Source organism: Vipera berus, assembly GCF_964194415.1.
Source record: "Vipera berus genome assembly, chromosome: 7".
In the NCBI taxonomy this organism is placed as follows: Eukaryota; Metazoa; Chordata; class Lepidosauria; order Squamata; family Viperidae; genus Vipera; species Vipera berus.
Window position 1 is genome coordinate 19,354,146 of NC_138209.1, and position 117,775 is coordinate 19,471,920.

The following is a 117,775-nucleotide window of genomic DNA, read 5'->3' on the forward strand; positions in this document are numbered from 1 at the left end:
AGTGGGTAAAACATTTCTAATTCAAAATATTTTAAGCTAAAAGAAATTTGCTTAGGCAGGAGGTTTCATGCTTGAAACGGTCATTTCCAGTTCTGAACAATTTTGGTAAGATCGTAGAGGTTTCTCCCTTTAAACATTTCAAATTCAAAATGTTTTCCATTACCTTTTGGAATGGACATGTCCTATGAGAAAGTTATAATACATACCCGATAATTAAAATTATATTATCTCTTTGCAACAAGGGACAAAACCAAGGCAAAGTAAGGACGGAACTATTTTAAAAAAATAAAGAGTTCCTGGTTTCCTGCAGGACTCCAAGAAATAAACATGCTTTGTATGCAGACAAAATGATTGCCATTTTTCACTTTCTATATAAAAATGTTATTAAGCTTATTCACTGGGACGAAGTAGACAACCTCTTAATGCTGTACAATCAGTAAGACATTTCAACATCTTTTACCAAAAGATAGAATGATATGCCTAATCACATATTTTGTTCCATTAATAAGAAAACTTTTATCACTATAATATGATAGTTTACCCATCTATCAGATATAAAAGAGCTTGGTAATGGAAGAAAAAAATAACAGGAAAAGAGAAAGGAAAACAAGGGTTAAACATCTGAAGCACTATTACATCTAATCAGAAAATATGGTAATTTTTCAGAAATGTAGAACAGCAGCAAAAAGAAGGAATGTTTATTCAGTACATCTTATAGTATCAGCATCTTGCACGTTTGGTTTCCGGAATGTTCTACAACTAAGCTATTCAAGTCCTAGAGATTCATAAAAAGTCATTCAGTTTTCATCCACTGTATGTTTTATTCGGCATTGTTTGTTTCCTTCACTTAAGCAATTCACCGACTAAAAACTAAGAGAATCTGTTCACTGAATGAGTCTAACACAAATATAACTAGCTTGTGTAAATGAGCCTCAGTTACCCATTTTAGGAGCCTGATCAGAACTCAGTTACCTAGACAAAAGGTCGTGTGAAGTCATATCAGATGCAGTTAGAATGTTTAGCTCTGTGTACAAAACAGGAGAGCTGGACATTCATGCATTTACTTGTTTTCCTTTTCAAATTAGGGCAGCATTTCCCCCACCTGGTGCCTATCAATGCTAGCTGCAAATTCTTGGAGTTGTACCCCTAACATTTCTGGTGACACCAGTTTGGAGACGTTAACATTTTTAAGTAGCTAGTGCACACCACTAGAACTCAAATACTGTATTTATCTTTTCCATGTTCTACTTCATTTAATAACAATTTTCAGTCACTGCCAAATTTGAAAATATGGTCATCTCTCCACTGCCAACCCTGAAAAAAGAGTGGGATTAAGCCCAAATTCATTTCCTTAACAGCCAAATTCAGATTGCTTTTCACAGAGGCATCAGAATTTTCTTTTTCATTGGTACTTAAATATACATAAACACCTAAAACATAGTGTCCCAACCTTGGCAATTTCAAAACTTGTGGACTTCACCTCCCAGAATTCCCCAGCCAGCACTGGCTAGTGAATTCTGGAAGTCCACAACTCTTGAAGTTGCCAAGGCTGAACACTCCTGACAAAAAAAAAACCTTAGATGCTCCTACATGTACTGAAACTGACTCACAATGCTCTCATTGAAATACACAAACACACACACTATTGCTCTTCTATCCAAATGTTGCTCCTGCTTGAAAAAGGAGAAAGAGGTACGTATTTTATTAAGGATTCTATTTTAACTGACAGAAAAGGAAATGCAATGGCAACTAAATGGTAATGAAGCCAGCACAAAATGCAAACCAAAGAACGCAAATTGGTCAGCATTTCTTTTATGTTTGTTTGAACTGGAAGCCCACTCAAATCCAGCAAATCAAAAAGGAGAAGCAATTTTTAAAAGTTTATACCAACTCTATGAAGAGGGCATAAGAAGATATACTTAGAAAGGGTTATCATGGGACAAAAAGCGTTTGCCCTACTATAGTATGAAGTAAAGATATCGAAAACTATTCCAAACAGGTTTGTTTCTTTAGAATTCATTTTATCCATGAAACTGAATATGCTGTGCTTGTTTCTGCTTCTACGTTCATCGTTATTTCTCAATCTCATCATCAAATCTCCCAGCATGAATACCTTCATCTCTTCTTCGTTTACATATTGCTAGCGACTAATACAGATGGAGAATTATCTCTATTTTAGGTCTTTCCTGAAGTTTGCTGATTCCACAGTTCCCTGTCCAATGAAATAAAGATTGCAAGAGGTTGGAAAATAATTAAAGCTGTTGTTATTCGACAGAGGACGTAATAGAACAGATACTGAATTTCCTGTGGAAGAGTGATGATTTTTTTTTGCCAGAAAACAAAGCACATGTGAAGTAGATAAGCAGTTGCCTCTTTGTGGGATTTCTTTCCAAAGAAACGTTAGGTCTCTTGGTCACTTCTTTAATGGCAAAAGGAAATTGCCTCATTGAGGATCTGCTGCAACACAGAAAACAAAAGGATGCATCTACTGAGGTTCCATTGACACAAACCACTTGCCACACACACACAAGAAACGGAAGAAATATCCTCCAGTTTACTCAGTCAAGGATACAGTAGAGATTCATGGCTCGGTACACTTTAGACTGGCAGTTTTTAATAGCATTCATCACAACTAGGTGGCTGGAGCTGCTCATTCTGGAATAAACAAAGGTGTGATGCTGTTTTAATCAGCTGAGAACTTAAAGCTTCTCAGTCACCCACTTTCACATAGCTTTGAGTCCACGTGGGCCACATGGAGCCTTCTGAGAACTGTCGTTACCCACAAGATCTTGTGTGGCTTACGTTAAAGAGTTTTTACCAACTGGCTCGGACAGCTTCAATATCACTAACCAAGTTTTGAGCCAAGCATATGCCAAATATCTGGAAGAAAAGAAATGCACATGTTAAGCTGGAACTGACTTTCAAATGCAGAAATTTGAGTTAGCCAGACAAAAATTTAACACCCACAAAATTTAACACAATGGCTACCATTTACACATTAAAGTTGAAATGGCTTTCCCTTGTTAAACATGTTTCACTCAGGTTTTCTGGGACTCATAATACAAATTAACCATAGTGGCTGAGTGTGCAGAACATGTTGGCCTCAAATATTGTATGGCTGGCCAGTCTGCAGTTGAGTGTACTATGCAAATACAATCACATTTACTGTGAAGTATGAAGTATTCCATCATGAAGTAATTGGAGGCAGGGGAGAACAATCTTTAATATGGGAGAGGGGTGTATAGTATTCTCACAATTGTTCTGGGAACAGGAGCTCTGAAAATGCAAGCGCAGGTGATACTTTTAAGTTTTTAAAATTAAGTTTTAAAGTTAAGTTTTAAGAAAGGAGATTAGATTTCAACAGCGCAGGGTTTACAGAACAATAGAGAATACCTGGAGCAAAAGATTTTCCTACTGCTATGAATAAAAATAGGATACCAAATTGAGACTACTCACTTAAAAGGACATCTAACTGGTCTTTCAGCTTACTTTGGAAGTCTGTTAGAGAAACAGTCCCACTATGGTTGGGTAAGCAAAAAGCAAGCAGCATCAGTTCCATCATAATTTGTAGCAAAATATTTATAATTTATTCTGCATTAACCAAGTTTATTACAAGGCTGAAATCAATGAAACCCAAATGTACTTTTTTTCAAAAATAAATTAATCAATTACTCTATACATAGAGATTCAATTTTCATTTCACCCAATGGTGTCTTTCTTGAATATGGATTATTTTCTGGAGTTTTTCAAAAGAACAGTTCACCTGTAATAATGCAATTCCAATGAATATGCCGGCTACTATGGTCAAGTTGTCCTGCAGCCATTTTTCAAACTGTGGGACACAACCTTTTGTGTAAATAACAATCTGTTGATCCACTTCCTGCAACAATAACAAAAGAACATTCAACATTTTTCTAGCCCTTCTTTCCCATTTCCTCTCCAAAAAGAAGTTTTGAAAACTTACTGGTTTTTGTCGGGCATCATAACCACACTGAGTATTAATGACATCTTCCTAAAAATAAAAACAAAGAATTTGCAGTAGATGTCTCCTTTTATCAACAAAAAGTCTATCTCCAACACAAGACCTTGTCTAAATAGACCTTATCGGAACTAGAAACTCTATCGCTGAGCATCACCATTTTAAAGCATGATGTCATATAACCATGCCAACTTATGATGGCAGTTGCAACAGTCCCAGTTGCCATCGGTAAGTGAATCCCACAGTCTCACAAGTTCAAAAATATAGATTAAAAACATGATTCTTGCCAAGTAGATACATATAGAATGAAGGCTACTGCTAAGTTTGTAAGCCGCCCTGAGTCTTCGGAGAAGGGCGGGATATAAATGGAATTAAAATTAAAAAAAATAAAAACAAAATTCATGGATATGAAAACTAGGTATTCAACTTTTTTAACAGGTTTCATAATAAAAATTACATATTTTCTTCTCCATTCCAAAGGGGTGGACCAGGTTTGTCTGCCATGGCACTGGAAAAAAAAATCCTCCTTAAAAGCTAATATATTTATGGTGACACTAGCCTAGTGTAAGAACCATCCCATTGTGACTGATGGTCTCTTCAGATATAACAGTAGCCTTGCCAGGCTTCTGTTCTGACTTACAGCAGGATCTTTAGTGCAGCACGAGAAAGGTACTCCACACCGTTCTCGACTAGCATTGGAGTCTGTGCAGTTGAAATAAATGTTGAGGTTCCAGTCATCAGCCCCAAAGGCCCCACAGCACTGCCACTAGGGTAAGGAGGGGGGAAAAAAGACAGAGGTATCACAGTTCTAGCAACATGGGCCAGGCACGGTTGTTCTAATCTAAGCTACCATTCCAAATCACTCTATGTATTTATTTAGTACTGGAAATACATGCAAAAGTTTTCAAGTCTTTACTGTAGTGCATGACTAGTTCCCCTACAACTAAGAATTGCAAAAAGCCCCAAAGACACTGTCTGTATCTGCTACAATGCTCCAAACAGATAGGATTTTTTTTTCTCCTTAAACAGGGCTTTTCCTTAACCGTCTTTTAGAAAGTAGAGAAAATCTACCACCCTTTGTGGCAAAACATCACGTTACCAATGTGCAATATAGAGAGAATAATTAAAATGTGAGTCGATTATTTAATGCAATTTGCACGTGGCACTGATTTTGTGGGCCTTCAGGCTTGAAATAAGACTTCAGAGAGGATCCCCTCAAATCACCTTTGCTGTGCAAATCAGAAAAGCTTGTTCAAACTTTTCTGGGAATCTGTTCATATTCCCGCACCATTCAATGGCACATCTTGTTCAGGCTTGTTCAGGGAGAAAAAGCTTAACTCAGTCACAGCAGCAAAACAACTATATCAGCTCACTTATCCAAAACAGATTGTTCACTATTATATGTTGGCTCGTGCCTTATAACTTTAAGGCTCATGCCTTATAACTTTAGCTCAGGGGTAGGCAGCCTTGGCTCTTTTATGACTCGTGGACTTCAACTCCCAGAATTCTGGGAGTTGAAGTCCACGAGTCATAAAAGAGCCAAGGTTGCCTACCCGTGCTTTAGCTGAACACAAAAACTGTGGCCCCAAGATATTCAAAATGTTGTCATTTCCTCCAGTTATGAGAATAACCATGTGAATCCATTTGCTATGAAATTTGCAAAATATTTCTCAATAAATACTGCTAATTTTTACATTAGCGATACTACAGTTCAATGAGAAACATGCCTACAATCATCCTGAAAATGTTTTCAGAAAACCACTCAGAAATAAACAGATAAGAAATGAAATGCAAACAGTACAATGGGGAAAAGTTCTTAAGTCAAGCTGTGCTTCACTTGGAATGGCTTCATGGATAGTTTCATGTACTTTTCTTGCCAACAATGTGGTCATTGCCTTCTTCTAATCATAGACTGTATTCTAATCTACAACTCTGTATTTACTGAGCATACTTCATACAATTACTATACTGGTCTGACTTTCTTTGTCTTTCTGAAATCAGCCAAAATTAATGTTGCCACTGCCTGCAGATGAATAGCAAGAGTCAGAGGCAAAGTGGGATATTTTCCCTTATAGCAGAGTTGGCAGATCTGTGGTTCACCAGTTATATATTTAATTAATGAATGAATGATTTTTTTTATCAAACTTATATGCCACCTATCTCAGTATCCAAATGAGTAAGGGCAGCATTATAAATGGCCCACCAGATGTTGCAGAATTATAATTCCTAGTCATTCCTATCTAAATGAATAAAAGTGGCAGATGCTAGGGATTGTAGGATTCCACAACATCTGGTGGGCCGCGTAGGTTCCACAGTCATATCTTAAAGAAAGAAGAAGCTCTTACATATTCTTGGGTAAAGTCTATGAGATTTTGCAAATCAATGTCATCTCTGTATGCTCGGATATTGTTGTTGATAAAGAAATACAGCTGGTCTTTGATCCAGTCTTTGAAAACAAATGCCAGAACTCCCGCTGTGAGTTCCAGGAAGAAGATTATTCCAAGGAAGACTGAGAACTGCAAAGAAGTAAAATATTATATTGGCTTCAATAAAACCTTGAAAACTAATGCAATTCCAAAGAATCAAATGGATAAAAGCTGATAATATTACAGGTATTTTTACCCATTTTACAGCTCACTATTCTCAGTGAGGTTGGCAAAAAATAACAAACCATACACATACTTTAAGCACAACACTTTCAGTTGTCCTTAAAGTATGTATGTGTATTGTTTGTTGTTTTTGCCAGATTCATTGAGAAACAATTACAGCAAAAACCATATTAGAAGAATAATGAATTATACATGTATTATAGCAGAAAGTCTACCTTTTCAAATATCCATATCCAATTCCCTTTGAAATATCCAAGTTTCCAAACAACCAATGACCCTGTTTTAAAGCAATATATTCCTCTAAACCAGGGGTCGGCAACCTCGGCTCTTTTATGACCCGTGGACTTCAACTCCCAGAATTCCTGAGCCAGCTATGCTGGCTCAGGAATTCTGGGAGTTGAAGTCCACGAGTCATAAAAGAGCCGAGGTTGCCGACCCCTGCTCTAAACCATGAGTGGCCAGCTGCAGCCTTTGGTATTGCAGGGAACCAGACAGGCTTTTCAAATTTTGTTGTCCCCTTCCAAGATGATGATGATGATGATATTATTATTATTATTATTATTATTATTATTATTATTATTATTATTATTATTATTATTATTATTATTATTATTATTACAGCAGGAAAATGGACTCTAATGTCCTGCGGCCAATTAATGGCAGAAAACTAACCAATCCAGCTAATCGTTTGACCAACTGGTAGATATGAGCCAGTGTGAGATTTTTTTTGCTGCCCATAAGTCATTATTGCTTTTTATACTCCCTGCAATTGTCAAAGGAAATCACCAATGTCTAAAATGAACATTTACATCTCAGAATTGATGCTGAAGCATTACAAGACTCAAGATTGTAAACACAAAGCATGAACAGAGCATGCATAAATTAATTAGGCAATGGCTCTATCTTCTCAGTGCCTCAGCTTGCCATAATATTAATTTATTCATGGTTGTTTGTATGGCACTTATTAACAATAGATGACTTAACATGAACATTAAATAGTAAGATTTAAAGAATTACCAGTGGTTCCATTTAAAGAAGAACTTACCAGGAGTTCCACTCAGCATTAAGCTAGTGAAGCAAGATCATCCATTATTTCACATATGTTTAAGCATCCCATTCAAGGTGAACACCCGAGCTGAATTTTAAGGTGTTTTTTTAAAAATACAAATCTCTCCAAACAAAGCTTGAAGCAAATTTTTAAAAGAACTAAAATGGTACATATTTGTACAGGGGAAAAAGCTTATTCTCTTAAGGAGGAATGTGGTAGTTACTTACAAACTTGAGAAGAAAAGTATTCTCCCGCAGAGCACCAATGCATCCTGCAAAGCCCAATATGAACATCACTCCTCCAACCACAAGGAAGAGCCAAACTGGATCAAAGCCGCCCAGGTCAGTAATGGAAGAGATGTTGGACAGCACTCCCTTTGGCAGTGAATGTAAAAGGAAGAAGAGGTGAGAGAGAGAGAAACAAGGAATACAAATATATCACAGATGTATCCGGCTTTTACTGTCACTCCCCCTTCCCTTTCAAGGAAAGAATGAAGGAGTCACACTAGCATTTGGCATTTCTGTCCAGAAGAGATTAATAACATTCTGTACAAAAGTGATTACTTCCTGTAAATTCTTTCTGTGTTGACACACATCAGTCTACCAATGCAATCAGGCCCACAGCCATATATCCTTTGTGAAAAAGTCAGGAAATGTCATTTAGCCCACTTTTGCCAAAAATGATTTGTCAAAAGGTTAGAAAAGCAATAATGGAGGAGAGAAACTAAGAATGGTGCAGCAAGGCTAATTTTTAGATGCTTACAGTCTGCCCTTTTATCTGCTAATTACATTCAAGTATGTCCACACAAATTATTAAATTCCAATAAAGTATTAATCTTCTGAAATATTGAAAAATGAAATAACTCTAACCCAACATGAAAGAAGGAATATTTTCTACCTCTCATTATTATACTACACACACCAGAAGAGAACGAGGATATGCAATATCTGATAAACAGCCCCATTTGTAGTATTGTATTAACACTGTAATATTGGATCCCAGCAAAACAGGAGACATTATCTACACCTTTTGAGCTAACCTAAAGCATAAAAACATACAAGCATTATTTAATGTCTGCCTCTATATATTATCCTGGCATTCTAGGAAATAAAAAGTTGATATTAGAGATTGAAAGTTGGATTGGCAATTTCCCCATCACACAGTGAACAACACACAGGAATATATTCTGGAGTATTAAACTATATTCCAAACATTTGGATATCTTTTTATGAAAATCTTTGGATCTATTTCACCTAAATAATTACACAGTCACATGTTTTTGGAAACATGCTTCTGGACCAGATGATAAAAGTTGGCTGACTGATGAAATGTGTCTATTCTAAGTCTTTAGACGGGTTCCATATCAATTGGACCATCTGAATCTGTGTGTTTGATTTATTGTATAAAATCAGAGTTGTGGTAATTTTCATGTAGTTAAATAATTATTGCTGCATTTTATTTTTTCTATGTTTGTCCATATTTTTATTTATATCCATGTTTTGTTTTTCTTTTTTAACAGTACTATATAGTATTCCAACCCAATCCCTTTTCAAAAGCCCTTCAAATTGGCTGCCATTGCTACAATTGCTGGCAGCAAATGCACTATGTCAAACAGTATTTTATCAGTCCTGAATTTCTGTAATTTAATTTAATTTAAAGGAACACAAATAACTTTTTTCTGTGCCATTCATGATTTTATGTAGTTCTTTGATCATTCTGTAATCACCACACAATTCTTAAAATAGTAATTCCTTCTCAAAAGAACGAAGCTACATATAGCTATATAAGCGACAGCCCTGAGCTCAACCAAATCCATTCAAGTGGCTTATTGTACTAACTGAGTCTTCTCCAACTGGTTTCTTCCAGTTTTGTTGGAGGGCATCTCCTCTAATCCTCAAACAAGAGGATCAAAGTCCATTTTGGTTAAAGGATTACAGAGGAAGGCCACCTACAGGAGTCTTATGTATGGACTTAGTGCTAAGTATAGCCACCTAGAATTCTGGGATTTGGAATCCACACCTGTGGAAGTTGCCAGATCAAGAAACACTAATCTAGAAGGACATTAGTTGTTTAATCTATTTGGAGATTATCAATTACATCCGGGATAGACAACACAATCCCAATGTTCTCAGTTGCCACAGCATCCAACATCAGAAGGGCCACACATTGAATACCTCTAAATTAAACCAAGGCATCTTTTATACCTAGTACAAGCTTTAACATATATAAATAATTATGTAATTTAAAAAAAAATCCTGAGCTGAACTCTTCCAAATTGCAAGAGAGGGATTTCAACGATACATGTAATTTTAATAGCTCCCTGCAATTCTTAGTTTCTCACCAAGGACAGAACTAGGCTCTTCCCATTCTTTAATGTCTCTTTCCAACTTCATTTTCTCCTTTAATATCTAAGACTGTCATCACATTTACAGAAAAAAGGCAGCCAGGCTTTAATTATCTAAGTCTGAAAACTGCCAAAATTAAGTGTAAAGATAAATGCATGTCATTTTTTGATAGTGGAGAAACAAGTCATAACAACCATCATTTTGAAGACGCTCCCTGTTTTCTCAAACAGGGCAGAATCATTCGGAGACACTGGCAATTTTAACCAGTTCTTTCATCTATATTAACACTTTAAAGTATATTGCACAACATATTTCTGGAAGCAATTCAAAGTGCCAGTTTTTATTTTAAAAGCATGGTATATCAACAGGACTGACTCCTCCAGCCTGTCCAAGGCAATTCTCTTGAGGTAAGTTGCAGATGATCCCCCATTTTTCTGGCACGATGAGGGCTGAAGCAGAAAACCGTATTTTTCTTATTTTGTGGAACAGCTAATTGTGGCTTTCCAGAATTGAATCCTTGGCATCTTTCGTTTTGTGGAGTATATTTATGTTATTTATTTTTATTACTGATATGCTTAGAATACACTATTATTTTACATAATTTATGTGATAGATTTATTTATTTTTGTTAGATGTATATCCTACCTTTCCTACAGGAGTTGAAACCACTATACATAAAACTTCCCTCTTCCATTTTATTTCCCAACAATTATCTTGTGGTCTGAGAGAGTGACTGAACCAAAGTCACTTAATTCTATCATTATGTCTGTTTTTCACTGCTGTAAACCACCAGGTGTCTAAAAGGATTTACAGTAATAAAGGAATGTAATAAAAAAATAAAGAGAGGATACAATTTGAGTAAGCCTGAGAGTCTATTATTATCAAGTTATTACCCCCCGTAGATAGGGCTCGCAACTTGGGAGTCCTCCTAGATTCACAGCTTTCTTTAGAAGATCATATAGTAACTGTGACTAGGGGGGCCTTTGCCCAGGTTCGCCTGGTGCGCCAGTTGCGGCCCTATCTAGACCGGGATGCCTTGTGTACAGTCACTCATGCGCTCGTGACCTCTCGGTTAGACTACTGCAACGCTCTCTACATGGGGCTGCCCTTGAGGACCACTCGGAGGCTCCAACTGGTGCAGAATGCAGCCGCGCGAGTTGTGTTGGGGGTCTCCCAATACTCCCATGTTACACCTCTGCTCCGTGAGCTGCATTGGCTTCCAGTTGTCTTCCGGGTGAGATTCAAGGTGCTGGTAATGACCTACAAAGCCCTACATGGCATGGGTCCGGAGTACCTTAGGAAGCACCTGCGGCCGGCGTCAACTTCCCTCCGCCCAGTGCGCTCCCACAGAGAGGGCCTCCTCAGGGTGCCACCGGTCAGAGAATGCCGACTGGTGGCCCCCAGGGGGAGGGCGTTCTCTGTGGGTGCGCCTGACCTGTGGAACCGTTTACCGGTTGAGCTCCGGATGGGTCCCGACCTTCGCTCCTTCCGACGTGATCTAAAAACCTATTTGTTTGAACAAGCCGGCCTGGTCTGATGGGTTTGGGTTTTAATTATTGTTTTTAAGTAATTTATTTATTGTATTTGGGCACTATGGTTTAATCTGTTTTTAATTTTTGAATTTTGGTATTTATTGCCCTGTTCACCGCCCTGAGTCCTTCAGGAGAAGGGCGGTATACAAATTAAAATAAATAAATAAATAAATAAATAAATAAATAAATAAATAAATAAATAAATAAAAATATTAAAGATGGCATGCTTCTTCTAAAATTTTGGGTGCCTTTTCCCTACTGCAAAGATATGTCAACTGCTTGCTTAGCAACCAGTTGAAGTTACAATGGACCCTCCCTCTGCAAAGACACTTAAAACCTGAATTCAAAGTTCTGATGGCCGCCCCTCTCAATCATGTGTCCACATTTTGGGCACTAGGCAACCTGCTTGTATTTACGGCCATTTGCAACCATGGTCAGGTGACTGCAATTTGCAACATTTTTGCCAGAAACCAGAGTTTGTCTCTGGTTTCTGGCAAAAAAAAACAACAACAAACGGCCATAGTGAACAATGGGTTTACTCAACAACTGCCACCAAAAAAACCCCAAAAACATAAAATTGGGCATGGTCACATGATGACCCATTTAATGACCATTGTGACTAACAACTCTAATTACAGGCTCAATCACTGTAGTCAGTTGAGGAGTACTTGCAACAAAGTTTGTCACATATAGAATATGCTTAACAAGGTATCTTTTAAAGAAGGAAATCTTTTTTAAAATATTGGGAGACCTATTTAAATGTACTTGGCTGTATAGATTGCTGTTGTTAACTTACTTTTTCATTCCATGCCCAAAGTCCTATTCCAAGAAATGCTATGCCCAGGAACTGCAAGAGAAAATGAGAAAGAGAGAGGGGAAAAAAAAGAAGTAAGATTAGTAAGTGTTTCAAGTGATTCCCCAAGTATATCCCCTATGAGCATCTTATAGTAAATCCAAACTAAGCTGAACCAAGACTGGCATATGTAAAACTTGAACCAACTGAAACACATTCCAATCGGCTCCCTAAAACAGGGGTCTGCAACCTTGACAACTTTAAGACTTGTGGACTTCAGCTCCCAGAATTCCTCAGCCAGTTTTGCTGGCTGAGGAATTCTGGGAGCTAAAGTCCACAAGTCTTAAAGTTGTCAAGGTTGCAGACCCCTGCCCTAAAAGACTAAAACTGCTTCAAAAACAGGTGGACCTTTACTCTTTAATTTCTCAGTGCTCACAACTGGAGGGTGGGAACAATTTTTAAAAAGCAACGTTCTGTTTTGAGTGTATAGGAAACACCTTACTAGAAATTAAGTTCATGGACACCACCCAAGAAAGATACAGGGCAGCTCCCCTTCCCTAAAACTGCTCTCAGCCGAGCAGCTTCTCTCCCAGAAACCACATTTGGGGTACCTGGCACTAACATATGGATGGGTGTTTACTGCAGACTCTTATCCTCCAGCAGAAACCAAATCCCGCATTACTGAGTGTTCAAAATCACTAAGTGGCTCCAAGTTAGAGCTTCAGAGACCAATCCTTCGGGGAAGAGTTTAAGTTCCACTTGTTGCTTTAAAGTGGAATTACAGTACTGGGAGATCTCCAAACTCCCCTCTAATTTACTTTTTCTCATTTTCAGTGCCTAAAAAGACTTTTGATAGAGTATGGAGCCAGCAAATTAAGATCACAGAAAACATTCATGGAATGTCAGATGATAAAAACAACAACAAAGTTGACGCACCTTCAGAAGCTGATGCTAGAAATGTTGCATTTGACTCAAAAAGAACATTTAGAAAAAAAAATCATATGGTTATCCTCCAGAACTGAGTCCCCTTTCTGCACTTGGAGAAACTTATACTGGCTTCCAGTTTCCTAATACTGTGATTGCAATAAAAAAAACTTAAATTTATATGAGACCTGAGCAAGTTATTTGTAATTATGGAAGCCATATTTTTAAGGGAAACTGTCAGGTTTTTTTCCAAAGGATACCGTATTTTAAAATATACTTCCTGAATATGTAGTATTGATTTAGTAACAGTACCATTGAATTGAAATAAACATTCAAGCTAATTTTTCCAAAAGTATTTAAAGCAAAGTGAAGTCAAAATCAGGATACTACTAGAAACCATTTGTTCAAATAATAATAGAACAGGAGCAGAAATAATAATTGTGTGAGATCCTTGGTGCTTTCTGAGCTTTGTTGTTTTCTTGCAAATGTTTCACTGTCCAGTCAGGTAACATCATCATTTCTCGGTGGTTCCCTGGTGGTTCTTTCCTCAGACAAATCAGCCATCAACAGGCACACAGAGGTAACAACATGTAGATATCATTCAAAAGAGACAACCATAAACCAAAAAGGAAACAAAAAGACCAAAACACCTCCTCACCAGCAATCAACACTTAGATTAACACCAAGATTAATACCAGAGCAACAATCAAGCGTAAACAATACCCTAACTGAAGAACTATCAACTCGTACAAATAAGCTATTCAAGGAACCACCTTGATGGTATATAAACAGAGAGCAAACACCACTCCTATTCTAGCATTTATGTTACCTAGTTGAGTAATGAAACATCTGCAAGAAAACAAGAGAGTACCAAGGACCCCACAGTTCAACCTTGAGCAACAAATATTCTGTTCCAATAACAATTGTAGCTATAGTAGTAAAGTATTCTTGTCCATAAAGAATTTTGTTGTACAAGCTGCCCCAGGACAGATCTTGACGGGTTGCTAACAATTTCTTTTCCTGAAGTCTTAGATTCCTCCACTTCTAACTATCTTTAGTGCAATACATACAAATTTGCTAGTGAGAAGCAGAAATTTTTCAAACAACTACTCTGAGCAACAGATACCCACTTCAGTTCTCCTGTTGGCCTAAACAGATTTATAAATTTGTTGTCAATAGTGGAACAAGCAAATCCTTACATTATACATTATTCTTATCTATACTCCAATACTCTGCACACCTATTACTGCTCTCTCCCAAAAGCAAAATAGTAGTGATGAAGCATTTCTTGTCACATATGTTAAATAATCACTGCAGTTGTTAAATTAATAACATGGTTGTTAAATGAATCTGGCTTCCCCATTAATTTTGCTTATCGGAAGGTCACAAAAGGCGATCACATAATCTGGGACACTGCAACTGTCATAAATACAAACCAACTGCCAAGTGTCCAAATTTTGATCACATGACCATCAGGATGCTGCAAGTGTAATAAGTGTGAAAAATGGTCATAGGACATTTTTTTGGGGTGCTGTTATAACTTCAAATGGTCACTAAACAAATAGTAATAAGTTAAGGACTATCTGTACTATACAACATGACTTTCCAGAGAGGCTGGGAAGTATGGCTTAGCAGCATCTAAGATTGTGTTTGACCAATCTTCCAAATATGTGAACTGAAGCCATAAAATTCTAGCAATACCATGCTTCCTGAAGAATTCTGGGAAGTGAAGTCCATGTATCTGGAGGGCACCTAGTTGGGGAAGAGAAATCTAAACAGTTACAAAACTGATCCTCCATAATGGAATCAAAGTATTTTCAGGATTAGCTTACCAAGACTGAGCATCAGTCAATAAGTCAAGAATGCCTACATGGAATTAGCAACCAAAGGAAAAATATATTGATTTTATGGAATATTTAAGGTATATATATTTTCTCAGGGGCTGTATAAAATCAATCCTTTCACTAATCATTAGGTATAGTCCAGCAATTGTGAGAAAACAGGTGGCTTTCTAAATCTTTTCTTTCAGATACCTTTCCTAATACTTTAATTGGTTTACCACAAGCTCAGTGTAGTTTAAATGAGTGAATTATTTTTGTTTCATTTTATATAATGTTTATAATTTTTCCCTTGAACTGCAAGGCATTCAAACCAGTCAGTCCTAGAGGAGATCAACCCTGACTGCTCTTTAGAAGGCCAGATCCTGAAGTTGAAACTCAAATACTTTGGCCACTTAATGAGAAGGAAGGATTCACTGGAGAAGAGCCTAATGCTGGGAAAGATTGAGGGCAATAGAAGGAGGGGACAACAGAGAATGAGGTGGCTGGATGGAGTCACTGAAGTAGTAAGCGTGAGCTTAAATGGACTCCAGAAGATGGTAGAGGACAGGAAGGCCTGGAGGAACCTTGTCCATGGGGTCACGATGGGTCAGACATGACTTTGCAACTAACAACAACAAATAACACCAGCTGCCTGCAATTAGTGCAGGTTCGCATCCCACCAGGCTCAAGGTTGACTCAGCCTTCCATCCTTCCAAGGCAGGTAAAATGAGGACCCAGATTGTTGGGGGCAATTAAGCTGACTTTGTAATAATGCCGCTTGGGGGGGGTGTGAAAGCCCTAATAAGCAGGCATATACATAGAATGAAGGCTACTACTAAGCTTGTAAGCCGCCCTGAGTCTTCGGAGAAGGGCGGGATATAAATGGAATTAAAATAAAAATAAAAAATAAAAAATAGTTTTTCAAACACATTTTTATGTCATCTTTCCTTATCCTTTTTTAAAAAAAAAATCAATGCCAATTTTGTATACCTTATGCCTTGATACAACATGCTTACAAGCAATTTCTATAGGCTTTTCTCTGTCTAATGGCATTTTTAGTGTAGGAATTCCAGTAAAAATTCAGAGGAACACAAAAACAGAGGGATATAGATGTTCCTCGCCATGCATTCATTCAAAACATGAACTAATGTCACTTCATTGGCAGTTGCTATTAAAGTGCAAGCCAAATAACTATGTTCTCTTCTGAGCTAGGATAATCTCAGGCACTTCAAAGTGTAGGTCTGCTTTTACCTAAGGTTTTTTTTAAAAAAAAATCAGTATAGTATTAGAGCCTTCAATATCTAGAGCAAAAGTATAAAAAAGGTAAAGGTAAAGGTTCCCCCGCACATGCATGCTAGTCATTTCCGACTCTAAGGGCCGGTGCTCATATCCGTTTCAAAGCCGAAGAGCCAGCGCTTGTCCAAGGACGTCTCCGTGGTCGTGGCCGGCATGACTAGACGCCAAAGGCGCACGGAACACTGTTACCTTCCCACCATAGTGGTCCCCATTTTTCTACTTGCATTTTTACATGCTTTCGAACTGCTAGGTTGGCAGAAGCTGGGACGAGTAACAGGCGCTCAGAGCAAAAGCATAGATTGTAGTAATTCAGAAGCCATCATAAATTCTAGTTCATCAACCAGAAAAGTAAAGGAAAACCATCTGAGAAATGTCATGAATTCAGGAAGATGGTTCTAGAATAACTATGATATAATAAAATGATTTTTTGGAACTGTCCATAGGGTTTTCAGGTTTTCAATTACTGTGGTGTTTTGGCGATCAAACCGGTCAGTCCTAGAGGAGATCAACCCTGACTGCTCTTTAGAAGGCCAGATCCTGAAGCTAAAACTCAAATACTTTGGCCACCTAATGAGAAGGAAGGACTCACTGGAGAAGAGCCTAATGCTGGGAAAGATTGAGGGCAAGAGAAGAAGGGGACGACAGAGAATGAGGTGGCTCGATGGAGTCACTGAAGCAGTAGGCGTGAGCCTAAATGGACTCCAGAAGATGGTAGAGGACAGGAAGGCCTGGAGGAACGTTGTCCATAGGGTCGCGATGGGTCGGACACGACTTCGCAACTAACAACAACAACAACAACAATAAAATGATGGGTTACTTTGAGGGTCCTGAAGTCCAGGTTGGTTTTGCTACAAATGCATAACAATGCTAGCCTCTAAAACTGTTTCAATTCAGACATCATTCTAAATTAAGTCTGTGTTTCCAAAGCTAGTCTCCCACTTAGTCACAAACCATATTTCATCAATAGATTCTGATAACATTTTCAATCAATTTACATTACACATGAACCAAGCTGATAGGTCTTTGCTTCAGTATTTTAATTTCCTTTTGAAGTATAAAAGATGGTCTACCCTAATGTAGATTCTCTGAATTTCAGTAAAAGATCTTAAGAATTACAGAGGACTCCAGACATTCAGTATAAATCATACATTAAGTAATGAGTCAGCTATTACATTCAATGCAAGCAGAAAGCCAATACTCTGAAGATGAGATAGTCATGATATTAACTTTCAGTTTTTCTCTATAATAATATTTTGGAATTAAGATTAGTCCTTTAATGTAGAGGCTGCATCCATTTGCCCAGAATCTACTCTGTTCTAAAAATATATATCCTTCCCTTTTGCAATGTACTGTAAGCTCAGTTTACAATCAATAGCATCTTCCAAGTACTGAAATAAGAGTGATAGTAAGAACGTAAGAGTACCAGAGTAAAACTAATTCAGATAACTGTTTGAAAATCTGTGAAAGCACTCTTAACTAGGCACCAAAAAGATGAAAGATTGTATATTACACTCACTGACCTGGTTCACACATCAAGCAATGGCATAAAATGGCCTTGTTTGATTTGACTTTATGTATTGTACAAACCCAGCCAGCTGTGGTTTACTCAGTGAACACAATTATGCTTAATGACTTAATAAAATGGCTTTGCATAGTTTTTAAATTCTGCAGCATTATGACCTCACCAACTGACAAGGATATTGTGTATTGTAGCTCAACAACATCAGGGAGTCCACAAAACCTGCTGACTTTGAAATGTTATTTCAGTCTGGCTAGGGCTCAGCACAGAAGGAACATATTGCCCCTTACCAGTAATTAATTTTAAGTACCTGGGCTGGATCCTTGCAAAACCACATATCAGCCTTCTCTCTGAAGATCTGACACAAATAGCAGACCTGCTCCATATGTGTATGTCACCAGTGTCCAGTACTGGACCCCTACAATATTGTACTGTATTGTGAGACCTCATCTCTGTGCAAACAACAATCCATTCTGGGCTTCCGCAACTTGTAGGTACATCAGACATTTGCCAAACTACTTCAACCCTGCAATGGTAAACACTTGGCCAAGCAAAGAAGAAGCGAGTTCCGGCAGTCCACGCTCCCCAAAACACTTGGTTTAGTCTATTATATGAACCTGTATCTATATTTACACACACACACACACACACAAACCCAACCCATCTGATTCTTGGTAAGTACAGCTCAGGATCCTCACCACATGGAAGTACCATTTACACTATTCAGTATCCTACAAATCCTTGAACTGCAAGGAACCAATAACGAGTGTGTTAAGAAATTTGTACTCCCCAAATAAAAATATTTGGTATTATGCAGTAGAAATACCAAGATCTAGAAAATACAAATGCACTCTTACTGCCAGTCTGCTAATTATTGGACCATGGGCAATTATTTCTTAGAAAATTGGCCACAGCACTCTACCATGAAAAAACACGCTATGCATGGCATCTCTTGAATTTATAGACATTTACAAGCTAGCTTGGTATCCAGTTCTTTGTCCTTGAACAACTGCCCGTGATAAGCCTCATTCTAGTGAATTAAGACACAGTAAGTATTTAGTTAACCCTTGCCTGAATTTATATCACCAAAGAACTTGCCTCAGGGACATTAGCTTCTGGATGCTAAATCTACTCCCTGATATCATTTTACAGACATTAAAATAAATAAATTTTGATTATTAGAAAAAAATATTCAAATGATTTTAATAGCAATGATTCTCACCTTGCTGGATAGCCCTTTTCAAAACCACAACATTACTGAATAACACAATTTGTTCCAGTTCTATGTAGCAAACTTTAATGTAAGGAAACACACAGAGCATGATTTCTAAAATTCTTTCCTACCCCTTTAACGTCAGTGGTCATATGTTGTGTTCATGTTGTGCATAGGGCATAGGCTATGCTCTGGATCACATTGATCCATTTGGCTTAGTTGGTAGAGTTGGTATCATTCTAAGACACATCCCATCTTCTTCTTCCATAGAGAAAAAAAGATCCAGAGAATTTTTCCTATGTGGTAGAAAAAGCACTCCAATAAATGTCAACAACAGAAGATCCAAGCAATCATTTTATTAAGGCAAGTTAACACTGAATCACTGGTATCCTGCACCCAAATGATCCAAGATCAAACATCCCTACAGGGATTTTATATAAAATGTTGATCAAAGGCAATTGAAGCAGATATGGAGCTAATTACCTCTCCTCCCAATTCCAGAAAAAACTACTTTAAAACTGGTGTAAACTGTATGATAAGGGAAAGAAACAAAGGCATTCTACAAAGGCTGAAGAGACACAATAATCTTCTTTGAAATGCAAAATGGTAACTTTGAAATACAGGAGGTGCCAGTGCTGTAATTATTTTATCACAGTGACCCTGAATTAACTGCAAGAAGAAAGAAGATAAAGAAACAACCTCTACACGTCTTTTGAGTCTGGTATTTCTCACAAAGGATATAAATACTTTGAAGAATGCAAACAAATAATAAGACAACTACAAAGCCTTAGAAAATAAAATTTACTCAGAATAATTTGTGGAAAGCTTATGCTATTGCTAAAGCATACAACATTCATATAATTCATATAATAGTTAAGTTCTTCAAATCCTTGACCTGATCAATCCACATATATCAAATTTGTTCCTGTTCTGTTCAGGTTTTAGAAAACTGTTGTGCTGATAAGAGTCTCTCCGCCTAGCCCACACGCACACAAACACCTCTTTTCATAATTTCTTTGCACTATTTCAACATCACATGCCCGACCACATCCCAAAATCACAAATCAGCTTTGTTTTATTTTGGACTGATGCGGCCAGAGGGAAAATTGTATATGAATGCAGGGAAGGGGTGTTTCAAACCATAAAACCTCAGAAGGTGGCAGCACCTCCTCCTACCAATTATCTGTATGACTTTATTTCCAGCTTCAGTGCCAAAATCAGAGTCAGGTAATTTCATGTGTGATTTCTGGGTTCCTCTTGATTATCATTTGGTATATAGTGACTACAAGAAGAGAGGAACTGAAACACCAACTTCAAGACCCAAGACCTAAAGTCTCACATTTGTATTTAAACTCCTGAAGGCTGGTATAACAATATATACCAAGAGCCTTGGTGGAGCAGTGGGCTAATGCCTCCTTAAGTAACACCAGCTGCCTGCAATTAGTGCAGGTTCGCATCCCACCAGGCTCAAGGTTGACTCAGCCTTCCATCCTTCCGAGGTAGGTAAAATGAGGACCCAGATTGTTGGGGGCAATTAAGCTGACTTTGTAATAATGCCGCTTGGGGTGTGTGTGAAAGCCCTAATAAGCAGGCATATACATAGAATGAAGGCTACTGCTAAGCTTGTAAGCCGCCCTGAGTCTTCGGAGAAGGGCGGGATATAAATGGAATTAAAATAAATAAATAAATAAATAAATAACAGACCACTGCCATTCATACTTTAAAATATAAAGATGACATTCTAAAATTGCTTTGAAAACTCTGTGAACCACTCAACATCTTATACTTTGTTACTTAGTCAGATGCACTTACCCTGAGACAGATATATCCTCCATGGTTGGGTGGAGGAGAAAGCAAGAGAAAACGAGTAAGTTCAGCGATAAGTGAAGCAGAGAGGCTTGTGGCGTCAGACTAATTCAGTTATCCCTCTGGGAACTGATTAAAAATATGTGTAATCAATTAAGCTTTCTTCCTTCCTATTGATCTATAGATTAAAGACAAGTGAATTATTTAAAAAAGCAATAAAATTTGACCACACACACACACACACACACACACACACACACACACACACACACGAATACTTAACTGCATGTAATAAACTTGCATGTAATTTTTAGGAATGCCAGAAGAGAATGCAAAACGGATGGGCACTAGACTAGTGCACTGTGATAGCCATTAGATCTAGCAAACATAGCTTGCAATAAAGAGGATAGTTTAGTTTGTCAAGAGACCCCATGAATATTTTTAAAGTATCAAAGGAATGTCTGAAGAGCACAACCATTAGGAGGCTGGCCAGAACAAGGTCTGCTAAGCCAGGAACCCCTTCCAAAAGGATATCAGAAATTCCTTTCCTTATCTGATCTTTCAACAGGGAGGGAGGGAGGGAGGGAGGGAGGAAGGAAGGAAGGAAGGAAGGGAGGGAGGGAGGAAGGAAGGAAGGAATCTTTCATTTACTTTACATCACATACCATAAAAAGAATGCAACTGCCCAAAATGTATTTCTCCCAAGTTTCAGTAGGTTATCCTAGAGCAGGGGTCCCTAACCTGTGGGATGACCATCCCCTCACTTGTGCTAGTGCCACGGCTGCAGGGCAGAAAACCAGGACACACCACAGGGCACAAAAATGGGCTACCGCCGCGCCTTGAGGCATAAAACAGACCACCGTCACGCCACAGGACACAAAAATGGTCACTGCCACACCATGGGGCACAAAAATGGGTCGCCGCCACGCTGCAAGGTGCAAAATGGTCACTGCACCACAGGGCACAGAAACAAGGCACTGCGCCACGCAAGAACGGGGCAGGGCTAGTGAGTATCACGCAGGCACTTGCCCTGCCCTGTTTTTAGCGTGCAAGTGCTCGCGGCCCCATGTGCGCATGCATGCACACATGTAAAATGCTTCCCCTTCCCTTTTCCTCCAGTCCGCCAACTCACAAAGGTTGGTGACCTCCGTCCTAGAGGACTCTGGAAGCTAAAGAAATGGAGCTGGGATTCCACTGCCACCTTTAAAAAAAGGGTAGAACAGTTCATATCGAAATTAGTTTTTAGGGACAATTCATACATCCAAGCACTCAAATGGAGGGATTTAAAATATCGCACAAGAACCTTAAAGAACAGATGGTTCACAGTGACAACACATAAGCAAACTAATGTACACATCAAGTAGTAATTGATGTGACCAAAGAAAACAGCTGAAAAGGTGAAATGACCTATAGAAAGTATACAAGACCAGACTGGGGATAAGCAGTTGGCTGAGCAATTGGCTTCTGACATTAATATGGATAACAACAGGGAACTGACTTGATGAGGTGGGTCAACAGCACGTTTTGGCCTTTGCAACAGCTTTTTGGGATTAGGGCCAGAATAACTAGCACTTACCTCATGTTTTGTACAAGAGCATCAACAGCAAAAACTAGCTAATGAGGGGGAAAGTTACAGGAGAAAAAATGAAAGGGCATCTATTTATCATACTTGTGATTTGAAGAAACATCTTTTATTCCAGTTGGGTTAGCAACTTTGCACATGCTCAAAATGGCAAAACAAAGCGAAGGATAATACTGCATATTGTCCTTTAAGATGAGGGGTGGAAGGAAAGAGAAACAAAAATGCCATGTCTACTGTTTGGGGGGGAAGAGGGATCCTGCCTTTCATTCACAAGCTAGCCTAATAAATGCAGCATTCCTTCCTCCCATTTTCTCCAGCAATAATGCACTAATCAAGAATCTTAATCAAGAATCTTAGACTGGTCTGAGAGAGGGTCATTAGCCCCACGTCACTGAGGACCTCCATGTCTCAGGATAGTCCTGAACCTGGGTCTCGTCATTTCTTGTCCAATAATTGAACCACAATGCCACACCAATAGCTACAAACTTTGGTGTATTGAACTAGAAATCCTACATATTCATATTTTCTATCAAGTTGGCTACAAATTCCGTTAACTGCAGTCCTATCACATATAGTCAGAATTAGGTTGGAGAAAAATGCCATTGAGGGTTCAGCCCATGCCAGTGTCTCTATTCCACTTTAAACTTCCCTTTAATCAGTTTTATCCAGAAAAACATTTAAAGTTAGAAGGGTAAGATCATGGTCCTCCTGATTCTCAATTGGTCACAATGTGTTGTGATTCAGCATCAGCCTGTGGTTTCGGCAGCTGAATCGGACAATTCTGAGGAGGAGGAGGGGTTTGGAGAGCCTTTGGTTGCAGATGCATCGCAGAGCTCTCAGCCAGGCCCCTCCCATCTTGTTCCTCCTCAGACCTAGCTGTGTGAGCCTGAAAGATTAGACGAAAACGATCCACAGCTGGCTTTGTTCAAGGACGCTCGAAGCAGGAGGCAGACAAGCAGGAGTGAACAAAGGAGGGCAATGAGGCACCTCGGGAGGAGGCAAAGAGAAGCCACGCCCTGAGACTGTTGTTTAAAAGGGGAATGTGTGGGAGGTGCTGGTTGCTGAAGGCAACCGTTTGAAAAGCTTCTGATATAGTCTCAGTCTGTATTTGTTTTACTCTGTTTTGAACTGTTTTGTTTAGTTTTTGCAAATAAATTTGGTTGGCTTAATTCCAGCCTATTGAATATAACAAAGGGGTTGTCCCTGACATTTCTGCAGGGCCGGTTGTAGGCTGGAACAGAACACAATGGCTTGGGCAGCAAGTATGAAATCCAAAAGGTTTTCCTTGAAATCACTAAACAATTACAGTTAAACTGAACTAAAAGTTATTTACAAATATATCATGATTTCCAATCCAGTTCAGCCTTAGCCAGAAAAGGTATCGTACATATTTTAAGCAGCCTCAGAAATAAGTACTGGTTTCAGTAATATTCTTAATGCCATCCATACCATTTTTTTTCAGCAAAAATCCTTCTCTCGGGATACTCCTTGATAATTAGCTAGGAATCCTTCAGACAGCACTTGTTTTGTGAGAACAAGTAATGATTGCTTTGAAATAGTCAATATGCAGTATGGGCTCCCTTGTCCACAAGCCCACTAGCAAGCTGTTATCACAAGTCTGAATGCAGTACTCACACAATATACTATACAAGAGGTACAAAGATGGAACATGAAGAAAAAAAATAAGATCAATTCTTGATCCAGGCAGTTTCTTTCTGGTTACTACTTTGTACTGCAAGTTGATTTATTACTGACTTCCATAACCTGGTACCCTTCAGATATGTCACAATGCCCAGAATTTTATTATCATCATCATCATCATCATCATTATTATTATTATTATTATTATTATTATTATTATTATTATTATTATTATTATTATTATTATTAATTATTATTATTATTATTTTGGAAGGGACCTTGGAGGTCATCTAGTCCAACCCCCTGCTCAGGCAGGAAACCTTATACCATTTCAGGCAAATGGCTGTCCAGTCTCTTCTTAAAAACCTCCAGTGTTGGAGCATTCACCACCTCTGGAGGCAGGTTGTTCCACTGGTTAGTTGTTCTAATTATCAGGAAGTTTCTCCTTAGTTCTAGGTTGCTTCTCTCCTTGACTAGTTTCCATCCGTTGCTTCTTGTCCTGGTTTCAGGTGCTTTGGAGAATAGCTTGACTCCCTCTTCTTTGTGGTAGCCCCTGAGATATTGGAACACTGCTATCATGTCACCCCTCACCCTTCTCTTCATTAAACTACACATGCCCAATTCCAGCAACCGTTCCCTATATGTTTTAGCCTCCAGCCCTCTAATCATCTTTGTTGCTCTTCTCTGTACTCTTTCTAGAGTCTCGACATCTTTTTTACATCGTGGTGACCAAAACTGGATGCAGTATTCCAGGTGCCGCCTTACCAAAGGATTGTAAAATGGTATTAGTACTTCACTTGATCTTGATTCTATACCTCTGTTAATGCAGTCTAGCACTGTGTTGGCTTTTTTGGCAGCTGCAGCACACTGCTGGCTCATATTGAAGTGATTGTCTACTAAGACTCCGAGATCCCTCTCACAGTTACTACTATTGAGCAAGGTATTGAGCAATTTTGAATAGACAAGCTTCCCTTACACAATAACAGCAACAAAGAGTCTATTTGCCCAATCACAATAATTGTTTATGGAAACTATCACAGAAAGAATAAAAAGGGAGAACAATTGCACAAGTGCTCAAATAGTTGCATGCGTGACAAAGAGCTCATCCAAACGTCCCACAAACAACAGCACAAAAATCTACATTAATTCTTCTTAGAGAACATGTCTTCATGAAGTCTTCTCCAACCTGTTATAGGGGCAGCCTAAATTCATCCATACTTCTTCAATTTTAAAGAAATATTTCCATCTTCTTTTGATATATGTCTCAGTATCATTGATCTATGATGTCCTGTTTTTACTATTAGTGATGGCAGAGCCGAGAGCTGATATCTGTTGAGCACCTATTGAGGGGTTCAGACAACTTAAGTCATTTCCCCTTCCCTCTGATTACTGACCTCCAAGGCCATTTCAGCTTTAAAAAAGTGGAATCTGGTTTGCAAGGAGCCATCTGTCCATCTAATGCTTGATTTGGTCTTTGCAAACTACAGCCCAGATATAATTTGGGCCCTTTATATGCACTGGTATGCTGGTTCTCTGGAACAGCATTACACCTATTATTAAATATGCATTCAGTGGTGGGTAAAAAACAACAACCCCTGAGCTGCCACAGTGATATAAAGTGAGAAAAATATGTATTCTGGATTGTGCACAAAGACTTTCTGCTGCTTCTGCCAGCAATGGGTGCTGTTGCTGTTGCTTTCAATTGCTTTAATACTTTGGGAGAGAGGCTATGCCATTTTGCCTACTGTAATTCCCTTCTCTGCCTCCACAGGTAAGTCCAGCTGCTGCTGCTGATGGACACTGGATCATAAACATGTCAGCAGATTAAACCAATTAAATTGAGATTTATTGACTTATGTATATTTCATTGAGATTGCAATCCCACTTCATTTTCAAAGCTTTCAGCTGGCATTGTAAGTTTATGTCTGTGAATGAAAGACTAATCCTGGAAATCGTTTTTCAGCCTTGAACAGATGAGGCTGAAAAGGAGGAACCAAAAAACCCAAGAAAGAAACTGTCTTCAGACTTGCTAAAAATTCTGCATGACTGCACTGGTGAAGACTGCAGACCTTCATCCTTTTCCGCCTGAAGAACTGAGAAAAGCGCCCGACCTGCGCTCCTTCCGTCGCGATCTAAAGACGTATCTCTTCGAACAAGCTGGCCTGGCCTGATGGGATGGGGTTGGGTTTTTATTACTTTTAATGTGTTTTAACCTATTGTGGGCATTTTGTTTAATCTCTTTTAATTTTTGTATTTTGTCTTTTAACTTGTACTGCCCTGTTCACCGCCCTGAGTCCTTCGGGAGAAGGGCGGTATAAAAATAAAATAAAATAAAATAAAATAAAATAAAATAAAATAAAATAAAATAAAATAAAATAAAATAAAATAATAAAATAAAATAAAATAAAATAAAATAAAATAAAATAAAATAAAATAAAATAAAATAAAATAATAAAATAAAATAAATAAATAAATAATAAAATGATCTGATCTTATAACACAATTTGCAAGGGAGGCTACGGAAGTCAGGGGTCACCAACCCCCGGTCCGTGGACCGGCATCAGTCCACAACATGCCAGAAATCAGGTCACACAAACAAACAAAGCCCCATTCTCAGGATGCAAGTAGCATGCAAAACCATGCTCCCTCCGGTCCGTGGAAAAACCTCTCTCCATGGAACTGGTCCCTGGTGCCCCAAAGGTTGAGGGCCGCTGACGTAAGTCATATATGCTTACTTACATATGTGCATATACCAGCCACATATAGATCAGACAACTTTATTCTATCACAGCTACAAGTTTTGCCTTACAAATAAAAGATCTTCCATTGCACTGGTGCAAAACAGTGCATTAAGAGAAACAACCATACATTCATTCGAGTTTAAAGTTCCAAAGTTTTGTTATTATGTATGAAATGGGAAGGGAAAAAACTGAGAAATAGAAACTAAGCCTAAACTAAACTAAGAAGTCTCTAACAGCAAGGCAACAGAAGACTCCTAGCGCCCTGATGATCCTTTTTGCCTTTCTTAAAACCTAGACCAGCTTCCTTTTTATTATAGTCTGATGCTCAGAACTGGATCCAAAAGCAGAGGTAAGACCTAATTAGAAGAGATCATAAAGGAATGATTACTTCCTCGAGTCTTAAGGCAAGAAACTCTGTCCAGAAAGTGTTCTAGAGCAGACATATCAAACACAAGGCCCGGGGGCCGGATCCGGCCCGCAAAGTGATTTCATGCGGCCCGCAAATCCATCCTGGAAACAGTGAGGGAACGGCCCCCACTGCCTTGGCCCTGGCCCAGAGACCCTCCTCCTGCCAGAGACCCCCAGATCTGTCCCACTCCTGCCCAGGCCCCCATAGGCACCCTTGATGCGAACGATGTAGAGCTGACCACGCCCACCCAGCAGGCCATACGCACTCTAGCCACGCCCACCCAGTAGGCCACGCCCACCCAGGCCACACCCACCCGGCCCCCTGAGGGCAACCGCAATGCTGATGCGGCCCTCAATGAAATTGAGTTTGACACCCCTGTTCTAGAGCATAAGAAGGTGTTGTGGAAGTGGAATGGGGGAATTCTAAAACTGTGATGCCATCCTGGAAAAAGCTCCTTGGCAAATAATCAGGAAAGAAAGGAGAAAGGGAGAAAGAAAATAGAGAAGAGGGAAGAGAGAGAAGGAAGGTGGATACAGTGAAAGGGGAAATGGACGAACAGCACCCAAACTTACGTGTATGTATTTATGTATGGCGATATATAATACCTACAGCATTACTGATATAACAAATGTTAAATACTTGAAAAAATGTTTATATTTCATTGTTTTTTTTCTTCTTTTTTATTGAAAAGTTTTATAAAAATTACAATATTATCCCCCCCAACCCACCCTTGACCCCCCTCCCCCCCACTTCCCAGAGTTGATTACAGGGTTACAAATATATAATAATCATAATCTAGCTAACATTAACCAACTATATAAATAACCAAATACATAATAACTCCCTATAACATAAATACAAGCAAACAAAAATATCCAAATTATTAAACAATACTAATACTAAATATAACAATAACAATCTAAAATTTACTCATAAGCTAAATGAAACTTTTTAGTCCCATATTTATATTTCATTGTTTGGTGTGTGGTATATTAAAGGAGCTGTGAAAAAAAAAATAAGAGCATAAGAAGGTGTTGTGGAAGTGGAATGGGGGAATTCTAAAATTGTGATGCCATTCTGGAGAAAGCTCCTTGGCAAATAATCAGGCAGGATGCTGACAAGGGCATTCCTAGGTAAGGTGTAGGTCATTTCTACAACAGTACTCCCAAAACACTAACAGGAAAAAGCAGCTACAGGGGGCATTTGCCAAAACTGAATCAGAAAGTGCAGGAAGGGTGAAAATTTTTATTTTCCAGCTTGCCAAATTAAACCGGTTGTTTACAGAAGAACAATATCAAAGATGTAACAACCAATAGAAAAGGCAAGCATTTTTAGAATACGATTGACCAGCTTGCCAAATAGGATTCTATCCTTCCAGTCTCAATACTGAGGAAGAGCTTGTTGGAGATTCCACCCATTCATGAAGTCAAGGGGACCTGCACTAGGAAACAGGCCTTCTGACTACACATAGTACTCAATTTAGGACTGTAATTGAGTTCAGAATTATACTTCAAGTTGTGCCAGTTGTTAAACAGGTCACCATGTGACTGTGACTGATTTTATGACCTTTTCTGATCATAAGTAGTCCTGAGGACATCTGTTGCAACTTCAGTGATTAAGCGACTGGTCATAAGTTGAGCTCCCACATTGATCTCATTTAGGAAGGGCCTTAAAAACACTCTGTTTCAAAAGCTCTCTCCATCCCAGGATGAGAAGGAATTCTTATGTATTATTTATAATAATGTTTGATTGATTACTGTATTATTTTTAACAGTTGAGATATTCTGTTTCTTGCTGTGCTCTTATAAGCTGCCTAGGATTTAGTAAACTGAAATGGTTTTTAAACACTGTGAAATAGATAAAAATAAACCTGCTGTGCTTTCCTGTTATGTGAACTATCTAAATCACAGTTAACACATCTACAGCGATAGCTTTTGATGCAATATATAGACTGGGATAGAAAGATAACTTCACACATTGTGCTGAACCAAGAGGTTTTCACTGAAAAAGGCAAAATGCTCAGAAATGGACGAGTTATATGAGGGCAATTCAGAAATAAACCACCGTTTGACCTTGTGTGAGAAATAGGTGGGGATAGCTTCACCCATCCTATGGCTCTGTGCACAGTAGTTCAGTAGGCAGTTAGGAGTGGAAGAAGGTTGTGTTGTAGTTGACTCGTCTGCTAGATCAATTGAAAATGAACCTTGCCATAGAAAATCCCGCCGAATGTAAAATGCCTGCAACAGTATTCTGGGATGCCAAAGGAGTACTGCTAGTGAAGTCCATGGAGCATGGTTCAATTCAGAAGTCTACTGTGAAACGTTACAAAAACTCAGATGAGCCATCCATAACAAGCTTCGGGGCATGCTGACGTCCAGTGTGGGGTTGGTTCACAATAATGCTCATCTGCACACAGCTAGACGCACCCAAGAACTTTTGAAGCAGTTCCATTGGGATGTTTTTGTTCACTCCTCTATAGCCCAGATTTGGTGCAGAGCATCTATCACCTCTTCAGGCACATGAAACAGTGGCTTTCATGACACTGCTTCGACGACGACAACACCCTTCACAATGCTATTACAGGGTGGCTTCATTCCCAAGCGGGAGATTTTTTTCCAGAAGGAATAATAATAATAACAACAATAATAATAATAATAAAGATTATGTAGTCCAACCCCCTGCTCAGAGAGGAAACCCGATACCAGGGGCGTCAAACTGACGGCCCACGGGCCGGATGCATCATCCCAAAACCCCGCCGACCCCATTGCCATCAATGGAGAAAAAGCTCCAATACGTTGCACATCACATGATGTCGCGAGTTTGACATGTCTGCCCTATACCATTTCAGACAAATGGCTGTCCAATCTCTTCTTAAAAACTTCTAGTGTTGGAGCATTCACCACTTCTGGAGGCAGGTTGTTCCACTGATTAATTGTTCCAACTGTCAGGAAGTTTCTCCTTAGTTCTAGGTTGCTTCTCTCCTTGATTAGTTTCCATCCATTGCTTCTTGTCCTGCCTTCAGGCGCTTTCGAGAATAGCTTGACTCCCTCTTCTTTGTGGCAGCCCCTGAGATATTGGAGCACTGCTATCATGTCCCCCCTCATCCTTCTCTTCATTAGACCATACCCAATTAAAGTTCTGTATCTGCAAGTGTCTGTCATTGATAACCAAACAGGGGTTTATTTTTGAATTGCCCTCATAGCAAAATGAAATAAACTACATCATGGTTAAAGTTAAGGCTCTATATTTGGGCTGCAAGAATGTACATGCCTACCAGATTGCAGTAAAAAGATATAAAACTAAAACCCAGTCATGAAAGACAAGAATCAATAATTTCATGTGATGATCAATGGCATGCATTTGAAAGAGATAACATCAAAATACATAGAAGACAAATATATAAAATTTAGTGTGCTCCAAATGTGTTTGGCCAGCAACTGGCACAATCTCCAAGTGCCAAGGTCTTTGGATATGTTGTCTGAAAAATTCTGGGAGTTGCAATTCCAAAACATCTGGACACCACGTTAGGAAAACTTTTCATAAGGCTCATATTTATGACAGTTGCAATATCTGGGGGTCAAATGATCACCTTTTGCGACAAGCAATGTCAATGGGGAAGCCAGATTCACTTAAAAATCATGTTACTAATTTAACTATAATGATTCACTTAACAACTGTGACAAGAAAGATTGTAAAATGGGGCAAAACTCACTTAACAACTGTCTCGCTTAGCCACAGAAATTTTGCGCTCAATTGTGGTTGTAAGTCCAGGACTACCAGTATCTCTTTGTAAACCATAAATACGTATCTCCCCACTTGTAATTTCATTTATCATTTTCTTTTCTATTTCTCGTCACAGTTTATAAGGCAACTTTTTCCTTGTGTTTTTCACAAATTCAAATTTTCTTTGCTTTGCATGATTTAATTTTATTTACATTTCTTTTACTGTTAACATAGATTGTTGCTATAAAATTTTAATGTGTTGGGAGATAACTTGTAAGAACAGGGTTAAAAGTCTCATTTTACTACAGCTTTGTTTACAGGTACAGGTTCTTCTGCAAATTGAACAATATGTCCATTGTCATCCATTTTCAAATGAAAACATGGCTAGCAAAATATGTATTTTAATGAAGTATTTATAGCGCATTTAATTCCTATGTCACCTTCAATAGGTCAAATTGAATCACTTGAAGAGCTAATTAACAAGGGAGTTTGTTAGTTTCTTTTGTCAGTGAAAATTGAAAAATGGTTTTCAAAAAGCGCTATAATTTTAGAATATATCTTGGAACAGATTGTCTTAGAATGGATATCATCTCTACAAGCAATCATCTGCTTTCCAGCATATGGGAATAAAGAAAAGAATTACATTTATAGGAAGTAGAATATTTTTAATGTCATCATTTCATGGCACAGAATTTGTTCTTTTGTAAAATAAGTGTAACATATGTAATCTTCTGTATGAAAGGCATTCTTGTGCCCCAAAAGATACACCACGGGAATGACTGCACATTTCTGCCTAGAGGAAAATGCAGCAATATCATCCAGAAATGGCAAGTGTAACAAATCATTCCTGAAGAACAATGGCCTGCAGTAGATAGTCCAGGAGTTAAACATTCCATCCTCATAAATTAATTTGTCATGTCCTCCATCCTTTTCTCATGCTTATAATGCATAGTTTTGCCTTCCTTTCCCTTGGGACTCAAAGCCTTCTTTTTACCAAGTGTAAGATCTGTATAGAAAGAAAAGAAATGCCCATTCTGATGGCCTCTAAATTCACTCCACAGTGAGATCATGGGTAGGTTGGGTGGCTTGACTTAGCACAATTTAAAAAATTGGTTTCGCAATCCTTTATGTGTGCATGCATACACTGGTCAGGAGGCTAAGAATTAATGGAGCTGTAGCTGAAAACGTCAGGCGGATGGAAGGTACCAAGCTGTCTTTAATGGCACAGGTTTAAGAAGATACCATGGTTGCTCTTGATTTCACCATTTGCAATGGCAATCCTATCTCACTGCATGAGGAAGCCAGTGTGACAAGCCAACATATTCATCTTAAAACAATCCAAGCACTTTGTCTTTTATCAGAGCAACACAATGGTCCTGTTGTGCAAAGGCAGGCAACTGTATGTTCAACTGCTGCTGAATGAATTTTCATGGTGTGTAAATCACATTTCCCCACCTGCCACTTGGAGACTTTTTTCTCACGAACCTTGTCCTCTCTTCACAATGGCACAAACCAAAACATAGAACATTTTGGAAATAACCGAATATGATACAAGGCAAAAGCCTACTTCTCGTTATAATTTATAGTTACCGTTTCCAATATATTTTCCCAGTGTAAGAATGAAATACAGAATGAAATACAGAGATAATTACAAAGGGTTTGGATTTAAGATATATTTCAAGCATACAGATTTCCATCTTAATTGGATAAAAGCCACAATGATCGCTTGAGATTTTCACATGTAAGCCAACCTCCCATGAAATTGTTAAAACTGGTCTTTTTTGTACTTTTTCCCTCCTTACAATCATTTGCGCACAATGTTTCACATCGTATGGAAGAGTGTCTAAATCCTTCTCTATCTTGATTTAACAAAGGTGATTTCATAAGACAAAAATGCATGTGGAAAGTCATTTAGGTACCAGATGGGAAAGCTGAAGCATCAATCCATGCCAAACATTTGTTACTTGATATATGCCAAATCAAGGTCCAAAACATAATAATACAACAGCTTCCAAAAGTTTGTTTTATCCTAGTACAACAATCCTGGAAAAATTGGGAGGGCTAAATGACTAAGCAGCTGTCCTGCAAAAAAAGAACAAGACATGCAACTGAAACCGGCTCCAAGATACACCTAACAAAACAGAATCTGTTCTTATACCAGACCACTGTATTGGTCTCTTCTCAATCAGTTTTATTTACTTTGTGGACGCTGTTACTCTGATTCAAGCTCCAGGTACAAAAGGCTGCATTTTAGACTGTGATAGTAGGGCAAGATCTTGGGGAAGATTGTTCCAGTCTATTCCAAAGTTACTGTACTTTATTAGATAAACAATTTTCAAACTTTTTGTACCTTGTATCAGTCTTGCAGGAGCTGCAGATATAAATATAACCAGTAAAAATGAAGACAAGGCAACAGAACCAAGAAGTCCCAAAAGTCAAGTTCACACTTAACATTGAAGCTTACCTCGGGCAAGTCTGGCCACTTCCTGGATCAGGGGGCTTTCAAACCTGGCAACTTTAAGACTTGTGGATTTCAACTTCCAGAATTCCTCAGCCAGCCAGAGCTTAAAGTTGCCAGGTTTGAAGAGCTCTGATGTAAGTCATCAAGAGTCACCGCGGACTGCTGCAGAATACAAATGGAATAAGTAAAAAATAAATAATGTTACCTGCAAGACTGTTTCCATGTTTCACATATCCATGTAATGCAGACAGTTCTTGCATGACCACTACAGAGCACATGAATAATGTTAACCACAGTCTGTGAAGTAAACTGGGAAACTGAAAACTACAAGAATAAATATATTTATATAAGTGAGTAATTCTCTCTTTATAGGGTCATTTCAAAACCCCAAACACTTTTATATGCAGACTGGGGGAATGAAAATTACAGTCTTGTGCCACAAATTCCTGGTATTGTACCTTTGAATAATGGAAGGTCATCTTGTTGGGAAAGGCTGCAACTTTCTTATGGTCTTCTTCATGGTATAATAAAGCTCTATTCAGGATCTACAGTATTTATTTATCAAAGGTATATGGTTGCCCTTCTCTTTCAAAGTGACCTTGAAAGGTGTACGACAGGGGTGTCAAACTGCCCGTCTGCGGGCCAGATGCTTCATCCGGAAGCTGCGCCCACCCCATTGCCGGCAATGGCAAAACCGTCCCAATATGTTGCACATCACGTGATGTTGCGAGTTTGACACGTCTGGTGTACGATAAAACAACAATGGAAATGTTCTACAAAAACCACTTAAAACACTTAAAATACCTGCTAGGTAGATATTTTTATCCAAATCTTAATTAAAAACAAGGTAATGGGAGGGAATGCATCAGAATTATTACATGTGATATGGCTAGCACCTGGGGTCCCTGTGCCATTCCCATGTTGAAAAAAACATGTTTTGAAGCAGTGGTCCCCAACCTTACCGGCTTTGCGGACCAGCAGTGGTGACGGCGGCAGTGCGGGGGGGGGGGGGGAAGGAGAGGGAACGGTTCCGTATGAGCAGCATGCTCACGCAGCTCCATTTGCACAAGCAGTGGGCATGCATGCATTCCGCTCACACAAATGAAGCTTTGCGCACGCACACAGGCTTGTCCGACACTTGGGTGGCCCGGGCCCCCAGAAACCCGGGCCCCAGTTGGGGGATCCATTTTGAAAGATTCCAGGTTGGAGGATGATGTTTGAAAGGGCAGGTGCCACTGCAGGTAATGCTCACCTCCAGGTCCCTCATATAATGTGGTCCCAGGCCATCTATTGCCTAAGTTGGCACCAGAAAGATCATGCTCAGGTACACAGGCTATTAACAGAATATCCAATGTCCTGCTTTAGTTTTGGTGTGAATAATATAATTCCAGATAGCTGTAGGGAAAGATTCACATGATTCTCAAGTTTGTGGTAAGAATAGAGAGATGCTATTGATGCAGTAAGTCCTAATAAGGTAATAGTGCTCTAGAATAGTTTGAAACCAGTGTACTAGATTATTGTATTAGAAACACTGGTTCAAAGTAATTTCAACCAATGCAAAAAAGGAAAAAAAGCAACATGGAACACACAGTTGCTAAATGTCTTCTGTCACAACAATTTGCACGCATGTATACTGTATGTTGCTAAAATCTGCAAGAACATCTTGCAAAACTATGTTGTATATCATTTTAGTTCTTGGCACTTTCAATAGTGAAAAAGTGCATGGGAATGCACACCAAAAAACTTAAATTCTAATGGAGTAAATTAATTACAATGTCGAAATAAAGAAAAGTGCTAAAGGCAGGTTCAAGTGATCAGCTATTGTGATCATTACACTGGTGTGTAGTCAATTTTCGGCCATGCCACCACCTTTATATTTTCTGGCCTCCCTTCCAATCTGAAAGCAATGGCTCAATTTTTGCCAAACATAGATAGACCAGCTACATGTACAACAAAGGCTACTGATGAAATGTCACCAACTAGTGCATTAGGCACACAATGTTCACACTGGTTAAAGATAATCTGGAGAAAATTGTTAAATTACAATTCCGAGGACTGTTCCAATTCATTCTTAGGGGCTGGGAGTAATGAGAAGATCCTTCCTTTTCTTTCTCCTAGCCAAGTTAAGTGGTTGCTGGGAACAGAGAGGAGGAGCACCAAACTCATTTGGCAATTCATGAACGACTCATTCATTTACAATCTGAGTACTTTCTGCACAAAATGAGCAACATGATCTTAACCAATTGGCTAAAGATGAACCTGAATGTTTCTCTTTGCTGAAAAGCAACATTCATTATTGCTCTGAAAACTGTTTTCTTTCCAAGGCTTATGAGACAGAGGACGAAAACACAAGGATTTCTTTTGCCATCGTATTGCTCAGGAAAGGTCTTTTATTCATTTCCATTATGTAGCCATATATTTGACTTTTGAGGGGATTCATTTTCAGAACTTCCACCCATTATTCTAATTCCACCCCAAAAATATAAACAGGTATGACTGAAGAAAGAAAACATGAAATAATATCAAACAACCATAAATCTATTATTTCCAAGAACCACCGAGCAATCAAACCAGCAAACTGATCAACAGGAGGGATCCAAACTCACCAAATATTCTTTATATAGTGGTAAAGTCTCCCTAAACTCAAACTGAACTTCTGGTGAAGTTGCCTTGGCAACAATATAAAACCAGGTTGTCGTTGCTTTTTTCCAAATTTATTTTTTAATTTCTCAGTCCAGCTACAATTCCCATATTTCCTAAGGATCATTCACCCAAGCTCTAACCAAGACTAACCCTCTTTATTCCAAGCTCAACATTGCCACATGAGGTGAGGCTACAAATGATTTTCATGAGTTGAGCACAACTTCTGATGGTGGTATCAATTAAAAGTCTGGAATAGCATTTCAGAAATAGTTTACATCTGCCTTCTTCCAAGATATTGTTCTTCCAAGTTTAGTCCAAAGATGTGAAATTCTCCAAAGGACTTTCGAATACTAACCAGAATGAATCCTGCTTAGCTTCCAAGATCAACCAGAGTCTTTTTGGTACAGTACTGTCACCTGCAGAAACCTATTATTGGCAGCTATCAAACATCATCTAATACCTCAAAAAAAATATCATCTCACAAAGAGCCAATGCTTCTCATCTATTTTGCACAACTCTTTCAAAAAACACATATTACCATGAAACAATATGGTATCCAACCTATCATTAGGCTAAAACAAACTAGCAGCAAATGTTAAATATTCTTGCTAGGAGATCAAGGAAGAAGAAGAATATTCCACCAGATTGCATAGCCCCAGGACCACCTCTTTTGTACTCCTGGTCTAAGCTCTTTCCTATCATGAAAACGATAATTTATCTTAATACCTGACTACAGCCAATTATTTATTAGGGTAGTTTCCACTTTTACTTCAGGGTCTCTGGTCTAGGGTCCTCTATCAGCATCAAGTACTGTGCAGAGATTAAAGAAGTTCTTATCCAAAACATAAGATATACTGACACACAAACACAAAGACAGCAACTGAAAATGTGAACATTTGCTTGAGTTCATTTAATCTCTTATATACTTCCCCCCATTTTGAGATGGGAGTACTTTTCCTTCATGTTCAGTTCAGCTTTAGTCTAATACCTCAATACTAAGTTGATTGTCTTTCTAAAAAGATTTGTTTTTGCTTCAAATTTATTTTGCAAAAGTGGCTTTATTAATAGCACATGGGAAAACAGGACATCTAATGTCCTAGCAAAATAAAAGCGTCAGCCTGCTTTGTTTGAAAGAACCCTCCCCCACCCTACTTTTTGTGCCTTTTGTCCACAAATGAACAATGCGTCACACACACAGCAGTCTCCATATAATTCCTAGCTGACATGAAGACAGGGGTTTCCTAGGAAACCAACATTTAAAAAAATAATACAAACATAGAAATGTCTGGCAGAATTAGTATGTAAATGAACTCGAGCCAGTCATATATTTTTCACTGAGAATTGAAGATCCACATTATCCTTTGACAGGGGCTTCTACAATTTGATTTAAGATTTCATATGGCAATGTCATCTATATGGCTCCAGAACTTTCATGAAAAGATTTGGAAACTCTTTTGTGGAAAATATTATTGTTCTTTATTACATTAATAAACCACTTTTCTACTTCTATAAGCATTCAACTTGGCTTACAATATTAAATCAAAACAAAAATTAGAATCAAATCCATTACAATTAGCTTAACCAGAAAAAGTTATAGAATCAGATGCATTTTGGCCATGTTCCTAATACTGGATTTTTATATTTCAAAAAGGCAAAACAAGAAAGAGCATGTAAATGGATTTTGTCATGGCTAATGTAATTACCAGAAGATTTACAATAAATACCGTGGAAAAAATGAATACAGAGATCCTGAAACTTCCATCTTTCATACACATTTTCAGTGCCAAACACTAACAAGAATTGAGAAGTAGGACTCACTAGTCACATTCAGTCTCCATCACTGGTTACACGTAATGGAAAACTCTTTTTCAATTGTATATAATTGTATATAATTCGCCACCCCATACTGCCACCTGGGAAGTGCCCAAGGCATGAATAACTGAACAGAGCATTTGGATGATGCCAGAATGGAGAAGGTTGATATACAGTTACAAGAAAAAGTATGTGAACCCTTTGGGATTACGTGGAGTTTTGCATGAATTGGCCATAAAATGCGCTCTAAACGTCATGTAAGTCACAACAATAGAAAAACACAGTCTGCTTAAAATAATACTACACAAACATTAGCTGTTGTCATGTTTGAATTGAACATAAGATGGAAACATTCACAGTGCAGGGTGGAAAAAGTATGTGAACCCCTAGCCTAATGACTTCTCCAAGTGCTAACTGGAGTCAGGAGTGAGCCAACCTTGACTCCAATCAGTGTGATGATATTGGATGTGTTGCTGACAGCTGTCCAGCCCTTTAAAAACACACACCTGTTTTGGGTTTACTGGTCTCAAGAAGCACAGTCTGATGTGAACCATGCCTCGCAGAAAAGAGCTCTCAGAAGACCTACGATCAAGAATTGTTGACTTGCATGAAGCTGGAAAGGGTTACAAAAGTATCTCCAAAAGCCTTGATGTTCATGTGTCCACGGTAAGACAGACTGTCTACAAATGGAGAAAGTTTAGCACTCCCTAGGCGTGGTCGTCCTGTAAAAATGACTGCAAGAGCACAGCGCATAATGAGGTAAAGAAGAATCCTAGAGTGTCAGCTAAAGACCTACAGAAATCTCTGGCACATGCTAACATTTTTGTTGACACATCTACAATAAGGAAAACATGAAACAAGAATGGAGTACATGGGAGGACACCATGGAGGAAGCCATTGCTGTCCAAAAAAATATTGCAGCACGTTTGAAGTTTGCAAAACAGCACTACTGGCAAAATATACTGTGGACAGATGAAACCAAAATTGAGTTGTTTGGGAAAAACACACAACACTATGTGTGGAGAAAAAAAGGCACAGCACACCAACATCAAAACCTCATCCCCACTGTAAAACATGGCGGAGGGAGCATCATGGTTTGGGGCTGCTTTGCTGCCTCAGGGCCTGGACGGATTGTTGTCATTGATGGGAAAATGAATTCCAGAGTTTATCAGGACATTTTGCAGGAAAACGTACGACCATCTGTCCACCAACTGAAGCTCCGCAGAGGATGGGTGATGCAACAGGACAATGACCCAAAGCATACAAGTAATTCAACACAACAATGGCTTCAACAGAACAGAATACGCCTTCTGGAGTGGCCCAGTCAGAGTCCTGACCTCAACCCGATTGAAATGCTGTGGCATGACCTTAAGAGAGCGATTCACACCAGACATCCCAAGAATATTGCTACACTGAAACAGTTTTGTGCAGAGGAGTGGTCCAAAATTACTCCAGATCGTTGTGCAGGTCTGATCTGCAACTACAGGAAACGTTTGGTTGAGGTTATTGCTGCCAAAGGAGGGTCAACCAGTTATTAAGTCCAAAGGTTCACATACTTTTTCCACCCTGAACTGTGAATGTTTCCATCTTATGTTCAATTAAAACATGACAACAGCTAATGTTTGTGTAGTATTATTTTAAGCAGACTCTGTTTTTCTATTGTTGTGACTTACATGACGTTTAGAGCGCATTTTATGGCCAATTCATGCAAAACTCCACGTAATCCCAAAGGGTTCACATACTTTGTCTTGCAACTGTATTTGCTTCAACTCTGCAAGATCTATAGATCTATTTCAGGGGTGTCCAAACTTTTTTCAAAGAGGGCCAGATTGGATGAAGTGAACATGCTGGAGGGCCGAACATTTTTCCGAACATTCTTTGAACAATTACAATTAAATGCAAATGAATTATTTTATGCCAAGTTAATTGCAAATGGCATACTTTTCATTTTATAACATTATGATCAACTGACAGCTGAGTTTTCACAATGTATTTTATGTGCAAAACAAGAGGCTTGACAGAACAGTGGAGCCTAAGGGGAGATATACAGGCGCCCTGCCCCCTCCGCTCTCATTCACTCACCTTTGCTTGGAAAAGTTTCTCTCTCGGTCTCATTCACTCATGTTTTGTTTGCAAAAGCTTCTCTCTCGCTCTCTCATTCCCTCACTCTTGCTCCAAAAAGCCTCTTTCATGCTCTCATTCACTCACACTGCTCAATAAATGTTTCTCTCTCGCTCTCATTCACTCACCAACTCAAAAGGCCAGCTGCGGCGCCTCCATTGACTTCCATGGGGACGCTTGGCAATTAAAACCACTCCCGCTACTGCTGCTAACTTTTTCACTTGCTGCTTGGTTCCGATTTAACCTGCAGAAACCAATCCCTGAGCCAGCCCCCATGGCAGCAGCGAGCCCCAAGGAGCGGGGCGGCCCAGTATGCTCGCCGAGACGCTGGAGTGAGATTGCCCCCAACAATCTGAACACGAGATCGGCATTTCTCAGCCCGCGCTGATCTCGCGCTCCTTACAATCTCCCTCTCTTTGTTTCAGTTTGCTTTCTACATTTGGGATGAAGACTCGAGGTTCGGCATTTCTCCACGCCCGCTGATCAGCGCGTGCAGAGAAATGCCCATTCCCTCTCCTGAGCCATCCCAGTTACTTCCCTGGAGCACCTCCATATCTTGCAAGGGTGCAAAGGGAATCCGCGTTTCTCTGCGCTCGCTGATCAGCACGTGGGGAGAAACGCCCATTCCCTCTGCTGAGCCATCCCAGTTGCTTGCGTTGCAGAAGGCAAGTATTTGGGATGAAGACTCGAGATTCGGCGTTTCTCAGCCCGTGCTGATCTCGCCCTCCTTACAGTCTCCCTCTCTTTGTTTCAGCTTGCTTTCTGCATTTGGGACAAAGACTGGAGACTCGAGAGAGGGAGATTGTAAGGAGCGCGAGATCAACACTTTCTGCATTTGGGACAAAGACTCGAGATTCGGCGCTTCTCCACCCGCGCTGATCTCGCGCTCCTTACAGTCTCCCTCTCTCGAGTCTTTTTTTAAAAAATGTTTTATTTTTTAACATAATCACCTTAATATTTGGTAAACAGTGTGTTGTCTGGGTTTACATTTAAGAAACATTCACTAACAGTTGATTTCTATAATCTATAATCCACATAATAACTTTACTTGATTTCCTCTTTTTCCCATAATATTCTTTTTTACCAACCTTAATACAATTCTTATTTTAGTGAATGACAATTGAGTATAAAAGTTTTCTAATATTTTTAAAGATAATAATCATATCAATATAATATTCCTTTTCTATCTAGTCATTCTGGTTGTCTCATCATAGATCCTGTTTACAGTTCTTGTTTACATTTGTTTTTCCCACAATGTTCAAAACATTCCTGCTGGTTAAGATTTTCTCAAAGTTAATTACACTTAAATATTTAAGTCTAATTTTTCTCATGTAAGCCAACCCAATACTTTTACCTTTCTTAAGGAATAAATAAGACTAAAAAAAAGAAAAAAAGTAGAATAAGAATAAAAAAATAAGATAGTATGCTACTTAGAATCCCTATTTCCTATAAGCTAATACATATTTATTTCAAAAAAATTGTTTTTGCCATAATTAAAACTATATTTAATCTTTAAATATTCCATTTAATAAATCTAGTCCTCTAGTCTTTTAACTCTTATTCAAAACATTTTAATCCATTGTAATTTTCTTAAAGTCAATCACCTTTAAATATCTAAAACATTTCCTTTATATGAGCCATTCCAACTCTTTTATATTACTCATAACAAGAAATAAAAGAAAAAGAAAAAAGCGAAAGAAAATACCGGTACTATGTTTCTTGAGAAGCTCTTCCCTCTTAAAATCAAATTCATATCCAAAATTTTTCTATTTCTTTAACCATATTTGAACAGGTGTTTCTTTTTTAAAATATTCTCTCTGATAGGCCCCATCATCTATTTTCTTAATTTTCACTTTACCCTTTTTCTTTTGCCCAGTATCTAACTTAATCAATATGTTCTGCTGAATCAAAGAATCTTTCCATATTCTTGTAGGTGTTACTGTAGATATAAAAGGTAAGTCAAGTACAATATCTTTGTGAGAGGCATTTGCCCATTCATTTTTGTGAAAATCTTTTTCTTTCTTTTTGTCTCTGCTTCTCTTATCATTTTTTGTCTCTCCAGTTCTAGCGTTTTTCCTGGCATCTCTGCAGTCCATTTTGTCCAATCTTTTTTCTTATCCTCAAATTTGTTTTGTGGTGATAAAGTATAAGTTGTCTTTTCCAATTTCTTGTAAAAAAAATTTCCACTTGGGTTAAAGCATACTTCTTTGTTTTGTTAGGTTCCATCTTTAAGTCTCTAGCCTCAAATTTGTATTCCATTGTCTCTTTTATCTGTTCCTTCTCTGTTGTTGTTTCCTGGGATTTTTTTTTGTTGTAAAATTAAATTGGAGATAAATTGGTTTACATTTTCAAAGTCATTTTGGATTTCTTTGTGGCTTGAAATCATTGTTACTTGAATTAGTTGCAATGTATCATATGTCTCCTCTTGAAAAGTATTTATTTTTTTCTCGATAGGTTCTTTCTATAAATCTCTAATTTTCCATGATGACCAAGAATCCAAATTTCTTTTCTCTGGAAATAGCTTTGGGGTCAGAGTTAAATAGATACCTGTAATCCAGAAAGTTCAAAAAAGGGTGTGTGTTTTTTTGTTCCCTGAGGTTTGTAAGTCACACTTTGTATGCAGCCCAGATTGTTTTCTTTTTTGTCACAGCTGTTCTCTATTGTTAGAGCTTTGAAGGTCACAAGTAGAAATTAGTTTTTCCCAGATTTTGCCAAGTCCTGCATGAAAGCCATAGCTGTCGTAGTCTTCATCCACCACTAGATGTCAGCACTGGTTTATTTTTTTTCAAATTTTCAAAATGAACAAATTGCCTTTAAAATGAGAATCTTAACCATTCAGTAATTTCAAATTTATCCAAATTTAGGTTTTATTTCATTTCATTTCAATATGTTTTGGTCCTCCATAAAAGGTTTAATTTGCCGCTTCCGTTAGTAAAAGGGTGGAGCAAAAATCCCCCTCCTTCACTTTTGGAGGTTTGCTTCTTGGGATTTTTTTTTCTTCAGGAAAGTTGATAAGTAGGATAGAGAAAATAAATGTTCTTACCCACATTCAAACGCGCTCTTTACAATCAGCTTAAAATAGTGCTTTTGACTTTAGTTGCTTGCAGCTTGGGCTAGACTCTGAAGTTAGGCTAGCCTTTCTCCTGTTGGTTTCTGGAAGGCTTCTCCTGGACCGATTGGGTCGATCACCATCTCTCTGAGGTCCCTAGGACTTCCTTCCTTCTTTGCCACCTCTTTGGGGTGGCTTATGGCCCCTTTAGGGTCCCCTAACATGAAGAAACTCAGCCGAAGGGCACGGAATCCTGAACCCCTCGACTGCTGCACTGCTGCGCAGGACGAGAAGTCGGCAGCTGGACAAGAATCTACAGAAACAACAATAGGAGAGAAGTCTTCATGCATGATCGTTATTACGTTCAGTACAGACACAAATCAGATCTGTTGTCAATGTCACCCTAGACATCGCTGTCTTCTTCATTTCCTGGAGTTCCCCTGTAAGTCAAGGTACACCCTAGGATTGATGACTGGAGAAAAGCCTCACACCAGCACACTCTTACAATGCTGCTGTAATCTCCAGGCACCAAATAGAGATGCCTAGCATACTTCAAGATCAAACAGATGTCAAGAATGGATGATTGCATAGGTAATTCTCAACTTGTTGACTGTAATGGAACACATTAAAGTCATAAATTGTGACAGCTGTAAAGTAAGCCACTGACCTGGTTTTATGATCTTTCTTGCAGCAGTCATTAAGTGAACGCTATGGCTGTTATGCAAATCTATTGTTTGCTATAGGGTGTTTTTGCCCAAAACCAGATGTCTGGTTTTCAGCAAAATCATCATAAATCAAGGTCATGTGATAACAGGACTCTGCAAATGGCTGTAAATGGAAGTCAGATACCAAGCATCTGAAATGCAGTCATGTCACTGTTGAGGGGACAGTTATTGGAAATTTGGAACTGAGTTATAAGTAGCTTTCAGAGGGTCTGTTGTAATTTCAGTCATTAAGTGACCAGTGGTAAGTTGAGGACTGTTTAAGTTGCCTCCTCCACAAAGGCCAAAGGAATCAATTATCCAGAGTTTGCCTAGAAAGTGATCTGGACACAATAAAAAACTGGTAACTCTCCCCTCCAACTGCAGTTCACACACCATCTACTTCAAAGTACAATCATATTCAAAACCAATTTACCGTGGAGAAGATAACAATACAGAGTTGTTGAAATCACAGATGGCATTTTTATAGAACTTCCACTAAAAAATATAAAATTCTGGCAGACCACAAAATAAGGCTGATTTGCTTCTAGTTACTGCCTAGAAGCAAAGGAAAGAGGTAGCAAGCTGCACAAAAACACAGTACGGTAAGTGAGCTGTATAGAGAACAATAAAACATTCACTAGTAGACAAAAAAAAAACAAGACAAAATTGTTAGGTAGATTTTTCATTGTCTTCTAGAGAACAGATGACTGTTGGAATAGTATCTATTCTAAATGTTACTCAGAGCCAATGTGTCACCTGGGAAATATTTCTTCCTGCAAATTCCAGTTTAAATATGAGGCTGAGGGGAGATGTTAAATCCCACTAGTTCTCACATTTCAGCCAACATCTGCTTTGTTTTTTAAAAAGAGCAAAAAATGTCCTAACTAGCAGAAAAGGAGAAGTTGGGGAGGGATCTACTTATTGCATATATGCTAATATTTTATGCTTCTGCCTGACATATACATGTGTATTTGCTGTTTGAAGATACCTCTCAATCTTGAGAATGCCTGGCAATATCACAAGAAGGATTTTGATTTGACAGCAACTCAAACTAACAAGTCGTCGATAAAGGAAACTTCAAAATTCTAAAAAAAAGAAATGTGACAATTATTTCCTAGGCAAGAAACATAACACGGGACAGAATAATCCATGCAATTCCTAATCTTCTGTGATGAACCAGTATTGTATTTATAACAATATATGTTTGTAAAACAGATGTGAAATTGCCTGCTGGACCTTGTCAGGTCTTGTATTGTATATAATAAGGCACAATCAAGGAAATCAGAATCACATGCAGTCCAATAAGTAATGGTATTAATTTCTTGCCTTCTTTTATCAATGAGTTTATTGGAGCAGAGTATCTTTGAGCATGTTGAATCTCTTCTTCCAGAGCTTTTTTCAACTTGGACCAAGTTACTGCTTATGAGATAAGATGCTAAGAAACTCCAATCAAGTAGTTGTTTATATCTCTCACCCTCCTCACTGTCCTTCAAAACCACCTGTGAAGCCCTCTAGTCCTGGTCCTTGTAAGTCCTGGATATCTCATCTAGATAAAGTTTGCCCTGGTAAGGGTAAAAATCCTCTCAATATAAGATGCTGGTGGGAAGGATCAGGGGGAAAAAAAACCTTCTCAGTAGCAGCCCTTTTGCTCAGGAACAACCTGGGTTCACAAAATTATGATGGCTCTGTTCATACTAAGATTTCAGAAGACAATGAGTTTTCCAGGGCAGAAAGTGCCACTTAAGTAAAAAAAGAACTGTTCAAGAAGATCATAATTAGGCAACTTTGCATATGGTGTAGTCTATTGCTTTGTTTTTACTGTTTGGAATGTATGCAACCTGAAATGGAATAGGCAACATACAGATGGAAAAATAAATATAAATAAATCCAACCCACCAAATCTATGGCTTAGCATTTGACAGGGCCTCCCTGACCCACATGCTTGTAATCAATCTAAGAATGTCCTACTACGATATGATGTTACCTTCATCTTAACCCTAGTCCACGAGTGACACAGACGTAAGCCACTCTTAGTTGTACCCGAGGTAAAATCATTTTTTCCCTATATTCTAATACTAACAAAGGGCAGTCTCAAAATGTATAAAATCTTGCTCATTACCTTGTTGATTGCAATTGCTTGAAAGAAGCAAATTAGAAATTAGAGTGGGGATAGCAAATGTCATGCCAGTATAGTTTTCCAAGGACTCAAGATGAATGATTAGATAGCACTTCAATTCAGCAGTAGGAAAAGGCCTATAAACTTGAATTGGCCACCACACAAATGCAAATATGGCATTTAGAAATTCAACATACATTGTTACATGTGAACCAAGTTGCATATATTATTCTGGATGTACAGATGTTGTGTCCATAATTTAACTTGCATTCATTTCTTCCTGGATGACACATCTATTTAAAAAACATTTCCTCCAGGTTGCTTTTCTTCCTTTTCTCATTGTTACAGGGGTGTTTATAGCCAAAGTGTTCCAAGTTCTCTGCTTTTCTTTTACTTACTACCATTGCCAACCCCAGCAAACCTTTGATCTTGGACAACAGAATCTCAATTCTGATGTGTTATGTTTAAACAATTATGAAGAGGAAAAAGAGTACTTATGCACATCTCTAGCCATATCATTTCCTTCCATTCATCCTCTGAACAAAAGGCATGTTTGCCAGAAACTAAGATAAATGCTTAAGCAAATGAGGTGATGATTGCAATTATATTTTTAAAGAGTGGGAGACTCACTCTTGGAAGATATCCATGACAGCTACATGGTATTAAATGATCCAAGATATCCCTGAATATCAGATGGGAAGAGCAATACTACAGTATTATTTGGGGGAATCGTGATGGTGCCTCCACAGACACCTGACTGCAATAAACTGCTAAACTAAATTGATGTCCTGTTGAGTCAGCATTATACTTATATTTCCTGAATGTGTTATTCAGCTAAGTTTGTTGAAATGTTTAAAAAGAAATTAGAACAAAATATGAATTCAGGATTTATAATGATAATCTTATCCAAGTACCATATATTCTTGTGGATCAGCCAAATTCCAAAACATATTCCAAAATTGGATTCGGCTTATCCATAGATGGGGGGCATTAATTTATTACATTCATTCATTTATTATATTTTTATCTTGACTTTATTATTTTATAAGTTAAGTCAAGATGGCCAATATACCTAACTCCTCCTTCTATTTTCCCCATAACAACAACCAGATGAGGGGAGTTGGGCTTAGAGAAACTGGCCCAAAGTCACCCAGTCAGCTTTCATGCCTCACAGTCTCCTGGTTTCTAGGCTGTGGTGGGATTCAGCCAGATCGCACCACTTCGGCAGAACCGGTACCTAATTTTTCCTTGCCCAGGCCCAGAATGGAATTCCAGAAGTGGCATCCACACAGAGAACTGGTTGTTTACATATCTGAATCCCACCACTGTTTCTAGGTCAGCATCTTAACCATTATACCATACTGTATATACATACAAACATACACATATCCAGCTATATATATGATAATACTTTTTAAAAGCACCATATATACCCATGGATGTCCATCCACAGATAAACTGACCCTCACATTTTTAAGTACAATGAAAAAGTACGACCCACAGATAAGCAAATTGTGAAAATTAAAACATATGACAATCTGGAGAGTCAGCTTATCAATAGGTTGCACATTTATCCATAAAAACAGTTAAGATATTAACCAGATGATTTATTAGAGTATTTGCTTTATGTGTTGTGTAAAGGATTGATTAACTATTGTACTGTAGGTAAAACAACTATGCAAAATTTGGTTACTCTATGAAAGACACCAAGAAAAGATCTGTCAGCTGACATAAAACAATAGAACCAGTCTTTACTAAAGTATTCCTAAATGATGTATACATAACAATGAGCATGAAAAAACAGGAGCAATAACCATAAACATGGCAATGCAATAAGATGCATTCTACTGGCTCACTTTCTCTCTTCTCATAAAAGCATCGGATTGTCAAATATTTGCATGATATTAAAATTTGCCACTGGAATTCCCACAAATTATATTAAAAAGCCAAACACTTGGATAAGCATTCATTTAGCAAGCAATACTGAAGATTCTCTCTACTATAAATAATGTTTTTAGAGGGCTCATCAACATATCACTCGACTCTATTCAAGTTGATTAAAAAACAAGCCCTATACTGGGTTTTATTAGCAATACTCATGCATAGGATTACCATAGTAATGCAGATGCACAGGAGTTTTAATATTTTATTGTTAGCCTGAGATAATGAATACTGAAGGAATTTTTTGTGGCATTTCACCCACACAGCAATGATCTGGACCACTGCTCTACACGGAACAATGACTATCCTGTATGATCACAATTCATTCTTGGTTTTCTGCATATCCCATCCTTCCATCTGATGTAGCTATGAAAATCTGTTTTATTTCCTACATTTCTACAATTTTAACCTACGATCTTAGATTGTGCCTTAATGCATTTTACTTATTTTGTATTCTGTTTTTATTATGTAAATTCTGTAAGCCACCTAGAATCTGACACGTTTCAAACAGATGTATTTCATAAGTAAAATAAAAAGGGATATAAACAAGAACATCATTCTAACATATCTTACTATATAAGCAAATATCAAGAACATTTTAAATTACCTACTGTTAAGGATGTTAGAGGGTACTTCTATTTAGGGGGTTGGATTGTGTGGCCTAAATCGGGGTGGGGGTGGGGTGGGGTGGTCATACCTTTGGGTTCCACAATAACCTGTTCAATTTTCTCTTAACTATCGTATGCGGGGGAGAGAGAGAGATTTCTGCAATAGATTAAGGTGGTGGGAATTCTCCACAGGAGACAGAGTGGGAAACTTCTTGGTCTGAATCAATATTTTTCAAAGCTGGCAATTTTAAGATGTGTGAACTTCAACTCCCAGAATTCCCCAGCCAGCATAAATTCAGGGAGCTTAAATGGCCCCTTTAAAGTCCACGATTGTACTGTCACAAGGAATAGCAACAGGGAAACTGACTCAATCCAGAACTACTCAATAAATAAACACAGAACTGAAACGTACAAGGAATCTATATGCCACTAAAACTCTTTATGTTTATCACCTTTATGTTTATCACCTTAATTGGCAAAAGGGAGCATCATAGGGCAAGTGTTTTTCAACCAAGGTTACCTCAAATGTGTTAACCAATTGAATGCTCCCATTGGAATGAAATTTGGGGAAGCTGTGACTGCTTCAGCACTGCTAGGCGGCTCCTGCTTCGGTGCCCCCATGGCACTGTTGTGGTCATGTGATTTGCCTTTTTAACTTCCCTGATAGCTTCTGAGCCATTAACACAATACCTGCCCCCCCCCAGCAGCCACTTACCTGGCTGCCGGGAGGAGGAAGTAAAGGGAGAACAGGCTGGACAGGGGAGGGGAAAGGGGAAAGGGGGAAGGGAAGGAGAAAGGAATATTTCTGATGCTCATTGCCAGTTTCCCACAAGAAAGTTCAATGGGGAAGTCAGTCCTGCTCTCCCTGCTTTTTGCCTATCTGTGGTCATTGTGTTTCTCTGTTTATTAACAAAGATTTATTATCATTTCAGAGATATTAAGGAAATATCTCTGAAATGATAATCCAATGGGTCACAAGTTTGTCTAGTGACGTTAAAATTTCTCTAGCTGCAAACAGGAAAAAAACACACGAGAAAAGAAGATAAGTTACTATGGAAAACTTTTACAATTTGCATGTGTAACCTGAGCAAGCATCTTAGCATTCTCTGTTTTTAATGTTGTTTTTACCCAAACTTCTTTTTATTTCTCCTAACTAAGAGGTAAAGGTAAAGGTTCCCCGCACATGCGTGCTAGTCGTTTCCAACTCTAGGGGCCGGTGCTCATCTCCGTTTCAAAGCCAAAGAGCCAGCGCTTGTCCGAGGACGTCTCCGTGGTCACGTGGCCGGCATGACTAGACGCCAAAGGCGCACAGAACGCTGTTACCTTCCCACCGGAGTGGTCCCTATTTTTCTACTTGCATTTTGACGTGCTTTCGAACTGCTAGGTTGGCAGAAGCTGGGACGAGTAACAGGCGCTCACTCTGCTACGCGGCACTCGGGATTCGACCCGCCAAACTGCCGACCTTCTGACCGACAAGCTCAGCATGTAAATAGTAAAGACATGGAATGACATGCTATAAGCATTGCTTGGATCCATGAATACACTACACTGGCTTCCTTGGGAAATGAATAGAGAGAGCATCTTCCATGTGAGTGTCTGTATTATTCACTTATTGTGATGAAAAAATAAGGTAGATCTGATGCTTCTGATTTCAATGTTCACTTTAATCCTTAAAACACTTCTTGGACATGAAAACCAGAGGTCAAAAGAAGTTCAGCTACTGTTTTTCTCTCACAATGACATTACTAAAAAAGGCCCAGACTTTCTATAGTCAATCAAAATTCAAAATGAAAATAATTCTTGTTTAATAATTCAGTGTAATATTGCATTGTGCTTTGTGAATCATAGGAACTACTACTATGGGATTATCTGCAGTAAATAATCCCATTCTTTGTCATTCTGCTTTCAGATAGCTCAGAAACATGAAACTGAATGAAAAAAAGTTTCATCAGATGTATTTTATTCATTTGTAAATCTTTTGGGAATTACGTAAGTTTGGGTAGAAATTATGACCTAAACTATCATACATATCCAAGTATAAGATTGTTGAAATAAAGAGAGCTAGAATAATGAACAAACATTATTTAAATTACAAACTCTGAAGCCATGTGTTAAATCTATACATATTTACATTTCTTCAGATTCTTCTTACTGCAAAATTAAAATATGTTCTTCAGATTCTTCTTATTGAAAAGTGTTGTTTTTTCACACTTCCCAGTCTGAAGAAGATGGGTGTACTGTATGGCATTTACCAGAACAGACTGGAAATTTAAGCACAAGAACAAATTCAGAAATGCTGCCACAGCAAACCTTTATTACTTTCATAACTTTTGCAGGAGATGAACATTCTTCAAATACAATGAAAGAAATCCACAGCAAATGATGTGTGGAAATGCTCCAACCCTTGATTCATTAACTCTGCTGTAACTCTGCTGCTGTTAAATAAATATCCTTTATTTTTTTGCTCTGCCTTTTGTTAAATTAAGAGTTTCCATCCTATTTTTTCCTTAATAGCTTTTGGTCATTTTTCAAATCTCATTAAAAAGTTAATGTAAAGAGATTTGATGTTTTGAAGAGGAAGGGTAAAACAATATAAGAGACACGTTGGTGAAACTTTCAGAAAGAGATTTATTGCCATGACCGGGTGAAGTTCTGACAGGAGTCTGCAGTAATTCTCCCCTGCCCTTTGGGAACATAGAAGAAAAGTCACCTCCTTGTCACCAAAGTCATAATTCCATGAATACGGCCCATAGATTTATAACAGCATATGTTGCCTTGTAATTCAGAAAGAATTGTACGAGGTGAGATTTGCATTAGCTTCCTATTATGTTCTAGGACAGGACCTGAAAATCTAAATCAGTAATATGATGACTGCCAACTTCTTGATGGTGTATAACAAGTCTTTCTCCTTCCAGAAATCTTAGGAATGGTAGCCTTTCAAGCTGGCTTTAAGAACATATTGTTTAAGCTTTAGGCCACCCAACTTTAATCATCCACCATGTGTTTGGAAGAGACTGAAGGCTGCTACAAAAATCAAATATTTGAAGTGTGTCAGAATCCTGTAAAAACATCTGTTTTCTTATCGGTGTCCAAATTAAAACATCACCATTGGCCAGAACTGCCAGGTAACTCCCATCTAAAATTTGAAAGGGAATTATATGCTTATCAAGAGCAAAGCCAGCTTTATCCTTTTGAGTATGCAGACAAAGAGTTTCTGGCTTACAAAAAGTTAATTTAAATATGAAACAGGAAGGTCCACAGGGTGCACAGAGTTGAAAGCAACAGTCTTTCTTTTAAACCATGTCATATCCAAGCAATACATTTGATTGTTTTTAAATGGAACAAGATGTAAGGTTTTACAGTTAGCCTCACAATTGCCCCGGCATTACTCACGAATTTAAAAGAGCCAAAAGAAGCTCCTGAGCTGAAGTTTCAGGAAGCAAACAACTTTTATTTTGATCAAAATAGAGTTGGGTGGCCACAGCTCACTTTGTGGCTGGTAGAGAGATGAAGGCAACAACCAGCAAAGATGTCTTCCACCTTTTCTACCTTTCCAGAACAAAGAGATCTGGTCTTGGTACTAGGAACCAAAAGGTACAGAAAAATAATCCCTAGATGATGACTCATACACAGCAACCCAGGCTCCACCATAACTTCTTTTCCCCCTCCCCTTACCATGCTCTTTTCATGTAAGCAATCCCCTGTACCTAAAACATGAAACATTTGCTTTTATATAACTAATTTCCCAATATAAAGCACCTACAAAACTGCTTGCACGTAAACAAAGATGATTACAAAGTATCACTACTAATATCAATATTACTAACATTAACCTTAAGCATAATAAAATCCCTTCATTCCTCCCTTTTTAATATAAAAGCCGAATAGGCTTAGGGACTCTTGAAGAGGGGAATATAGTCAGAAGGTAAAGGTTTCAAAATCATTGCTTTAGCTGGTTTATCGTTATAGATAGGAGTGGCAGCAAAAGTTGGTCTAACAATAGAGTGGGTCTAACAATTCTCTAAATAAGTGAGATAAGACATGATAAACACAACAACCCTCCTAAGGACAAAACCACAATGAACAATATTCTTTGACAGTTATCAAACATTCCCAAAAACCATCCTCCAACATCCAGTACTCCTGTCCATGTCTGGACAGGGACATGAGTCAACTTTTGCATTCTGTCAGTGATTTCTTTGACATATTCCTTATGTGTAATGTCGGACTGGGGTCTAATAATACAGTGTAGGGCCACAATGACAAAACAGAGGACCTATTTGGTCCTTTTCTTTCCAAGTCAAATGAAAATAAGAAGTGATGTCCTCTCAAGGTTCACATTTAAAAATGAAACAATTCTTTTGGGCCAGATCAATTAAAAAAACGTGTCTTTGATACTGAGGGAATCTCAGTTGTGGTTTTCAGTACAGGAAGATCAACTTGGACCCATATTTCTATCTGGTTCAATTGATCGCAAGTTCAAATGATGCTGAAAAATCCATTGGTCTGGTTATCTTGAAGCACACCGGGTTGCAGGAATCCTTTGATTATGCCAGGTTGGGTAGGATGTGCAAACATATTTGGCATTTAATGAGTAGGCCTGTCTCCACACTTAGTCCATTTAGCTTGATTATAGTCAATAGCTTTACATGTATCAAAAAAAGTTTCTGGCACTTGTCCATAAGTCTCGTGTTATTTTTCCCCAAAAGGTAATGTCTGTATGTTCCTCCATATGTCCAGATTTAAGGTTGTTGGTAAAGCTGCACTGTATTGACAGGAGCATAACAAGTGACCCTGTTGCCCCTTTGCAAGTGGAATACGTAGTCTTGTTAGAAACACAACTCCCTTTTCTTCCATAAAGTATTGGGCCCATGGTCCTTCCTTCTACCAAAGAAGGTACGAGGGAAACAACAGTAGCAGAAGAAAAATATTGCAATACAAAGTCCAGGTTCCAGGAACACGATTTCCAGGATAGTCCAATCCATTGAGGTTTTTCTCGTACGTAGATGGAAACAGTTCAAAAGGCGAGGCAGGTTTAAATTTTATTTGCAGGCCGTCCAGCTGCGGAGCTTGTCACTGGAGAGGGAATGATGGGACTTTCCATGGACTCATGCCTTGATTCCTTAAATCAGGAGGACTTGGCATGGTTGAGACCACTCAGGACTGGTATTTCTAGGTGACAGTTCTTTTCACCTGAACCCAGTCTCCAGGAACAACAATGGGCAGAGACAGGTGGTAGGGCAGCCTGGGCCTGTACTGAGACAGAAGACAAAACCTGCGCCAGATTAAATATTGAGTAACTTCATACTCTTCCTCACTGACATTCTTGAACCTTCATGTAACAAAAGTCTCCCATGCATCATTTGAAAGGGGCAAAGACAGCTTTCCAAATGAGGCCTATACTGAAATGGCCTCACCGCCAAATTTTGCAAAGCTTTTTATTTACTTGTATTTATCACAGATTTGTTTAACCAAAATATAAATACAACCATACTTTTAATTTTTTTTAATAGTTGCATCACAGTTTCTATTGTAGGAATGAGAGAAACTGTGAACGAAGAATGGAATGACAAATACCATACAGATATTTCCACTTTTTCAACACAATTTGAAATTCACATTCTCCATGGCAAAAATCCCAGAAGTTTCTGATAAAGCAAACCAGTCTTTCATTTATTACACATTGCTTAGTACCATCAGCATGTCCCTTGAGACCCCCTTTTAGTGGCTGCTTCTGTGTTCTAGCTATTGCTTTTTTCTTTCTGTTCTTTTCTTTCTGTCTTTTCAACATCCGTCTCCCATCATGCAACATCCACCTCTCGCTTTCTTCTACTTCCCATGTTTCTCTCTTTCCATATTTCTATAGTACATTCTTGTTCCTTCAACAGTCTAAGGCTTGTGTTAAGGCATACAATTCACACATTTGAGCTGACCCCGTTAGTGGCAGTCTCCCTGCTGCCAACAATTTTAATGCATGCAATTCACAAATCTGTGCAAACCAACTTAAAAACAACTTTCCTGTTTCTTCCTTCTATTATCCATTCCTTCCCTTCTCTTCTGCCACTCTGGCCTAACTTCTGTCTTTTCTACTTCCACAAGTACACATCTTCTATCAACTTTACATAAGCCAACTCTTTCCCTTTACTATTAATGAATCCTCTACGTTTCTCTTCTCCAAAGTATGCAAGACTCCATAAGCACACTTGGAGTCAGTGTATATATTCTCCTTCTCCCTTATTAACAACCTCAGAGCTTGCTGTAAGGCATAAAATCCACAGGTTAGAGCTGACCAAGGGAGGGAAATTCTCCCAGCTTCCACTCACATTTTCTTCCTCCCCATCTACTATCGCACCTTCATTATGTCCGTCTTTTTCTTTTTCTCTTTCCCAACTACTTTGCTATGAACAAGTGGTTACCTCCTTTCCACTTTCTGATTTAAAATTACCCACACTTAATAAGAAATGCTAATCACCAAGACTTCCCCAAATGTCAATTTTAGACAAAAATGCTACTGGCTGCCTAGTTTCCGAACAGTTTTGCATACAAATCGTTAGTCAAAACAACATAGCCATTCACAATCCTAAAAATCTTCTCAACTCCTTCCCTCTTCCAAACAATGACAGAATTCTCCCAGATATCACCCTCCATCAATGTGTCCTGCAACTCTACAAAAAGCTTAATGAGATATTCTGAGCCACTGAAACAGTTTTATATCAAACTCTAGTATTGCTTTTAATATAAAGTGGTCAAATTCCAATTTAATCAGATTCCATTTAGATGGAAACAAATTTCCATTAAGTAGGTTAAAACGTACAAATCTAAGCAAAACAATTCAAAGTATTTTTTTTTGGTTGATGAATATATATATATGTCTAACTAAAATTCAAAAGTTTTCCAAAAAAAAGATTGTCCAACAATTAATCTCTCCTCTTTCAAGTAAAAAATTGCAAGCTGAAACTGCAAGAGTGGGCATTAAATTTCACATCCACCCCCCCTTCCTCAGACCAGAATTCTAAGCAGAGGAAAAAAAACAGTTAAAACGACCAGCCCCCCCTCTTCCGGCTGTCTCTCTCACTCTTAAAGTAATACAGCGGTGTGGGGGAAGAAAGAGACTGGAGAGGGGGGAAAAGGGAAAAGAAATTTTACAAAAATCTCACCACTAAAAAAAAATAGTTTGCTCTCCTTCACATGCATTTTCCATAAATTCCCTTACACAGCCTTGCTATTGCTTTTCCATTTACAACAATAAAATCAGCAATTTACTGGTCCTTTCACAGCCTAGGATGGGGGTGGGTGTGGGTGGGTTTTGAGGGCTAACACACATATTTACACATCAGTAAATTAACTCATTCACATCCAACTGCTGGCATAATCAATTTCACATACAAAAATTTCATTTCATACTTTCTCCAGGCAAACCATATATTTTTAAATAAGGCCTTTTTGTTTGGTGTTATCAGAGGGGATTTTAACACTCTTCCAAGTCTTGGAAATAACACAGAACAACACAGACAGACATATACACAGATACTAGTAAAACAACATTCATTTAGACATATGGCTTGTCCTGCAAGAAGCGAGAAAAATCATGAGGTGATTTCAACCAAACATGGTTTTTATACGGCCCTTTAACCATCTCCCATTTTTCTTACCATTCCAAGTCTAAGCTTAATGTTCCAAATGTCCAAACATATATAAAATGAAACAAAACACACATCAATTTGGAATTTGAGGCCAAAACAGGCCTCCCCTTTTAATTAAAAGGAGGGGAACATTTATGGTTACTTCCAATTTATTCCACCAATTTCAAAAGACAGTGGGGAAAGACTAAAAGGAATATTGAACCTGGGGTCTTTTGCAGGTGTGAAGAGGTAGGGGAAAAGTAGCAGCCTCCTCTCCTCACTTCCCACAAAAGGGAGTTGAATAGTCCAAAGAGTCAGATTAAAAGAAAAAAGAAAGAAAAAAACTTTCTTTCATTTCCTTGAATCTTTTCTTTTCTTCCTGGCTTTAGCTGTTATCAGATAAACTAGCCAACCCAAGGTTTACAAAGTTTTACAAAGTTGCCTTCTTGAAGATGATTTTTACTGCTATACAGCAACAGCAACAACAACAACCAAAAAAAAAGCACCACCAGACTCAGAGCCACTTGAGGGTTCAAAACCTCAGAATTGTTCAAAACAAAATTGCAGCGGAGTACATTTTGATTTATTTCTTTAAATTACTCTGACGATTCCCCATATTTTTTTTCTTTTTTCTTTTTCTTTTTCAAGATAGTTTCTTGGCTTCCTCCCTTTTCACTTAGTTAATTTATAATTTAGTAATTAATTTTTTTTCTGGAGGACCAGTCGAGGAGATCAGCCCTCTATCTTATTTCAAAATTACCAAACCTCTGCAAAAAAATTACATTCCAATTCAATTACTTTCCTTAAATCACTCTCTATCCTGTATTATAAGGCAGTTTCTCGGCTTCCTCTTGTCTTACTCATGTATTCATTTAGTTTTATGCTTATCTCTAGAGGACAAGTCGGAGCGATCAACCTCCTGTCTTATTCCAGGATTTCCAAAGCTTTTTTTATCTCTTTTACTTACCAAGGTGCCTGTTGCAATTTCTCCCTTTCTCCCGTCAGTGGAGAAGCATGAAACCTTGTTGAATTCAGACATTCAGGTAACTCAGACATGGATACACCGGCAAAGATGAAGCACAGAAGTCTTCTGGGTCAAATACCCAGGAGCGCTCTAAGACTCACGCTTCAGTCGCTGTCGGTTTCCTCCCTCTGAGAAATGAAAGCTTCTTTGGGATCCTAACAAGGATCTCCAGATGTGGGGGGAGTCTTTGAAGCTTGCCCCCACGTTTGGGTGCCAGGATGTAAGGTTTTACACTTAGCCTCACAATTGCCCCAGCATTACTCAGGAATTTAAAAGAGCCAAAAGAAACTCCTGAGCCGAGGTTTCAACAAGCAAACAACTTTTATTTTGATCAAAATAGAGTTGGGTAGACACATCTCTCTTCGTGGCTGGTAGAGAGATCAAGGTAATAACCAGCAAAGATGTCTTCCACCTTTTATACCTTTCCAGAACAAAGAGATCTGGTCTTGGTAAGGTAAAGGTAAAGGTTCCCCCGCACATGCGTGCTAGTCATTTCCAACTCTAGGGGCCAGTGCTCATCTCCGTTTCAAAGCCAAAGAGCCAGTGTTTGGCCGAGGACGTCTCCGTGGTCATGTGGCCGGCATGACTAGATGCCAAAGGCGCACGGAACGCTGTTACCTTCCCACCGTAGTGGTCCCTATTTTACTACTTGCATTTTTACGTGCTTTCGAACTGCTAGGTTGGCAGAAGCTGGGACGAGTAACAGGCACTCACTCTGTTACGCGGCACTCGGGATTCGACCCGCCAAACTGCTGACTTTCTGATCAACAAGCTCAGCGTCCTAACCCACTGAGCCACCACGTCCCTTCCTGGTCTTGGTACTAGGAACCAAAAGGTACAGAAAAATAATTCCTAGATGATGACTCATACACAACAACCCAGGCACCACCACAGCTCCTTTTCCCCCTCCCCTTACCATGCTCTTTTCATGTAAGCAATCACCTGTACCTAAAGCATGAAACATTTGCTTTTATATAACTAATTTCCCAATATAAAGCACCTACAAAACTGTTGCACATAAACAAAGATGATTACAAAGTATCACTACTAATATTAATATTACTAACATCAACCTTAAGCATACTAAAATCCCTTCATTCATATATATTTGTCTGTCTGTGTGTGTGTGTGTGTGTGTGTGTGTAAGCGGATTGGTTGGCTGTGATGTTACATCATGATTGGTTGATGGGGTTATTGTTAGGGGTTAGTTGGCTGATTTGTAACATCCTGTGTGGCTGAGATGTAGGCTATAGTATTTTCTCCTTCTGAGCGATTTCCATCTTCTGTATATATCTTAAAATTTTAATAAGTTTTAGGATACTCAACTTCTTCCATATTTGACTTAATTGAAATTGTGCTTTCAAATTCCTTTTTGAGGAATTTCCACCTATCGTGCTTCTCTTCTTCCTGGTTCCTTTTGAGACAGAATCCTTACAGATTAGCATACTGCTTATTAAAATCAATTTTACTTTTGCTTACTATCAAATTCTAGGAGTACACTGCCACTCACCTGTTCTTGGGGGAATTAGCTGAAGAAATCTGACTCAAAGCTATAATCAACCCGTACCTTTAGTAAGAGTATCCTCTCCAAAACCATGTTATCATCCACTACACTAGAAACGTCTGAATCTATTAACAATTTCTTACTCCTGTTTACAGCAGTACACAAGTACAGCATCAAGAAAGCATGCAAGTTAGATTGACTAAGAACTTTCAACCCCATTAAGTTGCAGTTGGGGAAAATAAAGAGTTAAAACAAATTCTTCTTCCCTCAGTAGGCTTCTCCAAGGTCATCTGACTTCTCTTGATTTATTTGTTACTCTTATTTGTAATTCCCCAATTTTATTTCAATTTTTTGCATCAACTTCTGGAAGTCATTTTGTGAGGAGAGTTCTCTAGGGCAATGTATAAGAAAAGAACATACAGTACAGTATATGAGAAGCCCAGTAGTTTAGGGAGATATTAGTAAAGACACAAGAAACCTCTTGATAGTTTTCAGTCCAAGAAAACCTTCCTAACATTTAGTTAAAGCCAGTATCAGAGGCAGCATTATGCTTTTCCCCAGAGTTTACAATAGTGCCTGGCAGGAATAGAAGACAGAGGTATCTGAAGACTGGTAGGGGCTGATTGATTAGAAAGAAGACATTCTTTTCTTCCATGGATAGCCAAATTGAGACAAGAGACCTATTATGTAAGGCTGCTCTCCATGTATACCATGTATGGATTTCTTAAGATACCAACAATCCTAGTTGTGTTTCTTCTCCCAGCCTTTTCCGCAAAGTATTTGGGACTCTGGAGTTTCCTAATGAAGCCCAATTGGGTTGATTTCCCATGCCACACTAGGTTGGACTATGGTTGTTTGCTTTTGATTTAGCACAGTCTGTGAATTCAGACTAAAATCCTCAGCCAGGATTTCTGGCTCAGCCCTGTAACCTAAATCAAACAACATTCTAAATCGTTATGTGGCTTGATTACTTCTGGTATACCACCATATTGTGCAAAGCCAACCAACTATTATTTCTTCAGTACTCTGTGGCTAGAAAATCCAGGATTACAAGTCACTGTGTAAATGTAGGGAATTTTATACCAATTTTACAAATATCGAACAGAGGATCAAAGTTGTCTTATTAAAAGTACTAGCAAAATTCCAAATGAAAAAGTCTTCCTGATTCATAGCATTTGTACACATTTCATTTATTGGTGGAAAAACAACTCCTTTATTGTATTTTATTTTCTTTTGGATTTCCCTTCACATCAGAAACATTAGTTGTATACAGGGCATTATCTGCCAAAGCAAACAACTGCCTCCTCCTTCAGCAAGAAAATCAAACTCATTCCACTGATTCCAAAAAAACAGGAAGATGAATCCTTCTTCCAGGAACCCTTTATCTGGCAACACTTCTCTACTATGCTGCCTGCACATCTACGTTTGTTCTTCATCTATTTCAGCAAATTATAAAGAATTGGCTATGCCACTTTTGAGGCCTTTTCACATTTTTTCCACACTGGATGAAAACTAAATCAACTTGAAAGTGCAAGCTGTCACACCAAGAAACTCACACTTAACATCAGTGGGTGCTGCCTGCAAATAAAGACTGCACAGATGGGGCCCTGAATGCTACAAAAAGTGGGGAGGGTGAACTTTTTGAGAAGCAAAAGTGCTGCCAAAGCCAAGCATGAAGCACACTTATAGATTTGCACACTGCTAATATTCTTCTCTATGGTGATTCTCAGTCATCCAGGTGATGGTTATCCTAAAGTTGCTTTTTTTTTTGGAGGCAACTGGACTTTCTTGTTTTTCTTTGAAGACATTTTGATTCTCCTCCAAGAAGCTGCTTCAGCTCTGACTGGATGGTGGGGAATGGAAGGATTAGATGTTTCTTGGATGAGAAGAGAAACGTCTTCAAAGAAAAACAAGAAAGTCCACTTGCCTCTTGAAAAAACGCCTTTGGGTGCTAATATTCTTCTTTTTTTAGGATACAGAAACAGCAATCAAGAGATATGGCGCAAACTAGCCCTTGATAGAGTAGCAATGATGGTCTTGGAAACGATATTCAAATGCCACAGTATGTCTAAACCTACAAAGAACAGGACTATGCAGATTCTTTTTTTCTACTTTGAAACACTCCATAGAAGTGAAAGCTCGATTCTGAATCAGCAGCAATATATATTGACTATTGGAGCTTTTGAAATCTAGTGTTTGAGGAGACTCCCAAGAGTACTGTGGACAACCAAGAAAATAAGCAAATGGATCACAGGATGAATCAAGACTTTGTACTTGAGATACAAATGACTAGGCTCAAATATCATATTTTGGACACATTATGCAAATACCTAGTTCCGTGGTGGCAAACCTATCGCATGCATGCCACAGGTGCCACATGCAGAGCCCTCTCTGTGGGCACCCGTGGCATTGCCCGAGTCCTAGGCCTTCATCTGGGTTTTATAAAACCTTTTCGCTTAAGGCCACCGCTGCCGCATGCAAGGAAAAAAAAAGGTTCAATCAATCAACTTCAGCTTCTCGTGGGGAAAAAAAAGATCTTGCAAAGTTGGAGTTGATTGATTGAACTTTTTAGTCCCACCCAGTCTGCCGTTACCACCGCGGCCACGCCCACCCAATGAGCCACACCCACCTGGCACCCGACAATACATAAGTGGATTTTGGGTTGCAGTTTGGGCACACGGTCTCTAAAAGGTTCGCCATCACTGACCTAGTTCTATTGAGAAGCCTACAATGCTGGGAAAGCTGGAGAACAAGAGAAGAAGAAAAATAGCAACAAGTTGAATAGACTCAATTACAGCAGTGATGGGTGCATTTCAGGTGGAAGAGCTGAAGGACAAATTTGGGAACAGTATGCCTTGAAGAATTTATAAACCCAATCAGTGTAGCTTTAAAATTATGATTTAGAAGGTTGGAAAAACCCAGTCATTTTTGTGGTTTATGGAAGAGGGGGAGAGAAGCAGTATAACACTGTCAGGTTGAAGACTACCTCAAGATTGGGTGGTTTATCATGAAAATGACATGCACAGGATCATTTGGGGAGAGAGTTTAAGAATTTTAATGGACAAAATCAATGTGTTAAGGATCTAAAAGGCTTTAGAATTTGTATGTCCTTTAAAATTCTCCCAACCCCACAACATGTTTAAGAAAAGAAGTCCATATTTGGTGCTACCTAATTAGGAGAAAAATACAGTAAATACTGACAAGCCAGTAATAAACCATGACTTTAATATTTGTCCATCTGCAAAATGTAAAAATGGAATGATTTGATCTTTAGAATCATTTCTATTAATGAAGTCATCTTTGCCATAGACAGGAGCCAAACAAGGAACTTCAGATCTATACCAAGAAGGTGCCTTCATACATTTCTATACCTCTTGTGGGATCTGTGCAAGAAAAATCAAGAAAGGTAGAAGGGATTTAACTCCAGAACTTCTGCAAGATCATTTCAGAGTATTTTCCTATGCTGCCCTAAGAGTAGCAGTTGAATGTTAAAATCCTCTAGGAAGCTTTCAATGTGCAAGAACCTAAAATCACAATAAGGAATGGCAGACAAATTAGGATACGCACCTGTAAATCTTCAGATTTCAGCCATTGCATTTCCCAGCTCTTAAAATCCAGGGCACATAAATCTTACACCAGGGAAGCTGCCAAGTAAACTGCTGTTACCATAGATTCCCATTTGCCACTAATGAATTGCCTCCAGTCGCTGTCTAAGTCCAGCATGCAGTTTATAACTAGAGATAAATATATCAGCTGCCACTCGATACAACAACCAAACCAGGGGAAATTAACATGTGCAACCTCCATGATCATAACAAAGTGACAGGTTGGACCTTTCAGTATGCTTTGAATAATAAAGCATTGGACTGTATATATCTTGCACTAAAGAATAACATTAGTTGTTTTTCCCCACTCTCTGCATTCAAATGTTGTACCAAGAGACATTTAGCACCCTGCCCTGTTAAACTATGCACATTGTATAACTCACTTCACTGCATGATTTAATCTTAATAATTTTGCTACTGCACTTTAAGGCTATTAAGCAAATCTCCAAAGCTATGCACACAATGTTTTGTTGTAGATCCTTAAGGTATTGACTTGGACAAATTGATGCTTTGCAGATGTATGGTGAGGCTACATTAGAGTTTTAACCATTGTATTCTCTTTTATGGGTATATTTCAGAAGTCACTATGTGCTACAACAGGTACAAAGGTTCATGAATTTATCAAAAAGACCCACTTCTTTCTAATGAGCTGTTCAGAGCATGAGCTTGGTTCCCCATAGGAATAGGGGGAGGTAGGGCTGCTAGGCTGGCAAAAGAAGACACCGCCGTAGAAAACAAGGCACGTCTATGAGAGAATGGAGGAAATGCAGTGGCTGGCAACCTTAAAATGGATCTAGATAAGCTGTTGAAGATTAGGTGTTTTACTAATGAGCAATGCTGGCTAGTGATTCTGAGATGTGCTGAGCAGTTTTGATCCATGTCAGGAATGTCAGAAGAATTTAGAGAAGCAAGCTGAAGAGGACCAGCATGTCATACAATCTACCTGGTGGGGTATGACCCCAGTGAATTCAGAAGAGAGAGGAGACACCATGTTCTATCAGCCTGAAACAGGTGTGCCAGCCAGTACCATTAAATAATTTCTCAACTCAAAACAAATAATTTCTCAACTCAAAACAGAAAAAGTTAAGAGCTGTATACAAACATATTAAACCCAAATTACAAAGTACATACTATGCCAGACATGTCAAACACAAGGCCCGGGGGCCAGATCTGGCCCGCAAAGTGGTTTCATGTGGCCCGTGAAGCCATCCTGGAAACAGTGAGGGAACAGCCCCCACTGCCTTGGCCCTGGCCCAGAGACCCTCCTTCTGCCAGAGACCCTCAGATCTGTCCCACTCCTGCCCTACCCCCCATAGGCACCCTTGATGCGAACGATGTAGAGCTGGCCACGCCCACCCAGTAGGCCATACGCACTCTAGCCACGCCCACCCAGGCCATACTCACCAGGCCCCCTGAGGGCAACTGCAATGCTGATGCGGCCCTCAATGAAATTGAGTTTGACACCCCTGTACTATGCCATTAGAGATCACTCAAACTGCATAACATTAACTGAGAAATAAAGGACTCTTTACCATTCATTTTAAATTTCACACTGTAGTTTTTTTGTCCTCCTTTCCTGCTGCTTATCAGTAAAAAAAATTATGAGAAGAATGGACAGCTAGACTTGGCTTCTTAAATGTAAGTCACCTTGCTAAGGAATGTTACTGAAATGGAAAATAGATGTGGTTTGTCTTAACTATACAGCAAAATATATATTCAAGAAGTGTTCTGCACTATGTCTTTCTTCAAATCCTGAAAGCTGATAAAAAAATACCTGTAACCATGTTATTTGTCACAGAAGGGCAGACAACCTATTTTCCAAAGCACCTGAGGGGAAGACAAGATGTAAAGGATGGAAATTTATCAAAGAAAGAAGCAACCTAGAACTAAGGAGAAATTTTGTGACAGAACAATTAATCAGTGGAACAACCTGCCTCCAGAAGCTGTGAATGCTCCATCAATAGAAGTTTTTAAGAAGAGATTGGACAGCAATTTGTCTGGAATGGTATAGGGCAGGAGGTTAGACTAGAAGACCTCCAAGGTCTCTTCCAACTCTGATATTCTGTATTTCTTATTTTTATTTCATGGTTTACCCAATTCAGCTGAAATTTACGAAGTAGATGAGCAATTGCATTGCCACTAAGAATGTCGATTGCAACTTCCCAAATCAAATGTAGTTATTCTAATCTCTGTTATTAAAATATATTTCAATGTAAGCAAGTACTATTATTAACTGGTCTACAGAAAAGTATTAGGAATTTTTCCCAATTAGTTTCTCTAAGATAGTTGTTTTTTTGCTAGAAAAGGCAGAAAGAAAACCCATATTAGCTTCTGAAAATATTTGGCTGGTACAAAAATGCAAGTCCTCTGCAGTGATCTTTTAAAAATTTTTCTAAAATTTCTAAAAATTTCTGCAGAGCCTCCTAAGCTAACATCCTACAAATAGTCCTTGACTTACAACCATTCAAATGTGTTGTATAGTTACAACAGCACTTTAAAAAATTACTTATGAATGGTCCTCAGACTTACAACTATTGCAGCTTCCCCCAGTCATGTGATCAAAATTTGGGCACTTGGCAACTGGCATGTTCTACAACAGTTGCAGTATCCCAAGGTTACATGATCATCATTTTCAACCTTCCCAGCAAGTTTCAACAAGCAAAGTCAATGGGGGAAGCTGGGTTCACTTATCAACCACATGATCCACTTAACTGGGACAAAAAAGGGGTCATAAAGTTGGTTGTGACTCATTTAACCACCACCTTGCTTAGCAACAGAAATTCTGGTCCCAATTGTGGTTGCAAGACATGCCCGTTTTTCAGCAGTCAGCGTTGACTGACATGGGAAATGACAATTACAATTAAACTCCTCCCTTTCCCAAACAGGTCTATGCTTGGTCTTCCTCTCTATTATAAATGCAACTTTTTTCTTCTCTAAGCAAATTTTAAACATAATGCACTAAAAATATAAAACATAAAGGTTCAAATTCTACGTTAAATATATTATGCACTTACAAAGAAAATTTAAATTAAATTAAAAGGGCAACCTACTTCAATCACTAGAAAACAGGTAAAACTAGAAAATGCAATTGTGATTCAATCCACATACTATGGACATGTCACCTGATTCTGCTGCCAAAATAAAACCCTTTCCTGCTTTTAGGTAGGTTTTTAATCACAAAATTTATTCCTTGTACATACCAGTCTAATTTTTCTAGTAGTTGGACATACAAACAAAACCTCTAATCATGTTTTCAGCATGGAGGCAAGTAAGTTGAGGTGAATGCAATTCTCTCACTAATGCAATTATTTTAAGGCTTTAAAGGGAGTATTATTAATACAAGCATAGCATGTTCCAACTTGTGAAGTCTACACAAGCATTTCAGTTTGGGATTAAATGTACTTATTCAAATGTGTCATTACCTCTACAGATATAATCATCCTAGGTCGGACTTTCAAAACAAGCCAACATGCAGGAAGACAGCTCAGGCCACAGTCATGGCAACATTCATGATGACTTGTCTCTAACTCATACGTTACAGTCAGATTTATAAGATTACGTGCTAATAATGCTCAAGCAAATGATACATGTAAAAGTAAATCTAAATATTTACACTAGCCTTGGGTTAAATGCAAATAAAATTTGCATATAAAATGTATTGTGCATTTAACAAGCCTGCAGAATGCAGATGAAATTTATGTTAATATAACAGAGACTCTTTGTTAGCTTTGTAATTTACATTCTCATCCATTCCCTGACATCAAAACAGCTAAGCCAATCAGAAAGTGATTTTGCAGCCTATCAGTAACATTTTAGCAGATTAGGAACTATAAATAGCCAGATTATTTTTCCCCCTTCCCATTCAATCATGTCTGATTCTTGGAAACCATCTGGATATATCCTTGAAGTTTTTTTGGCAGGTTTTTCAGAAATGGGTTTGCTATTGCCTCATTCCCAGGACTAAGAGAGAGTGACTGGCCCAAAGTCACCCAGCTGATTTTGTGCCTAAGACTGACTAGAACTCCATAGTCTCCCAGTTTCTAGCCTGATGCCTTAAATGCTACACCAAACTGGCTCTCAGATGATACTTGCTGATCATGTATTAATGGAGTACAAGTGTAAGATTTAGAAGTATAGGTGATCCTTGTTTAATGTCCATTTGCTCAGTGACTGTTCCACCTTGCAACAATGCTGAATGAGTGAAAATCATGATCGGGTTAATACTAGGTTAAGGACAGGATCATCATGGAGAAAAATCCATTTATGTGGTTGCTAAGACTTAACACCAAGTTGATGGCACATAATCAAAATTCAAGAGTATTTTCTCAGAATGGGACTAGGTTTCTTCTAAATTCACCACTTTCTTCAGAATGCAATTGCACAGATACATACACTTACAAGGTTACAACCAATGATCCAGACGTCCTTTAAAAATAATTTCTAACTCAATCTAGGACATTTTTAAATACAGTCATATCAGAATACTAATTTAAGGCAGGGTTGATAGCATAGATAATACTATTCTTCAAAGCTGATGTAAACAGTAACAACAAAACTTTTACACATTTGGAAATCTTTTGATAAATCCACTGTGGTTTTCACAAGACAAGAGTCCCAGGCTTATAGCAAAATCATGTATTTCTCTGCCTTTATAGGAGCATATACAAACTTAGCCTTTATTTTCCAGGATGAGACCACTAACAAGCAAGAATCTTGCAATATCAAAATGTTCACATTTACAAAAGCAAAAGCTTTTCTGGACAAGAGCCCAGATTGTTACATGATTGAAGGTTTTTTCTCAATGGGCAGACTGAATAACAACATTAGCACCTTTCTCTTGTCTTAGGCCACTGGTTACATTTCCATTAAGTTTTGACCAGAATGCCAAAACTAATCAAAGCTTGGCACTTCCTTCATTTCAATATGTAATAACAGAGGGGAATGGCTTTTAATGAATTTTCCCATACAGCAGTGGAAAACTTTGTCCAGATTGCTTTCACAGTCATTCAGATGCAATTCTGTGTACCTTTACTATGTATGATTACTTAATGCAAAATCTATTTCCTTGATGTAATGCACCAACCACTAGCAGATTTCATGGAATATGGTCTTCTACAAGCCAAGTACCCTGAACAAAACATTATTTATTACAATTGATTTTGGCACACTTTCCCAACCTAAGGGTCTCCAGATATGGTGTACATTCTTATCCCCCACAGGAAGATTTTCAGTCCAGCCCACCCAACCCAAAATTCAAAAGCTAAAAAAATGGTCCAATATGTATACCATCAACCAACATCCAAGTTCTGACATTTTGCATGAACTGTCTCTTCTCCTAGCAACCCAATTTAGGAAACAATAATGGGAAAATACGTTTTTAATTTTATTTTTGATATTTGTAAATGTAAGGAGGTAGTCAAAACTATCCTAAATCAAGAACAAGCAGGAGAGAAAGTAGGGAAAAAGTATTGTGATATTTCAGCACACAGCACCAATTTATCATACAGCCAGAAAGCCAATTAAAGGAGGTTAGACAGGAGGGTAATAAGCTTGGCATACATCTGATTTCCCAACCTGGCATCCTCCAGATATAACACTAGTTTAAATTTATGGCTGCCCAACTCTCAATGACTCTGATCAACTACAAATCTCAGATTCACAATTTCCAACCAACATAATTTCCCAGAGGTCCAATAAGATTATCCATGTGAAGGTGCTTAGTGGACTCTGAGACCGCTTGTTTGCTTGCATTATCATTATCCAACAAGGTAAGACCACCAATGCTAAGATTATCAAGCACACCTGGAGGGTGCCAGGTGGATAAACACCCACTGCCTGAAAAAAAGTTTACTCAAAAAAAAATGCTACCTCTAATCTTGCCTTATTCTAGACACACATAAACATGTAGTGGCTTCGTAAGTTGTGTTCCCTTCCACTTCCGTGGAATTAGAAGAAACCCAACAAAGCCTCTTTTTCACTTCTCTATGCATTGCATAATCCTTTTTTAAGACCACAGTTTCTAGGGCTTCTTGATAAAGTGTAGAATGTTTCTTTCTACAGGCGTATTTTGAAATAAATAATCACTGGAAGCAACGAAGGCCTAAAATAGGGGAGAAGGCCCACACCTTACCACCGGGTCTACCTGGTCCAAAAGGACAAGGCACTGCTTTCAAAAACCCTCAGAGAAGAGGAGACCAGGCAGTCACGAAAAGCAAATCCAGGATTTCGAAGAGAAATAAAAGGCTCCATGAAACTGTCCAGATTTCCTAGGGCAGGGGTAGGCAACCTCGGCTCTTTTATGACTCATGGACTTCAACTCCCAGAATTCCTGAGCCAGCTATGCTGGCTCAGGAATTCTGGGAGTTGAAGTCCATGAGTCATAAAAGAGCCGAGGTTGCCTACCCCTGTCCTAGGGCGACCTTAGCCCCGTTCTGCCCATAGACAAAGACACCCACACACACACACACACACACACACACACACACACACAGACACACAAACGCCTTCAACCTGCCAGGGGCGATTCATGGGGCTCCACGGCCCGGCGCGTTTGCTCTCGCTCTCCCTCCGCGCAGATCTACCCTTCCCCGCAGAAGCCGCACCATCCCGCACAGCTCCCTTGACCAGAAGAAAAATACGGTAGTAATAATAATAATAAAAAAACAAAAACGAACGCCTTACCCAGAAGATGACGTTGAAGCCGAAGATGAAATATTTGATGCAGCAGCTCACTTCGGGGCCTTTATAATGCTTCCCGGACATCCTCGGGGCTCATGAAGACAAGTGGTGACTCGCGAGCAGCGCCGTGGGCCGGGAAAGGCGGGGAGAAAGGCTCGGGGGCCAGCGCGGGCGAAGGCGCAAAGCAGCCGGGAGCGGGCAGCGCTGGGGGGGCAGATTAGAGGCGGCCGGCCGATTGCTGGCGCGCTCGCTCGGCTGCTCGCCGCCCGCTAGCGCGCAGGAGGCAGCGGAGGAAACCCGCGTCGTCGTCGCGGTCGTCGCCGCCGCCGCCTCTGCTGCTGCCGCCTGCCTCCGCGCATCGAGGAGGCCGAGCGGCAGCGGGAGAGCGCGGAGCTCCTCCTCAGCCGCGGGAAGCGGCTGCCAGCGATGCCCTCAGGCGGAGGAGATGTTGCGAGCGGAGGCTCGACCGCCCGCCCGCCCTCAGGAGCCGCGAAACGCTCGCCGCCCCTTTTGACACCGCCGAGCCTCCTCCCACCGCGAGCGCCTCTTCCTCCTCGCCAGAAGCGCCGTCGCACGCCCAGGGGGGAAGGGGGGAGGCCGGCGACTGGCTGGGCCCGCTTTAATGGAGAGGCGTCCTCGCCAATCCGGCGCGGCACGGAGGTCCAGCTGGCGGCGGAGCAGCTGAATCGGGGTCTCTCCGCCCCGCGGTTGAACGAGATGGCGGCGGGAGGCGGAGGCGGTGGCGGCGGGGAGGCGGGAAAGCTGCTGGAATCCCGGGCCGGGGTAGCCTTGCTGCGGATAGGTTGGTGCAACGGGCCGAGCCGTAGCTTGCTTGAACGTGCTTGCGGTTTAAGCCAGGATTAGCTCTGCTCATTGGCCCGCTGAGGCACCAAGCAGGGTTTCTCGATCCTCAAAAAGGGGATCCGCTCCGTGCAGGGCGTTCAAAAGCGACACGCGCAAGCAGCCTTCCGGACGGTCGCGCTCTTCCCTTTCCTAACTGAGCAACGCTACGCATGGCGCACAAAGGGAGCGAGAAACGGAATAATGAAAGGCGTGAAATGAGAAAACGTAGCTAAAGGAAGAGCCGGGTCGTCTTTATGTACCTTTTCTATCGGCAAAGGTGCTTATTTCCAACGCGGTCGTACACGCCTCGTGTCCGGCATTTTTATTACATGCGTCTCGGGTCCTTTTTAGTTCTTCAGGATGTCATCAGTTCCATCTATTCGAGCCGGGTTTTCGTAGAGGTCTCTTTTCTCCCAGATCATTTAGATAGATTCGCTTTGTGATTTAATCATCATTCATTTGCTCTCTGTAACTAAACCACTTCGGCGTTCTGGTGACTAGGTTTTTGTTATTCAGTCTACATTTGTGCGGCGTCCCTTCATTTTTGGAGAACCCCCTTCCTACAACGTTGGTTAGGCGTGTTTCTCCTGAAATCACTCCCCTGTAACAAAGTGAACAGAAGCTTGCTCTAATACACGCCTATTCAGTTTATTTTAACAAATGTTCCTCCTTCACAACATTGTGTGAGGGAGATGGGCGGTTTTAAACTTTAATAAAATGAAATAAATTATCATTAATTTGCATACATTCCCAACTTTGGTTCACATTCTAAAAATAGTTTAGCATGAAGTGCAAATAAATCCAAATCGACCTCACCTGGACCTTGTTATGTGGGCAAGAGGGCCAAATCAGCTTGAAGAATTGGGATCTTTGGGGAAATAATAATTGGGGCTCTTATAATGATGGGATGCTCATCCTGCCTTTTCAAATATCTTTCAAGTATATTCTCAAAGCAGTTACTTTAACAAAAATAAAATCATAACATTCTGGATGCACTCAGGAGAAATGGATAGGATTGTGCTATCAGAAAATAAGAAAACTCATTAAGGTCTGGAAGAAAAGAGCATGCCCAATTAAGATTACAATAGTGATACACTTTTTAGAGAACGTTGAGGCAGAAATCCCTCATCCTGATTCAGGGAGAATTTAGTGCACAAACCTTACTTTTCACCAAATTATGAAGCATGTTTCTCAAATGTCTAAAATATTTGATCTAAAATGAATGAATTTGTTTTGGCTCACTTATTTTTATATCCATCTTGAAAGGTAGACAAGTATTTTTATTTCTGTATCTAATTTATATAGCTGCCAATCTCATGATAAGTGACATTGGGCTGTGTAGAATAATATTATTACTGTCCATCTTGCAAATAAATTGTGAAGTTTTGATATTTTAAGTATTTGGTTGGGCTATCAGAGTTGGGCTGCAAAAAAAGTCCAGGCAAGCATTAAGTGGCATTAAAGAGAAACAAAACTTCTTTGCTTGTCTAAATATTTGTAACTGTGATCTTATAGCCTTTCTTGATAAAATATTTTCATAGTATTGTTATTAGTTTGTTAATGTATAATACAATCAGTGGCCATCTTGGTCAAAGCGGTTACATAAGATGGTTGACATGCAAATAAAAGAGGTTGTAGGGATTATGTCTTTGCTGAAGTCCTGCCAGGGTTGAATTCCTACATCATTAAGTCATATTGAAGTTCATTAGTTTTGGATTTAGCATGTTGTGTGAATTCAGTCACTGTGGCTTGTAAGCCATGATTTTAGCTTAGACTAAGCCATTTAAATACAGCTATTCAGCATTTGGATTTTTGTTACTCTGCTGGTACCAAGTAGTCTCTGGCTTCTATTGTCTTGTAGCAAGGAATCCTGTAATGATCATAAACAATGTTGAAAATATAATCCTGCAGTCCAAAACATGCTTGTTTGGAAATAACTCCAAGTAGGAGCAATGGAATCCAAGGAGCACAGCACATAACCATGACCTTCTTTTTCAACATTCTGTAGAGGATGATTGATTGATTTTGTATAGCCACACATTTTATCTAAGCCAGAGGTCCCCAACCTTTTGAGCACCAGGGACCGGTTACGTGGAGAGAGATTTTTCCGTGGACTGGTTTTGTGTGCTGCCTGCATCCCCCGGATGAGGCTTTGCTTGTTTGTGCGGCCCAGTTTCTGGCATGCCGTGGACCGGCACTGGTCCATGGACTGGGGGTTGGGGACCCCTGATCTAAGCAACTGGGCAGCTCACAACTGGTAAAAGAAAGCAATTCAATAAAAGTTAAAACCAGCGTACGAAAATATGAAAACCAATTATGAACAATTTAAATCAGAAAATCATGATCTACTGCAGAAATCAACTTATATCAGTTCAACACAGCCATTGTAAGAGCTCCGTTTCATTGCTGGTTGTTCACAAACTATATTTTATAGCTATTTTGTAGCACATGAACACGCTTATATTTATTGGGGGTTTTTTCCACAATGGAAGGAGTCTTTAGATAAGATAATCTTTATTGTCATTTTTTACTGTGGGCACAATGGCACATATCAAAAATGAAATTTAGTTGCCCGCTCTCAAAGTGAAACATAACATGACACACACCTAAAACATACTATATACAACATATGTATAGACCCACACCTCTACATGTACATAACAATAAAATAATTAAATACTGTCCATCTTGAATATATAACGGAAGGAGGAAGCCTGAGTTCACAAGGTTAATGCTGTATGGAATGAAACTATGGCTGAATCTGGATGAAATGCAACCTGTATCCTACCAGTCCCCTTCCATATATCCTCCTATAAAGGACTTTGGGTTGTGGGGTCAGTGGATCCCAGAGCAAATTAAAACCATTATGGAAGTAGATCACAATGGGTCCTCCAAGAATCACTGTACTTCCTCATGAACCAAGGCTACAAGAAGAGACTGCCAACAAGGCAGGACTGGTTCTATGAAACCTGGGTTGAGTAAACCATAGCAATGTTAATTGTGTGCAAGCAAATTGTACAAATACAATGTGTGATAGTTCTGCTGCTGGTCTATTTTGTTTCATCAGTCCTGAATATATTACTTAATTGTGCCTTTAATTGTAATATATTAAATATATTTAATTTCAATGTGATTATAAAGTCTCATAGCAGGAGGTAACTATGTCATTTCTATGTGGATTGTACTTACTTAAATTATACTACTAGTTTCAGCATTTGACCAAAGACAGCAATGTGGACATGAATTGATAAAACAGCTTGCAGTCATACAAAAAGCATTTATACAATCTACTATACCTATCAATAGAAAAAGAATTATATTTTTTTCAGGTAAAAGTTGAAACAATTACTTTGTCCAAAGGCACACCAAGCGCAGATTGTTTAGTCTGTAACTGAACTGATTGCATAGAAGAATTTGTGCTGCTACGTGACAAATTGGAGTCAGTTACAACCACAAATGGGAACATATCAATTGACTCATTCAAGGAAGTACACTGCAGTTTTATTAAATTCCATAAGCCATTCATTCTTGTACTGATGCCATGCTAAGCAAAGATGTTTGGCCAACAAGTATGCACATTGCCATTTTATTCTCCCTTTCTCAACATTTTAAATCAAAACTGGCTTCTTTGGGGACATGATAATAGTAACATCATGAGGAACAGAGCAGGAAAAAGAGAGCGCCAGGATATGATAATGCCCTGTTTAAGTTCAAGTAGGGAGATGCCTTCAGACTTGCAAAACAGTTAATTCTCTGACTGAGTCTAAAGAATATGCTCCATGGGTTCAGATAACAAAACATGATACCTCTGAACATTTCATACTCTTCTTTGTCACTATATCACAGTTTTTTAAAAAAGATTATTTTCTTCAGCTTTTCTTTCGTCACTCATGAGTTACAAGAGTAGCAGCATCTGTGAAAAATCTTAGAAAAGTTATGTATTATCACAGCTCTTATAGACTGCATACTCGTATGGCAAAGATGATTTGAGGCATCTCATCATCAAGAGTATTGAGAAACGTAGTTTCCATATGGCTGTCTAGTACCAAACTATAAACTTCACTATCAGTCTGACTCAGTAGCAATTGTATGGTTAAAATATCAGAATAGCCCATTTGATCCAATCACTGTTGAAGCTTTTAAGTTCTCGAAAGATGCAATGATTGGATGCAAGTAGTTTGCTAAGCCAGAGTTTAAGCATCATCTGTTAAGTAAGTTGCAATGGTTGCTGTATGTTTAGTTAAATGCAGCATGTTCAGCTATTGGGGCTTATTTAATGAACCATAGTTAGCCTAATATGATGCAGTCAGTGAGTTAAGCTGGTTTTTATTATTTCTAAATGGCAGCTATGCCACTGGGATAGGTTAGAATTTAATTAAGACTATTATCTGGTTTGAGGGGATAGAGAATCTTTTCACAATTTTCAATGCAATTATATGCATCATGATTTTATGATGTGAGATTTTCAGTGCAATTGTTTGCATGTTTATAAATCTAAAATATAAATTTATCTAGAATGTTGCTGACATTTACATACAAAAATCTTATTTTTCCTTATGGATGCTTTAGACAAGGGAGATTCTATTCTATGGCAAATAGCTACACTAAAATCAGTATGATATGAGGAAACAGCTACACCAATTACATGGTAAATGTTAAATAAAATTACCCAGCCTACTCTGCTCGGTATTTAATCTATTTTGACAAACATCCACATATATATCATTATTTACACATATATTTCCTACTTCCCAGAAACCACAGGTTATTTTTTGGATGTAAGAAAAATGCAGGTTTGTTTCATTTGTCAAACATGCAGGTTTATTTGTTTCATTTCTTGACCAACTCAAGAAAAACCTCCAGTGCAGTTCTGCCTTCATAAAACACTCCAGATCTGAAGCTGTGGGATAATCCAACCTGGTTCTTCAGGTCTTCCAAATGTACCATTGCCTACCATCCTTGTAAATAGGTCCAAATGCTTTACTGTGATTGTCATTGTGTTCTCCTTCTTGTAATGATGGTTACAATTCATATACTGTATGAAGCTAAACTACAAGTGCTCATTGTTGCATTACACTGTTAGTATTAATATACTTACCTTGATTTACAAACACAACTGAGCCAAAAACTTTCTATGGCTAAGTGAGACATTTGTTCAGTGAGTGTTGCCTTATTTTTTACCTTTCTTGCCATTGTTGTTAAGTAAATTACAACAGGTGTAAAGCTAGTAACACAGTTGTTAGGTGAATATGGCTTCCTCATTGACTTTGCTTCTCAGAAGGCTGCAAAAGGTGATCACATGACCCCAGAACACTGTGATTGTCTTAAATCTGAGTCAGTTGGCAAGTGTCTGAATGTGGATCTTGTGACCATGGGGATGCCACAACAGTTGTGTGAAATACGGTCATAAGTCATCTTTTTCAGTGCTGCTGTGACTTTGAACGGTCACTAAATAAATTGTTGTAAGTCGAGGACTATCTGTAGTGTCATAGGAATTTCGGTTGTACGTTCTCAGATGGTAATTCCTCAAAAGTAATGGTTACAGCATGTATTAAATCTCATTAAGTCCCACATTTTCTCCAGTGACCAGAGGGAGAACTTAAATTACCAGCCCATTTTCTGTGATCAGTAGCTTGAATACTTCTTGTGGTTGGAACAGGACTTCGGTTCGTGCAAAGTTTTGCAATGAAGGTGCCGGTTTCCTCTTTCTTCCGAGTACAGTAGAGGTTTCTGTGTATACGATTACAAAAGCAATTAAAGAATTGGAAGGCCACCAAAGAATCATTTGTGGTCCAAGAAGGAAGACAGAATCTTTCCAAGTTTACAAAGGTTTGTCCAAATTCCAAGGAAATGCTAAAACGTATAAGATCAGTAATTTAATTTTTTTTAAAGGGAAGAAGAAATACTAGGAGAAAAGAAGCGATCTAAACTGTAGTTAGCTAAATGTAAGAGCGAAGAACTTTTATTATTCTGCCATAAGTAGAGTTTACAGACAGAAGGGAAGAAACATGAGCCACCTAGTGGATAAGCTCACTGGAATGTGAAGTGCTCTATGATCTTTTGCTCTGTGCATGAAAAGACAAGGGGAAGGAAAAGTACATTTTTCTTGAACCTTCATTTTGTTCAATATTACAAGGGCAGTAAGACATCTGAGTCTGATTTTGTCCCTAAGCAGAACAAAGGAAGAGGACCAAGAGAAGAATGAAAGAAAAATTCCCTGTACTAGATATAGTAGAGGCAAAAAGTAAATGTGCTTCTTGTGAGATGAAAACTGTCAGAATAGAACAAATAATTAAGTATTAGTAAGTATGGGAATCTGAGGCACTCCAAATCTTGCTGAATGGCAGGTCCCAGTTATTATAATGGAAAGTGAACAATGCTGGGAACTACAGTTTAGCTGTTGTGAAGGCCAAGTTTCCATCCTTACGTCTACTTGTAGTTTTACTGTACTCGGGAAGAAACCACTCTGGATGTTCAGGGAAAGCTTCATTCTCTTGAACCTATCCATACACACAACCAACAGAGGTGTGATCAGTATTATTCTGAAATTGATCTTTCTATGGGGTGGAAGCCATAGTGAAAAACAAGGTTCTTATTTCCCATGGAACAGAAGGCGACTAATATGTACCATCAAATGTGAGCATACAAGGCCAGAAAATACAGTATACAAATTAACTAGTTATAGTATTTAATACTGTATGTTTAATGTGATGTATAAGCCTCTATAGACTGTATTACTCCCTTAATAGTTGATTTTCACACGATCCAATTACAATGCATGTTATCACGTTGTTGAAAACCAGTTGGCAATGAGAGAGAAATATGATTCTACCTTAGTGGGATATCATTAACATTCTCAGTCAGAGGTTTAAATACGGTTCTTCATGATAGTTTTCCATCAATGACCTTAACTAATTATAAATTTCTGGCAAAGTACAGAATGAAGCTTTTTTAGGTAATTTTTTTTTTAATTCCATTTATATCCCGCCCTTCTCTGAAGACTCAGGGCGGCTTACAAGCTTAGCAGTAGCCTTCATTCTATGTATATGCCTGCTTATTAGGGCTTTCGCCCCCCCCCCCAAGCGGCATTATTACAAAGTCAGCTTATTGCCCCCAACAATCTGGGTCCTCATTTTACCTACCTCGGAAGGATGGAAGGCTGAGTCAACCTTGAGCCTGGTGGGACGCGAACCTGCGCTAATTGCAGGCAGCTGGTGTTACTTAAGGAGGCATTAGCCCACTGCGCCACCAAGGATCTTTTAAAATAACTTTGTAAAAATAAATTACTCTCTAGTATGATAAGATTCTTCTCATTGCCATACACTCTGAATTGTTATCCTTTCAATATACTGAACAAATCAATCATTAATTTGATCTGTAGCCAAAAATGATCACATAACTACATAACTAAAGGGTATACCTTTAAATCATAGGATAGAATTAGGAGAGGCACACATGAAAAGTATCACTAATCTACAGCATTCTCAGTTCTAGATGATCAAGGTTACATGGGTAAATTGGGTTGGTTGCATTATCCATTTTTTTTCTGATTTGCCAGGGGGGAAAAAAGCAAAATAATTTAGGGATCAGGTATGTAGACCTTCTGTTGATTTGCCCTCAACGTTTTTATTTCTATCTTAGAAAAGGATTCACTCAATTAATTTTACAAATTAATTAACAAAAAAGCCAGTAGATTACATTGTTCAATTATGGTCAACAGAATAAACAAAATGAGCAACTGCTCAGTATCAAACACATAGGAAAAAAGCCCCTCATCCTTTGAGGGCCCTCCATCCATTCTAACCCAAGTTTTAGGAGAATGGCCATGTCTTCATGATCCCCTGCAATGCCATCAAGATGGGAGTGATAGATGGGACCTAATGCTAGCGGGCAGGTGCCATGACAGAAAGAGCATGCTACTTGGGTTCTTGTAGATAGCATTGTTCAGTCAAAGGAATTCTGTGCCAATTCTGCTAACACGTATCAACTGGGCAGAAACCATGGCAATAAGCAAATCACATTTTAACTGTGTTTATTCGTTTTAGGAGGCATACATAGTACTCCCTCCTCCTGTTCTCCCCCCCCCCCGCAAAACCAATTATGTGAGGTAGCTTGATCTGAGAGACCCTAACCAGAAGTAAAAGAAAAATAGACAACAATGCATGCAGACAACATAACAACAAAACAATGCAGCAGAAAAATACATTGAAAATGTTATCCACACACACACACACAAAGTAAATAGGTATGTTCTAACATATTTATTTATTTATTTTAAAACAATCCCATTCCAGCAACTTCTAACAGGATATTATATATTTTGGATATTCAACCTTTAGAAGACTTATAAATTTATAACATAAAATTTTCAAAGACTGTTAATAGTCACAGCGCTATCATCTTACTAGAGACTATACAGGCAGACTTCGGCTTACGACCCCAATTGAGCCTACTTTCTATTGATAAACAAGATAGTTGTTGAGTGAGTTTTGCCCCATTTTATGTTTCATGTCACAGTTGTTAAATGAATTACTGAAGTTGTTAAATGAATTATCCATTGACTTTGCTTGTCAGTAGCAGCTGAGAAAGTTATAGCTGGTTATCACATGACCCCAGGACAGTCCAGCTGTCATAAATACATCCCAGTTGTCCAATTTTAATCATGTGACCACGGGGATGAATAAGTATGAACACCGGTCATAACTCACTTTTTTCAATGCTGTTGTAACTTTGAATGGTATTGGCATATTTTGGAACCAGTATAACAACTCTCAAGAAATCAGTAACTTTAGGGCAGCTATTTTGTCCAAAATAGATAAAATAATGACTGTTTCCTAAGTTGTTTTTTTATTGATTGCAACAGCAGGGTATAGCTTAGCACTCCTAGTTTACTAAGAGTTTTTGGAATATTAATTCCTAAGTATTTCATTAACATTTGACAGATTTTGATGCCATATTGCTTGCACTCTTGTTCGGAGCTGTTGTGTATTAGAATGTGGCCACATTCACACATCAAGCTTAACATGATCAAATAAAAATCTATCATTGAATTTATGTAATCTGGTAAATTTGACTATACATGTGGGGAAACTTTCTTTTTGGTCTTCGGTACTGTGCATTATGCAATCCTCCCAAAATTCAGTAAATTGGATACTCATGGCATATAACCTCAGGCAATATGTAGGGAAAAATGTTTTTGTTGAGATTAGCACAAAAATTAGTCTTTAGTCCTAGCATAAAAGTAAATTTCGCACTCTTTGTACAATTCTAACCTTCCTATCACACCATGTTTACAGATGTTCTGAATCAGACAGATCCAAAAATTAAACTTTATAACTCTGACCTTGTAATAATGAAACACTGGAGCTCAAATCACTTGAGAAAAAAAGAAACACAAGATTTTGAGGTTCAGATATAAGGGTTGTTGAGGCATTGCTGGCCATCAAAAGTGATGTTTATCCTACAACAATTTACTTTCGGAAGACAGCAATGTGGGAAAACATTGCATTTGGGAAACAGTGTTTATTTTGCTATGAACAGATGGACTGGGCGGCTTCTCACTTTCCTGGTTTCCTCAGAAGTCACATCCCAGCAGAGCAGAAAATAATTAACATAAGAGCTTGCACACACCCCATGTGATAGTAAAATATAGAGTGCTGCATTTTAACATTATTAAGAAGTTGGAGAAGTCACCTTGCTTCCAACAAGTTTCTTTCCAAACAGCTGGGTAATTTGCTACCCTCTAACACAGAAGCACAAAACCTGAAACTTCATGATTGTACAAGGCCTCTGGAATAGTTGAGAGCAACTCTCACAATTTTGCCTCTGTTTAGAGGCATACAGGAGGGTATAAGTCAAAAAGGCCAGGATGGTGACTACAACCATGCGATTGAAGAAGCCGTCTTACTTTTTTACCTGCATGGCAAACTTTCTTGTGTGTTTTTGGACATTTTAACTTTTTTTGATCTCTACTTGCATCGTTTTGATAACTCTTTAAGTGTGACAGACAAGGAAGAAGCTACACAGGCAACATTAAAATTTTACATATAAATGACATTATGCATCCATAATTGACCCACTATTTCGGGTCTTTTTCTTTTGTTCCACTTATTTTTCTTTAGAGCACTTTCATCATCTAGCACAGGGATGTCAAACTCCCAGCCCACTGGCCAGTTGCATCATGCGGAGGCCGTGCTCTCCCCAGCTCCGGCGATGCGAAAAGTCACGAAACATGACGTGATGCGGTGAGTTTGACACACGTGATCTAGCACAACTTCAAAATGTACCTCTCACATTAGTTTTATCCTATTTTATTTATCTATTGCTTTTTTATTGCACTTTTCCAATTTTGGTAAGGCATGTCCTATACTTTAGTTTTGGCTTTAAGACGATCCTAAAAGATAGGTTATTCTAATTTTCTTCAGTGAATCTTAAAGAAAGTCATAGGGGATTAAATAAATTTAGATATGAAAATAGTTTATTCTCTTCTAGTCTGTAGGTATATGAGAACGAGGCAGGTATATCATCAGAGCCATATTGTATGAATGTGTGTGGATTTGTCCAAAGGCAAAATAGACATACTAAGCCTTTGTAATTTTTGTAACCCTATTTTAGTCTTATTAGAAGAAACATGCAAAACATCACATCCTATAGTGAATACTAGTAGCATGATTCTGGATGCTTCTGGGATTAACAGGTATCTAGCTAAAAGCCATATACAACCCTTTGCTTTAGATTTAGTCAAGATTAAGGTTTTCTCTCTACTGACTAATGTTAAATTAGCTGATGGCTTTGTGACAAATATCAGCAAGAGCATAATTTTAATTTTAAATTACACAGCTAAAATCTCTGGAAACAGCAGTCATTTAAAAAAAGCAGGTGAACATAATATATTATGTGAGTGATTGGATAGAGAGAGGAGTGGTTGGACAGCTCAGCTTCTGAACAGCCAGCATTTTCTATAACCTCCTGAGAAACTGGTATGCCAACTCAGGTCTCAAGAAGAAAAAAAATGGCACACAGGCTATTAATCACAGATCACCTCCTAATTATAGATGGTGATACCAACTTTCAGGCTAGCTAGGCGTCAAGGAGGGGGGGGGAAATAACTCGGGAACCCTCTGTACATCACCCAGGGTATAAAAGGTGTAGGATTATCTAGGTTATATCAAGGGTGGCTCATGTTCCTGGCATTTGCCTCCAGGCTAAGAGGAAGGAAAGTGCTGAATAGTTTATTTCAGTAGTTAACTATTAATTTCATAAGTCTGACAATTTTTTTTCATTCCTGAGTTTGATGTGGCACTGGCATTTTCACGTTTGGAGGGGCTTTTCACATGTTTGGAGCTGCCCTTTTTATGATGATAGCATGATTAAGGTGGATTTATTTACCATTAATTAATGTCTGGATTTTGGAAGCTGGCCTAGTCCTCTGCTCTGACTAAAGTTGCAGTCCTAAACACACACTCACATTAGTCCTCATATATATATCATCAGTTTATGTCAGCTGATTCCCCATGTACAGTGACGAAGGAATGAGCATCACAGAGACATACGATTTTCTGAAGCAGAGGGAAATGATAAACACGAGCTTAGATTACTTGGCCATCTGTGTGATATTTTACAAAGTATTTGAATAATGTTATTCCTCCCAATCTTCTCAAGTCTAAATATCCCCAATTCCTTCATTTCTAGTTCCTAGTTCCTTCTTGAAAAGTATTCCAGTTTATCTTATTTCTTTGAGATAGAGAACCCCAAACTGGACACAATATATGAAGTGTGATTTGATCAGAACAAAGCAGAACAATTTGTTTTATGATTTGGAAATGTTGCTTACACTGATGCAGTCTCAAGGGGCACTTGTCTTTTTTGCAGCCACATCAAACTGCAAATTCATTCAATTTCTACAGGAAAAATTCAGTAGAATAAGCCAACTCTTAAAAACATTTTTAAAAGCACACCAGAACCAGATGAACTGCCAGTTAAACAAACTCAAGATGGTTAATATCAGGTGCTCTTAAAACTAAATAGTAAAGTTAGTACAGAGTAAATCCCTCAGAAATAAAATTCCTAACCAAGACATACTCTCCTTAAAAGAGAGGTGAAATCAGGAGGTGATTATCACTGAAACAGATATCTATGGAAGAAGAAACTTTTATAAGTAACCTGGATTAAGAATATTTAAGGTGGACTTCATTATTATAAATATGGTTGTAAATAATGGCACTGAGAACAACAACAAAAAACCCTTTGCTTTTCCCAGAAACTTCTTTTGCCACTTATTTTATCAGTTGGTGCTATTGCTAAAGTTACTAGGGACTTTTCTCAAGATTATTACATGAACCAGCCTGAGCAAGATTTGCGATCAGAAACATGGACAATTGAATAAAAGTAGGTGGAAATCAATTCATAACGCTTACTGTAAGATCACGGCACAGATAGTGTAAGTAGTAAGAAGCCATTTTCTGATATTTTACTTGCATCAAAAATATTCCATATGACTTAAATTTGGAGCATTTGCTGGTTCTTATTTCTAAATTGTTGAAATATAACTCAAACCGAAAAATGGCATGAAAAATGGCATGATCAAATGGATACAGAACTGATATACAACAATAAGAATTTTAACTCAAGATAAACAATTCATACTGAATTTTATACCTAGAGAAAACTGGTATAGGATATTTTATCTGTAGCATATTATTCCCGTATTGATTGCTAAAATAAGTTTATTTTCTAAAAATTGTTGGAAACAAAATGATCAGCTTGGATTTTTTTCATATTTGGTGGCAATGCTGTAAAGCTCAACCACTTTGGAAAATAAACAGAATAAACTAGGTTTAAAATTGCATTTTCCTTTTCACTTGCTATTTTTATTATGTATTACTAAATGTAATATTACCACAAGAAGTATAGTAAATTAGCTTTGCTGTACACTTCCTATTGGAAAGTGCATTTGATTCCTTTGGAGAATGGCTAATTAACTTATCTCAATATCTAAAATAACTTTGTATTTCAAAAGCAAGTCTGGCAAGAATTGGATTCAACCTGGAAATCAGTTATTATATATGGACTTGCGCCACATGTAAAATTTGGGTTTCTCTTAACATGATTTTTTAATTACTCAGAAATTACAGTAATTCTTAAGTTCACGCTGTAGTTTATACTTTAAGGATTAATTCTGTTGATATTTAGAAACTATTTGAATTTTAATAATGTTGGTATTTTTTTTAAATCATAAGAATCATAGGGCTGGAAGGCACACTTTGGAGGTCTTTTAATCCAACCCCTTGCCCAAGGCAAACCTTATACCAGGGCTCTTCAAACTTGGCCCTTTTATGACTTGTGGACTTCAACTCCCAAAATTCCTCAGCCAGCAATGCTGGCTGAGGAATTCTGAGAGTTAAAATTCACAAGTCATAAAAGGGCCACGTTTGAAGACCCCTGCCTTATACCATTCCAAATTGTTGTCCAACCTTTTCTTGAACTTCATCTCCAGTGATGAAACACACAAATGATGCAGTTTATTGAAAAAAATAATTCTATGATGCTTATAAATTCTCTATCTACTTTATTTTTCTTTTTTCACCTCTTCTCCCCTTTTCTATTTTTTTTTTGAAATCCCTTATTTTTAAAAATACTTCATAATAATGAACATTATGTGTGACTGAAACCCTATAAATCTCATCTCCAGGTGTGTTGCTAGCTATGACTCCTTCCCACAGTGAAAGCCATGGATTTTGTTTTGTAATAGAGCCTCAGTACAAAACTTCAGCAAATCAGTATCTATTTTGGTTTTGCTTGCAGAAGCCCAGTTCCACAACACCCACTCTTACAACAGAAGAGCTGCTTTGCAAAACCAGCCCAGAGCCTTAAGCATAACCTTTGTGTCTGAGGAGCACTGGGGAAAAAAATAAGCATCCGTAACACAAATTTCCTTATAGTATCTGTCTATGTTCATACAAGAACGGGATATATTGCATATTATGCATTAATAGCAGGGTTGCTTTTCCTAGCCTTTGGCCATAAGGTAATCACAGCTGGGAAGAGTGGTTAAGCAGCAGAGGCCGTCAGGAGCTGCTGAATCATAGTTTCTATTCCTTTGGCTTCTTCTCCCACGCCTGTACTTTCACAAGGCATACTGTTTTTCTGTCACTTTTCAAGCGTTAGGATTTATATCCAGCAAGGAGGTTTAGGTATAATCCTATTGATGACACTAACCACCCTGCACCCTCCGCCCAGAATAAATGCAGGAATTTGTAACTGCTCTGCAAGTGATTTATCAAACACTATAGTTCAGTGTATAAGCATTGCCTTCTAAAATTAAACATTCAAGCACTGCCTTGCTATGTACAATATGTTTATCACCAAGTCCTGCAACATTCAATGACACCTACTCACAATTTACCACACAATCTTTTGAAGCTCTTTCTACTGTATTTAATAATGTTCTCCCCTGCACCCCCACCAAGGCAACCAAAATATTTTTAAAATTGTATGTTGTAGTTCCTTCCTATGCTTATTTAGAAGTCCAATTAACTGACTTCAGTAAAGCTGGCTTTCAAAAGTTGTCCTCATTCTGCAGTCTTTTAAAAGATCCTTGAAAGATGAGGTCCCCCCCCCAGGGATTAGGACATGTCCAGATGTGTTCACCCAAAGTGTATTGCATATTTGGTTATGGTTGATGTTTGTTCCATTATGTTTATTCTCTTCTGTTTGGTTTTAGTTAAGGGACTTTTAAAAGTTGCACTCTGCACATAGTTAATATTGAGCTGGGTGGCCTTATAAATTTAAATACATTCTAAATACCGGTAAGTAAAATTGCAGACATTTAGCATTCATCCAAACAGCTTCAATATTTGCTGGTGGATATTTCATTACCCAACTAGGTAATATTATCAGTGTTAATAAGTATGCAGTTTGCTTTGTGCAGTTTAAGAGTGAGTATAGGGTTTGCTTGCCCAACTAGGATGTTACCTAAGGAACATATATATCTAATGCTCCCCACCGAAGAAGGAAAATCTTTATGGCTATATGAATATTTAGTAAATTTTTAACACTGCCCCACTCACATTTGTAACATATACAATAGCATACTATAAACATCCATAAAACTAACTCAACTGCAAGTCAGCATTTACAACTTTTAAACAAATGTTTGCAATTCCAAAGACTTTAGCAAGCAAAAAGAATAAAGCTTTGATGGATATAAAATTTCCATAGCATTTCATGCTGACTGATTAAATTGTAATTCATTTTAATCATGATTTGATTAAGCTACAATTAGCTCACCTTGTGTCACACTGAACCATAAAGTTGCTTAGCATGCTGTGTGAATTCAAGTGAGGGAGTTAGTTTAGGCTTCTGTGTGGTGCAACCACAGTCAACCACAGCTGTTGTCATGGATAAATGTATCATAGAAAATCAGCCACTAAATCACTTTTGCTTGCAAAGCATAATTTATTCAGCCCCATGAAGCCAAAATCAAGCAAAACTCAGTATTTGATATTGTTAAAAGCTGTATTCTCTAAACTATATACAGTTGCAAGAAAAAGTATGTGAACCCTTTGGGATTACGTGGAGTTTTGCATGAATTGGCCATAAAATGCGCTCTAAACGTCATGCAAGTCACAACAATAGAAAAACACAGTCTGATTAAAATAATACTACACAAACATTAGCTGTTGTCATGTTTGAATTGAACATAAGATGTAAACATTCACAGTGCAGGGTGGAAAAAGTATGTGAACCCCTAGCCTAATGACTTCTCCAAGAGCTAATTGGAGCCAGGAGTGAGCCAACCTTGACTCCAATCAGTGTGATGATATTGGATGTGTTGCTGACAGCTGTCCTGCCCTTTAAAAACACACACCTCTTTTGGGTTTACTGGTCTCAAGAAGCACTGTCTGATGTGAACCATGCCTCGCAGGAAAGAGCTCTCAGAAGACCTACGATCAAGAATTGCTGACTTGCATGAAGCTGGAAAGGGTTACAAAAGTATCTCCAAAAGCCTTGATGTTCATGTGTCCACGGTAAGACAGACTGTCTACAAATGGAGAGTTTAGCACTGTTGCTACTCTCCCTAGGCGTGGTCGTCCTGTAAAAATGACTGCAAGAGCACAGCGCATGATGCTTAATGAGGTAAAGAAGAATCCTAGAGTATCAGCTAAAGACCTACAGAAATCTCTGGCACATGCTAACATTTTTGTTGACACATCTACAATAAGGAAAACATTAAACAAGAATGGAGTACATGGGAGGACACCACGGAGGAAGCCATTGCTGTCCAAAAAAAATATTGCAGCACGTTTGAAGTTTGCAAAAGAGCACCTGGATGTTCCACAGCACTACTGGCAAAATATACTGTGGACAGATGAAACCAAAATTGAGTTGTTTGGGAAAAACACACAACACTATGTGTGGAGAAAAAAAGGCACAGCACACCAAAATCAAAACCTCATCCCCACTGTAAAACATGGTGGAGGGAGCATCATGGTTTGGGGCTGCTTTGCTGCCTCAGGGCCTGGACGGATTGTTGTCATTGATGGGAAAATGAATTTGAGTTTATCAGGACATTTTGCAGGAAAACGTACGACCATCTGTCCGCCAACTGAAGCTCCGCAGAGGATGGGTGATGCAACAGGACAATGACCCAAAGCATACAAGTAATTCAACACAACAATGGCTTCTGGAGTGGCCCAGTCAGAGTCCTGACCTCAACCTGATTGAAATGCTGTGGCATGACCTTAGAGCAATTCACACCAGACATCCCAAGAATATTGCTACACTGAAACAGTTTTGGGAAGAGGAGTGGTCCAAAATTACTCCAGATCGTTGTGCAGGTCTGATCTGCAACTACAGGAAATGTTTTGTTGAGGTTATTGCTGCCAAAGGAGGGTCAACCAGTTATTAAGTCCAAAGGTTCACATACTTTTTCCACCCTGCACTGTGAATGTTTGCATCTTATGTTCAATTCAAACATGACAACAGCTAATGTTTGTGTAGTATTATTTTAATCAGACTGTGTTTTTCTATTGTTGTGACTTGCATGACGTTTAGAGCGCATTTTATGGCCAATTCATGCAAAACTCCACGTAATCCCAAAGGGTTCACATACTTTTTCTTGCAACTGTATATAAAAAGAGCAGGCTGCTTAGTAAAATTGCAAGCACCTCTGCTGCTTTCTCCTGCCCAGCATCAGCATAGCAGAATTGCCAATAAAGATGCAACCTTGACACTGATGTGGAGATTTGTGTTTTGGCATTCTGCAAATGGAATACCGTTTCTGAAGGAGAGTTTTTCTTTCAGGAGTAAATAGTCCAAAGGAGAGGAAAAGAAGTATAGTAGCCCAGCAAGACAGCTAGCATAACATAAAAAAGGCTTAAGAGTTTTACATGCTGGATATTAACAGAAAAAGAAATTTCTGAGAGGGGACTTAAGGCAGAATAGGCTTAAGAAATAAAAAACACTGACATTCTAATAAAAGTATAGAACATTTTATTAAGACTACAATATAGTCACTGAACTCCGGGATAAATAAAAATAAAACTGTTTAATACTTAGCTTTCGTCAGTCCTCTGCTGACGTTGTCAGAGTAAAAGCCGGTGGTTGGAAGACCTGCTTATATAGCTAGCTGTTTTAGCAATCTGGTCATAGTGTGTGTAACCGGGCTACCTGCCCCTCACTCTCCCCGTCGGCTGTATTGCTCCTAATCGTGCCACGCTCGCCTGTGTCCATTTGACTCGTTTTCCCTCCCCCCGCATGCTATGCTTGCCAGTCACATCCATTCTGCCACGTGCGGCTGCCCAGTCATTGATGGATCACCCCTTTTGCCATCTCATCCGGTAGCCTCGGTAAGTTGCCACGTAGTCCCGTCTGGTGGTGCTTCCTCCATCATGCGTCTCGTCCTCATCGCGTTGGTCCATCGTCTCTCCCCTGATCCTGCGATGGGCTGTGCCGGTGTCTCTGTCCCTCCACTTGCTGGGGTTTCATGCCGTTCTATGAGTGAGTGTCCTGGACCTCTCCTGCCTCCATTCGTCCTGTGTGTAGGTGGTACTCGTTGTGCTCACTGTAATTCTTTGCGTCATTGTTCGTGCTTTCTCAATGTTTGATAGCCGGTACTAGTTCTACATGTCAGTTAACCGAGTACAGATTCGATAACCAGGTCTCTTTAAATAAACGGCCTTTTGTAGTCCTGAGCGATCTCAGTGCCCACAAAATTGAATGTGTGGTTGCTGCCAGCCATATGTGCCCACACTTGGGAATGCTGTTCATGTCGTCTGACAGCCAGCTCATGTTCGTGGACCCTGGTCTTAAGCTGCTTTGTGGTTTCCCCAATGTAATTGCAACGGCAATCGTTGCAATTGATGTTGTAGACTACAGATGATCTATCGTCTTTGGGCAACAGTTCTTTTGGGTGCATTATTTTGGCACGCAATGTCTGGCTTGGCTTGTGTGCCACATAGACATTGTAAGGTGCCAGTATCCATGCCGTTGCCTCGGATACGCCATTAATGTATGTACAGGCGCAACTGGCAAGGGGAGCATGCGGGGGGAGGGAAAACGCCAAGAGTCAAATGGACACAGGCGAGTGTGGCACGATTAGGAGCAATAAAGCAGACTGGGGGAGAGCGAGGGGCAGGTAGACCAGTTACACGCTCTATGACCAGATCGCTAAAACAGCTAGCTATATAAGCAGGTCTTCCAACCACCGGCTTTTACTCTAACGACATCAGCAGAGGACTGATGAAAGCTAAGTATTAAACTGTTTTTATTTATCCCAGAGTTCAGTGACTTTGTTGCAGTTTTAATATGAATATACCTGGGATTCGAGTTTTTAAGATAATTAAAAACATTCTATATAGATAACAGAGTAATAGGCAGTAACTGAATAGTAATAATAACAATTATCATAGTAATGGTAGAGAAAGCAATAGAACATTGGAAGCACTCCCATATTTTATTTACAGATAAAACATCTTTCCAACCTTCAAGAGAAATATAAAGAAATCATCTGCCCAGTGTCAAGTGTTTTTGTGGCTTTCTTGAATATGGTTCAATCTAATTAGGTACAGTTTTAAAAAATCCCATCATAGTTGGCCAGTAAACAGCGAGTTATAGAATTTGAAAATAATTTGCAATAGAAAACTATCTGTAAAATCCAGTTCTACATTTTAATGCATGCATGAGAATATATAAACACTGTATATTCATCACAAGCACTTAAGTCTTGGCCAAATACCCATTTTTGGACCATTACAAATATGCAATAAGATATACCTCCTGCTAAACTTCAATGAACCAATGTTTCCTGGATTCACAAGTTACAAGGCCCCTACTTCTCTTGCAGAAGAAATATATACTGGTAAAACCTAAGTTCCACAAGCACTGACAACATATCACTGCTGTTATCAAATAGTAATCACTTTGGCCAGAAAAGAGAGGGAAATAAAACCAAAAACAACATTCATACAAAGTTTGTAACTATTCACCCAGAAAAAAACAAGTATTGCCAGTTTTTCAAACCAAGAGCTAACAACATTACAGATTAAGAGCCAAAAGGGGAACATGAGATGCCTCCTGCTGAGGTCATGTGATCCAATTTTAACAGGCAGCCAAGTTGGTATAGGGAGCGGATCACCTCTCTCTGCCTCAATTGGCTTTTCAGTCTCAGAAGAAAGCTTTTTCTTTCTGTTGCAAGGTATTTAGAACTAGAAAATGGTGTAGCAATATAGCTGACCACCATCTGCTCACACCAGATGTTCACTCCATTTGTGACCATGTCACTTTTAATAGTAACAACTTTAAATGAAAAAATCGTCTACCATTTGTAAAAGTTGCCCATTTTGGTGCAACATCTGAAAGCAATCCCACATTTAGCAAAGCTTCCAGCAGTGAAAATAAGTTTAAAGTGTACTCTCCCACTGTTAATTATGTTTTTTTTAAAAAAACAATATCAAGTATCTCACGTTTTGAGTATCATTTCCAGTGTTGTAAGCAGTTATGGTTTCCTGTTTGGGAGGAGGTGAAAGCGAGGAGGGTTTTTTCACATAATCCTTGCATTGTTTTCCTTGCTGAGCTAATCTGACATCAGAATCTGTTCCCCCAAAGTTAAGACATGCCAAATTCATCTGAGAACTCCCCTGGCAATATTTGGGACATGAAATGACACCCCTGGGGCAAAGTAGTTCTTAATTATGTAATTAAGAATCCTGGGATTTATGTTTCCAAGGTCAATTTACAAGATCCTTTCTGTGATTTTTTCCCCTCTTGGATAAGTGTTGCACCATTTCAGAAAATATAAAGTTTAAACGTTTACATGTTTACAGTATTAAGAGTAGAAAATGTCTTATACATAACTATTGTAAAAAACAATAGTACATTTTAGATTTCATATCCATTATTCATTTCAATTTAAATCCTATTACAGGCATGATTATTATGACAGCCAATATCACTTTAAGTAATGTAGCTATTTTTTGGCAATAGACCAACACTATTAGTAAATATAAATACATATAAACTTTTAGATATCCTTCACTGCCAGGTATTCAAGTAGATTACAAAGGAGTTAAACAGAGTGTAATTCCACTTGCTAAGCCAGAATTGAGGAAGACACAACCCATAAGCCATGTTGCTATCCTGAGACTCAATTGGTGACTCAACAGTGTTTTTAAGACTGCACCTTGCACTGTAATTTTTTGCAGTACAATTTTTGAATTCTTTCACAGCAAAAAAAGATGAAAATGAGAATTTGAACTGAAATTTGAAACCAAAGATTCTAGCAATAAAAACCAGGCCCATAGTAACTTATTTTGAATCATCTGATAAAATTAACAAAGCTCTGCATTTCTTGAATGCCTCAAGTATAGCAATACCGTAAGCAAATGAAGAAACAGACCACATTAATAAAAGCAATATTACAAATGCCCTTATTCAAGCATATGTAGTATTTTATCCAACCATTAATTCTAAAAAAACAGTATAAGGCATGGATTTCTTTTTCTGTTCAATTTGGTCTGATTCCCAGGCTTTCATAAGTGTTTTGCTATTGCCTCCTTCCTAGACTTGAGAGAAAGCTCAAGGACAAGGCTCAAGGCTTTGTGACTAAGGTGGAACTCAAGTCTGTTTCTAGCCTGATGCCTTAACCACTATACCAAACTGACTTTTATACTATACAACAAATACTTTAATGACAGAATATACTAAAATAGAGCATTACACTTCAGTAAAAGGTGCTAGACACAATTATTCAGAATATTTGGAGACAAGGGGGCGAATGACTAGACATAATGAAATAGTTGTGGGGGCAAATACAAGCATCATAAACCTTCAGCCACTCTGCAACTGATTCTGTAGGTTTTCACTACCTGAAGATTTACTCAGCCACTTTCATGGTGCATTGCAAGTAACTTATTACAAATAATGGGAAATCCAGGTCAACTCCCAGCATCCCATCATTACAGCCACCAAAACCAACTCAGCAAACTATGTTAAGATAGAGCGATAGAAGATGTTAAAAGGATTGCTTTTAACTTAACCCACACTTTCTGCCTCTTAAAACTCTCATCTGCATTTGCTATTTTTACTGTTTTAGGCAAACATCCTCAAGTGAGCAATTTAAATCAGGAAAGGGTTGCTGAGGGATAAGAGATGAGGGGAGTATTCAGCCCTTTCCAGATCTCAATTCATCACCCTCTCTCTATTTATGTGTTAGGCTATATTTAATGCAAATATTTAAACCATTTCTTCCAAAACTCATCTGATTATATTTTCAAGAGGAGACTACAATATGTAGCCATGATTTCTCTATTGGGCAATCAGAAAGTTGTTATATGCTGCCCTCAAATTACCTTGAACCAATGTTTCTCACACCATGTATACTGCCCTGGCAGATGTAACTGGCTTCTAACCGATAAATCATTTCTTTTTCTCAAGTAGAATTAGACATTAGTACAAACCACATTTGCTTTAATACAAGAGCTGTTTTGTTTATTATAAGGGGAAATATTAACTGCACAAATACAGCATCAGTTTTTACACAAAATGCTATATGGGTTAGTGCTAGATAATCTGCAAGAACCAAAAGGCAAAAATCAGGATAACTAGGCAAAAATCTAAGACATTTATAGCAAAGGAGGCAAACATCCCAAGGTAATATAGCTGAAGTCAGGGAGACAGCAAAACTGCCTTGGTGGGTAATATTCAAGCCAAAACATTTAGCTTATAATCCAGCTAAGAATCTTTGAGACTTCCTCTGATCTCCCTCTAAGTATAGGAAAAATGACATCATCCAACCTTTACACTTAAATTGACAATTTTAGAATATCTCCCTTAAATACGTTTCAATCTGCCTCTATCTCAACAACTGCATTAAGTGCCAGAATAACATTTTGCTATATTTCTCAAGATAAATGTGTAAGTGACTAACCCCCCACCCCACCCCAAATTTAGCAACACCCAGAGGGTTTTGTTGCTGTTGTTCATTTGCTGCTCCAGGCACACTTTCAAATATCCATTTCGTTTCTAGAGATGTATTGGCAAGCTAAACAATACATGGAGCATATAAATTCTAACTGTAATCATAGCAAAGAATTGCATATGCATATAATACTATCTTAATTCAAATCCAGGATCTGAATTCACTGTAATTTAAGACTTATCCTTTTCTAGAATATACACTACAACAGAGTCCACAACAGAGACTATCTTGTCAAAAGTAGTACAAAGCACTTCAGTATAATGAAATAAAAGGACAAATCTACTTGTCTAAAAGACAATTCACTGTACACATTTTATTTACAGTTTTGTACACTGTCTTATGAATGGGACTGCTTTTCTATTTGAGCCGTACTTAAACCAAAGCAAAATTTAACCTAAGGAATACAAAATGTTAAAATACAGCATAAGATACAAAAAACAGGAATACTATTTCTAGTAAGGAATGTAATTCTGGTGTTAACATTTTTTAAAATCCACAATTATGTTCAGGAAATCACACAAACATATCACTGATTTGGCTTGAAATGCATGAAATTTGTAGCAAAGCTTTAGTATTACAAAATAATTACCATAGAATGCACAAAATTATGTTTATTAAACCTTTTGTCATATTCCCAGATCCTTCACCAATGTTACATGAACCGAAATCAGAATATCACTGTTATCAGAAAAGGGAAACAAAATAAATTAAATCTAGCAGCCATCAGCATCAATTACAGCAATGATCATGCTGTATAAAGAAAGATTTGCTAGAAAAATGTATGCATCATACTTTTCCTTCCAACCAGCAAAACATGTTATTGCATACAGTGAAAAGATGAAAAAGTAGTAGTTTATTCCCCTGTAGAAATGGCACTGTTTTCAGGACATTTTTTTAATATAATAGTTATTTTCTTAAGAAGCATCAGAGAATGGGTCAGGGAGACATGTATGGATTTGAAGGGCAAAATGTTGCACTGAAATTCTTTGATTGGAAAAGGTTACCTTCAGCCAAAAAATGGGGTGAGGCAGGGTGGGGGGTGAGGAAGAAAACAGAAGTACAAGACAAAGCAAATGAGTTTCACAAATTTAGCAACATTTAGATGGAAATCAGATTTAAATGCAGTCCACTCTGCTTTTATAGAGGCTTTGGTTCAGCTCCCAAATCTCGATTGCTTGACGCAGTCTCCTATGAAATACTCTGAAGGTGTCTTCTTAAACAACAAACCTATTTTTAGTGGTGGAACCACTTTTAGTAGCTGTGTCAGCATGGGACTGATAACCAATCACTATCTTTTGAGGAAGTCCTAACCTTTCCTTGTATACTCTCCTGGGAAATTAAAAACACAAAATATCAATTTAAGTAGCATTGTTCATATGAAAACATGGCATTAATTTTCATTGTTTAAACTCCAAATGCAATATACCAGATATTGTTACATTTCTTTTAAACAAGTCATTCCACTATTCACCCAGTATTTGACCTTATCATTTATCACAAACAGATAACAGTCATATTAGCATATAATGAATTTTATGTAGTAAATGTCCAGTGCATATGCAGGTGATCCTGTGCTAAACATCCCTTAAACCATGTTTTTCTGAAAGATGGCTTTCATTTTCACATAAACAAGAATTAACACTATTTTGTTTAGCCTCTGTTTATTTGATTTGAAAAAGAAAGTCAGAAGTCTTTAGGTCTTTACAAGAATGATGGAACTAGATTGATAACCTTTCCTGTTTTGGAAATTAATAAATCATATAGGAACCTGAAGCTGAGCCTCAGTAGAAGAGCTCAAACTGCTGAGAGAATTTCATTAAAAGCCTAAGTGACTAAACAATCTAAACTTGTAATTTTAATTTAATGTTTAAGATTAACGTAAATGTAAACAATTTAATTAAAATAATTTACTGACCAAATTACCTTATAGCTCTTTCTGTCCCCTTGATTTGTATTCCTAACTGCAGTGTTCTGGACATCTGATTTACTTCTACCTTTCTCATTTTGGCTATTTGCAAAAAAAGTCAATAGAAGCTGCTGATATTATCTTACTGAGTTATGCATACAAAAGTTTTCTTATTTGGAAAATCGGCTCAAATTTTATATTCCTGTGCTCAATTCAATTGTTCAGGCAGGGCCAGCTGGCACCTCCTTATGATAAAATAGCCATGCCATGAATGAAAAGTTGTTTTTTTTAATCCAGTGCCAGTCATTTGGAATCAACTCATTTTAAAAAGTGCTAAAAATGGTTATTTTTAATGGCCCTTTGTGAAACTATGGTAAACATTTTAATACAGAATTCTATTTGATATGTGTTAACAATTGACGAAGGCTACTATTAGATTGAAATGAGTAAGTGCATTAATTTTTGATATTGCATTATTTTACACTGCGCTTATATTGGCACATGAAAGGTAAAGCTACTATCATTGCAATCAGATTTGTTCATTATGAGCGTGACTTAATTCTCTTATGTAGATGGACCTTATCAAATATCAATATGTAAAAAATACTTGGAAAAACTCTTTTGCCATAAAATATAATACAGGCAATCCTCGACATGGCCACAATTGAGCCCAAAATTTAAGTTGCTAAGGAAGACAGTTTAGTGAGCTTTGCCCCATTTTATGATTTTTCTTGCCACAGTTGTTAAGTAAGTCACTGTAGTTGTTAACACAGTGGTTAAATGAATGGCTTTCCCATTGATTTTGATTGTCAGAAGATCACATAAGGTGATCAAATGACCCCAGGACATTGCAACTGTCATAAATATGAATCCACTGCTAAGTGGATGAATTTTGATCACGTGAACTTGGGGATGCTGCAACAGTCGTAAGCGTGAAAAACAGTCAGTGCTGCTGTAATTTCAAACAGTCTCTAAATGAACTGTTGTAAGTTGAGGGCTACCTGTACCATTATTTGATTTGATTTTTATGCTGTCTTTATTTCTTATCAATTCAAAGCAATGTATATATTTAATGCCCCACCTCTTTTTCCCACAACTCTATGAGGCAGGTTGGACTAAGAGTGTGACTAGTCCAAAATAATTCAGCTGGCTTTCATGCCCAAAAGAAGACCAGAATTCATAGTCTCCTGATTTCTAACACAGTGTGTTAGCTGCTATACCAAACTGGCTTTATTTGCCATGTAACATTATTAGACACATTTGGTACTTCATGTTTCACCTTGAGAGTCCCCAAAAAAGGTATGTATAATTTTCTGCTGCAAATTGGTTCAAATATAAACATATAATTATAAAACATACAATTTTGATAGCAGCCCTCCAAAAATGATTATTACACTTGTTTTGCATGACAAGGTACTGGAAGTCTTTTTCATTAAACACAGATCGGGATTATACCCCAAATCCTGATGTACTGAAATAAATGAGCTTCCTAAATTATACAGTTAATGTTTCCTTTGAACACCTTTATATCTGACTTAAACCATAACTAACAAAAAATAAAAGGAAAACTTCTGAAACATCAGTATTTTCTAAAGTAGCTATTCTGGAATTTCACATCAACTTACCCTATATGTGTAACAGCATCTCTGTTTTCACATTCAGTAGTCCATATTGCTATTTTATCCCCCTTGGTTCTAACATTAACAACAGCTCCACATACATCATCACTGTAGTCATCAAAGGATTCTCCAATAAGGCACAGCAGCTACAAAATTGAAAATAACAACAAACTAAATAACAAAATACAACTGAGTACTTACAAAAAAATAATGTAAATTTTTACTGATTTCAGTGTACCACCAAGACAAGATTACTGAGAAAAAAATTCAAAGTTGAAAGCTGCTACAAAAAACCCCCTATTATAGTAGAAGATAATTTTAACTCCCTAGAGATTGTTTCAGGACTATTTCAAGAATAGTACAAGAGGCATAGCCATCAAAAAAGATAACTCTTATAAAAAAAATGAGTAAACTGGATTATTGGTAAACAGTAAAATCCATAGTAGAGCAAAGAATAATTCACAACTAGCTCCTGGATGTTAATCTAACACCAAGAGTTTACCACTATCACTGACATAAAAGTCTTAAACCAGAGGGCCAGGACTATTACTTTTAGCTTTGAATACTGATCCACAATTGGGACCAGAACTTCCATTGCTAAGTAATGTGGTTTGTAAAAGAAACATCCTGTTTAGCAACAGCAGTTTCAGTAGTCATAGTTGCAGTAGTTAGATGAGGACCTCACGCTTCTCTTACCCTGCCACACTAAGCTTTGCTTAATTCCCCCCTCTTGCCTATCTCTTCCCCCCACACACACACATCCCTTTTGGCACCTACATTCTGCCACATATCCCTCCACCACTGGTCCCTTCTTCCTCCTACTGGTGCTCTGGGATACAGGTGCTGCCCTAGGACGTGTGCAGCGTCTCCCTTCTCATCTGCTTGCCAGGCCCATTCAGAGAGGAGACAGCGGAGTAGTGAACTGCAGCATTCTCTATTGCCAGGCAAGGAAGGAGAGTTGGCAGTGTTGTGCAGGGCGAGGTGGATGCTGTGTGAGAGGTGCTATTTGGAGTGGCAGTAGAACTGGAGGAAGGGGAGGAAAGTAGGCTTCCACGAGGCACAATGCACACCTTGCAGCTTGTGTTGCAAGTGCTCCTGAGAAATCAGCCAGTGGCCTTCATTGAGGGGTGGGGGAAAGCTCAGCATTGACAGACCCTACCCACAGGCTCTGCTCACTCTCGGCCCAGCAGTTCTCCTGCAAAGCTGGTGAAATTCATTGGGGGGGGGGGGGAATGCCCTACCTTGGGATAGACATGCAGAATACTCTAGTCGATCAGGAGAGTGGCACACAATGGCAGTTAATCAAGTAGAGGTACACAAAACTCTTCCCAACCCCACTGCTTGTTTATCCACATGGGATAAAATGTTTGAGTTAGGCACTGCAGAGAACAAAGCAGTTTATTCATCAAATACAAAATCTCTGCACCAGACCTGCACCTTCTTTTGTGTTTTGTGTCTTGTTTCTTCTAATAAAAGCTCAGTCTTGTCTCCAAAAATACTGACTAGGAAAAGCAAATGAGGGTTGAGCAATGAAATCTCGGAAAGGGTGAGCCCCGTGATGGAGGGGAGGGTTGTCAATTAGAAAAAATTAGAAAAAAAATCTTTGACACTTAAGATATTTAAAATAACCATTTCTCCGCTCCATCATGCAGCTCACTTTTCCATTGGCAAGGGTAGTCAAGGTGTAGGTAGGCTTGTAAAAACAAAGGAATCCCCCAGTACACACAGCAGAGGCAGCAGAGGTGGGCAGGGTGTGGATGTGTGCTTTGAAGGCTTTCTTTGGGGCAAGGGGCCACCCGCTGCCTTGGCTGCTCATGCTTGAGCTCAGGGGCCCAGCTGCCACTGCCAGGGTTCTCAAGGGCTACTGACCCAAGATGTCACGTGACAGGAGCCTTACTTAGGTATTCCAGTGCAGGCAGTGCCTGGTGTAGCAGTGCCTGGTCCCAGCATACCAGCTGTCCCAAGAGCGCTTGCAACAGGAGTTGCAGATTATGTGTTATACCTCTGGGAAGCCCATATCGCTCCCTTTCTTCCAGTTCTGCTGCCATCCAGAACATCCCCTTCCATACTGCCTTGACCTTTTCCCAGCGAACTGCCACTGGTTCTCTTGCCTCACCTGCAGTCTCACTGCTTTCTCCCCAGCTAGGCCCAGAAGATTCCAATAGGCAGATGAGGCTCTGTCATACTCACTGTACACATCTTAGGGCTGCATGAATGGGACAGAATATTGTCTGCAACAGCCATAACTTTGAGGACCGGTCATAAGTCCATTTTTTCAGCAGTCGTAACTTTGAAAGGTTGCTGAGTGAATAGTCATAAATTGAGGAACTATCTATAATTTACTTACTCCATCACAGCTTCTAGATACCTATTTGGAAAACAGACGGCTTTGGAAGGTCAGTTACTGATACGGAAAGCTGGGTAATATAAATATGCTAATGACACCCAAAGTCATAATTCCAAATGTGCACGCCTGGTATATGGAAAGCATTATATCACCTGGTGCGCCAGTTGCGACCCTACCTGGACCAAGATGCCCTACGCACAGTCACTCATGCGCTCGTGACCTCCCGTTTAGACTACTGCAACGCTCTCTACATGGGGCTGCCCTTGAGGACCACTCGGAGGCTTCAACTGGTGCAGAATGCGGCCGCACGAGTTGTGATGGGGGTTTCCCGATACTCCCATGTAACACCTCTAGTCTGTGAGCTGCATTGGCTTCCGGTTGCCCTCCGGGTGAGATTCAAGGTGCTGGTAATAACCTATAAAGCCCTAAATGGCTTGGGTCCGGGATATTTGAGGGAACACCTGCTGCCAGCATCAAGCTCCCTTCGTCCAGTGCGCTCGCAGAGAGAGGGTCTTCTCAGGGTGCCGCCGGTAAGATTACCGGCGGATAACACCCAGGGGGAGGGCCTTTTCTGTGGGTGCGCCTGCCCTCTGGAAACAGCTGCCCGTGGAGCTCAGGACTGCCCCTGACCTACGTTCATTCCGCCAAGATCTGAAGACTTGGCTCTTTGAGCTCTCTGACCCAGGCTGAGAATTTTAACTGGGTTTTATTTTCAGGGATAATATAATCTTTTGTCTTTTAACTTTGTATTTTGTATTGGTATGATTTTAAAATGCCCTGTAAACCGCCCTGAGTCCTTCGAGAACGGGCGGTATATAAATCTAATAAAATCTAAACCTAAAATATCATCTTCATTAAAGAACACTCTCAGGCAAAAAAAAGTATCACTAAAAAGTCTAGTACTTGATGTATTAAAGGCAACCAATCAAAATGGTGCAATCCTGTTTCATATCTAAAGAGTTGAAAACTATATAAAATCTTGTTTATTTCCAATCATCAAAGCTACAAATGCCAACTCAATCTCAAAGGAAGATGGGAAATAAAGCTCAAGTGCATTGAAAATTGTAATCCGGAAACCTTTATATTAACAGTGCTTATTTGGGGGTGCATAGGCAGCCATCCCCTTCATGGATTACTGCCTTGTCGTGGCGAAGGGGCTTGCGTAATTCAATGAAGCTATGAGCTATGCCGTGCAGGGCCACACAAGACGGACAGGTCATAGCAGAGAGTTCTGACAAAACGTGATCCACTGGAGAAGGAAATGGCAACCCACTCCAGTATCTTTGCCATGAAAACCCTATGGACAGTACCAAAAAGGCAAAACGATATGATGCTGGAAGATGAGCCCCTCAGGTCGGAAGGCGTCCAATATGCTACTGGGGAAGAGCAGAGGGCTAGTACTAGTAGCGCCAGAAAGAATGAAGCAACTGGGCCAAAGCCGAAAGGACGCTCAGCTGTGGATGTGTCTGGTGGTGAAAGGAAAGTCCGATGCTGTAAAGATTTTTTCTCCATAGGAACCTGGAATGTAAGATCCATGAATCAAGGAAAGCTGGACGTGGTCAAACAAGAGATGACAAGACTGAACATCGACATCTTAGGTATCAGCGAACTAAAATGGACAGGAATGGGTGAATTTAATTCAGATGACCATCAGGTATACTACTGCGGGTAAGAATCCCTCAGAAGAAATGGAGTAGCCTTCATAGTCAATAAAAGAGTAGGAAAAGCAATACTGGGATACAATCCTCAAAATGACAGAATCATCTCAGTTCGAATCCAAGGCAAACCATTCAATATCACAGTAGTCCAAGTCTACGCCCCAACCACCGGTGCTGAAGAGGATGAAATTGACCGGTTCTATGAAGCCCTACAGCACCTTATAGAACTAACACCAAAAAATGATGTCCTTATCATCATGGGGGATTGGAATGCTAAAGTAGGAAGCCAAAAGATAACTGGAATAACAGGCAAGTTTGGCCTTGGAGTACAAAATGAAGCAGGGCACAGGCTGATAGAATTTTGTTAAGAGAATATGATGGTCATCGCAAACACTCTTTTCCAACAACCCAAGAGGAGGCTCTACACATGGACATCACCAGACGGTCAACACAGAAATCAGATTGACTATATGCTCTGCAGCCAAAGATGGAGAAGCTCTATACAGTCAGTAAAAACAAGACCAGGAGCTGACTGTGGCTCAGACCATGAGCTTCTCATTGCAAAGTTTAGGCTTAAACTGAAGAAAGTAGGGAAAAGCACTAGGCCACTCAGGTATGAATTAAATCATATCCCTGTTGAATATACAGTAGAGGTGACAAATAGATTTAAGGAATTAGATCTGATAGACAGGGTGCCTGAAGAACTATGGACAGAGGTTCGTAACATTGTACAAGAGGTAGCAACCAAAACCATCCCAAAGAAAAAGAAATGCAAGGAAGCAAAATGGCTGTCTGAGGAAGCTTTGCAAATAGCTGAGGAAAGGAGGGAAGCAAAAGGCAAGGGAGAAAAAGAAATATACACCCAATTGAATGCAGAATTCCAGAAAATAGCTAGAAGAGATAAGAATGCCTTCTTAAATGAACAGTGCAAAGAAATAGAAGAAAACAATAGAATAGGGAGGACTAGTGATCTCTTCAAGAAAATTGGAGAGATGAAGGGAATGTTTCATGCAAAAATGGGCATGATAAAGGACGAAAATGGCAGGGACCTCACAGAGGCAGAAGAGATTAAGAAGAGGTGGCAAAATTACACAGAAGAACTATACAAGAATGAGCTTAATGTCCCTGATAATCACAATGAGGTGGTCACTGACCTCGAGCCAGACATCCTAGAATGTGAAGTGAAGTGGGCCTTAGAAAAGCTGAGCAACAACAAAGCTAGTGGAGGTGACAGTATTCCAGCTGAGCTATTCAAAATCTTAAAAGACGATGCAGTAAAAGTGCTACACTCAATTTGCCAGCAAATTTGGAAAACTCAACAGTGGCCACAGGATTGGAAAAGATCAGTTTACATTCCAATTCCAAAAAAAGGCAGTGCCAAAGAATGTTCAAACTATCGCACCATTGCACTCATTTCTCATGCTAGTAAAGTTATGCTTAAAATCCTACAAGCTAGACTCCAGCAGTATGTGGATCGAGAACTACCAGAAGTACAGGCAGGATTTCGAAGAGGCAGAGGAACTAGAGATCAAATTGCCAACATACGCTGGATCATGGAGAAAGCTAGAGAGTTCCAGAAAAACATCTACTTCTGCTTCATTGACTATGCTAAAACCTTTGATTGTGTGGATCACAACAAAGTGTGGCAAGTTCTTAAAGAGATAGGAGTACCAGACCATCTTATTTGTCTCTTGAGAAACCTATATGCGGGCCAAGAAGCAACAGTGAGAACTGGACACGGAACCACTGATTGGTTCAAAATTGGGAAAGGAGTCCGGCAAGATTGTATACTGTCGCCTTGCCTATTTAACTTATATGCAGAGCACATCTTGAGAAAGACAGGGCTAGATGAATCAAAAGTTGGAATTAAGATTGCTGGAAGAAATATCAACAACCTAAGATATGCAGATGATACCACTCTAATGGCAGAAAGTGAAGAGGAACTGAAGAGTCTCTTGTTGCGAGTGAAGAAGGAGAGTGCAAAAGTTGGGTTGAAACTAAACATTAAGAAAACCAAGATCATGGCATCCGGCCCTCTCAATTCCTGGCAAATAGATGGGGAAGAAATGGAGGTAGTGACAGATTTTATTTTCCTGGGCTCCAAGATCACTGCAGATGGGGACTGTAGCCAAGAAATTAAAAGAGGCTTGCTCCTCGGGAGGAAAGCCATGGCAAATCTAGACAGCACACTAAAAAGCAGAGACATCACCCTGTCAACAAAAGTGCATATAGTCAAGGCTATGGTCTTCCCAGTTGCAATGTATGGCAGTGAAAGTTGGACCATAAGAAAGGCTGAGCGCCAACGAATTGAGGCCTTTGAACTATGGTGCTGGAGAAGACTCCTGCGAGTCCCTTGGACTGCAAGGCGATCAAACCGGTCAGTCCTAGAGGAGATCAACCCTGACTGCTCTTTAGAAGGCCAGATCCTGAAGTTGAAACTCAAATACTTTGGCCACCTAATGAGAAGGAAGGACTCACTGGAGAAGAGCCTAATGCTGGGAAAGATTGAGGGCAATAGAAGAAGGGGACGACAGAGAATGAGGTGGCTGGATGGAGTCACTGAAGCAGTAGGCGTGAGCTTAAATGGACTCCAGAAGATGGTAGAGGACAGGAAAGCCTGGAGGAACGTTGTCCATAGGGTCGCGATGGGTCGGACACAACTTCGCAACTAACAACAACAACAAGACAGCCATGCTTGCTATGCCAGACTGTACTATAAAAACTATTCATAATGACCTAATCTTGAATAATTCGCCTGAATTGAAGATAATTTTACCCAAAGTGAATGAATAATCGCCTCCTTTAAAAAAGGAGAAACATTTCCTTTTTGAATGATGCATTTATTTTCCAAAGTTCTATTCACTTGCCAGAACGTCTTTGAACTTAAATATGCAATGGCCTTCATAAATCTGAGAATAGTGCCAATATATTCAAGAAAAACTATGTTAAAATAATTTGACTAATTGCAAGAAACAGGTGATTGACATCTATGGTCCTAACCGTAACAAACATGTCAGACTGATTTGAATGATTGTACCAATGGGCTGCTCATCATCCACTGCAGAATTTATCTCAGATGACACTCCAATGCCACCCAGGCAAAGCTATCACCAATTTGATATGATGGTAACAAATATTTGTTACTTTTCCAAAATAAAGCAATTTTTGAAAAGAAATAGGAGTTGGGACTCTCTCTGTCTAGATAATAGAATATCTCCCTGAAAACAAAATGGGACCAAATTTGTTGGGGAAAGATGAAAGAGTGAGGTTAGAAAGTGGGCTGGATCTGGCCGAGGCAGTAGCAAAAGCACTTCCGTCATCCCTAAAACATCCAATGTTTTCTTAAAGAAGAGGTAATTAGGCAACAATTCAGAAATAGTGGTCTTATGTTTCCCAGCACGTAAATGCAGATAAAAAAAAACAGAAAGTCTAGTTCTCTAACACTGAATAAAATACTGCCAATTGTTGCTATTGATAAAAGGATTAGAAATAATTGTAGATGTTCTGCTTGCCTCAGGATCATTCTCTGAAAACATATTAGAACAGGACTACATTTGTCACTTGGGGTAGGGTGGGAAAGAAGCCCGCAAAACAAAGATTAAATTCAAAAACTAGTAGATCAGTCTGAGAGCTGTGGAGAAAAAAATGAGTCAAGAAAAATGCATCCTATGGCAAAGGTCCTCAACCCACAGGCCACTGCCAGTCTGTAGCTCATTCAAACTTGGCTGTGCAAGTGGCAGGCGAGTATGCGCATATGCAGCTCCATTTGTGCAAGTGGCAGGTGCTTGAACTGGCAGTTCCATTTGCGTGAGTGGAGTGCATGCCCATCAGTTGCACAAATGGAGTTTTGCACATTCACGCGCATGCCTGCCACTCACAAAGAACCATCCCCTTTCCTTCCTGCCTGTCCGCCAAGCTGGAAAGGTTGGGGACCACTGTCCTATGGGACTGGCAGCTGCTTAGAAAGCTGTTTGTTGAGTCATACTCAAGTCTCCACCTTCCTCATCACATGACGCAGAGTTACTTTACTGGGTTTCCCAGAACACACAAAGAGAGGAATAAAGACAGACTATTTGTATTAGTATATATAAGGCAGATACCTCGTATGGCTTTTACTAGTGAAGATATTGAAAAGAATTTCAACACTATGCTCTGCGTATTTGCCCTACCTTATTTTTTCCAACCCAACAGAACATTTGAAAGAAAACATGTAAAAGGAGTCTTCCAGTCTGATCATCAAAAAAATAACTCTGTGAGAACTGACAAGAATGGCACTAAGTTTGATACAGAAGAAAAGCAAGCACAAGAAAAATGAGTTTAAAAAAGAATCAATCAAATCAAAATATTGAGAAAAGTTTCTCCAATGCATTCCAACGAGAGAGGTAGTTGAGCCAGTGGCTCAGGATGTTGCCAATTCCTCCACTCTAAATTTTATTTCTTGACAAATGATCGAAACAGCACTATTATTAAGCAATGAGAAAGGATTCCAGAACTCATGTTCTCCACACTGGTGTCACTGACAACTAACAGGCCTATAACACATTTTATAAGCTTACAAATACATTGCGTATCAAGGATATGAAACTTTCAATTACTGGTTCTCTTAAATTGACTCCAGCATTCTCCTTAGAATCAATATAACTGCAATGCCATTAGTTTTGTGATTGCACACAGCATGAAAATTATTTGTAACAAATCTCCTGAATCAAATTCCAGAATCTAGGGTTCACAAATCTCCAAGACCAATGGTTTTCATAGGCCTCCACCCAAGAACATGTAATGCCAAGAAGAAATGGGATAGGATTTCCTACCTGAGCAGGGGGTTGGACTAGAAGACCTCCAAGATCCCTTCCAACTCTGTATTCTGTATTCTAAGACTCTGATATAGCAATGGTCTATGGTCAAATAATTATCTATATGGATTTTGTACACCCTGACTTTTCCTTTTAGCAATTGCGGAAAGTACTCTTTTCTTAAATACGAGCCAGCAGTGTGCTGCAGCTGCCAAAAAAACCAACACAATGCTAGGCTGCGTTAACAGAGGGATAGAATCAAGATCACATGAAGTGTTAATACCACCTTACAATGCCTTGGTAAGGCCACACTTGGAATACTGCATCCAGTTTTGTAAAAAAGATGTTGAGACTCTAGAACAGGGGTCGACAACCTGAAGCAGTGAAAGAGCCACTCAGAACCGGTTTCCACAAAAAAAAAACTAGGAACCACAAAAAGTGCGCGCGCATGCGCAGAACAAGGGGTTTAATTGAAGAGTAGAAGAGGAGATTGGGAGCTGCCGCGCTTGCTGTCTTTGTTGGCAGGAACAGTGATGTGTCCAGGCAGTACCGTGTGCCTGCCGGGCGGTAGCAACAGGAAGGTGGCGGCGGCTGCTGCTGTTGGAGTGGCCTAGTGCCCTCCGCCGAGAGATGCTGGAGGTGCTCCAGGCCTGGCATGGGAGCCGCCGCGCTTGCCGTCTTTGGCGGCAGGAGCAGTGGTGTGTCCGGGCAGCACCGCCTGGTACTTGAAGGGGTGGGAGCTGCCGGCGCATCGCCCAGGCCCATTTGCCAAGTACTGCCTGCCGGACCCAGCGAGGGCACTAGGCCGCCCCAACAGCAGCCACCGCCACCGCCTTCCTGTTGCTACTGCCCAGCAGGCAGGCAGTGCTGCCCGGGCACACCGCTGCTCCTGCTGCCACAGCCGCCAAAGACGGCAAGCGCGGTGGCTCCCACACCGGGCCTAGAGGACCTCCAGCGTCTCTTGGCGAGGGCATCATGGCTGCATAGAAGCCTATGCTTCTGGGATACCCTTGCAGAGAGAAGCCAAGAAATTACACAATGGGCCTGCTCGCGTTTAGACTGGACTCAAGGTGAGGTGAGGGCAGGGCGCAGCGAGAGGAACCACCACCTCTGCTGCCAAGCCCCAGGCAGGCGGATCCCCATATGGCAGCGGGGACACCTCCAGGTCCCTAGAGAAGCGGTGACCGGGGGGGGGGGGGGGCTTGTGGGCAGTCCCACAAACCAAAGAAGTTCAACCAATCAATTCAAACTTTGCGAGGTGTTTTTTTTTGTGAGAAGTTTGAATTGATTGGTTGAATTTTTTTAGTCCCACTTTTTTTTCAGGACTGCACATGGTGGAGGACAGGAAGCTGCAGGTGATGGCTTAGAGACACATGCGGCTCCGGAGCTGTGGGTTGCCGACCTGTGCTCTAGAAAGAGTACAGGGAAGAGCAACAAAGATGATTAGGGGACTGGAAGCTAAAACATATAAAGAACACTTGCTGGAATTGGGTATGTCTAGTTTAATGAAGAGAAGGATGAGTGGTGACATGATAGCAGTGTTCCAATATCTCAGAAGAAGGAGTCAAGCTATTCTCCAAAGCACCTGAAGGCAGGACAAGATGTAATGGATGGAAACTAATCAAAGAGACGCAACCGAGAATGAAGGAAAACAATCCTGACAGTTAGAACAATTTATTAACCCCCTATAAGTTGTGAATCCTCCAACACTGGAAGTTTTTAAGAAGAGGCTGGACAACCATTTGTCTGAAATGGTATAGGGTTTTCTACCTGAGCAGGGGGTTGGACTAGAAGACCACCAAGGTCCCTTCCAACTATTATTATTAAATGTGACCAAAATGAGCACCAAACATATAAAAATCACTTACTGTCTCTAGCCAGAAGCGATCAAGATCACTTCGTCTCTGCTGCTTGTTTAGTGTAATTAGCCATCTCCCTCCCCTTTTATTCTTCTCATCTTCCCACATGGGTTCAATACCATCCTAAAAAGTGCAGTTCAATATAAAACACAATATCCACATATGTAATTCACACAATTTATTTTTACATATTTGAAATTTATTTACATTTATATTTCTAAGATTTTAAGTCATGCATGAAAAATATCAGTGTTTTTTAAAAATTATATAAATACAAAAATATTTCTTTTGACAGAGAAATGGGAATCAAGGACTAACTACATTAAGTATTTTATTTACAACACTATGAAAATAGTGAGTAGTAAAATAGGAAAGATATGATTATCAACATTTAAACAAATGTTGCATATGTATTTTATCCTCAGCTCTTGAAAATATCAAAATAATATTAAGATGTACCCTAACACAAAATCACATTGTAAATATAGAAACTAAAGTTAATAATTAACTCTGCAGAAAGTTTTATTAATACATTTTTACAATACAATATTTTATTAAATTGTATATTCTTTAAAGTCTTTTACTTAGCAGGTTACACCCAAAATAGCCTAGTAAGATGAAATAGACTCAAAAATTTATTCCACATACCTTAAAAAGTGAATAATCACAACCAGGCATTAAATTACTAGAGACCTGAATATGGTTATATAACCTATTTGGAAAAAACATAAGTACAAACAATGAAGTGAACCCCCCACATATATTATCTTAAATTTTGGGGTTAAATTTTTAATAATTCTTAACAGCAAATGTTCATTACTTTAAAAACTAATTTGTCATCATCACAATACTTGAGAATACAGTTCATAGGATTTCCAATACTTCACAGAGCCAATTGCTTGCAGTTATCCCAGGTGCCCTCTTTTTATAATTGTAGCAGGCAACAATATTTAATGCTTTCAACTTTCTCAAACTTAAGTCTAAATTAGATAACCCATGATCCACTGGGTCATCATTTTAGAGATGTTTCCTTATCTAGAGAAACAGAATGGACAAAAAATAAGTGAGAGAAGAAGTAACTTCTGACTTTTTGCCAGAATAACCAGAGCTGACGGCCCTCTGAAAGCCAATGGTGGGATCAGTCTAGCAGCCTTTGAAGGGCTAGGGCAGGACCAGTCTACCTGATCTCCAGCAGCCAAAGCAGAGGCTGGTCTATTTACCTTCGGCTAAGGTAGAACCAGTTTATTGTGCCCCTGGGCAGTGGCACAGAAGCATTGAAGCAATCATAAATTTGACAAATTCAATTCCACAGGAGTCTTGTGTCCCAGTTTTTGGAAGAATTCTCTAAGTTAGCCCATTTGGGCTATCTTAGTTCAAAAATTGTTGTCCTATAGTGCACTGTTACACTCAGTTAAAGGTTACAGACACAAGAGTTTTAATAGTACATAGGTGTTCTTTACAAATTCACTTCACATTTGGCTTTGAATATTCCCTCTCATTCAACTTATCCCCCTATATTTTCTCATATATAATCCTCAATCAGGTGAAAAAACACTCAAGATTCAAGTCTGATTTATAATTTTACTTACGCCCAAAAATCTTCAACAGTATCAAACTTTGAGATCAGACGAAGATTTGCTTGCCAAGTTTTACTTTTGTCATTTTTAAAGAACCAAAGTGCCCACCTGAAAAAAATAATGACTCCATATTGGCATACAATATACAATTATTATTTTAAAAGGCAGGGATTAAAATCATAGCACACTAAGAAATTTGGGAAGGAAAATACAAAACAAGAATACAAAAAAATACACAGGTTTAATGTTCAATTTTACTTAACACCTGAGCATACAATGAAGAATTCTGAGGCTAGCAGGCTTTGTTCTATAAACTAAAACCTAATGACCCAGTCATCAACCTCATTCTACCTTTATTAAGATGACAAAGAAAAGTTGGGGCAAAGATTTAAATTGCATTCAGAAGTAATATCCTCGGAAGAAACCCAAATTTTTAAAGATTTTGAATAGGGAGATTATGCCAAATAGTATTTATACTCCAAAGTACAATTTGGCTCAAACTAGACAGGACAATTAACTGACTTTTAAACCAAGTACTTATTTACCTGTCAACACTGCACTTCAAATTGTTACTATAAGGTATACAAATCATAGTATGAAACATATGGCAAGTTAGTATGTTATACTTTCCAGTTTAAAATTGCAACTGTAACCTTGTGATGTAGTTTTTTTCAACTGAAATCTCTTGAAACATAAAGAGAATATACATTTCATAGATTGTCATAAAGGACCCATAATTTAATAATTTAATATAAAAAGACAAATGTTCCCCAGCTTTTAATTTCAAAAGGAGGATATTTGTGGATCTGTACTCTGCATTTAAAAAAATAACTTCATTCCAAAATATCTAGTTAATTCTGTTTTGGAACATGCTATTACACAATTTAAAGGAAACATGCCCCACCTGTTTTGTAATGGATGCTTAATGTATGTTTCAGGACTCACAATCTCCTGACTTGCTGATGTCTCAGTTTTCTCTTCTTCTGAAGTCTGAGGGTTAGAAATGGTTTCCTAGAAAAACAAAATAATTAACTTGTTTCTTTATAAAAGATAAAATAGTATGCATAAAGGTTTATTTGAAAGATAACCACCATGTTCCGATATTCTGCCATTAACATTTGCAAATCTTTTTAGTATGGATATGTCTATATTTTCCAAATATAGGTATTCTAGAACAAATAGTATGAATGTAAAGTTCTCACATCATCTTAGACAACTGCAACTGAAACAATAAGATGGAATCTTATTTTCTCCACTGAGGATTACATTATCAAATGTGTACAAATTTAGCAAACTTTTACTTTTCTTAATGCAGTAATTCTCAATGCACATATTATTAAAAATGATTCTCCATGCATACTCCAAATGATAATTTACGTAAAATAGGGTAGACAATGGTACCAGTCAACATGTTTTGAATTACTGCTAGATTTTCATAGGGATTTCTTGTATACATCTCCCTTTCTACATGTTTCACTAAGATCTAGAATATTAAAACACGATAGAATTTAAGGTATGCACAGATCTGTGTCAACTGTAATACATTTGATTAGGAAACATGTACAGATGTTATTTATTGCAAACTTCATTTATGGACACCCAATGTATAAAAAATACCAAAGAATAATAGGCTAGTTGCAGATAAAACTAATTATATTAAGGTCTCAAAAATCAGTGTGAAACATTTGTTATGACTAACTTATGTATTACCAATTTCAGTGGGGTTAGATACATAGTACTTTTTCTGAATTCTAATTACAGGGGGTTCTTGCTTAACAATGGTAATTGGGATGGAAATTCCTAAATCCAGCCCATCATTTAGTGACAGTGTCCCATCACTTAATGACCACACCATTACATTTTATGGTTAGGGTTAGACACTTAGTGACATAGCAATCCCAGTAGTCCCCATTAAGCCAGATTTGTGGTTGTTTACTGAGGATTCTTCTCACAACTTCCTGCTGGCTTCCAACAACCAAAGACAGTGGGGAAAGTAGCAGGAATAATACAAAAGCATTATTTCTAAATGAAAAGAACTATGAGGGTTTATTTTGTACATTCAATATGCTAGAATATCTGGAGATATAATAGTATCACCATCTAATAGATGTTGCACAAAAATTATATTAGCTAAAACTAGCATATAAAAAGAGGCATTTGATATTGGCAGTCTACAGACTGATTAAATATGTAAGTTTCATTTTTATTACCTGTTCTCTTACCTGCACTTATAAGATATAATATTATACCCTAGGTCAGGGGTAGGCAACCTTGGCTCTTTTATGACTAGTGGACTTCAACTCCCAGTCATAAAAGTCATAAAAGAGCCAAGGTTGCCTACCCCTGCTCTAGGTGAAGAAAATCTTCCAATAAACAACAACATAAGACTTCTCATCGCTTTAGCTTCCAATTTAAACAGGAATGAAATTAATGCTTATGCACACTTGTGGATCATCTGAAAACTGAACCCATCATTTTATACTTAATCCTGTCAAACTGTAAAAACTACTTTTTTTAATAAACACTTTTCTTAAAAGAGAAGTCATGGCATCAACTAAAATTTTTACACACAATTAAACTTCTGAACTGAATATATCTGCTCTGGCCTCATTGATTTCGCTGGTAGTTGAATATTTTGAAGTTCATTCTCATAATATAACAAAACTATATGAATGCTCAATGTTTTTTCTTCATGTTATATATTTAATAAGCCTGTCTTTCAAGTAAGTAAAATTAAAGTAACACAGATGCACATATTCAAAATTTCAGCTTACCTTTACTGAACTACATAACCGAGAATGGCTTTCATTCATGATGATTCAAAGTTTTTAAAAATGTCATTCACGTAAGTCTTCTGTGTACATGCACTTTTTTCTCTATTTGCATTGGAAACTAATAATGCTTACAGTGTAAAAATTAGGAATGTGCAAAGTTTATCAAAAAAGGAGTTTTCAAAAAGGCAAACACGCTTAAGGCTGTAATCTAGTAGTAATTATGGATCATTCTGTAGTTTATTTTTTCTTCTGAGCTTAAAAACCTTGCATCATTCTGTCAAAATTTATGAACTAGAATAATAATACAGTTGTAAATTGTGCCAACTCTGGAACATGAGAGATGACATTTTTTATAATTAGATAGAGGGATATAGTACATGCATGCTATGCCCTGTCAAATTTCATTCCTTTGGTATGTAAATACTGCTAAGCCTACCTGAGTGTTTAACTTGCCACTACCTATAGTGTCAGTGCCAACTGCAGATCTCTTGATTCAATGCCAGTATTTTCCCTTGCTTAGTATTACTACTGTCACCTTCCATTGCATGTCAACTCCTACTTTTGTGGTTCAGCTCTTTACTCACAATACAGCATGTTAAAATGGGAAGGGGAGTATTGATGGGCAACTTTTCGTTTAACAAATTAGTATTTGAAAATGATGTTTGGCCTTAAAAATTCTGCACAGCTAGGGGAGAAAGAAGAACAAACTTCTATTTAAATATAGGACAAGTGTATGAAGGCGGCCTAAAAATCACAGACAATCTTCTTTATGGAAAAGTTGAAAACTGAAGTACAACGAAATGATCAGGACTCGAGAGGTACAGATCCTTCCCAAATTATGGTACCGTGAAAGAATTTTTTTCCCCTAGCCAGTTCTATGGGGTTCAATTATAAGTATACTTTTCTTGGGAAAAATAACTTGGCAACAGGTTAAGCCAGGAATCAGAAAAAAAGCAATATTTGTCGCCTGGTTCGGAGCCCACAGGACGGTGCCGCCCGAGAGGAAACAACCGGGCGTTGAGACAGCATTGAGAGCAGCCACGAAGATCAGGGATGGGAGCGGTGGAGGAAGGTATTCTCGCCGGTGTTTGGGCACTCTCGTATCTGGCAGGCGCGGGGAGACAAGGAGAAACAGGCCGGCATAAGCGGCACTATCCGCTAGCTGGCACGACGAATTATAGAGAAGTTATGTCCAGGATGGGGGCCCAGAGTCCGACCGAGCTCCGCCCTCCTCTCTCGTGGTGAATTCTCCTCTCCCTGCACACGCCGGCCGTCTTCGGCCTTCCTCTCTCCACCTCGCCCGTCACACGACCCCTCCCCGTCGCCCCTCAGCGCCCCCGCCCGAACTGTGACGGCACAATCCTGGCCGCTCGCCTCGCGCGCTCGGAGCCCCCCTCTCTGGCCTCTCAGGTCTTCCCATCCTCCTCCCCCCGCAAGGCACTCCATAGGCACACGCCGGCGCCTTTCGCTCGCCGTACGCGCACGCGCGCGCGCCACACACAACTTCCCAGGCCGCTGTCTGCCGCTCTCCCTCTTCGCCAACCATCTCTTTCCTTCCCACCCACCACCCCCCCCGCCCCACTTTCGGCTTTCTGGCTGAGATTTTCTGTCCCCCTTCAGGGCCGAGCGGCTTTTTCACAATCTTCTCGGAAGCCTAAGTGACAGACCGAGAGCGGAGAAAAAGAGGAAGGCGGGGGGGGGGAAAGGAGGGAGGAAACGGGAATAAGGACACTCACCGGTTCCACCGTCGCCATCTTAGATCGCTCTGATCGCACAAGCGCTGAGGGGAGGAGAGAGGTAAAAGGGGAAGGCGGATAACAAATCAGGTTCGAAAACGATTGGTCGGCGGGGAGTCACGTGGAGGCGGCGGCCGTTTTGGCGGCTCGGCGCGTGCGCAAGGTCGGTGCGGGAGGGGTTGGTGCCCGCTTCCAGAGGGAGCAGCGGCAGTAGCAGCGTCTTCTGGGAGTTGTAGTCTCGAATTATTATTTTTTTCCCCTCTCCCCACCTTCCCTTTCCAGGAGAGAAATCACGTGGGAAAGGCAGACGGGAGCATGTCAGGCTGAAGCGAGGTTCCTCAGAGTGGGGGAAAGTGACTCCTCGAGTCCGAAATTGGCAATTGCAGGAGCAGCCTGCGGGTGTGACCTGTAAATCCCCCCGCCGATGCCCGGCCTGACGGCGCAGCTGATCCTTTTCTGTCACAGGGTGTCAGCATGTGTGATGCAAGCCGACCCGGTCGCCACCATTCAGCTCCCTATCCAAAATCTGAAAGCGAGCCAGGAAGGCGAAGGAGCGATCAGTTGCTTCTTCACCTGTGTGTTTTCATCGTACAGAATAACAGCAAACGACTTCTTATTCTGCCAGGCATCCCGTGATTCTTAATAAGCTTGCCTGAAACAGACGATATATCCTGAAATCCTAGGGATAATTTGACGAGGGATCTACATTAGCTCTCCAGTCTATATAGTATTTTTCTTGAAATTCCCACTCTCAGAATAGGAACATGGATTCCAGTGCAGCTGCCCAATTTTTGGCTTACTCTCTATTTTCACTAACAATGTTGCCTTTGTGATCTTGAAATGAGATGGATCTCCATCCCTCTGAAAGCCTGTGAGCAACTGCCACATTTTTGGAGGGTAGCCGTATTATTCTTTGGGAGGGGGCACAACATCTGGAGGACAGCAGCCCCTTTTCCAACTAATACACTTTATTATATGTTCTTAGTCAAAAAATTGCTAGTAAACAGGCTTAAGATACAGAAGGATCTTGACAGACTTGAACATTGGGCGCTATCTAACAAAATGAAATTCAAAGGTGAAAAAAGTAAGCAAGAAAAACCAAATGCACAGGTGTAGTATAGGTGGTACCTTGCTCAATAGTAGTGTAACTGTGAGAGGGATCTCCGAGTTCTAGTGGACAATTAGTTAAATATGAGTCAGCAGTGTGTGGTAGCTGCCAAAAAAGCCAACACAGTGCTAGGCTGCATTAACCGAATCAAGATCACGTGAAGGGTTAATACCACTTTACAATGCCTTGGTAAGGCTACACTTGGAATACTGCATCCAGTTTTGGTCACCACGGTGTAAAAAAGATGTTGAGACTCTAGAAAGAGTGCAGAGAAGAGCAACAAAGATGATTAGGGGACTGGAGGCTAAAACATACAAGGAACAGTGGCTGGAATTGGGTATGTCTAGTTTAATGAAGAGAAGGACGAGGGGAGACATGATAGCAGTGTTCCAATATCTCAGGGGTTGCCACAAAGAAGAGGGAGTCAAACTATTCTTCAAAGCACCTGAAGGCAAGACAAGAAGCAATGGATGGAAACCAACCAAAGAGAGAAGGAACCTAGAACTAAGGAGAAACTTCCTGACAGAACAATTAATCGGTGGAACAACCTGCCTCCAGAAGCTGTGAATGCTCCAACACTAGAAGTTTTTAAGAGGAGGCTGGACAGCCATTTGTCTGAAATGGTTTAAGGTTTCCTGCCTGAGCAGGGGGTTGGACTAGATGACCTCCAAGGTTCCTTCCAACATTATTGTTGTTGTTATCTCCTTGGTTTTTTGCCTTCCTGGTTGGGGGGATAGAAACTGAAACTGAATACATTCAGAAACAACAGACAAGACTTCTACAATAAACATTTTAAAGACAAGAGTATGACACTCAGACAAAGCACTCTGTACACAACTGAAGACAGGATCCAATCTGGGTTGGTCACTGGGAGCAGAAGTTTTGTTTTCCGAACTTTCGGACTTTAAGTCTCTGGCTAGAGAGAGGTTCCCTGTGGGTTGGCTCCAGAATGAGTCCAAAAGCTCAGAAGACAAACCTCCGTTCCCGGTGACCGACTCAGATTGGATCCTGCAACTTTATCCTTGGACACGTATATTTGCCTTCATTCACAACTGAGGACAATTTGTTTCAAAATGGATTTAATTATTCTTGTCAGAAATGAAAAACAATCTGAACGCATCTAAACACTTGTACAATAAAGTCACATCTTCAAAAATATCAGCAATGTATATCTTCATCACACTTGGCATCTTTTTTATTTTTTGTTTTATTGTAATTTCTTTGTTGTGAACTGTTTGTGAATGTTGTGAACTGCCCAGAATCATTGAGAGTTGAATGGCATAAAGTTTAATAAAGTATCTATCCAGGAAACAAGTCTTATGAGCTGCTATACAGAAAAGGAACAATGTATATTCTGCAATGTTATCTTATAGTACTTCACTTGGTCCAAAGACCTGTTCCATCATTGATTATTCTGTCCATACTATAATAGTTTATTCAGTCCCATATAGTGAGTTACACACTGAGATTATATCAGCTATATTCCTGTTTCAAGGAATTCCATTGCAAAATCTGGTGTTGGTTTCTGCAGCAAATTACACCTTTTCCCAGATTACATAATGACTGAATTCTAGTTTAATTATAGTTTGAGTAATAAGCATTTTTGTTTACTGCCTTGAATCTCTTCAAATTTCATTTTGACTGATAAGTTCTAACACTGTAAAAAGAGAGCCAGTTTGGTATAGTGAAGTATGTCACATTAGAAAGCAAAACCAACATAACTCTTCATGAATTTAACCCCACTACCTAGTTATCTAAAGTCAGTAAATGCAGGTGGCAGGTGACATGTGTCTCAGTAGGTAGCAACAAGAAATATCCCATTAAGAATGCAAAATGATACTGAAATAGGTGAACTGGCATTCCCCAAGGTATTAAATTTAGTTGAAAGCATAGCCATAAGCAGAGTCAGTGGGAGATGGCCAGATCTCAGTGCCTGACATTTATCAACATTGTCAATGAGGTATCATAGACTATTCCTGTTGCAAGACTTGTGTCAGACAAATATAACTTTAAAACCAAAACAGCTGAAGATTATGTAAATTCCTGCTGCAACAAGAGGGCAAGTCTCCTAAAAACAGCAGAATGTCTTCATATTGGAAATACTGAGTAGTGAGGATAAACCTTGATAATGAAATTTGAACATTTACTCAGAATTCCTATCAAGTAAAAGTCTGGATAAAATATGTGGTCATTTCTGATTCTCTTTATGAATGGGTGGCAAAATGGGGTTCAGAGAGAAGGAAAATTCTTGAGAATCTAATGAGTGATTCTATGAAACTTGAATATATGTTCATTACAGTATTTATGAAGTGCGAAGGAATAGTAAATGTTAGATTTACACATCTTCAATGTACAGCATAAAACAAAATATTTCAATGTCTTAATTGCTACTTATCAGAGGAATGTTGAATTTTAATGTTTTATTATACACTATACTTACATATTTCTAATATGACTTCAAACTATATCCTTTATATTAATGTTTTTCCTTAACTGATGTGCTGTTGCTCTGGTCCTCTTCTGCCAATTTTCTGCTTAGATTTTCTCTTCTGATTTCAGGAGAATAGAAGAGGATTTATATCATAAGAACTCAAATTAAAATGCAGCATTCTGATGGATAATGTGCAATAAAATGTGAAACTCCATGTTATGAAGGTTTGTTGGTTTGTTTACTATGGATTTTCCTTCAGACAGAAATGTAACTGTGCTATGATGTACCTTAGTTCTTTTTTAAGCTAAGTATAGACATTATAATCCATTCCTCAAAAAATATCACAGAAGAAAATGAAAATTTAATGAAGAGAAGGACGAAGGGGGACATGATAGCAGTGTTCCAATATCTCAGGGTTTGCCACAAAGAAGAGGGAGTCAAGTTATTCTTCAAAGCACCTGAAGGCAAGACAAGAAGCAATGGATGGAAACTAACCAGAGAAGCCATTTGTCTGATATGTTATAGGGTAGGCATGTCAAACTCACAAGGTCATGTGACATCGCGCAACATATTGTGACTTTTTCCCCATTGCCGGCAATGGGGTGGGCGCAGTTTCATCATGAACAACCTGCCTCCAGAAGCTGTGAATGCTCCAACACTGGAAGTTTTTAAGAAGAGGCTGGACAGCCATTTTCCTGAAATGGTATAGGGTATTCTGCCTAAGCAGAGGGGTTGGACTAGATGACCTCCAAGGTCCCTTCCAACTTTATATTATTATTATTATTATTGTTATTGTTGTTGTTGTTGTTGTTGTTGTTATTATTATTATTATTATTATTATTATTATTATTATTATTATTATTATTATTATTATTATTATTATTATTATTATTATTATTATTATTATTATAACATATCCTCATCATGGAGTTTGGAAACCTTGAGTCTATAGCATTCAAATGAAAGAATTTTGCTACTGTTCATTAGTTTGTTAGGATATTAATGAAAAATCAAAATAACACTAATGATAAAGGCCTAACAATAAGCATCTAGCAACACCATTTTTCTCTTACACTTCGTCATTTTAAAAGACAACCATTTGTAATATATTCTTCCTTAACTCTGCACTTTCCAAATGCATTGGACCTTATCCCGACAGTATAGTCATATAATTAAATACATTATAATTTAATCAAAAGCAATCTTATATACTAAGAAACAATAACAAAATCTTATTTATTCAAAAAAATACACATGTATTCCAATGACTTCAATTCAGTTAGATCCATATTTCAGGAAAATATTGCATTTAACTGAGAATACAAGAGGATTGATTGGGTTCTTATACCCACCATGACAGACTTCAGTTCTGAAACTAAACAGCAAAGTTTAAATATTGTTCATGCTGAATCATGTCTAAATGTAATTTTGGTAATGTAGTGTATATGATGGTCATTTAAAGCAATATGCACTTGAGGTTACTAATTAAAAAACAAAAGAAGCCAAATTAATAAAACTTTTCAATAAAGTTAGTGACCAGTTATGAACATCCACTAGAACCCGAACTTGTAAATTTGCACCTTATTTTGCCTTATTTTTGTATTTTGGGGGATGAATTTGGACTTGAGGTACTTCCAAATGAAACAAGAACATACAGAAATTAATCATTTTGATTTTCAAATCATGCCTATGGGGTTGAGAAATGTTCTAGGCAATAGAAGCTATGCCACATACTATGTGGCAGGCATGTCAACTTCTACCTTATTTATTTATAATTAC

General features: G+C 38.9%; 2 protein-coding genes across 5 annotated transcripts; both read right to left on the bottom strand.

Moving 5' to 3' along the window:
• Positions 1–203: 203 nt before the first annotated feature.
• Positions 204–69,579, bottom strand: TSPAN5 (tetraspanin 5). Of its 3 annotated transcripts, none has more exons than XM_081332227.1 (9): positions 68,872–69,579; positions 12,310–12,360; positions 7,864–8,010; positions 6,325–6,495; positions 4,620–4,745; positions 3,965–4,012; positions 3,764–3,880; positions 3,457–3,518; positions 204–2,880 (listed from the first exon to the last, which is right to left on the bottom strand). In XM_081332227.1, the coding sequence occupies exons 1-8, from the start codon at positions 68,950–68,952 to the stop codon at positions 3,486–3,488; spliced, it is 774 nt and encodes a 257-aa protein (XP_081188353.1). In that variant the 5' UTR covers positions 68,953–69,579; the 3' UTR covers positions 204–2,880; positions 3,457–3,485. The 3 variants fall into 3 exon arrangements, with proteins under 3 accessions (XP_081188353.1, XP_081188354.1, XP_081188352.1); XM_081332228.1 differs by lacking the exon at positions 3,457–3,518 and adding an exon at positions 19,210–19,374 and having other exon boundaries at positions 68,872–68,972; XM_081332226.1 differs by lacking the exon at positions 3,457–3,518.
• Positions 69,580–92,784: 23,205 nt separating this feature from the next.
• EIF4E (eukaryotic translation initiation factor 4E) lies at positions 92,785–112,495 on the bottom strand. 2 transcript variants are annotated; one of them, XM_081332299.1, is made up of 8 exons: positions 112,458–112,491; positions 110,722–111,825; positions 108,852–108,958; positions 107,960–108,055; positions 107,019–107,082; positions 106,380–106,493; positions 95,720–95,859; positions 92,785–93,517 (listed from the first exon to the last, which is right to left on the bottom strand). In XM_081332299.1, exons 2-8 carry the CDS (start codon positions 110,758–110,760, stop codon positions 93,403–93,405), a joined length of 675 nt encoding a protein of 224 aa, XP_081188425.1. In that variant the 5' UTR covers positions 110,761–111,825; positions 112,458–112,491; the 3' UTR covers positions 92,785–93,402. The 2 variants fall into 2 exon arrangements, with proteins under 2 accessions (XP_081188425.1, XP_081188426.1); XM_081332300.1 differs by lacking the exon at positions 110,722–111,825 and having other exon boundaries at positions 112,458–112,495.
• Between the last annotated feature and the right edge of the window lie 5,280 nt (positions 112,496–117,775).

Excerpts from the sequence above, each read along its gene's own strand:
- TSPAN5 (XM_081332226.1), bottom strand. The coding sequence starts at position 68,952 with ATGTCCGGGAAGCATTATAAAGGCCCCGAAGTGAGCTGCTGCATCAAA. Across the intron at positions 12,361-68,871 it reads GCTTCAACGTCATCTTCTGG|TTCCTGGGCATAGCATTTCT; the intron begins GTAAGGCGTTCG and ends TTTCTCTTGCAG. Across the intron at positions 2,881-3,763 it reads TTGGAATTGCATTATTACAG|ATATTTGGCATATGCTTGGC; the intron begins GTGAACTGTTCT and ends CTTTTCTTCCAG.
- EIF4E (XM_081332299.1), bottom strand. The coding sequence starts at position 110,760 with ATGAATGAAAGCCATTCTCGGTTATGTAGTTCAGTAAAG. Across the intron at positions 108,056-108,851 it reads AAGCATCCATTACAAAACAG|GTGGGCACTTTGGTTCTTTA; the intron begins GTGGGGCATGTT and ends TATTTTTTTCAG. Across the intron at positions 106,494-107,018 it reads GTGATTATTCACTTTTTAAG|GATGGTATTGAACCCATGTG; the intron begins GTATGTGGAATA and ends TGCACTTTTTAG.